At 43.4% G+C, this 141839-nt stretch overlaps 9 protein-coding genes across 20 annotated transcripts in view; 4 read left to right on the forward strand and 5 right to left on the reverse strand.

Annotated features, from left to right (window-relative positions):
- Positions 1–7211: 7211 nt before the first annotated feature.
- LOC139302468 (photoreceptor outer segment membrane glycoprotein 2-like) lies at positions 7212–12401 on the forward strand. The gene is made up of 3 exons (XM_070926173.1): positions 7212–7792; positions 11496–11742; positions 12147–12401. Exons 1-3 carry the CDS (start codon positions 7212–7214, stop codon positions 12399–12401), a joined length of 1083 nt encoding a protein of 360 aa, XP_070782274.1.
- Positions 12402–22158: 9757 nt separating this feature from the next.
- ckbb (creatine kinase, brain b) lies at positions 22159–31919 on the forward strand. The gene is made up of 8 exons (XM_070926265.1): positions 22159–22201; positions 24088–24301; positions 24733–24887; positions 25598–25730; positions 27082–27253; positions 27737–27860; positions 28774–28963; positions 31741–31919. The coding sequence occupies exons 2-8, from the start codon at positions 24109–24111 to the stop codon at positions 31917–31919; spliced, it is 1146 nt and encodes a 381-aa protein (XP_070782366.1). The 5' UTR covers positions 22159–22201; positions 24088–24108.
- Positions 31920–34822: 2903 nt separating this feature from the next.
- LOC139301832 (MAP/microtubule affinity-regulating kinase 3-like) lies at positions 34823–46009 on the reverse strand. 12 transcript variants are annotated; one of them, XM_070925298.1, is made up of 19 exons: positions 45513–46009; positions 43231–43416; positions 43004–43057; positions 42757–42805; positions 42588–42653; positions 42320–42390; positions 42045–42101; positions 41614–41748; positions 41031–41132; positions 40586–40705; positions 40197–40296; positions 39106–39218; positions 38889–39027; positions 38640–38809; positions 38144–38149; positions 37555–37652; positions 37204–37476; positions 36311–36355; positions 34823–36111 (listed from the first exon to the last, which is right to left on the reverse strand). In XM_070925298.1, the coding sequence occupies exons 1-19, from the start codon at positions 45561–45563 to the stop codon at positions 35742–35744; spliced, it is 2205 nt and encodes a 734-aa protein (XP_070781399.1). In that variant the 5' UTR covers positions 45564–46009; the 3' UTR covers positions 34823–35741. The 12 variants fall into 12 exon arrangements, with proteins under 12 accessions (XP_070781399.1, XP_070781398.1, XP_070781397.1 ...); XM_070925297.1 differs by lacking the exon at positions 38144–38149; XM_070925296.1 differs by lacking the exon at positions 38144–38149 and having other exon boundaries at positions 37177–37476.
- A 3954-nt stretch (positions 46010–49963) lies between these two features.
- On the reverse strand, positions 49964–63180 carry tnfaip2a (tumor necrosis factor, alpha-induced protein 2a). Its single transcript, XM_070926277.1, has 14 exons — positions 63170–63180; positions 59928–60004; positions 58256–58366; positions 56454–56896; positions 55999–56210; positions 55680–55794; positions 54782–54904; positions 54285–54379; positions 54111–54203; positions 53610–53736; positions 52077–52202; positions 51840–51989; positions 51626–51750; positions 49964–50153 (listed from the first exon to the last, which is right to left on the reverse strand). The coding sequence occupies exons 1-14, from the start codon at positions 63178–63180 to the stop codon at positions 49964–49966; spliced, it is 1998 nt and encodes a 665-aa protein (XP_070782378.1).
- On the forward strand, positions 61992–66106 carry LOC139301826 (protein LBH-like). The gene is made up of 4 exons (XM_070925280.1): positions 61992–62049; positions 65461–65547; positions 65660–65819; positions 65970–66106. Exons 2-4 carry the CDS (start codon positions 65506–65508, stop codon positions 66026–66028), a joined length of 261 nt encoding a protein of 86 aa, XP_070781381.1. The 5' UTR covers positions 61992–62049; positions 65461–65505; the 3' UTR covers positions 66029–66106.
- Positions 66107–67230: 1124 nt separating this feature from the next.
- LOC139302505 (neuroglobin-like) lies at positions 67231–70938 on the forward strand. The gene is made up of 5 exons (XM_070926211.1): positions 67231–67409; positions 68697–68804; positions 69234–69354; positions 69857–69937; positions 70864–70938. Exons 1-5 carry the CDS (start codon positions 67231–67233, stop codon positions 70936–70938), a joined length of 564 nt encoding a protein of 187 aa, XP_070782312.1.
- Positions 70939–76013: 5075 nt separating this feature from the next.
- Positions 76014–89950, reverse strand: cep170bb (centrosomal protein 170Bb). Its single transcript, XM_070925707.1, has 19 exons — positions 89846–89950; positions 89362–89451; positions 89104–89182; positions 88909–88967; positions 88399–88516; positions 87866–87967; positions 87001–87504; positions 84960–86065; positions 84070–84246; positions 83760–83877; positions 81484–83217; positions 80360–80603; positions 80069–80225; positions 79560–79598; positions 78274–78411; positions 77090–77178; positions 76649–76742; positions 76511–76562; positions 76014–76210 (listed from the first exon to the last, which is right to left on the reverse strand). Exons 1-19 carry the CDS (start codon positions 89948–89950, stop codon positions 76014–76016), a joined length of 5202 nt encoding a protein of 1733 aa, XP_070781808.1.
- Positions 89951–95443: 5493 nt separating this feature from the next.
- LOC139302184 (inverted formin-2-like) lies at positions 95444–109655 on the reverse strand. Its single transcript, XM_070925797.1, is given in 24 exon segments — positions 95444–96268; positions 96629–96685; positions 96999–97475; positions 97546–97668; positions 97770–97854; positions 97996–98160; positions 98365–98485; positions 99000–99070; positions 99649–99756; positions 100062–100132; positions 101275–101375; positions 102168–102253; positions 102615–102717; positions 102958–103019; positions 103536–103666; positions 103775–103980; positions 103982–104444; positions 104866–104998; positions 105702–105843; positions 105930–105963; positions 106839–106998; positions 108645–108760; positions 108925–109186; positions 109524–109655. Coding segments are annotated over 23 exon segments (3405 nt in total). The 5' UTR covers positions 109653–109655; the 3' UTR covers positions 95444–96268; position 96629.
- Positions 109656–122772: 13117 nt separating this feature from the next.
- plekhg3 (pleckstrin homology and RhoGEF domain containing G3) overlaps positions 122773–141839 on the reverse strand; it is a 21376-nt gene continuing 2309 nt past the window's right edge. The window contains exons 3-18 of the mRNA XM_070925787.1: positions 140624–141063; positions 139044–139144; positions 136802–136871; positions 136439–136485; positions 133283–133433; positions 132647–132778; positions 131931–132113; positions 131596–131688; positions 131236–131322; positions 131039–131072; positions 130724–130825; positions 130568–130600; positions 128376–128752; positions 127268–127369; positions 124747–126277; positions 122773–123696 (exon numbers count right to left, since the gene is read on the reverse strand). Coding sequence (XP_070781888.1) covers positions 122795–123696; positions 124747–126277; positions 127268–127369; positions 128376–128752; positions 130568–130600; positions 130724–130825; positions 131039–131072; positions 131236–131322; positions 131596–131688; positions 131931–132113; positions 132647–132778; positions 133283–133433; positions 136439–136485; positions 136802–136871; positions 139044–139144; positions 140624–141063 — 4385 coding nt within the window. The 3' untranslated portion in view covers positions 122773–122794. The remainder of the gene's footprint in view (positions 123697–124746; positions 126278–127267; positions 127370–128375; positions 128753–130567; positions 130601–130723; positions 130826–131038; positions 131073–131235; positions 131323–131595; positions 131689–131930; positions 132114–132646; positions 132779–133282; positions 133434–136438; positions 136486–136801; positions 136872–139043; positions 139145–140623; positions 141064–141839) is intronic.

The raw sequence follows: 141839 nt of genomic DNA on the forward strand, positions 1-141839 counted from the left end.
AGTTAGCGGACGGGGAGGAGAATGCTGACTAAGATAGTCGCCAGACTTATCCCAGCAGCCTACAGACTCACTGCAACTGTGTTGCTGGAGTTTGACCTCTTCTAACCCTGGTGGAGTTCTGAACAGGTGCCACCATATCAGGTTAACACACCCTGACGCAAGTTCTGTTAGGATGGTGTTAGGATTAGGTTTTGCCTTGACCATGCCCCGAACTATTTTCATTGGTTGCCCCCAAGAAGCTGACTTTGTGCTTCCACTGCAAGCAGTCAGGAAAGGCTAAGGTTATGTCTTAACCTTATCTGACTGCAGGCTCCTGCAAGACAAAACACAGGGCAGAGATGTGTTCACATCTCTCTCTATATATATATATATATATATATGTGTATGTATTGCACTGTTGTGTATGACATATATGTATTGCACTGGCACATTTAAAGAATAAATGAGGTAGTATATGAACAGGTGAAGTAGGAGTGTCTGACACTCAGAGGGAGGAGTTGCACAGTTTGATGGCCACAGGCAGGAATGATTTCCTGGGGCGCTGCGTTGTGCATTTGGGAGGAATGAGTCTCCCACTGAAGCTGCTCTTGTGTCTGACCAGCACGTCATGGAGAGGATGTGAAGCATTCATGGTATAACACCCAAACCCACAAATTAAAGCGAACAGTGCAGAAACTTGAAAGGAATGGCGCTCCACCAAACTGGAGGAATCACGTTTAATTTGGCAAGATAGTCTTAGAACTTATAGGAAGCCAGAGCAGCCTATTACTTATCAGATCAGAATCAGAATCAGAATCAGAAAGTGTTTATTGCCAAGTAACATACATTACAAGGAATTTGCCGTGGTCTGATGGTGCTATTGTTTCGATAACAAATAAGTAGAATATAAAAGGTAAAATAAGGATAAAAATAAAGATAAGATAAATACTGAAATAGAAGAGAACAAGAACAACCCCAGGTTTCTCTTCAGCACTGTAGCCAGGCTGACAGAGAGTCACAGCTCTATTGAGCCATATATTCCTGTAACCCTCAGCAGTAATGACTTCATGAGCTTCTTTAATGACAAAATTCTAACTATTAGAGACAGAATTGATCACCTCCTGTCTTCAGGTAGTATCTTACCTTCAAACACAGGAATCTCAGAAACAGCTGTAAAACCTGATGTATATTTAGATTGCTTTTCTCCCATCGACCTTCACCAAATTACTAAAACCATCTCTTCATCTAAGCCATCAACTTGTCTCTTAGACCCCATCCCAACCTGGCTGCTTAAAGAGGTTTTACCTTTAGTCAGCACTTCTTTACTAGACATGATCAATCTGTCTTTATTAACAGGCTACGTACCACAGTCCTTTAAAGTAGCTGTAATTAAACCTCTTCTTAAAAAGCCCACTCTTGATCCAGAGGTTTTAGCCAACTATAGACCTATATCTAACCTTCCCTTTCTCTCCAAGATTCTTGACAAAGCAGTCGCCAACCAGCTGTGTGACTTTCTACATGACAATAAGTTGCTTGAGGATTTTCAGTCAGGTTTCAGAGCTCATCATAGCACAGAGACAGCACTGGTGAAAGTTACAAATGACCTTCTAATTGCAGGAAAGGACTTGTCTCTGTACTTGTTTGTTAGACCTTAGTGCTGCATTCAACACCATTGACCATCATATCCTATTACAGAGGCTGGCATCAAAGGAACCGCACTAAGCTGGTTCAAGTCGTATTTATCAGATCGATCTCAGTTTGTACATTTTAACGATGAATCCTCCATGTACGCCAAAGTCAGTCATGGAGGTCCACAAGGTTCTGTGCTAGGACCAATACTATTCACCTTATATATGCTGTAGGAGATATTATTAGAAAACACTCCATACATTTTCATTGCTATGCGGACGATACCCAGCTATATTTATCGATCAAGCCAGAAGAACCTGATCAGTTAGCCAAGCGCCAAGCATGCCTTGAGGACATAAAGACCTGGATGACCTGCAATCATCTGATGTTGAACTCGGACAAGACAGAAGTTATCGTTCTTGGCCCTGAACACCTCAGAAACACAGTATCTAAGGATATTCTTACCCTAGATGGCATTGCCCTGGCCTCCAGCGCCACCGTGAGGAATCTCGGAGTTGTCTTTGATCAGGACATGTCCTTTAACTCCCACGTAAAACAAACTTCAAGGACTGCCTTCTTTCACCTCCGTAACATTGAAACATCAGGAAGATCCTGTCTCAAACAGATGCAGAAAAATTAGTCCATGCATTTGTCACGTCTAGGCTGGATTATTGCAATTCCTTATTATCAGGCTGTCCCAATAAGTCCCTGAGGACTCTCCAGCTGATCCAGAATGCTGCGGCACGTGTACTGACAGGAACCAGGAAAGGAGATCATATTTCTCCTGTATTAGCTTCGCTGCACTGGCTCCCTGTAAAATCTAGAATAGAGTTTAAAATCCTTCTCCTGACCTACAAAGCTCTTACTGATCAGGCACCATCATATCTTAAAGAGCTCATAGTACCCTATTACCCCACTAGAGAACTGCGCTCCCAGAATGCAGGGTTGCTTGTGGTTCATAGAGTCTCCAAAAGTAGAACAGGAGCCAGAGCCTTCAGCTATCAAGCTCCTCTCCTGTGGAACCGGCTCCCAGTTTGGGTCCGGGAGGCAGACACACTCTCCACTTTTAAGAGTAGGCTTAAAACTTTGCTTTTTGATAACGCTTATAGTTCCTAGTTGTGCTGCTATAGGCCTAGACTGCTGGGGGACTTCCCATGATGCACTGAGCTTTCCTCCTCTCCCTCTCCATCTTTACACATTCATGTCCCACCAATGCATGTTACTAACTTTGTATCTTCCCTGGAGTTTCTTTGTGCTTCGTCGTCTCGCAGGTTCCTGTGGATCGTGGTCCTGATATGCCTGGCTGCCTCTGCCATGAGCCTGCTTGACTCTCATCACTACAGTTATTATGTTTAGTCATAGTTCTGTTACTATTAAAGCTGTTATTTTTATTATTAATCTCAGCTATTGTTACATCTGTAACTACCATTATCAGTCATATTTCCATTATTATTATAATTATAGCTGCTATGGCTACTGCTAGTGCTGCCATACATCTCTGCCTTTCTGCTTGTCTGCCTGTCTGTCTGTCTGTCTCTACGTCTATCTCTCTCTCTGTCCCTTTCTCTCTGTCTATCTGTCTCTCCCCCTCCCTCTTTCTCCCTCCCTCTCTATGTCGCTCTCTCTCTCTCTCTCTCTCTCTCTCCCTCTCCCTCTCTCTCTCGCCCACCTAGAGTCTGGTTCTGCTCTACGTTTCTGCCTCTTAAAAGGAAGTTTTTTCTTGCCACTGTTGCCAAAGTGCTTCTCATGGTGGGAACTGTTGGGTCTCTGTAATAACATTATAAAGAGTCGGTCTAGACCTGCTCTATTTTGTTGTGATTTGGCGCTATATAAATAAAATTGAATTGAATTGAATTGAATAGAATATTCCCATTTAAATGGACTGGTGCAACCATAACACTTACACTAATATTGTGTTTAAATACGACAACACTGATAGATAGATAGATAGATAGATAGATAGATAGATAGATAGATAGATAGACAATTAAATTAATCTTTTACTTTGTGTGGGTTAGGGTTAGGGGACTTAGATTTTTATATTTTCAGAAACTAGTTTTGTCAGTCTCAAGACTCAAAAATCCTGTTTGTGATGTGTTTTAGGTAGAGAAATATGGTTATGGATTTGGGTTCATATTACCACACCTACACTTCCGGATTCATGATTTATTTACTATACTGTTTACTATTGATTTTCTATGATATCCATTTACTGTTGATGCTTTTATGTTTTCTTCCATGTGACAATGATGTTGATTTGAACTATAGAGGCTGTCCTCTGTCCTCTGTGAGTAACTATCTTTGATACCATGATGACATCAGATACATTATGATGAAGGAGTTTGATTACTAATAATGTATTTTACCTCATTATTTATTCTTTATTCTCTATTTATATTTCACCAGTGCAATACATATTCATATATATTCAGTATATATTCAGTATATGTATTCAAGTATTTCTGATTCTGATTCTGATTCTGATATTTGATTAATATGAGTCATCAGTGGTTACATTGTAATTACGACAATTTATCTGCCCTAACCCTATCATATCAGTAAGTTAGATATTGATAAAGAAGCAAAAGAGCACCTTTAGTGGGAGACTCATTCCTCCCAAATGTACAACAGAGCGCCACAGGACTCTGGACCTGCTTCTACACATACTACCTCACTATTATTTATTCTTTAAATGTCAGTGTAATACATATATAGTCACACACAATAGTGCAATACATACATATACATTTCTTGTATATGTTTTTTACTTTTATTTTTCACTTAAATATTGTAAATGTGTATATTTTTTATTTTCTATTTGTTATTTTATATATTTTTTACATACTTTTATTTCTAAATTTATGCTACTTTCTACTCTTGAATGGGAGCACCGGTACTGTATAATTCCCCCCCGGGATCAATAAAGTATTTCTGATTCTGATAAGTTCTTTGTGGACAGTAATCTGGTTCCTGATATCTACAATTCTGCTAGTGTAGTTTAAGTTAACTAAAAAGATCATTAGTTGGTCTGGTTAGTGGCTGAAAACTTGTCTGTTTGTATTTCATTTGTATTGCATTAAAATGGACCCAGCAGTTTTCTCCAGTATTGATTGTTATTTTTCACAACAGAGTATATGCATATTAATCATTATGATGACGTTAACATACAACACTCACTGCCTTCTACTTGGTTACAATTAAACTGAATTGAAACTGCACGTGTTCATGATTGAACTCACATCCCTAACCCTAACAGGACTACCAAACTAGCGCAGAAGCTGTTGACTAAACAGTCTCACCTAAAGGTCCTTTTACTGTAAATGAACCTTAAGTTGAGATTGTTTTGTTGTTTCAAAGGTAAGGAATGAGCTTTCAATCCAACATGGATGAGAAGTCTTTAAGTGCTTTGATGAGAATGTGAAAATATACAATTCAAGGACAAACCTCCAAAGTCTATCTGCTGAAGAGATCATGTGATATGATCGAAAGCTCCGGAACATGAAATGGACTACCAAATGGACTTTGAAGTGAGACTCAAAATGAACTTCAACTTGAGCCTCACTACCCACATGGCCTCAGAAATCTGTGAACTGACTTACTTTAATCTTCTTGGTCTTCTTCAGTGGGATATAAGGCCATAATGAGCTCCTGACATTGTTCCCCATCCTGTCCTATGTTACCCCTCCCAAGTCTACTGTACCCTCCTGTTTTTTACCCAGCCCTGTCATTTCGGTTACCCTTCCTTCCCCAACTGACACGCTGTAATGATACAACTGTCGTGTATCCTACCATATTCTACTCCACCAGGTCTGACCTGGTGGAGATAGATATCTGACCTGGTGGAGTAGAATATGGTAGGATACACGACAGTTGTATCATTACAGCGTGTCCGCACATTTTACACCGTAATGAGATCATTACGGTGTAAAATGTGCGGACACGCTGTCATGAACATATAGCTTCGTGCTGATGGTCCAGCTGGTGAATGGGGGGGGCGGGGGGGGGGGGAGAGCTTAATACAAGACTGATTAGCTGTAAGGAGATTAGAAGCGCAGGTTAACAGGCGCCTCAAAACTCCTCTTCTCAGCCGCAATATTTGCTTCACTGCTCTGGAAGTGTGGCAGAACTCACCTGTCCTCGATGATGGGAGGTCGGAGGGAAGACAGACATAAGGAAGCAGAAGGATGTCCAACAGCTTTAAGTCAACAAGGTAAAACTCTGTCTGTTGCTTTATCTTCAGCATCGCGTGGGCTGGTGGGTTTGAGATGGCAGCTCCACGATCAGTTCATCTTTACTTCCAATAGTCCAATGCGTTTAATACTCTCTGAAGTTGCCGTTTTCAGAATCTGTGTATTAATGAATTGCTATTTATGAATCTGATTGACCACTCGTATAAACATGAGTGCTACAGAGGAGTAGATAATGTTGTAAAATGTGAACTGTTATTGGTTAACTGAAGTTTAGTATGAAAGTAACAGTTTGATCAGAATATTTCACTGTTGGAGAAACATCACCTGTTCAAAAATGGGTTCTTAGAGAGAGATGCTCCTCTCTGAACAGTGTCATAAGGCTCATACATAACAAACAATAGTGGTAGGTCTTTCTAGAAGAATATGTTCCATTCTGATCAAACAGATTTGACTCTGATTCTGATCAAAAAGAACAAAGTGAAGATTTATTTCTGTTATGGGAATAAAAGGCTCCATGTACACACAGACAGGGTTAATAAAGTTCAATATTTTTGTTAAACTTTGACCTTCTTGCTTCCCTGCAGTGGTCACATCCTGGGTGTGTCGAGTTGTGGACTACAGTCAAGAGGACCTAAAATACCTGGTTAAGCTCCTTATGACGCTCTGCAGAGAGCAGCCACCGGCCTTCTCCCTCCTCTTTCCTCCAGCTTTCCTTTGAAGAGAGGCCCACCTTGAACCCTGAACTCTGACCCCTCAGACCCCTTTGGTCTGGATGTGAGGGCTACGACTTGACGCAACAACAGACTGTATGAGCAACTGGTGATGTGACCTGTTGGTTTATGATAGCTGGATTTGAAGTTGAGTTTGGCTTTACAAGTCAGAGCCAGAAACTTCCAAATATGGGCAGCGGGGTGGAACAGACGAGAGGCCAGTGAAGCCTGATTGGAAAAAACCATCTTGGAAGGACCAATCACTGAAGGCATACACACTTCTTAACCCCACTGATGTTCTGGTGCCTCTATTTTAACAAATTAAAAAGTTCTTGACATTTAATATAACAAACCAAATATATCAGGCTGAGTTTAGGGGAAATTAGTCAAAAATGATACACAAGACATCTGGAACATTTCCATTTGATGGAAACGTGCGGCCATAGATAACATGGAGTCTTGGATTTGAATATGTCACTCAGTGTAGACTTCATAGCTTCAGTGCTACAAGAGCTGGAACAAGCAAGTTTGGGGCAAATGTAAAAGGGAAATCAAGGTTAAGAGGGGTTAATATCTAATTAATGGACTGATTTTCAATATTGCCCCTAGTGGTCATAAGTGGTGCTGTACCTTAAGGCACTCCAGTTTTTGACCATGTTTTCAGCCGCTTGGACATGATTCACATATAACCCATAGGACTGACATGGCAGTTGGTAAGGTGACCTTCACCAAGGCGGAGAGAGAGAAGCTAGCTGAAGTCCTCTGGCTGCTCAACTGGATCTCTGTGGTGACGGGGGCTATCCTCTTTGGCCTGGGCTTGTTCCTCAAAGTAGAGATTCAGAAATGGCAGGAAGTGATGTCAGACCAAGGGATCCTCTATGTGCCACATATATTGATCACTACAGGCCTGGCGGCCTGCTGCATCAACTTTCTGGGTGGGAAGATCTGCCTGGACTGTGCCGACACCAACAAGTTCCTGCGCTGGAAGCTGGTGATGATGCCGTATGTCATCTGCACCTTCTTCTTCACCTCCTGTCTCCTGGCGGGGGCGCTCATGTGCTACAGCATCCGCAGCCAGCTGGAGGAGTCGCTGTTGCTGGGCCTTAGGAACGCCATGCGATACTACAAGGACACAGACACACCTGGGCGCTGCTATATGAAGAGGACTCTGGACTTGCTGCAGATCCAGTTCCAGTGCTGTGGGAACACTGGATACCGGGACTGGTTCCAGGTCCAGTGGATCAGCAACCGCTACCTGGATATGACGAGCAGCACCGTGGTGGAGTAAGTGGAGTCTTGTTGATTCCAGTTACTCCTGCTGGATTCTAGCAGATTCTATCTCTGTCTAGTAGATTCCAACAGTTTCTAGTGGATCCTGGTGAATACTGTAAGATCGACTTTGATGTTAGATCCGTAGTATGACTCCTGTATGTCTAACTAGAGTGTCAAAGATCATACTACATTTAAAAGGTGTGTTCAGATGGAACACAAAGCTAATTTTAAAGCTGTCTGTGAAAGATGAGAGTGAATGTGAAAATGTTTATTCCAGGTGGCACAAACTGAGCTGAGGACATGTCAAGTTGAAATTGAAGATATCTGGTTATCCCAAATTCTATGACTCCACTTAATGAATATACCCTCAGCATCAAGAACACACACAGCACAAACAAGCAGTTTGTGTATGTTTTTAGCTACAGCTAACACAGTTTGTGTTGAACAAATGAATAACAAATTCAAGCAAATAAAGCAACTTTACGTACTGTTCAATCTGAATGCACCTTTAGAGATTCAATTCTTGTGGAATCCAATAAACCTGAATGGAGCCTATAGGACTCTACACCTCTACTGCACTCTACAAGACCTACTAAATTATAGAGGAACCCAGTTGTTATTTGGGGTTTTATGGGATCCTCCTCTCTAATTTTGATTGAAGTTAGATTCAAATGGATCTCTGAATCTAGATATAGGATTCTGGTGGATCTTTGCTAGAGGATCATCTTGGATCCCAGCTAGTCCAGTTCTGTTGTGCAACAGTGGTGAACTGCAAAGGAATCTAATGGATTCAGCTGCACTGGACTTTGGTGGATTCTGGTGGATACCAACCTGGGGGTGGAAGCCAGTCAGGTTTAAGGCACACGACTTGCTCATGGACACTTTAGCGGGGAGATGTAGGGTTACATATCTGTGTTTTTTTAGTTTTACTAGAACATACCACCACTACTTCACTCACTCCAGAAAATCCTATTAACAGGTGTGTCAGATCATAAACTCTAATTATAAATCAAACACATACAAATGCTACAGATTTCATGGTTGTATACGGAAGTATTCCTTTGAATATGTATCTATGTAGTTTATCGTTTGACATTTGTAAACATACTATTCTAGTTTACAGCAGGAGAAGTCCAGTTTTATTTGCAATGAGCTTATTGGCCTTAATGCTTATGGATGCTGGGAGGTGCTGCTGGCTCTCTCTAATTGGTGGGCTTTTCTCTGGCTTTGTTTACATATATATTGTACCTGTGTTGTTTGGCTAAAGGAATTTTTACCTGATGACGGTCTGAGGACAGAAATGTCACAGATAAAGTGAATACAAGTGATTGATAGTGAGCAGGACTTTTCACAGTTTTACTAAAACCAAAATCCTATAATTCTGCCTTCAGTATTTCAGGTCTCTGAGGTCTCAGATTTTGGTCAAATTTAACTTACATATTTACATATGAAAACTGAACAACCATGTCTTCATATGAGGGTTTGGACAGTGTACCATAATATCACACCAGAAACTACAACATCAACTTCAGAACTACAGAACATCTTAGTAGAACATTGGTAAACAGTAAACAGAGTAACAGATTGAGGCCACTGGTTCACTGCAGTTAAGGCTGGAAGCTACTGGGGTCAAATGTCATGGGATTAATTAGGCTTAACCAACAGGGTTCAACTCAGGTTCAAGAGACTCAATATAACCCGTCTGCAGGATTTAGAGACAAACTGTTTTATTCAACAACAAGACAAAAACAGCAATGCGTATGGCAAAGTCGGTGACAGTTTAATGCATTGACTCAGGATTTACAGAGTACTGTATGTTTCAAGTGCACATACAAGAGTACTACTTAGTAATGTAGTAGTTGTATAGTACAGCAGTATAATAGTAGTAGTATAGGGTTAGTAGTAGTATAATAGTAATAGTAGTAGTATAGTAGTATAGTTGTAGTGGTAATGCTTCATTTTACAGGTCCGCAAATTTCATGGTAAGAAGGTGATAATTAGATAGTAATGTTTTTGAATTTTCTTTGAAATTATCCCAAAATGTATCGCAAATAATCCCAACATTAGTTAATAATTATATTCCGCTATTTCCCAATAAGAAGGTAATTTCTAATTCTTTGACATTTTTTGGAAATTACAACCAAATAATTGTGTAATTGTATTCTTTCCCAATTGATAATTAGCATGTAATTTATTTAATATGGTCCTACCAAGTTAATTGATAGGCATAATTAAGCTCAAAATATAGAGGAGTTACATACCTTTGTAATTAGGCCTACGTTCTTGGACATTATGGACATTATAGCATAAAAGGGGGTCAGTGTTGATATTCACCTAGAGTGGGGCTCTAAGTTGTCCTTACCTGCTTGTGATAGGCAATGAGAGTAGGCCCATGGTAAAACAGAATCTAGGGGTTAACAACTCGCCTTAAGCACAGCCTTGTTTTCAAGGATGGAATAGTTCAAGGTCTTGGCTTGGTGTTCCACTACAGCTGCTGAGGGTTCAGCCTGGCATAGGTGACCCATCACCCGTTAACATGCATGATCAAATAGAAATAACTTGCCAAGTACCTTTTGTTTATATTTTCTATCCAATTTTTTATTTTTTTAATTAACTGATACCATTGACTGAACATACAGACCTCATTTATATATAATAGCCTATTCACTTCAGGGCAGCAGGGGATGAATTGTCACCACTTACCTCATATGTAACTTCTGCATAACAGGCATGTATCTGAATTGTTACTGTTTCACTTCCAACTAGTTTCTGACAAACTTCTGCTGAGCATATCTGTAAATTGAAGTGAGCTGTTGCAGCTTAATTTACCAATTTCTGTGTAATTTCAACCGATCCATCCACTTTGTAACAAATTTCCTAAATGTCAATTTTTTTTATTGTAAGCCACCATAAATTGCTAATTACAGACAAATACAACGTGATAATCAAGAATTCTAAGTGTCATTCCTTGCTTGAGGCCTGATAATAACGTCTTCACACCACTCAACAAGTTAAATGTTACTTTTTATATTTTGAGACAACAATACATTAACACATAAATTAATAACAGGAAAAAAGTAACAAAGTATTTGAAATGAAAACACAGTATTTGTACTTTTATACCTTAAAAAACGCTCTAACGTCTTTCAAAAGCTGTCCGACCGTTCCATCGCAGTGTGAATAATCACTAACTGCTGCTAACTGTAGGTGCTGTTAGCTAGTTAGCTCAGTCAGCCGTGCAGCTAGCAGTCCTACTAGCTGAGCCCTGTTCCATTGCCCTCTTGCCCAGCTTCAATTCTACCCCACTGAGTCCCCCCGCCCTGGGCCTGAAAACCCTCTCCTCCTGGTGTACCAAAGCTCCTGTGCTAGCTTCCAGACCCTCGTCGGTAGCACAGGGAAGACTTTGTTTTCCTCCAGGGCAGCTCGACCCCAGGGCTAACCCCTCTCACTTTTACCCAGCAGCTGGGAAGCAAAACGCTGGAACATCTTGTTCTTGAGGAGCTGCAACGTTTATTCATGGGCAACTGTACATTTACCCCTCCCTCTGTTCACCTGTCTGACCCCTCCCTCTGTTCACCTGTTTGATCTGACCCCTCCCTCTGTTCACCTGTCTGACCCCTCCCTCTGTTCAGTGTCTGCTCTGACCCCTCCCTCTGTTCACCTGTGTAGCAGTAGTAGCAGCCACTAACCACCGGCTGCCTGCTCCTCCCTGCAGCCGTCTGAGGAGTAACGTGGAGGGAAAGTACCTGATGGACGGCGTTCCCTTCAGCTGCTGCAGCACCTTCTCCCCTCGACCCTGCATCCAGCAGCAGGTCAGCAACAGCTTGGCACATTTCAACTACGATCAGCAGAGCCAGCAGCTAAACTTGTGGAGGAGAGGCTGCCGACAGGCCCTGATGGACCACTACACCGGCATCATGCAGTCCATCGGCCTCACCGTGCTCCTCATCTGGCTATTTGAGGTACTGCAGCGGCTGTTGACGCAGACTGAATATCCACAGTGATTTAGGTGAAAATATAACAAAATCTGTTTCATCTTTGTGCATTCAGCACAGAAAAGGAAGCAGCCAGCACCTTTGAAGACGAAACAACACAACTTTCAACAACTCCAAAGCACTGAAATCCAAATCAGTCTGGGTCCAATTTAGTTTGGTAATAAACTGTCAGTATACGTCATCAGACAGGTTAGGGCTAGGGGTCTGAGGTTAACACTATGAATGTCTTCCAAGACAGAAGCTGTCTCCATATTTAAACCATATCATGCCCCACCCCCCTCTATGGCGCTGACAACACATAGAAACACTTCTGATATCTGTCAGGTAGCTGTCCATGCTACACTAAAGACACATTTTTCTTCTGCCACCAGCTGCTGGTTCTGACGGGAGTCCGTTACCTGCAGACGGCCATGGAGAACGTTCTCCGCCTGGGTGATCCTGACTCAGAGTCTGATGGTTGGATTCTGGAGAACAGCCTGGCAGAAACAGCCAGGTCCAACTTTAACGTCATCAAGAACCTGGGGAAGTGTTATCAGGTCGACGACGACCCAAACATCAACTTCCCGATTGCCCCTACAGAGCAGGAGGTGCCATCCCTGCAGGTCCAGATCCCTGTGACCAGCTAGCATCCAGCCTGAGGAGTCATGGACCTCTGACAGACCAGGACGAGCTGGAACATCTCGGATTAAAAACTTCCAAGGCCTCAAGTGATGTTCTGTTGCTATGAATCACTTCTAGCTCCAGGATGCACCGCTCTGAGCTGGGTCTGTCTTCCAGGAGACATTCAATACGTTTTCATCCTGAGGAGCCGAAGAAAAGTTCCATCGATGCCATCCAGATATGAAGTTTGGAAAAAGGTTGAAAGTCCAGCTGCTGTGTCCTCAGAGCTCTGCAGGTCTGATGATTTCTGCCTTCAGATGGTGTTTTTCTAATATCAGCATATGAAACAATGTTTGAATTAACAAATACTTACAAATTGCAAATTGTTTTCATTCTTAGATATCTTTTGACATTTGTTGTCCTCGAGAATGACAGGGACACTTTTGTGTGTCAGGAAATCAGATTTGTACCTTTTAGTGTTTAATTGTGCTTTTAAAGGTGCAACTTTGCAGCAAAGAGTGCTAAATAATACTATCAGGGTTTATACAGTACCTGTGAGAAGCAGTGAACTCTGAAAGGAATAATTTAGCTTTCTCTACCTCTGAATGAAAACGGTCAGACTGCAGGAACAAAACAGCCTGGACGCTTCAACAAGACAACAAAGATCAAATGTTTGTCCAACAATAAATATTCATGAGAATTTAAAAAAAACAGGTGTTTTGTTTCAGACTGGACTGTGATTGGCTCATGTTTATTTTCATGTTTGATGTTTGCGAGTGACGTTGGCGACCAATGATGACATCACTTTTGTGTCATCTGAGGGAGACGTACCTGTAAATAAACAGCTTTACCGGAAGTTAGCTTCGTTTTATAAAGTCGACTCAGCTCCAGTCCCCTCTGTGGGCTCAACAGTCCTCCTCGCCTCCATCCAGGATCTCACCAAACGCTCTGCTTTCTTCATCCTTTTTTGGCCTTTTAAAAACAAGCTGCTGGTTGGCATCCATGTTTGTTTTGGTACAAGATCACATGACAGTTTGTCTACCTCCAGAGCTCCAGTGGTTCCTGACCAGAGGTTCAGTGTGATGTCAGGTTAGGGCTTTGTCCCGAGCTTCAGTTAGTGCTTGAATTGTAATAAAAACATTTCTAGTACTCTAAAACAACAGTCTGCATCCACATGCAGCATTTAGTGGCACCAACTGTGTGCAAAATAATTTATTTGAGGGAACAAATGACTAATAAGTCTTCTCATACCTGCCAGTTTGCGTACAGACTGTTAATGGAGGATTTTGGAGGTGTGACTGTGTGATCTCACACAGCTGCACGTTTTCCTCCTCTCAGATTATTGGAGCAGGAAACAGGACACTTACAATAACAACAGCATGAGGCTGGCCCTGAAGCTCTGCTGTGCACTCAAGAATAAAACCTGATTTCTTTCAAAATATCTTGACTGACAGTGTTTCAGAGGAAACATTAATAGCCAAAATAAAAACATTATTCTTTTGTAACTGGGCACAAATAAATAAGGAAGCAGTCATTAAACCAGACTGATGGCAGAAGAAGAAGAGGAGATGCTGATTGGCTGCAGTGAGTGATGGACAGCGACAGAAGTTACTGACAGTAAAATGCTGTTTAATTTACAACTTTGTGGACTGCTGTTGTTAGCATGCTAGCCATGTTAGCTCCCGCAGTTCATGTTTACAACCCGACCAATGCTTTTGTTTCCTGTCCCTCCTGCCTTTAGCCGCAGCACAGCAGGAAATATCAACTGATGGATTTCAGAGTCTACAGTCAGTTAGCAGCTCTGTGAGGTTCTACACCAGCATGCTAACATGCTGACGTTCAGCAGGTATAATGTTTACTGTGTTCACCATCTTAGCTTAGTGTGTTAGCATGCAAACTTTAGCAAACTAGCAGAAAACACAAAATACAGCTGAGGCTGATGAATGCCATCAGTTCTGCAGGTATTTGGTCATAAACCAAAGTATTGGACACATGAACATGTTGACCTGATGATGGCGCTGATGAAGAGTCAGGGGATCACCAGAGTTACTACAGTTCCTCCTGAGGGACTGATAAAAATTAAGAACCACACTCTGTGTCGTCACCATCTTTGTAAAGAACTGATTTCTCTTTGTGTTTTATTTTTCATTGTCTTGTGTTTTGTTCACTTCCTCCATGTTTTCTAATTGAGGTTGATGTTCACATTCTTTAGAGGCTGTTAGTTTAAACACTGATGTCAGAACAGTTTAGAGCTGATACAGAATAATAAAGTGATAAGGAAGCTGTGTCAGAGAGCCAGCCAATCAGAATTCACTTTTCTCTGTGAGTTTTCTTTCAAGAAATTATAATTTGTCATTATCTTAAAGGAACAGCCCAACATTTTCACATATATGTATCCAGTACAGAGGTTCAAGATGTGATTAGCCTAGCTTAGCACAAAACTGCTGGACTATCACCATCTAAGAAACCTAAAAACTCCAAGTCTGTCTGTTGTGAGCCAGATGTTCCAGTGGAAACTAAACTGTCAGTATGATCATGTGATTTTCTCTCACTGTGTGATTATGAGCTTTACTTTGATTTGTCTCTGAATAAAGATCACAGTTCTCATTCTGTCTGATGTGTTTCCGATGATTATTTTGCCACTGTTTAGATTTGACAGGAGGTTTGGTCATTGACACTTTGTTGTGATTTTTAAATGTTTCTTCGATTATAATTGACCAACACTTGGATGTAAAACATCAGCGACGCGTGTTTAACATATATCTGCTTTTCTACCTCAGTATCCTGATGTGACTGCGTGACGTCATCTGAGCTGAAAGTTTAGAGGAGCTGCTCAACATGACTGACCAGAGAAAATAACATAGGATGATATATTCATTCTACAAAAACATAGTCTGCACAAGGGCAACAGCATCCAGGAGTGAGAGTGAGGCTGCAGGTTTTCTGAACATCAGAAAAAACAGCAGTTGTACAGAATTTACTCACTTTTTATTTTTCTCCTATGAAACCAGAAGTTTCAGATTGAGTTTAAAGTGAATCTCACAGAGCAGAAACTGACTCACCATCAAGCTGTGGAGGTGAGGAGATAAAAGCAAATGCTGCGCAGAGAGGAAGTACTGACATTAGCAGATCTGAAACATGACACAGCATTAATAACAACAGGAGCTGAAACATGACACAGTGTTAATAATAACAGGAGCTGAAACATGATGCAGCGTTAATAACAGGAACTGAAACATGACGCATTGTTAACAACAACATCAACAGGAGCTGAAACATGACACTGTGTTAATAACAACAGGAACTGAAACATGACGCATCGTTAATAACAACAGGAGCTGAAACATGACGCAGATACAACTTTAATTTAATATATAACCTTAAATAGAAATACAACTTTATCAGAATCAGAATCAGAATAAAGTTGTATTTCTGTAAAAGAAATAGAAATAGAAATACAACTTTAAAAAACAGATAAAAAACATGTTGATCAGAGATGAGAAACACAATCAGATAAAAACAGATAATTATCAGGATATGAATAAATTAATAAAAGCGTGATGTCACAGCTGTTTGTCTCCTCCTGCTGGTCGTCTGCAGCACTGCAGCCTCCTCCAACAGCCAGTCACAGCCTTCCTCCTCCTCCCTGATCCCAGAGGGAGCTGGTTGTCATGGCAATGACCACGTGGTCCTCAGTGCCCTAGATTATTCTGTTGCTGACCCCCTCCCCCACCTCCCCACCCTCTCTTTATTCCTTTGTTCCCCTTTTTCACCTCTTTCCTTTCCTTGTTTCCATCTGTCATTTATTCATTCCTCCTTCCTTTCCTACCTTTCTGTCTTCCTCTCCTCTCATCAATAAATCTCTTTCCCTCCCTTTCTTCCTTCCTTTCTGTTTGTTTCTCCTTTTCCTCCTGTCCATCATTCATCTCTTTTTTCTTCTTCCCTTCCTTCTGTCCTTTTCTTTATTTCATCTGTCCTGTCCTTGTTTCCTTACTCTCTCCCCTTTCTTTCCTTCCCTACATGTTCATTTTCTTCCTCCCTCCCTCTCTTTCCCTCTCTCTCCTGTTATGTAACCCCTCCTCCTCTTCATCACTGCCTCCATCTGAACATCCAATCACATTTCTCCTCTACCAGTGACATCACAGGCTGAGGGCGTGGCCTGATCTGTATCAATAAACTGTGTGTGTGTGTGTGTGTGTGTGAGCTCGTTGGTTGCCGTGGTGACTGGGATTAAACAAGCTCAGAGTTACATTAGTTTCTTAACTAGACTGCTGTCACCTCTTCATGTCCCATAATGCACCTGGAGTCAGTGACAGGTTGTTACATAACAGAGAGTGTGTGAACGTCTCAGCGAATCACAACCTGTGATGTCATAGAAAACAGGAAGTGAAGTGGAGATGATCCTTCAGTCTTTACAGTCCTACAGTACGTTAGCATAAAAAAAACTTATGTTAGCATAAAAAATTAACAGTAGCATAAACGAAGTTCCTTCTTCACAAGTTCAGATCACAAAACCAGAGACTGTTGTTGTGGACTTAGATTAGACTCTTCTCAGACAGACAGAGAGAAGGAGAGACAGACAGACAGACAGGGAGACAGAGAGAGAGAGACAGACAGACAGACAGAGAGAGGGAGAGACAGACAGACAGACAGAGAGAAGAAGAGACAGACATACAGGGAGACAGGGAGACAGACAGACAGGGAGACAGAGAGAGACAGACAGGCAGGGAGGCAGACAGGGAGACAGAGAGAGATAGACAGACAGGGAGACAGAGAGACAGACAGACAGACAGACAGAGACAGACAGACAGACAGACAGAGACAGACAGATAGATCTGGTGACATCAAACCAAAGTCAGAGACTGAAGACTGTTGATTCAGGTCCTGATGAGACCAGCTGTCACTGACACGGTGACTCTGGAGAACTGGAGTCAGTTTACAGTCTGAAACCTTCACAGACAAATTTATGACCTGATGTTTCACACCAACATCTTCTGTTCAGCTTTAGTTCCTCCAGGTTCCTGGAACCTTTTCAAGCCCCCCTGGAACATCCTCAAGGTCTTTGAGAACATAAACCAGGACCATTGGAAGATCTTTATAAAACTACATGAGGGAGGAATAATCTATGATGAAGAAAAGAATCATAAAGACCACCATCAGACCTGAACTACTGCGGCCCCCCCACCAGCCCACCCCAAAGAGGCTTAGCTGTAATCTCACACACACACACACACACACACACACACTATTAACAGGCTATTAAGTCACTGTGTGTGTGCGTGTGTGTGTGTTAGATATGTTAACTGTTACATAACAGCTGATCCCTCTCTCACACACACACACACACACACACACACACACACACACACACACACATTAAGCTGCATCTGGATCGTTTAAAGGAACAGTTCAACAGTTTTAGAGATGAAGTCAGAGAGGTCAGAGGTCACGATGTGTGTGTGTAACAGTGATGACCCGGGGGAAGGAAGGGTCTGGTTCAAATAGCTCAGCAGAAACATCACTGACCTGTAAACATGTAAAACAACCTGTCTGTCTGTTCAGGATGTTTGCTGTCTCTCTGCATCAAATCACAACTTCTTTTATTTCGTTGACATGTAAACTCTCTCGTGCTGCATTCAAGTCCTGTTGGTTCCATCAACACCGGGTTCTGACTTCATGTCAACGTCTGACTCATAACTATAACTGAGAAACTGATATATTTGATGTGGAGCTATATAAGCCAAACAAACTTGAACGCCTCACTGTTGTTATATTGTCAACACACAGGATTTTAACCCTCACACGACCGACTAACTCGTTTTTTATCCTCTGGCAAAAATAAACTGAACAAACAGTTTTCAAAACTGTAAAAAATAAATAAAAGTGTCAAAAAACAGGAAACTGAAAGTTAAAAGGTGCACCGATAAACACACCATCTCTCACTGAGGTCAGACGTCTTTCACTCTCTTCTTTCTCTTTCTTTCTTTCTTTCTTCAGTTTTCAGTCTCCTGGTGAACAAAGCAGTCATGGCCGCCGGCTGCTGGTTGCCTGGTAACTAGTCCTGGGAGAGCGGTGGCACTGCCAAGAGGCTGAGAGAGGTCTGATGCCCAAATGAACGAGCAGACAGTGAATGCTGCGTCTGCAGACTGCCAACAGGCTTTGCTCAAACACACAAAACTTTATTTAACATTCAGATCCACGACTCAAAGACCCTGCAGAGAAGTGATGTCCTCATCTCTTTACAATGTCAATTCTCTTATTAGTCTAATATTTACTATAATATTGCTATTAACAACATTACATCTTTAGGTCTGTCAATCAATAAGATCCAATCAGTGATCCAAAGTGAAGCCCCGCCCACCACCAAACTGTAAGCCACAGGATTGGATGCGGCTGCTGTCGCTCTCAGAATGATTGATTACAAACAATGTTTGGGAGCTAATCAGTTACTAATCACTTATTAGTCTTTGAAAAAGTAATCTCATTATCATACACGGAATAACAAAATAGAAAAATAGAAGAGTTAGTTTGAGATGTAACCACGAGCTGTAACCTTGGGGGGGGGGGGGTACGTTGTAGTCTTTATGTTTTGTCTGTTAGATGGTTCTACTGATTACTCATATTCATATTTTATGATTCTGTTTTTATTATTAATTGTATTGGTGTTATTATTGATAATAAAGAATCTGTCTTGCATCTGCGGGTTGTGTTCAGGTTCTTCTCTTCATGAGACGTTCGCTGACCTGCTGCTACTACACGTGAACCGCACAGCTCTGTTGACATCTTCAGCCAATAGGAGGAGGAGGAGGCTGAGGAGGGCCGTGATTGGCTGCAGGCAGGTGTAGGGTGAGGTCTCGTCACTGCTTCAGTCAGCTGAGAACCCCGTAAGTGTGGAGATGTTGGATTTTCATCTGAGTGAAATCTGACAGCTGGGAGATACAGGGTTCTAATATTGGGACATACTGGGTTTCCATAGTGACAGCGACGAGATATCAGGAGATACCAGGTTTCCTGACAAGCATTGACAGAAATATTTACCGCCCCCACCCCTCCCCCATCCTCCTCGCCCCCCCTCCTCCTCCTCTCTCATTTATTCATGACCTAACTGGGAGAGACGACAAGGACGAGAGGACGGGGGGGCAGTGCTCAGTGCTGAGTCGGACTGCATCCTCTCTACATGCTGAGGGTGCGGAGGTGAGGAAGGAGGGGGGAGGGTCTGGTGGGACAGGTGGGGGAGGGGTGGTGTATCTGGTTTGTATTCAGTTCTCATCACCTGAACGTCTGCATCAGCTCCTCCTGCTGCTGTCGACGACATGTTCAGACAGTCAGTCAGAGTCACGTTCAGAGACCCACCGTCTGTTAATAAATTACTGTTATTAATAATAAGATGGGTTCGAAACCAGAAGGTGCTGCATTGCAGGAGGCGTCATGATGAAACATGACGGACTCAGATCCTTTACTATACACAAGTATTATCAGCTTCATGCAGTAAAATGTCTCCTGTGACTGATGTCTGATTCTATCTGACATTATTAGATTATTAATACATCAATGTTGGAGCAGCTTTTTACCTTTGTAGCTGCTCGAGGTGGAGCTAGTACAGTTAGTATACAGTTAGCTAGTTTTAACTGCTTTATATACAGTTAGCTAGTTTTAACTGCTTTATATACAGTTAGCTTGTTTTAACTGCTTTATATACAGTTAGCTAGTTTAACTACTCCACAAACACTCAGGTCTTTATTCTCCTCCTGTGGACCACAAAAATCACATGACACCTCAGCAGCACTGAGGCATTGTGGGTAGTCTGTGTTTTAACTAGATCTTTTCCAATCACTTCTTGAACCTGAACACTGCACCCTAACCTGTACCTGAATCTGCCAATCTGCCTGTCTACCTGGCTGGCTGGCTGGGGGAGCTGCGCGGGCACAATAGATGTTCTTATTTCTGTTGCCTATAAGCCTGTACCTTCATTGTGGCATTAAATCACTGAAATCATCCTGCCTTCACTTCACCTGTTGTCTCCCTCACTGTTGTGACTAGACCCTGGTAGATCTCTTTAGATCACTATATTTTTATAGTCCAGTGGAAACCTGTAGAATCAAGTAGATTCTGGTTGATGGTCTTAAAATCCAGTAGAGTACAGTTCATGTCACTAGATCTCTCTTGAGTCCAGTTTATTAGAGCAGACTTCCATGTGGTCCAGTAGATTTCAGCTGATTTCTTAAGAGTCCACTAGATCCCAGTAGGCCTCTTTAGGATTCATTAGATCCCAATCAGTCTATTTAGGGTTCAGCAGACACCAGTTTATCGTTTTAGATCAAGTGGAACCCAGTCGGTCCAGTTGATCTCTTTAAATGCAGTGCAGCTGTCACTAGATCTCCTATGGATCTTGTAGATTTAGAAGTTAATATAGTCCAGTACATTTAAGTAGATCTCTGAAGAATCCAGTAGCTTCCTGTGGGTCTCTCTACAGTCAAGTTAATAGCATTTGATCTCTTTAGGCTTTACTGGATCCCAAAAGGTCTCTTTATAGTCCACTATCACTTTTGGATTCACTGGATACCAGTCGTTCTATTTAGATTTCAGTAGACCCCACGATATAGTAGATCTCTGCATGGCCCAGTAGTGGATCCAGTAGATCTCTGTACGGTCTCTTTCAAATTCAGTAGAGTTCAGTAGACCTCCCCACCCACTGATATGTGCAGGGGCGGGGCTTATTTCCTGTGTTAATACGTTTAACCAGTATCACTGTATATACCCCCCCCCCCCCCCATGTTCCTCTGTGTGATCTGAGAGCTTTAATCCAGCAGGAAGTAGATTATGTAATCTGCAGCTTTAAGGAGGAAACACGCTGCAGCACCAACTCACTGACCCTCAGTCAGGTACGGCACCACATGAGGGACAATAAACCTCACAACCACCACCCGACCCTGATGGAGGTCAAACACAAACCACGTCAAGTCTCTCAGTCTTTGAGACGTTATTTGATTTCATATTTAAGATGTGTATCAGATTTATAGTTCATCATCGTTTTAGACTTTTATTGTCGTGTTGGGATGGAACAAAAACACACACACACACACACACACACACACACACACACAAAGTCTCCTGTAGGTGATGAATAATTTAAAGCTGCAGGAGAAACTGCTTCATCACCACAAACCCCTGCTCCACCTCCTCCACCCCCCTGGACCGAGCAGAGGACTGATGTGAGGACAGTTTGTTTTCTTTACAATAAACATCCTGATGATTTCTCGTTTTTTTCTTTTCTTTTGATAGTAAAATCAAAACTAGCAATAAATTCACTTTGACCTCAGACCTGAGACAAACCAAGTGAACTAACCACTCGACTGTCTCGCTGTTATTAGACAGCAGACACTCGACTGTCCCACAGTTATTACAGTGTCCCACAGTTATTACAGACAGTGAACTAACCACTCGACTGTCTCCCTGTTATTACAGACAGTGAACTACCCGCAGACAGTCGACAGTCCCACAGTTATTACAGACAGTGAACTACCCGCAGACACTCGACTGTCCCACAGTTATTACAGACAGTGAACTAACCACTGTTTGGCTCAGAGGCACTGCAGCAGGAGCTGAACCTGCGACAACAGAAAGAGAGAGAGAGAGAGAGAGAGAGAGAGCGAGAGAGTCTGATCACCTGACCCTCAGCGGGCTCTGTCCAATGGAATGAATGGACTGTAAATAGGAGCCAATGAGGAGCAGGGGGCGGATATAAAAGGCTGAGACCCGCTTTAATCTGCAGCAGCAGCAGCACCGGATCCGCTTCAGACCACATCACAGCAGACTGAACTGACAGGTAGGAACACCTTTAATCCTGACCAATCACAACACTGCTGATCAACTCATCAAAACATCAGGTTATCAGTTTATCATGCGGGGAGAGGCACGCGCTCTCCGGTGATCAGACAAATCAGTGGGTCTCACTTTGACGGTGGGTTAAAGGAACAAAGGACGGCTGCAGCCAGACAGACACACAGACTGTGTACTGGTTGTTTACCGGCTGTTTACTGGTTGTTTATTGGTTGTCTGCATGCTTTAGAGCTGCAGAGAGCCTGTCTATCTGCCGCCTGTCTGTCTCTCTGCATCCAAACGACCTTGCAGTCCGTCCTGTCTGCAGGTGTTGCGCAGTCACCAGCGGACAAACACTGATCTGCGGTTTCTCTCCTGAATCTTCTTCAGTCTCGTGCATAAAACATTTCCCATCAGCAGGATTCATCTGTAAATATTATTTGATGCTTTAAAGGTGCAGCTTTGAACAAAAGGGCCCTGAAATAAATCCACCTTGAATCCAGTCAGGCGTGAAAAGCCTTAATCTGCCTGATGAGGACAAAGTGCGGAGCAGCAGAGACGCTGCGGGTCTTTAAACACGTTCAATTATTATTATTAGTAAATTTAATGAAATTACTGCGCATGCTCACGTCTGTATTATTTTAATATTTGATTCTATTTTAACGGGATGATACCGGGTTGAGTTCCGTTATTCAGCCGTTGCAGCGTCATTCATGCTGATCTTTCACCAGCCAATTAAATAACCCGTTAAAGTGCCGATTTGAAAGAACAGAACCCGGTTTTGTTCGCTAGAATCGGTTCTGTTGAAGGTGACCGGGGTGTCGCGCGGTGCAGGAGCCGCGCTCTGAAGGGTTAACCCCGCCGTGCTGCTGCGTCACTCCGGCGGCCTCCCGCAACTCATAATCAGCCTCTGAGTCCCGGTTTAGACTCAGACTGATCCCCTCAAGGGTTTCCTGATCCGAACCGGGCCGGTCCGGGTCTGGGGTCTGCTCTGTATATCTGATGATGAGTCATCAGTGACATTAAACAGCTTCTCATTCTGATTTGAGGTCAGATTCATCTTTTCTGACTGAAAACATTCTGATGAATCAATGATGGAGAGTAACGAAGTACATCTACTCCAGTACACTTTAGAGGTACTTTTACTTTGTACTGTGTACTGCAGTACTTGCAGTGACTGACAGCTTTAATAAATATGATATAGTTTATAAAACAACATGTTAATGGTCAGTAATAATCAAATCATATGTTTATTAATGTCCAGTTGTTGTTTAATAAGTACATTTTGATCATATTTAATTTCTGATCATACTTATGTACTTTTACAGAAGTAGGATTTGAAATGCAGTACTTTTACTAATGATGGAGTATTTCAGTGTAGTATTTCCATTCTTCCACCAGTTTGTGAGTTTTATCATCTGGTTTCATTTTATACTTTTTTTTTTTTTTCATATATTTTAATGTGAGATGAGGATTGCTTTTGGACTTGAGAAAATGTTATTAATTAATAATTATAATTAATAATTGATAATTGATGTCTAAGTGTGTGACAGCGAAACCTCATTTAGAATGTCTATATTATATATATTCACAGATAAAACATATTTATCTGTTTCTTCATTTGTCACATCTTGTTTTATTAATTTAATTCTTTCTTTAAAAATATGAATCATAACATAAAAACATTGAACTGAAACACATAAATATTTTATTATATATATAAATATTTCAGGCTGTATTAAATGATGGTGGCCATATTCAGTTTATTAAAAGTCTTGTTTATATCTTCTTGTCAATAAATGTTCATATCTGATGATAAATAAATGACCAGCATCACATGTTTTTACTTTTCTTCTTGTTCTCTTAGTTGATATATTTTTTAACTATTCCCAGGTCAGCAGCCCGGACGTCATCATGCCTTTTGGAAACACCCACAACAAGCTGAAGATGAACTACTCATCAGAGCAGGAGTACCCCGACCTCAGCCAGCACAACAACCACATGGCCAAGGTGCTTACACCTGAAATGTACGGCAACCTGAGGGACAAGGAGACGCCCAGCGGATTCACCCTGGACGACCTCATCCAGACTGGCGTCGACAACCCAGGTAACAACCCTCAACCCAGGTCGCACCTCTTTTAAACCAGGTAACTTCCCCCAGACCAGGTAACTCCTGGTGTTGTTTGTCACCTTCACATCGAGACATTCTGTTCTGGAGTTCAGCTGCTGCTTGATGATAAACTCTTTAATCGGATTGACTCTTTAGATCAGGTTAATTCCCCTCAGGGACGTGACGATAGTTTTACTTCCTGTCTGATTGCCTGATCCTCCTCATCAACCTCCTCATCCACTCCAACTTCATTCATTTAGCGGCATTTTCACCACAATTCAACGTAGAAATCAAATCACATAACACAAAAACACCAAAATATAGAGAAGTCAAAATATACACAAAACCTATTTTTGATTTCAGTCTCTTCAAAGTAAAACAAACTTATTTTGAAGGAGGAAATGATTGGCCATTTTGTGTCCCTGCAGGTCACCCGTTCATCATGACGGTGGGCTGCGTCGCTGGAGACGAGGAGACGTACGAGGTGTTCAAAGAGCTGTTGGACCCGGTGATCGAAGACCGCCACGGAGGATACAAACCATCAGACAAACACAAGACGGACCTGAACGCCGAAAACCTGCAGGTAAACCACAACAAACTGACCTAAAACCAGCAGGTAAACAACAACAAACTGATCTGACTCCAGCAGGTAAACAACAACAAACTGATCTGACTCCAGCGGGTAAACAACAACAAACTGACCACTCAAGCAAGAGAGTCGACATCATGATCAATACTTGTATGACTTGTGAGTTCTGATCATGTGACTTAACTTACATATGACCGGCATGATGAAATGTGGTTCAGACCTTCATGGTCCCCTCAGGATGAACTGTAGTAACTCTGGTGATCCTCTGACTCTTCATCTAGCGCCATCATCAGGTCAACATGTTCATGTGTCCAATACAATACAGAACTGATGGCATTCATCAGCCTCAGCTGGACTCTGTGTTTACTGCTAACTAGCTACTGTTAGCATGCTAACACGTTAAGCTAAGATGGTGAACGTGGTAAACATTATACCTGCTAAACATCAGCATGTTCTATGAAGTGTCAAACCGCATGATGCTACAAAACATAATAACGGTGAATGTAAATTTTAAGTAGTCTTTAAAGAGTTTAATAATCCAGGTCCATGTCAAACCATCAACAACTAAACTCAGTGATCCATGTATGAAAAACAAGACCTGAACCCTTACAGCCTGCAGGACTGATAGTTTCAGTCAGTGCTGATGAGACTTTTGGGTTCTACTGTGATTTCTACTGATCTATTTGTTCTCTGCTGGTTTTCAGGGTGGAGATGATCTGGATCCAAACTACGTTCTGAGCTCTCGGGTTCGAACAGGTCGGAGCATCCGTGGCTTCTGTCTGCCGCCACACTGCAGCCGCGGAGAACGCCGTGCCATCGAAAACCTCTCCCTCGAAAGTATGACATCACTTCCTGTCTGCTGCAGAGCCAGTCTGCCCCCTGCCTGCAGAGAGCTGAACTACACTGCTGCACAAGTTTCAGCTCACTCCTTCTAAATATTTCCTTCTCTGATCTAAAAGGCCAAAACACAGAAACCATTTGATCAAAATGAAGTTCTCCGTTTTATCATATACAAAATATTAGGGGATACGTGTACTTTATATGTAAAATTTCGACTTAAAATGTAAGAATCCGAAGGAATCACAGGGTCTGTTTTATATCATCTGTCAGTTTTCTGTTGATCTGTTTGTTAGTTTCAGTCTATAAAAGTTTACACTCTCTGATGGTGCGTTCAGGGACACTCTGATGATGGAGCTGCTGAGTCACTGAGGCAGAGGAGGAACAAACTCTTCCATCAGTCTAGTTTTATGTAAAAGGACCTGAAAGAGGCCGGTCTTTATTTAGAAATTTTCCCGTCATGCCTCAGTGAGCGTGTCAGTGAATGCAGCAGCAGATCAAACTGTTATATAACTGTGAGCTCTGTGTCGTCCTGCTGAGACTCTTAATGAGGCTGAGAGCTCACTGAATCCAAAACCTCCTCTTTCATATTCAAATGAGACTAAAGTGAACTGAACTGGACTGAACTGGACCGGCTGAGACCAGACCCTCTGCTTCCCCCTGCTGTCTGACAGCAGCAGCAGCACAGACGGACAGACTGCTAATTTCTCTTTTTAATGGAAAGATTTGAAAATAAAATGGAAAACAAAAGTCTACAGCCATGCTAGCTAATGCTAACATCGGTATGCTAATGTGCTCACAATGACAATGCTAAAATTTACCATGTTCACCATCTTAGTTTAGTGTGACAGGCAGACAGACAGGCAGACAGACAGGCAGACAGTAGCATGGATAGAGCTACTAACAGGCTAAAAACAAAGTGCTTCTTCACTACATGAACGTCTGAGAGCTGAAAAGTGGTTAATATAGTTAATGTTGGACAAGTGATCGATTAAGTTGACCTATTCCGACTAAAAGACGCGTTCAGTTCATTTAAAGTTTAATAATTTAACATTTACTGTGTAATCAGTATTTACAGTTAAATATCAGGTTCTGCTGGACCTGTAAGATAAAAATCATACCTTTAATTTGAAACTCTTCAATGTATAAGGTGATCATTTGCAGGAGGAACATTTTTGAATCAAATGTTTCTGTCTCCACCTTTAGAACCTGAGTTTGATTGATCTGTAAAATCAGAACCCTGAGTTCAGCCTCTCAGGCAGTAAACCTGCCTTTTTCTAACCCGACAGTCCTGACGTTGGGTTTTAACCCCCGGTAACGTCTGACATCTGACCTCCTGTGTGCGCTGCAGGTTTGGACATCCTGGACGGAGACTTAAAGGGGAAGTACTACGCTCTAAAGAATATGACGGAGGAGGAGCAGCAGCAGCTGATCGATGACCACTTCCTGTTCGACAAGCCCGTCTCCCCGCTTCTGCTGGCGTCCGGCATGGCCCGCGACTGGCCTGACGGCCGCGGCATCTGGTCAGTACGACCTCTGACCTGCTAAGATACCAGGTGTAAATAATGAGTCCGAGTACTGAGACACAGAGTCTGAGTACTGAGACGCAGAGTTTGAGTACTTAGACGCCGAGTACGAGTACTGAGACGCAGAGTCTGAGTACTGGGACCCAGAGTCAGAGTACTGAGACGCAGAGTCAGAGTACTGAGACGCAGAGTCAGAGTACTGCAGAGTACTGCAGAGTACTGAGACGCAGAGTCTGAGTACTGGGACCCAGAGTCCGAGTACTGAGACCCAGAGTCCGTGTACTGCAGAGTACTGAGACCCAGAGTCCGTGTATTGCAGAGTACTGAGACAGCATTTTGGAATAATCCGGTGTTTGAATCAACAATACATGGATGGGTGTTGACAGACATACGTGTTGTGGTTGGACAGTCGTTGACTGACTTCTTGTTGCGTCTCAGCTTCCTGTCTCCCTGTGATTCACCCTTCGCTCTCGCCTGCAGGCACAATGACAACAAGACCTTTCTGGTTTGGGTGAACGAGGAGGATCACCTGCGTGTCATCAGCATGCAGAAAGGAGGCAACATGAGGGAGGTGTTTAATCGCTTCTGCACTGGACTCACCAAGGTGAACACCTGCACACTCACTTCCTGTTTCCAGAACAGGTCGTCTTTATTAAACGACAACCACATAACGGTTGCTGCGTCCGGTTTAAGAGGTGCGTCTCTGCTGCCGCCATCTTGGAGCAGACTCTGCCAGTTCAAATAGTAGAACATGTCAGACCTGAATGTCAAAGAGAAGCAACAGGGATTAATATTTCATAGGTGAGAAGTTATTTTACAATATTTTACGGATGTGTTGAATAATAAGTAATCCTTTCAAGCTAACATAAAGTGACTGTCCTGATACTAAATGAAGCTAACGTATGTCAGGTAAAGAAAACAAAGATGAACATTATTATTAAATAATATATCAGTAAGACGCTGATCAGCTCTGTGACTCGATATATTACTGTGTTTCATGAAACAAAGCAACTTATGAATTGATGCTACAAAGAAAACTTCACCTTCCTGTTACACAGCTGATGCACTCTGTCTGTAAATAATGTCTATTAATAATTCATTATCACTGTCATTAATAACAGAATTGTGACACCTGCCAGAAGTCGTTATTTGTTTCCAAAATTATAAATAAATGTACATCATGGCAGCCATTTTACAATGCAGTGAGGAAATTGTTTAGAAACTAATGACGTAGTTCATGACAAATATTATATAACATTTCTGTTACTACATGAGAGAACGTGTTTTGATTGAATATGGATCGACCTCCTGCCTTCATAGACTGATCATCAGGAGGCGTGGTTTCCCGAAACCAATTAGGAGGCTGCGTTGACGCATTGCTGTGTTGAACTGCAGCGGCCAATGAGAGAGCACTGTGTATATATCTATGAACGACAACACAATGACATCATTAAGAAGAAGGCCTTAGGACCTGGAACTATCTCACCTGACCACCTGTCTCTCTCTCTCTCGTGCAGATCGAGGCCTTGTTTAAGGAGCGAGGTCACGAGTTCATGTGGAACGAACACCTGGGCTACGTCCTCACCTGTCCGTCTAACCTGGGGACGGGACTGAGAGCCGGAGTCCATGTCAAACTGCCAAACGTCAGCAAGCACGAGAAGTTTGGAGAGATCCTGAAGAGGCTGAGGCTGCAGAAGAGAGGGACAGGTAAACAGACAGACAGGTAGACAGACATGTAAACAGACAGAGAAGCAGACAGGTAGACAGACAGGTAGAGAGATCCTGAAGAGGCTGAGGCTGCAGAAGACAGGGACAGGTAAACAGACGGACAGGCAGACAGACATGTAAACAGACAGAGAGGCAGACAGGTAACCAGACAGACAGACAGACAGACAGACAGACAGGTAGAGAGATCCTGAAGAGGCTGAGGCTGCAGAAGTGAGGGACAAGTAAACAGACAGACAGGTAGACAGACATGTAAACAGACAGAGAAGCAGACAGGTAGACAGACAGGTAGAGAGATCCTGAATAGGCTGAGGCTGCAGAAGACAGGGACAGGTAAACAGACAGACAGGCAGACAGACATGTAAACAGACAGAGGGGCAGACAGGTAACCAGACAGACAGACAGACAGACAGACAGACAGACAGACAGACAGACAGGTAGAGAGATCCTGAAGAGGCTGAGGCTGCAGAAGAGAGGGACAGGTAAACAGACAGACAGGTAGACAGACATGTAAACAGACAGAGAAGCAGACAGGTAGACAGACAGGTAGAGAGATCCTGAAGAGGCTGAGGCTGCAGAAGACAGGGACAGGTAAACAGACGGACAGGCAGACAGACATGTAAACAGACAGAGAGGCAGACAGGTAACCAGACAGACAGACAGACAGACAGACAGACAGACAGGTAGAGAGATCCTGAAGAGGCTGAGGCTGCAGAAGTGAGGGACAAGTAAACAGACAGACAGGTAGACAGACATGTAAACAGACAGAGAAGCAGACAGGTAGACAGACAGGTAGAGAGATCCTGAATAGGCTGAGGCTGCAGAAGACAGGGACAGGTAAACAGACAGACAGGCAGACAGACATGTAAACAGACAGAGGGGCAGACAGGTAACCAGACAGACAGACAGACAGACAGACAGACAGGTAGAGAGATCCTGAAGAGGCTGAGGCTGCAGAAGAGAGGGACAGGTAAACAGACAGACAGGTAGACAGACATGTAAACAGACAGAGAAGCAGACAGGTAGACAGACAGGTAGAGAGATCCTGAAGAGGCTGAGGCTGCAGAAGACAGGGACAGGTAAACAGACAGACAGGCAGACAGACATGTAAACAGACAGAGAGGCAGACAGGTAACCAGACAGACAGACAGACAGACAGGTAGAGAGATCCTGAAGAGGCTGAGGCTGCAGAAGTGAGGGACAAGTAAACAGACAGACATGTAAACAGACAGACAGGTAAACAGACAGACAGGCAGGTAGAGAGATCCTGAAGAGGCTGAGGCTGCAGAAGAGAGGGACAGGTAAACAGACAGACAGGGAGACAGACATGTAAACAGACAGACAGGTAGAAAGACAGACAGGTAGAGAGATCCTGAAGAGGCTGAGGCTGCAGAAGAGAGGGACAGGTAAACAGACAGACAGGTAGACAGACAGACAGGTAGAGAGATCCTGAAGAGGCTGAGGCTGCAGAAGAGAGGGACAGGTAAACAGACAGACAGGTAGACAGACATGTAAACAGACAGAGAGGCAGACAGGTAGAGAGATCCCGAAGAGGCTGAGGCTGCAGAAGAGAGGGACAGGTAGACAGGCAGACAGACGGGTAGAGAGATCCTGAAGAGGCTGAGGCTGCAGAGGAGAGGGACTTGTAAACAGACAGACAGGTAGACAGACAGGTGGACAGAGAGGTAGAGAGATCATGAAGAGGCTGAGGCTGCAGAAGAGAGGGACAGGTAAACAGACAGACAGGCAGACAGACAAGTAAACAGACAGAGAGGCAGACAGGTAACCAGACAGACAGACAGACAGGTAGACAGACAGACAGACAGGTAGAGAGATCCTGAAGAGGCTGAGGCTGCAGAAGAGAGGGACAGGTAAACAGACAGACAGACAGGTAGACAGACAGGTAGAGAGATCCTGAAGAGGCTGAGGCTGCAGAAGAGAGGGACAGGTAAACAGACAGACAGGTAGACAGACATGTAAACAGACAGAGAGGCAGACAGGTAGAGAGATCCCGAAGAGGCTGAGGCTGCAGAAGAGAGGGACAGGTAGACAGGCAGACAGACGGGTAGAGAGATCCTGAAGAGGCTGAGGCTGCAGAGGAGAGGGACTGGTAAACAGACAGACAGGTAGACAGACAGGTGGACAGACAGGTAGAGAGATCATGAAGAGGCTGAGGCTGCAGAAGAGAGGGACAGGTAAACAGACAGACATTTAAACAGACAGACATGTAAACAGACAGACAGGCAGGTAGAGAGATCCTGAAGAGGCTGAGGCTGCAGAAGAGAGGGACAGGTAAACAGACAGACAGACAGGTAGACAGACAGGTAGAGAGATCCTGAAGAGGCTGAGGCTGCAGAAGAGAGGGACAGGTAAACAGACAGACAGGTAGACAGACATGTAAACAGACAGAGAGGCAGACAGGTAGAGAGATCCCGAAGAGGCTGAGGCTGCAGAAGAGAGGGACAGGTAGACAGGCAGACAGACGGGTAGAGAGATCATGAAGAGGCTGAGGCTGCAGAAGAGAGGGACAGGTAAACAGACAGACAGGTAGACAGGCAGACAGACGTGTAGAGAGATCCTGAAGAGGCTGCAGAAGAGAGGGACAGGTAAACAGACAGACAGGCAAACAGACATGTAAACAGACAGACAGGTAGACAGATAGGTAGACAGACAGACAGACAGACAGACAGACAGACAGGTAAACAGACTGACGGGAAGACAGACAGGTAAATGTACCTTTCCCTGTGTGTGTCTCTCAGGTGGCGTGGACACAGCGGCGGTGGGCGGAGTCTTTGACATCTCTAACGCGGACCGTCTGGGCTTCTCGGAGGTGGAGCTGGTTCAGATGGTGGTGGACGGAGTCAACCTGCTGGTGGACATGGAGAAACGTCTTGAGGCTGGAGAAAGCATCGATGACATGATGCCTGAACAGAAGTGAACTGTGTCACCGTAACCTCTGACCTCTGACACCCCCCTTCCCCCCTCACCCCCCTCCTCCTCAACCCTCACTAACCCCCCCACCCTCTCCTGTCACTGTAATCACTAAGTAACCGTCCTGAAGCTGCAGGACGTTTAGAGCCGCTCAGTTAGAGTTCAGTCTTCCAACATGTGAAGGATTTTCTATTTCCTGTCTCCACCTGTTGGAACCATCTAACACCTGATATATCTAATAAAGTCTGTGTGGCCCCGAACTAAACACCTGCTGCTTACCTGTCTTCATTCAACACATACACACGCAGTTCAGATACAGAGACAAGACCAGATCCCATCTTTTAACAAAGAAATACAAAATAAATGATAATAGTAAAACAATAAATGTCATTATTTTCTCTTCAAATCTGTAAAACAATTCAACTACATAAAAGTCAAATCACATTTTTTCCTCCCTTCATGTCATTATTTGCAGTGTGCTGCTCTCTAGTGTTTTTAATTTGTGTGTCTGAGGTGATGCAGCCTGTTTCACACCTGCGTGATGTCACTTGGTTCACTGCAGATGTTCAGAACAGATCTTTGATTCTATTTGTTTTATCTGGAAAAACATTGAACACGTTAGTGTCAGCAGATGTTTTCTCGTGTCACGTCTGTGAACTCAGCGGGAGGATCAATAACGACCACCTGACCTGAATCTTTGTTAGAAAGGTCAGTTGAAATCAAATATTAGAACATTACATCATTATTTGATTGTATTTTATAAAATCTGATAACAGAGTTGGTGTCCTGTCTGATAACATTATAAACAAATAAACAAAGCATTTTGTTTTTCATGTGAAACATCAATCTACAAATTGACAACAATTGGAATAGAAATTAAACCAAAAACCAGAAATCGCTTTTATTGGTGTAAAAACACAGTCGCTGGCTATGGACGGATGGACTATATTACTCATCATATATCAAATAAAATAATAACATTTGAAGTTATACGATGGAAATCTGTTCAGGAGGTCTGAGGCATTTAGGGACCTGAGGAGGAGTTTATATTAATAATCACATGCTGTTTTTTAGAGATTTGAAGTTTCCTGTTAAATATATATATTAACAGCATGTTTGTGTTAATACTCATCACTTCATGACGCTTTTAAAGTAGAAACTTTTTGACTCGTTACTTCAGTCTTTGTAACATCCTCTTATTCGTTTTATTAGATATTTATGTAAATAACTCTCAGCTGTCATACCTGAAAACATGAGCATCACTACTTCATGAACACTGAAACTCTCAGACAAAAGAAACACTTCAGACTACAAAGCAGGCCAGGGTCTGTTTAGAAACCGGTTCAGAAACTACAAAGCAACTACAAAGAAACAACAATTAGCACTATTTGAAAAAAATATCTTTTAATGACCTCTACAACAGGATCCCTCCTGGAGCTCTGAACCTGAATCAAATTAAAGCAAAGTCAGACAAACTTGGATCGTCCATCAACGACAGAGGGATCCGTGTCAGCAGCAACCAGAACACATTCTGTAGGGTCCTAAACTCCAGGGGTCCAGCCTCCAGCAGCTCAGCCGCTCCGGGCCTCACTCATAGACACACAGACCTTTTTCTGGTGTCCAGGACATACATTATCACAGGCTTGTTGGAGACAAGTGGACCACATCAGGGGGTGGCAGCAGCAGGGGAGAGAGACAGAGACAGCCACAGAGAGAGACAGAGACAGACAGCCGCAGAGAGACAGAGTGAGAGACAGAGACAGACAGAGAGAGACAGACAGACAAAGAGACAGTGAGAAAGAGACCGAGAGAGACAGAGAGAGACAGACAGACAGAGAGAGACAGCGACAGAGCGAGAGAGACAGCGATAGAGACAGAGGCTGACAGAGAGAGAGACAGACAGACAAAGATAGAGAGAGAGAAACAGAGACAGAGAGACAGACTGAGAGACAGAGAGTGAGACAGAGACAGACAGAAACAGAGTGAGAGACAGAGACAGACAGAGAGAGACAGACGGACAGAGAAAGAGACAGTGAGAAAGAGACAGAGAGAGACCGACAGAGCGAGACAGACGGACAGAGAAAGAGACAGTGAGAAAGAGACAGAGAGAGACAGACAGAGCGACAGAGAGACAGACAGAGTGAGAAAGAGACAGAGAGAGAGATAGACAGAGACAGTGACAGAGAGAGAGACAACGATAGAGAGACAGAGTGAGAGCGACAGAGAATCATAATTCAAGAGACTGAACGTTCTCACAGCTGCAGACAGATGTGTCCTTCAGTGAGACGTATTACACTCTGTTTTCTGTCTCTTCACATTATAATAATCGTTATTAAACTAAAAATATTCCTCTTCTCTGGCTGTCAAATGTCATCAAGTTGTAATGAGACTTTCTTATAACCATTATTTATTGATTTATTTATATGTTATATATATTATATATTTGTGTGGAAATGTGTGTCTGACGTTGTCTTCTGTCATTTGTTCTTCATGTCTGCCCTGTAAAGCACTTTGCTCATTTTGATAAGTGCTACAATAAGATTATTATTATTGTTATTACTATTAATATCAGCCACACAAAATGCTTGTTAAACCTTCGTTGCATCACGAGATCAACAGTCGAATATGTAGCATTAAACATTTTTATATTATATTGGTGTTTGTGGTCAAAACTAAGAGCCAATCAGCTGTTTATCAGGTGACAGTCAGGCGTTTCCCATCATGCCCTGGGTCCTGCAGTCTGTGGCCTTCATCTCGTGAGGTTAATGTTGCCCACGTGTGCATGATGTCAGAGCATGTTACCATGACAACACGACTAATGATCTCATTACCTGATATGCTCATGTTGGACCCTCTGGGCTCCTTTAGTTTACTGTCACTCAAACAGGAAGTTCAGACAGGACGCTGTGCTGTGTTCAAGGTGTTTAATGAGACTCAGGTGAACCTGAGGTTCAGTAACAAACAACAACAATCAGCTGACCATCAGCTGACCATCAGGAAACAAATCAACATATAAACCAGGTGAATTCCGACAAACTATTTACATTCACGACTACACACCAACCTGCCTGGGTAAACATGGCTCCGCCCCTTTATTCTGAGCCCACCTTCTTATTTACCTGGTGGGCGGGGCTAAAACACCTGCAGCTCAGTCACTGCAGAGGGTCTTTCAAAATAAAGCAAATGTACATCACAGCAGAACAGTCCCTGTGTCGTCTCCATAACGCAGGACTCCAAGTCCCATGATCCTTTGCAGCAGTCAGCCATGTCCATTCATTCAGTGCGATGTGGAGCTGCCCCTGCAGTGCTGGGAGCAGGTGAGGGAAACCCCGTACGGACAGACAGACAGCAGAGTTTTAATGAGAGAGAGAAGACAGTGACATCATCGCCTTCATCACAACCACACGTTTACATCAGAGGTGATATGATGTCATCTCTCTGACCCGTCTCTTTCTCTCTGACCCGACCCGTCTCTCTCTCTCTAACCTGTCTGTCTCTCTCTCTGACCCGACCCGTCTCTCTCTCTCTGACCCGACCTGTCTCTCTCTCTCTGTCTGACTCAACCCGTCTCTCTCTCTCTGTCTGACTCAACCCGTCTCTCTATCTCTCTCTCTGACGCATCTCTCTCTCTCTCTCACCCGTCTCTCTCTATCTCTCTGACCTGTCTCTCTCTTTCTCTCTGACCCGACCAGTCTCTCTCTGACCCGTCTATCTCTATCTTTCTCTCTGACTTGAACCGTCTCTCTCTCTCTCTGACCTGACCCAACCAGTCTCTCTCTCTCTCTGACCCAGCCCGTCTTTCTCTCTCTCTCTTTCTACCTGTCTGTGCCTAAAGCTTGAGTTCGTTGGCGATCTTGGAGGCGATGTTCTTGAAGGCGATGGACGTTCCTGAAATCCGTTTGAAGCGGACCCCGTTGAGCGAGAGGCGGGGCAGTTTACAAACCTCCATCTCCCACTGGACGAGGCTGTCGGCATGTCCGTCTCCATGGACACAGAGAAGCAGGAAGCGCTCACGTTGCTCGTAGTCGCAGTTGTTGGCGTCCAGGACTTTCCTGATCTCCCTCATCATGTCCTGAGGCTCCATGGAGGATGTGGTCTTCATGCTCCAGGTAAACCTCAGCGAGCGAGGTTTCGACTCCTTCAGCTGAGGAGTAGCTGGAGAACCAGGATCCTCCTTCTGATCACATGATACATTACGACTACAGAGAAGGGGGGGGGGGGTTGTGTGTTAGTATCAGTGTGGGTGTGGACTTGCTCAGGTGCAGCAGGTGGGCACGAGGTTCATGTTCACAGACAGAATAACTCAAAAAAGTGAAATACTGGTCTCTGATTGGCTGGCCTGAAGAGAATTATAACAATAACCAAAACGACAATGGCAAAAACATCCTGCTGACTCACCTGGACCCTTCAGGTCTCCCGTTCCTCTCAACCTCGGACATGCCTCTGACAGCAAGGACACAAGGAAGGAAGATAAGTTCAAGTGTTCATGAGCAGATGAAGAACAAATGTTTCAAGTTTCAGGTCTACACTGTGACAGGCCTGTGTACACGCCAGTCTACACGCCAGTCTACACGAGGACACGCCTGTCTACACGAGGACACACCTGTCTACATGCCTGTCTACACGAGGACACGCCTGTCTACACGGGGACACGCCTGTCTACACGGGGACACGCCTGTTTACACGGGGACATGCCTGTTTACACGGGGACACGCCTGTCTACACGGGGACATGCCTGTTTACACGGAGACACGCCTGTTTACACGGGGACACGCCTGTCTACACGGGGACACGCCTGTTTATATGGAGACACGCCTGTTTATACGGAGACACTCCTGTCTACATGAGGACACGCCTGTCTCCACGCCTGTCTACATGAGGACACGCCTGTCTCCACGGGGACACGCCTGTGCACACAGGAACACGCCTGTCTACACAGAGACACGCCTGTCTACACGTGGTCTTCATGCTCCAGGTAAACCTCAGGGAGCGAGGCTTCGACTCCTTCAGCTGAGGAGCAGCTGGAGAACCAGGATCCTCCTTCTGATCACGATACATTACAACTACAGAGGGGGGGGGTGGGGGGGGGTGGACCTGCTCAGGTGCTGCAGGTGGGCACGAGGTTCATGTTCAAAGACAGATTAACCCAAAAAAGTGAAATACTGCTTTCTGATTGGCTGGCCTGAAGAGAATTATAACAATAACCAAAACAACAATGGCAAACAAGGACATGCCTGTCTACACGGGGACACGCCTGTGTCAACCTCCCATGATGCCTTGTGTTGGCATACCTGCGTGTGAGTTTGGAGGTGAGTTTGGAGAACAGGTTGGTGGATCCTCTGGCTCGTGATTGGGCGAGAGGCGTGGCGTCATGTGACAAGCTGGGTGAGGCGGGGGGACCGTTGTAGGTGGCGGTGCGTCTCTCCCTGAGCTGACCTCCGTGGAATGTGCTGCGACTTGCCGTCCCCCGAGGGAACCGCAGCCGGTCAGGAGGAGTTGCTCCACTGCTGACACTGTGGGTGGAGGCTCCGCCCACTGACCTCTGAGGGGGGGTGGAGGCTGAACTGAAGGCAGAGGGGAAAGAGTTACATGGTACTCATTATTAGATCAGTGGGACACGTGGTGTACAGGTGGACTCGCACCTGTTCTCTTTGCCGTTCTGGATCACAGCGTGCCGGTCTGTTGAGCTCCTCTCACTGCAAACATACGTGTTCCTCCTCGACATGCTGGATGATCCACTCTGAGAGAGATCACACACACACACACACACACACACTGAATTCATAGGTTTTCAGATTTGTATCAAAGAAAACACAACAGAGGTTGTTGCAGACAAACAGAACAGGTGTGAACACTGCATTAGTCCCTGATGACATGATATATATTCATCCTTCTTCTTCTTCACAAAAGCTTTATCACAATAAAGCTGGTTGTTAGTTTAGTTTCCAGAGCCCGGCTGCACCAGCTGAAGTGTAAGCCACAGACTGTATAACAGATGTGGATGTAGCCACCGTGACGTCACCCATTGGTTTTTGAAGCCTTGAGTTTGGTCACCATTTTGGTATTTTGGAACCAAAAGTGACCATATTTGGACAAGTGGGTGGAGCTGGAGATCTGAAAGCCCAAGGACACTGTGCATGCCTACTTATGAAGGCAACCTGACTGCACCTGGTGTACATCTAACTGGTGCAACCGGCCCCAGGTGATGAAGCTTTATCAAGGGAAAGACACACTGGACTCTTCTTTTGTTTTTGTGAGACAGAGACAGAAGCTAAGTTTCCCTCCTAACGTAGTGCACATTTTACCAGAATTTCAAGAAAATCTTAAAATGAAACCTGACTTGCTGCTTGTTTCTATCCACTGCTGCTGTGAGAATAGGAGTTGATAAACAGCTGGTGGAGCTAATAAACAGCTGGTGGTCTAATAAACAGCTGATTGAGGTGATTCTCCAGTTGCTGCCATTAAACCACCACAGAAGAAGAGGGCACGACGAGATGATGTCACTAAAGAGCTCCAGTCGAACCAACATTTCCATTTCTGCCAAGCGTAAAAACCTTTTGCGATATTTGAATTAGATTAGTTATTAGTAGATGCTTATTCTCACCTCTCATACCTGAAGATCATATCTATAATCTATAATCCATGTAGTGCTTTACTTTTTAAGGTATTTTGATAAGAAGTCTACAGACTTCACACCTGAGTTCACCTGTCTGACATGTGGACTCACGGTGGGCGTGGCCGACGTCTTCCTCCGCTCAGGGATGTCGGCCATGTTGGGGTTGTTGGCGTTCCCCAGAAGCGGACTGCCTCCCTCCGCTTCCTGCTTCACCTCCCCCTCTGCTGACGCTGCTGTCTGATTCCTCCTGGGGTGAGGAGCAGCCGAGGAGGGTGGACACACTGGAGGAGAGAAAGAGGAGAGATGAGAGGAGGGGGAGGGTGATCTGGATTAAATCCTGGTCCTGGTCTTGGTGTGTACCTTGGTCGCTGTACCTCCTCTGTTTGGAGGAGGAGGAAGAGCGCGGGTTGAGGAGGTGAGCAGGAGACTGACTGCTGCTGGACGGACGAGGTTTGAGCAGAGAGACGCTGCTGGAGGACGAAGAGTCGCTCACCTCCACCTGAAATGCAAACGCACTGTTATCACTGCTGCTCAGCCGCGGTATACACCTGCTGTTACCATGGTAACCATCTCTAACCTCAGCAGCCTTGCGTGACAGCAGCAGATAGGTGGCTGTGATGTCATCATACTTCATCTTGGTGAGCGAATCATTGATCTCCCCTCTGGAGTAACCCAACCCCACCATCATGTCTGAAACACAACAGACACACAGAGGCTGAGCAGCTATCAATGCTCTCTCCTGATTGGCTGCTGACAGTTCTGACAGCTGGGCGCAGAACAGGAAGTGGTACCAGCGTTTGATTCAGAAGTAGTTTGGTCATTTATGGGGGCTCTGACTGATTTATGGGAAGTTTGAACATCTGCTAGTTCTAAGCAAAGTCAATCTGTTGATGAGGACCACATGATACACTCAAGATCTAGAACAAAGAAGTTAAGCAGGGCTCAGACTACAGGAGTCCGATCTATCCTCAATTCACCCCTCCAGACAATTAGAGGAGAAATCTGGTCTGGGACTGATGTTCGGCCCAGATTATCTGGTAAGAACATCTGTACCTGATGCAACCGATTTCAAAATCGGTTAGGAATATAAAAGTCCTGTAGTCTGAGCCCAGCTTTAGAGGACCTTGAGTTTTTTTTAACTGCTGTTTCTGGAGGGTGATGAACTAGACCAGGACCAGTCCCTGGTTGTCACTGTGCAGAAGTTGTAGAACCTCTCGGTTTTTATTTTGGCGGCCTATTTTTTCCAGCGTGACACACCATTCTCAGCAAAAATACAGTGAAAACAATCTGTCTATAGTCATATTGACATCATACCTGCAACATTACATACATTTCACTACAGTCTCAGTGTCTATCTGTAGAATATGTCACAGGCATGAAAAGAATACAATTTACAACACTTACAATTTACATGCCTCTTCACAACCAGGTAGAGGGGGGACTTGTGGTCCAGCCGTTAGGCTTGGGCGGTATCAAGGTATCACAGTATACCAGGGCATTTAGAAATCCCGAAGGAATGATTTTCAATGTCAGGAAGGTATGAAAAAACAGATACCGCCCAAGCCTACTGCAGATCAGTGATATTAAAAAGCTCAGAGGTGTGTATGTAACCTGTGTACTTGTACTGTAACTGCAGGATCCAAATAACGTATTTAAATATGAGTGTACCGATCCTCTTCTGGTCTCTGATGTCCAGCTCCGGCTCGATGAAGGGTTTCAGTGCCTCTTCATCAGAGCCTGCGTTGATCCAGCGATCCTTCATGATTTGCTGCCGAGGAAACATTCAGACAACATTCAGAAAACAACAGTGAAACCAATCAACTGATCAACCAAACACTGTTAAAGGAAAACTTTGACTCTGAAAACCACCCTGCTGTCTCCAACCTTCTTACAGTAGGACTGATATATAACACAAACACCAACATGATGTCCAGGATGTATTTAACCATGGTGAAGTGTTCAAGGGTTAACTAACAGCTGGTGTGTTCAAGGGTTAACTAACAGCTGGTGTGTTCAAAGGTTAACTAACAGCTGGTGTGTTGCTGATGTGCCCTGACCTCCAGCGTTCCTCTCTTCCCCGGGTTCAGCACCAGGAAACGCTTCAGCAGGTTCTCACAGTCAGTTGTCATATAGAAGGGAATACGATATTTACCACGCAGCACTCGCTCTCTCAGCTCCTGCAGGCAGGCAGGCCAACAGACAGACAGACAGACATCAGACGCACTGCAGGACCACAGACACTGTCCCTGTCTGTCCTTTAAAGGACAGTACAACTGTTCTGTATGTCCTCCTCTAAATCACACAGCTTTGGAATTGTTGGAAAGTGGATTTTTCCTCTTTTGATGCAGCTAGGTTAGCAGTTTCCCCCTGCTTCCAGTCTCTGTGCTAAGCTAGGCTAACCACCTCCTGGACCTGTCTCTGTTCTGGAGAGATATCCATCTGAACCCCTCCCCTGAGGGACTCCACATGTTCCTTTAACCTGTCTATCTGTGAGTTACTGACCTTGAGGTTCTGTCCGTCAAATGGCAGAGATCCACTGACCAGGGTGTAGAGGATCACACCCAGACTCCACACATCCACCTCTGGACCATCATATTTCTTACCCTGAGACACACACAGTTACACAAACATCATTATGCCCACCTCACCTACTGCCCTAACCCTAACTGACTACTAACTACAGTAAATACCTTCCACAGTAACTGAGTACTAAACATAAATCTCACAGATGTATCAGTGTATATGTCAGATCACTAAGTATACATGTCAAACTGGGTTTGAGATCATTTAGAAACAGGGTTTGTCCACCAGAGAGCACTAACAGGTTGATGTTTACTGTAAAATATATATATATATAAATAATTCTTAAAAAAACTAATCTAAAGGTTTGACTGAAAGCTGCAAAGACAAACTAAAATAAAAATGTTTTAGTGTTTGACAGTCAGGAAGGAGCTAAACCTGACGATTGAGTAAATACACCAGACAACACAATGAACCGCTGGTCAGGAACCACTGGACCACTTTACAGGTACGTCTCTATTGGCAACACACAAGTTACATCATTATCGTGAAAGTGTGCAAGTACCTGGAAGAGTTCAGGAGCAGCGTACGGAGGAGAACCACAGAAAGTGTCCAGTTTCCCACCGACAGTGAACTCATTACTGAACCCAAAATCTGCTATTTTAATATTCATGTCAGCATCCAGGAGGAGGTTCTCTGCCTGCAGGAGGAGGAGGGTAGAGGAGGAGGAGGAGGAGGAGTAAGAAGGGGAGAGGAGGGGAGAGGAGGAGGAGGAGGAGGACAGACGAGGAGGGGAGGAGGAGAGAGAAGGAGGAGGAGGACAGATGAGAAGGAGGGAGGGGCAGGGGAGGAGGAGAGAGAAGGAGGAGGAGGAGGAGGGAAGGAGGAGAGAGAGGAGAGGGGGGTGGAGGAGACAGAGGAGGGGAGATGTAAATGTATTTTCAAGGTGCGTTTAATGTCAGCTGGGAAATCTGAGATTTGAGTTTAGTGTGTTACCTTAAGGTCACGGTGAACTATGTGCTTCTGATGGCAGTACTGAACTGCAGACACGATCTGCACAGACAGACAGACAGGCAGGCAGGCAGGCAGGCAGACAGACAGACAGACAGACAGGTTCAGACCAGTGTTGCAGCACCTGATACAGACAGAAAAGCTGAAACTTCGGTGAGATAAAATACTTCATAAACACTCCATCCATCTCACTACTGTATTATGGGATGCAGGTCTCTCCATAGTGTTACCATGGTAACAGCTGTGTATGTGTGTGTTACCTGTCTAAATTTAGCTCTGGCTTCCTTCTCCTTCATCCTCCCATGAGCTACGAGGTAGTCAAACACTTCACCTGCACACACACACAGAAATGAAGGTCACCTTTGTGACAGTGAACCTGACACTGGATTAAGGTCAGAGGTCAGAAAACAAGCTTTTAAACCTGATCTAACCTCAGACGGTCCTGGTATGAATCCACATTCGGACAGTTAAACCTGGTTTAGGTGTTAGAACTAGTTTTAAAAAGGTAAAGATGAAGGTGTGACTGACCTCCACTGGCGTACTCCATCACCAGGTACAGAGTCTTCTCTGTCTCAATCACCTCAAACAGCTTCACTGTGGACACAGAGGGAGAGAGACAGGTGAAGAGAGAGAGAGACATGTGAAGAGATGAAACAGACAGACAGGAAGATGGTGTGTTGAGTGTTACATTACTCACCAATGTTTGGATGATTTAAGATCTTCATTATTCGGACCTCTCTGAAGAGCTGACAGACAGACAGAGAGACAGACAATAAACAAACATTTCTGATATTGATCTTTAAATATAGTTATGCATTATCATTATTATCAGTGTCCAGCAGTGAAAGAGGGTCAGTTCTGAGATCACAGGAGACTTTTACAGCATCTACTCATTAGATATGTTACATATGAGCCTGGATCCAGACTGGACCTGACTGTCTCACCTTCTGCAGGCTGGTGGGGTTCAGCTGGGTCTTATCAATGATTTTGATGGCCACCTTTCAGGAAAACAAAAATGACTTACAGTTAAACGTCTGGAGGCGTATCAATAACTGAACTGATAACTCTGGATTCAAACTCCCAAAACTTTATTGAGCTGAGAAGCAAAACATGACTGTGTGTGTGTGTCTGTCTGTCTGTCTGACTCATCTCACCCCTCGCCCTGTCTCACCTCTCGTCCTGTCCGGATGTGTCGAGCCAGCTTGACTTTAGCGAAGTTTCCCTTCCCGATGGTTTTCATCAGTCGGTAGTTTCCGACGTGCGGCGTCTCGTCTCCGGAGGACGAAGAGTTTTTACAGCGAGCCGAGCGGATGGAGCGGGATGACACCTGACCACACCCATCATCCACTGAGGTATGCTGGGAAAATGAATACATCACAGAGACACACGGTCAGTGTGGATCATTCATCTGTTAGATGGATTCGTCTATAAACAGCAGCAGCCGGTCAGAGGAAAAACATTTTCAGAGTGATCCGAAACACAACAGTAGGGCTATTTTTCATATTACAATGACTAGTTTAGGCAACAAAATGACCAAGAACACTGAAAAATAAACGTTCCAATTTTCCTAAATCCAACGTGATGTCTTCAAATGTCCAAAACTCAAAGATATTCGGTTTCTTATCATAGAGGATGAAGAAAAGTACTTTCCAGATTTCTGAAATGTTTTCTGTTTTTACCATAAAACAAAAAAATGGATGATATTTTTACTTGATTAAAATCACAATCTATTATTACTGTTGAATGGTGGCAGTGCAGAAGTTCATTCTCAAAGAAGACAATTTAATAACTTAATTAGCTTTGTATGATGAAAGTGAAGTTCTTAGTGGACAATAACAGACGAGACCAGCCGTCTGCAGCACTTTACTGAACTCCAGCCGGCTCTGGTCACGTGAAGAAAGGACCTGGATCCACAGATACAACGTTAATAACACAGCACTCTGCTTTCATCAAGAACCAGTTTTCAATTGAGAATCGATTGTGAATCCAATCGTAGGATTCCCAAAGATGTTCCCTGTTTTAACGTTTATTTGGGTCTGTAGGGTATCTCAAATATGTGTTTTTACACCCGACACCTGCCTGTACACTACACCATGACACCTACAGAGACAGGTGGGTCAGCCGAGTCTGGAGCCCTGAATAACTAAGAACCTGATCAGAAGAACTAGGTCAGAACAGGTACTCACAGCAGAGGACCTCTGAAATCATGATGCCACAGAGACAACACAGATCTGCTCCACCGGTCAGGATGACACCTGGGACCTATCACAGCTCCCACACCAAACTCTGCGCTCTGATTGGACAACACAACGCCTGACAGCTCTGCAGCATCCAATGACAGAGGTTCAGTCAGACAGGTAGACAGTGACACATCTGACCAGATAGACAGACTGCAGTCTTAATACTAACATCATTAACAGTAATATTCTTAACAATAACACAGACAACCGTCCCACTCAGGTGACCCCTGAAACTGAAGGCACCTGCAACCTCCTCAGGAGCCTTTTGACATTATGAAGAGTCCAGTCTAGACCTGCTCTATATGAAAGTAACTTGATCTGATTCTGCACTTTAGAAATATAACTGTATTGAACTTTAGGAGCTTCTGCTGCCACTCATCCAGTTTTATTGGCATCATGAAAACAATAACCAGATAAAGAGACTTCAGAGCACCTGGACCTCTCTCCTGTAGGAGCACCATAACATCTTCCAAGAAAACTGACATATTCTCAGGTACTTTTTGGATTTTAGTGTCTCTCATTCCTTCTCAAAACCAGGACCTCCTCAAGGACCCCTTGCATTTTCCAAAGATCCACTGGAACCTTTTCCAGGACACATGGAAACCTCTTAGAGACCCCAAAACCTGAGAATGTTTCCTCAGTGGCCCTAGGTGGCCCTCAGGACTGTAGGAACACCATAACCACAATCTTCCTGTACGCCTGGAACCCTCTCAATGACCCTTAAAACTTTGAAGAACCCTATGAATCTTTTAATGATCAACTTGAACATCTTCCCTGACATCAAGGAAGTCTGAGATACTTTCAAAACTTCTCAAGAATACCCAAAAAACAGGACAGGATTCATGTATGCATGTACTGCACTGTAATGTCTACCAGGACACCTGGAATCATCTAAGCGACCCAGGAGAACCGGAACTTTTAAGTGGTTCTCCCATTTGCCACAGTGACGCCTAAAACCTCCTCACACATCCTGGAAACTGTGTAAAAACACCATGAACCACATTAACGGGTCCACGCACATTAATAAGTCCATGAGTTAAACCAACCATTCAAGCCTTCGCGATGAGTCCACCTGGTTCCTGATGGAGATTCATTTGTGTGTTTTGGTCATGTAACGTTTTGACTTTTGGTGAACTTTATTAAGAATATGCTAAAGTAACAGCTACACACAAAATAAAACTTAAAACAGAATTAAATATTAATGTGAACTCACATTTTCGGCGTCCCGCTCGTTAACAGTGGGCAGGGGGGTCCTAGTGGACATGTTACCCGAGTCAGTTTGTGGGAGGTTCGGTCATGAAGCCGCCTGTCCGTCCCGGAACACCTGCCTAAACTTAGCGGACTATCAGCGGGCTGATTTAGCCTCAGGTCGGTTTTATCTGAGCAGGTTAAAACCCGGCATCACTGGCTCCAGTCACGACTACAGGGCCAGAGGGTTATCTGGCCCAGCTCGGCTCGGCACGGCACGGTTTCTTTTCCGGCAGTTTTTAACAGACATCCAAACTGAACCGGAGCAACAGTTCCTCTTTACTGGCTAAGTTGGCCGGCTAGCCAGGAGCGTGTGTGTGTGTGTTTCTGGGACTAGAGCGGGTCCAGGTCAGCCTGCTGGTCTCTGGTTCGGATCAGTTCCGAGACACAGTCCCTGTTCCGTCAGCTCAGCAGCAGTTCGGTTCGTTTAGCGCCTCTTCATCCTCTCCGCAGAGGTTCTCTGTTAGCCGCTCTGCTAGCCGCTCTGCTAGCCACAGCCAAGATGGAGTACTAGTCCAACCTAGCGCGCTGAGAGGATGTGACGTCAGGGATAGCGCGGGAAGTGATTGGACAGTCAGGCCGCGGCAGCGTTTGTTGTTGCTAGGGTGACTGGACAGAAAGACGAGACGATACAATACAATATCACTACATATATAAAACGCACTAAAATTAAATCAAGTCTGTTGGATTATTATAAGATCAAAGAATCCTTTTTGATTAACCGCGTCTGAAAGGGAGCAGATTGCTGAAGAGTGGAGGCTGATGAAGCGGCATATTAATGTAGTGTCACTATTAAATGGTTAACATGGTAAACTGTCACATATCTAAGCTGTACACAGACTTTTGGTGTGTTGATTATGTGCATTGTTTAATAGGTAAATGTTTGAATGTGTGTTTCGAAGAAAGACGTGTGTATAATACGTTTTTGGATATTTAGGCTGTGTCTTGTATCGATAAAAAATAAATCCAACAGTAAAACTATGCAGAACTTTCATTAGAAAACTGGCGTTTTATTCCTGAGAGGTACTCAGTCAATGAGGTGGCACATTAAATTGTCCACATATTTTTGGCCATATACTGTGTCTATTGAAATAGTTCTTTTAACACAAAAAAAACACGAATTATGAAAAAGTGGGTTAGGGTTAGTTTGATTTGCTTTTTTCTTTTTTCTTTTCTTCCTAAAATAGAAATCATTATTTCCCGTGTGTCAGTTAGCAGGTGCAGTGTTTGACCAGCAGGGGGCAGCAGAGTGTAACAGACACACCTGGATTGACTTACCCAGGTACATATTTTTAACATCTGCAATCTTTTACCTGAAAAATCACAACCATACTACAGTTTATATTTAGCCCAAATCGCTGAGCAGATACCAGGATATCAGGGGTTCCAGGAATATGTGAGCAAATGTGATATGACTTTTCCTCTCAGAGATGTGAGGTCACATTACCTGCAGGGGGCATCAGGGGTGGGGGGTTAACAAAGAGATCCACATTTTCCACATCAACAGCCCTGAACCCCTGTTTAAAGTGTTGGATTGACTCATGTCCTTGAAAATGTTCCAGGAGTCATTGGGAAGGCAATTTGGTGTTAATTTGGTGGATTGCAGACTGATCAGATGTATTGATCCATCTGAAACACTCACACAGATGGAAAGAGTTTGATGTGTGTTCAGGAATCTGCTGTGAGGAGGAAACAGACTGAAGTCAAGTGATCACGTTTAAACTCTGAGAGTCAGTAGGAAACTCATTCACATCGTTTATAAAGAGAACTCAGGTAATGTAGTAATGGCTGCTGAGTACTCATGTAATAATCAGAATCAGAATCAGAAACTATTTATTGCCAAGTAACATACATTACAAGGAATTTGCCGTGGTCTGATGGTGCTACATTTTTTTTTAACATATAATCAGAATCAGAATCGAAATCGGAATCGGAACCTTTTAATGTAAGTTCGTCAGGTTGACTGCAGAGGGGAAGAAACTCTTTTTGTGGCGGGAGGTTTTGGTCCTGATGGACCGCAGCCTCCTGCCAGAGGGTCGAACAGATGGTGTCCAAAGTGGAAGGGGTCGGCAGCGATCTTCCCTGCTCTCCTCAGGGTCCTGGAGGAGTACAGGTCCTGAAGAGATGGGAGGTTGCAGCCAATCACCCTCTCTGCAGAGCGGATGATTCGCTGCAGTCTGCGTCTGTCCTTGGTGGAGGCAGCAGCGTACCAGACATTGATGGAGGACATGAGGATGGACTCTATGATGGCAGTGTAGAAGTGAACCAGCATTGTTTGTGGCAGGTTAAACTTCCTCAGCTGCCTCAGGAAGTACATCCTCTGTTGGGCTTTCTTGATGAGGGAGCTGATGTTCAGCTCCCACCGGAGGTCCTGGCTGATGATGGAGCCCAGGAAATGGAAGGACTCCACAGTGTCCACTGGAGAGTCACACAGGGTGATGGGGGCGGGTGGGGCTGCGCTCTTCCTGAAGTCTACAACCATCTCCACTGTCTGTGAAGCGTTAAGCTCCAGGTTGTTGTTGTTGCACCAGGTCACCAGATGGCCAATCTCCCACCTGCAGGCAGACTCATCCTCTCCAGAGATGAGTCCGATGAGGTTGGTGTCGTCCGCGAACTTCAGGAGCTTGACGGACTGGTGACTGGAGGTGCAGCTGTTGGTGTACAGGGAGAAGAGTAAAGGGGAAAGAACGCAGCCTTGAGGGGAGCCGGTGCTGATCGTCCGTGAATCTGAGACGTGTTTTCCCAGCTTCACGTGCTGCTTCCTGTCAGACAGGAAATCTGTGATCCACCTGCAGGTGGGATCAGGCACGTTCACCTGGGAGAGCTTGTCCTGAAGAAGAGCCGGGACGATCGTGTTGAAGGCAGAGCTGAAGTCCACAAACAGGATCCTGGCGTAGGATCCTGCGGAGTCCAGGTGCTGGAGGATGAAGTGTAGGGCCAAGTTGACGGCATCGTATATATAACATATAATCTGACAGAAAACAAGCATGTAAAAATGTAGTAAAGAGTACTGAGTACTCGTGTAATAATGTAGTAACGAGTACTGAGTACTCATGTAATAATGTAGTAATGACTGCTGAGTACTGAGTACTTGTGTAATAATGTAGTAACGAGTACTGAGTTCTAATGTAATAATGTAGTAATGACTGCTGAGTACTCATGTAATGATGTAGTAACGAGTACTGAGTACTCGTGTAATAATGTAGTAATGCCTGCTGAGTACTGAGTACATATGTAATAATGTAGTAAAGAGTACTGAGTTCTAATGTAATAATGTAGTAATGACTGCTGAGTACTGAGTACTCGTGTAATAATGTAGTAAAGAGTACTGAGTACTCATGTAATAATGTAATGACTGCTGAGTACTCATATAATAATGTAGTAATGACTGCTGAGTACTGGTGTAATAATGTAGTCATGACTACTGAGTACTCGTGTTATAATGTAGTAACGAGTACTGAGTACTGGTGTAATAATGTAGTCTCGACTGAGTTTCATGTTTTCACTCATTATTTCCTGTTAATGTGTCAGCTGATAATACTGCAGGAGGTCACATGACTCAGACCACATGAGTCTGAAATACAGGCTTTATTAAACCCTTTTACAAATGGGGGATGACCACTACATCATGACGTCATCATGATGTCACTGTGGGGAAACCCACGGACCATCAGTATAGCAGAGACCAGAGCGGCATCCCACTTCGTGTCTGTTTCACTCCAGTCCACAGTGAGACAGGTTTAAGACTTGTCTCACCTTCACCTGCAGTTTATTTACATTAGCAGAGTCCATCAACAGCACCAGCAGAAGTTAAAGTGAACTTTATTTATGTTTCCATGTAAGTTATCCTTTAAGTACAGAGGCTTCAGGCGGAGCTCTGCGTCAGACACAATAACTGTTATGTTTATGTTTATGTTACACAGCTGGCAGGAAACGTCTGATCAATTTATTTTTTCATCAGATGTGTCCTGCTTTAACCTGCAGACTGCAGCACAAACAGTTACAGATAAAACAACACAGAAAACAATAAAGGAGTCATTTACAACAGATCCCTGTGGTAATAAGCTCCATTAAAAGACTTCAATATGTTTATTTTTGACATTAAAGAGGGCTTCGATCTTTGTGAGTAATTAGTTGTAGACTGATTTGTTGAGCTCAGCATGTTAGCGGTGACTGCTAGCTTGATATGAAAGTAGCTTCATATGAAATCTCTGTGGTGTAACTTGTTAACCAGCAGTTATTATAATCATTTCTTTCAAAAAGGACCCTTTGCACTTTCCATAGGCAATGACTTTCAAAATAAAATGTCCATTTTTAGTACAAAGCAGCAACACTGGTAATGCACATAAAATACTGACTGATGGTGTTATGGATTCAGTACACTAACATGCTAACTTGCTAACATACTAAAACAATTCAGGTCTTCAGCCTCATCTGAACGATCTTATTATTGATCCATTTGACTTTGACCTTGGAAAAGAATGGAGGGCTCTGATTGGTGGAGACATTGAGGAGGCGGTTCTCCTCCACGCTCCGCCTGATGGAGCGAATGTCAGCAGCTGATAGCCCGGTTTTCAGAGAGAGCAGCGCCGACACATGAGCATCACTGAGGAGAGACGACACAGAGGAGTGATTAGTGAAACTAATATTAAATATCTGACACACCTGGTGGACAGGTGAGTACAAAGATCATCATGTGAAGGAACATATCAAATGATCAAACATGTTTATTTGAATAAGGACCAGAAAAGATCAGAATATATAAAACAAAATGAGAGTTGGTTCCCCTCTGTGATTGGTTATTGCAGCCGCTGAGGTATAAACAGGTGAGTTTTTAAAAACAGAGGATGTGTGACATGTGACCTATTGGACGACAGACAGCTTTTGTCAACATGACTCCTCTCAGTATTTTTCCGTTTGCTTCACAGGCGACACCTGAACCCCACCCAGCTGCACCTGTCGTCTCCCATGGCAACCAGGAGTTTCTCACACAGCTGATCCAGGTCACAGCTTCAGGGTTTAAATATGAGAACACACGTTGACAGATTTAACCCCACAGAGCCCAAAGTCCTCTATGTTCCCCTGACTTCCTGTCTGAAGGTGAAGACCAATGCGTGGCCACCAAACTGAATACAAATAAAGTTAAAAACTATCTTATCTGTCAAACAAAAAACCTCTTCAGTGTTTTTAAACTTTATTTAAAAATCTTTCAACTTTTATTATCTAAAGAGAACATTTTCTTAACATGCACCATGAGAATACTAGAAGAGAACCAGATTTTAAGATGTGATGTGTATAAAGACCAAATAAAGAACAAATGTTTCACTTCAGTCTTCAGCAGTAACAACATGATGCTGATATTATATTATAATATATTATATAATATAGTTGAACACTGAACTGGTTTTCTGCTCTGATGAAGACCAAACTGAAGGCGATGCATTATTTATTAGAGGATTGGCTCAGAGTAATACATGTCCCGGGCAATGTTTCCCCCGGGTTTTGCTTCACAGGCTACATGCAGTCAGACTTTCAGAGTCTCACTCTGAATGTGTTTGGCTTTTTTCAGTCGGATGTTTTTCCTTTAGCTGCTGTGGTGTGAATATTAAACAGAGGTGACATCATCAGCTGGCGTCCAATGAGAGGGCTCTTTTTGTGGGTGAGATTGATGAATGAACTGTGATTCATCAGCTGTGATTCGCTGTTTAACTTTCACTACGAGTTAAACATGAAACTTTGAAACAGACAAAAGGTGGAAAAAGAAAAGAAATAAAAAGTAAATGAATTTGCTGCTTCTTCTTCTACTGTCAGTTAAACTCAGTTCACTTCAAAGGTTCTTTAGTGGCATGAAACACATTTAAATTGTGTGAAATAAGAATATGTTGAAGTTCTTCCCAGAACAGATATGTTTTATGTGGGTATCATTTTGTTTTTTGTTCCTACCTGTACGTTTATATTTGTGTCCTTGTACTAACGTGTGAGTGTTAACATACATATTGATTTTGGTCAGATATTGATGTCATTCATCAGATCGTCAGATGATGAATTCCTCTGACATACACCCCCCCCCACCAGTACCTGAGGTCGGGGAACGTTCTGGCCACGCTGACCATCTCCAGCTGAACACTTCCAGGATCCTGCAGACGGAGGATCTCAGCCAGGCTGCAGAGCATCTCCCCGAGCCACAGAGACTCACTGCAGCCCTGAGGACACCAAAAAGAGACAAAACACAGACTGGCTGAAACTGAAACCTGAACTACAGCAGCCCTGATCCTGAGTGCAGGTGTCTCACCCCCTCCTTGAAGAAGTCGTTGATCTTTCGCGCATCCTCAATCATCCGCTGAGCTCCGCCCACTTGCTGCTCTCTGCTCTTCATCCTGGTCTTCATCATCCTCTTCACATACTGAAGAACCACGTCCTGATGGAGGACACACAGCAGGGACTGCAGACAGGCAGAGAGACAGACAGGTAGTCAGTCAGATAAACAGGTGGTATACAGACAGGTAAACAGGTAAATCGTCAGTCTCACCTGTCTGCAGGCTGGTTTCAGGTCAGTCAGGTCGGTCAATTGTTGGGTCAGAAAGTCCAGCAGAGAGTCGACGACAGGAAGTGACCCGTCCAACCAGACAGATGTCCATAGCGGACTGAGACACACCTGAACACACAACCATCAATTATTGTTTTTGTTTATTGCTCATGAAATGTGATCATTGATCAATGGATGAACGTCATCAAGGATCGACGGTGATGGTAGGCGGAGTGGAGATGACCACCACAGCAGAGGGAGCAAACATGGTCTGAGGTATGTTGCTCAGGCCCCCCTGAGGGTCTGCCTTCCTGTCCACTGCCCTGACGAACGGGCATCCTGGCTGAAGAGGAACCTGTGGGTTCAGGAGCGTCGGATAGGAGGGGGTACGGTGGAGGGTCGGCTTTGTTTGTGACCAGTTTCGTTGGCTCAGACTCGTACATGCAGAGGCAGGATGGGATGGTGCTCCGGACATGAAGCTGAACGTCCCCTGAAGGTGTTCTGGTTGAACTGTTGATGAGCTGCAGCTTCAGGGACCACTGAATGTGATTCTGGTAAAAACCTGTTCTGCCAAAGCGGAAGGACCAGATCAATGATGGTGGTCAAGGAATGATCTAACTCTAGTCTGCAAGCAGAGGATGTCTCTACGCCTGCAGAGTAAGCTCTTTGGACCACGCTGGCATGATGACAACGATGTCCTCATGGCTGCCCATCACTCTGGACGGGGCAGGTTGACTGGGGGTAGGAAGGATGACTTCAGCCCCTGCTTATCCAGGCACTCGTCATCCCACCTCGACCACTGCGATTCCCTCATCCTTGACCTCTGCAGCTGATCCAGAATCCTGCTGCCCCCCTGGTGTTTTTCTACAATACTCCTCTTGTGCGTTCACAATACTGACTCCCTGCTGCTGCTTCATCCAGTTCAGATTTGCTTTTATGTGATTCTCCTGTAGGGGGGTTGGTCTTCCTTCAGCAGAATGTAGTTGTAAGATTGTAGCTGCTGGATGAAGGAGAGTGATCAGAGTCATGAGGAGTAGATACGACTGACCAGATCCTGATTTCAAAAGGTCCTCGTCAGATGGGCTGAGGGACAAGAGGCCCATCGTGGAGACAATCAGTGAGATTTGGTGGGTGTTTGAGGTGTGGTCCTACTCCTGAACTACTGCTATGGAGTTTATGTCCATATATGAGTTATAATTTAGTTATAATGAGTCATAAAATTTTATTGACTCACTGTTGGATGATCATTGTGTGTCTGGATGAAACATGCTGATGTTCAGCAGGAATAATTATCACCATGTTAGTTTAGCGTGTTAGCATGCTAACATTAGCTAATTATCAGTAAACACAGAATCCAGCTGAGGCTGATGAACGTCATCAGTTCTGCAGGTATTTGGTCATAAACCAAAGTATTGGACACATGAACATGTTGACCTGATGATGGCGCTAGATGAAGAGTCAGAGGATCACCGGAGTTATTACAGTTCATCCTGAGGGGAGTTACAGCATTATCGTCAGTACACACAGTATTTGTACCTTCAGCTGGATGTAAATGGGACATGTGAAACACATGTACCCACAATCCCTCAGGGCAGACAGAGTGTCCAGACAGCGATGTCTCTGCTGCTCCAACAGGCTTTCTGTTTGACCTGTGATGTAATCCCTGAGGACAATCACAGAGAACCAATCAGCAGCAGAGCAGGAAAACACAGTGTCCAGTCAACCTTCACTTTCAGGACTGATAAAAAATAATGTCAATAAATGCATTTGAATAACTTCTGATATCAAAATTAGACTGTGGGTTTTGACTTGCACCATAAATGTTTAAAGTGGCTTTCAGACGGATCATCTGTCTGCATGAGATGAACTTTGTTGTGTTTCCAGTCGTCAGCAAACTAACTCATAAACTGACTCGTCTGCTGATTATGAACTGAGATCTTTAAACCCATAACTCTGAGATCTTTAGAACTAACTAAAAACACTGATGTGTAACTGCAGGTGTGAGAAGGGTCTTTGATATTCAGCAGCTAATCGTACCTGAACTGCTGCTCACAGACCAGGTGAGCTTTGATCACTGAGCGGACGTTACTGTGGTTTCCCTTCACAAACTCCTCCACACACTTCTTATAGCTGAAACACACAGTATTCTCAATGTACGAACATCTGCATAAGCACGCCTTAATATTCATGTGTTCAGTGGGCGTGGTCTACCTGGTGAGGAAGTTCTCCAGGTGAGCTGTGATCCTCTGAGCTTTCCTCTGGTCTCTGATCACACAGCTGAACTCAGTCAGGGAGCTGTCTATCACCTGTAAACACAAATATCACCACATACACATCATCCTGAACATAAAGGTTCCAAAGCCACGTAAACCTGCTATACACCTGTTTAAACCACTACCTGGATTACAGGTGTTCCATAGGTTTTCATGCATACTGTCTCACCTGTACTGGCTGTGTCTCACCTGTACTGACTGAGTCTGACTGTCTCACCTGTACTGGCTGTGTCTCACCTATACTGTCTCACCTGTACTGTCTCATCTGTATTGGCTGTGTCTCACTTGTACTGTCTCTCACCTGTACTGACGGAGTCTGACTGTCTCACCTGTACTGGCTGTGTCTCACCTGTACTGTCTCACCTGTACTGACTGAGTCTCATCTGTACTGACTGTCTCACCTGTACAGGCTGTGTCACACCTGTACTGTCTCACCTGTATAACATCTATAGCCAGTGGACTGAAGCAGTATTGGTCGATGAGTTCAGGTTTCCTGCCGGTCAGCCAACTCTCCTCTTCTTTCTTCAGAGCTGTGTTCAGCCACAACTTCACTTTGTCCTGAAGGACAGAAAAACGTTTTACAGCATTTAACTGAATCTAAATATTATTATGAACAAGAAATATATAATTTACAATAATGTAGAAAGTATTTAACTGGTTAATATCAGCACGATCATTTACTTTGACTCAGACTTGGAATATATTAGACTGCTGGTTTATAGAGTTCCTCTTCTGACACTTCAACTACTTTCATCTCTTCAAATTACTGTTTTCAGTGGTTAAATGCATCAACTTACAGTTTCACTGCTTTCATTTCTTATTCTTTAACTGAGAGTTCATCTGCCTGACCTTGAACAAAAGAACTCTTCTGAGTCACAAAACAGTTTATACACTTCAACTGGATTTCTTTTCTTTCACGATTCCACTTCAGCCCCATTTATCAACCACACAACCCATTTCAAACTTTCAGTTCCACTTCAACTTTTTCATCTGTTCCAAATATTTCAACAGCAGTTAATTTACTGACATCTTCTTCAAAACATTTAGCCTTCTTTAAAAGATATCTTTAACATACAGATAACGGTCCACAAATATTCCAGGAACATGACCATAACATCAGATTTACAGAACATCAGATATTTTGATAAAGATCCGGATCCAGATCCTGATCTGAACCATAAACTGAGCTTCCAGAAACATTCTGAGAATGTAAAACAATCATTTGAGAGAGAAAGTAAAACAAACCAAAAAAACCTCAGAGAACATTAAAGGAACTGAACTCTTCAGACTGGGACCAGTGGACACCAGTTCCCATCTGTCTGCCGGTTTTTACCTCTTTGTGGGTCAGGTACTGGTCCTCCAGTCGGTTCAGATCCTCCCGCAGCAGCAGAGAACCCAGACAGGCCGTCTTAATCTTCCCCTCCAGATCTTCATGTTTTAATATTTCACTTCAGGAGGAAACACAGACAAACACCTGAGACTATATATATATAGTTATATATATTGTTCCCAAGAAATATCTAAGATTGTAATTCAGATAACATATATAAAGACAGAAAACAGGATTTACTGATAAAATACAACTGAAACTAAGAAACCAAAGGCTCTTGAAGTTCAGTCAGGCAGACTGAAGTGGGTCTGTAGGGACTCACTGTGGGTAGTACTGGTTGATCCAGAATAGCAGGTAGCTGCAGTCATCCGTTTCCGGTCCAGAAGCAGCGAGTTCAGTCAATCGAGCAGAGAAACTCTGATGGTAGAGTCCAGCGTACATGTTCAGGATGTCCATCTGTGGAGGGTAACATTCCTTCACTGTCCTCACCACCGTCAGCAGGTCCTCCTTCACACGCCTCCCCATACGACACACCTGCACAGTTACATGAGTAACAACGCACTGAACTACTACTACAAAGCTCCGTGGTGTTAGATCTGTGAGTCCAGATCTGAGAGATTCCAGAGGTGGATTCATGACTTGATTTTACAGACAGGATGTCTAATCACTGTCTTCAGAGACAAGACAGGAAGTAGAGTCGCTGTTTTTAGAGGTTAAAGGTGGAGTATGATGAATGATTGTAGAGACAGAAGACTGTGTTGATGATTGATGACTCACCTCCCTCTTCAGAGGTGAGGACAGTCCATCAGTCCCACTCGAGTCGTCCTCTGCCATCTTCATCAGTCTGGACTCCACCATGTCCTGCAGCAGACTGTTGTGAGTGCTAAGCCACTTCAGAGGACGCCACACCGGGACTCGGTCTTCCAGACAGCCTGTCCAGCGCCGATCCTGCAGCTCCTGCTGCTGGATGGAGGCCACAGCACTCCTAAGGACCTCCAGCTGCCCCGAGGAGAAGGAGGAGGTGAAAGTGTTGTGGATAGCCATCAATATCTGCAGTCTGAGAGCCTCGAAGTCACTCTGCAGCTGGTCCTCCTCCTCCTCACTGGGGGAGTCCTGAGTGAACAGCTGCTCCTCTCTGATGATCAGCCTCCTGCTGACCTCCTCCAACGGCTCCTCTCCGTCCACCGGCTGCAGAGCCTCCTCACAGTCCAACTCATCCTCTGCAAGAAACATAAGCAGAGCAGGTTTAACCCACCTGGAGGGTCAACACCTCTGACAACAGTTTGGTGCAGAACCTCCGACACCAAAGTCCAGTCCGTGCAGCTCCAACAAGGCCACATAAAATGTTTTACACAAGACAAAATATAAAAGAAACACAAGGCAGAATAAAAAGAACATAAAAAGAGACGACGAGGACAATCAAGATATAAATAAATCTGAACTAAAATTCAAACAGAAAAGTTTGAAGTCCTGATTGAAAACTACTGAGAATCGCAGCAGATCTGCAATTTTACGGGAGTTTGTTTCAGATATGCGTAGCATAAAAGCAAAATGATGCTCTCCAGGTTTAGTTTGGACTCTGGGGTCAGTAAGCAGACCTGATCAGACCTGATCCAGACTTGAGAGGTCTTCATAACAGAGCAGCAGATCAGAGATAAACCATTCAGTTCTTCATGAACCAACTGGAGTATTTTAAAATCAATAATTTGACAAAGAGGAAGCCAGTGTAGAGATTTGAGAACTGGACTGACGTGGTCTGGATCAGCAGAAGCCATCTGATCTGAGACCTGTAAAGACAGCATTACAGTAGCCAAGCCGACTGAAGACACAGTAAACCCTGCTGAGACAGAAAGTACTTTAACTCTTGATTTAGTCTTCAGGTGACAGACGACTGAGTTGGACTTAAAATTCAGGTCTGAGTCCAGGACTACACCAAGATCTCTGAACTGGTCTTCCTCATAATGATGGTGACATGACATCATCAGAGCTGGTGGCAGCATGTAGATGTTAAACAGAAGAGGCCTGAGAACAGAGTCTTGGGGAAGCTCTGTATGCTCAGTATAGTGACATGAAATAGTCCCTGTCCGTCAAAGAGAATTAAAACCGGTTTAACTCTGAGCCTGAAAGTCCAACCCAGTTTTCCAGTCCAGTAACATGTTGTGGGGCCAGGCCGCCGAATGCAGCGCTGAGATCTAATAATACTACGACTGAAACTGTTCCACTGTCTGCGTTTCAGTTTATTTCATTCAAGACCTCAACGAGGGCAGCCTTGGTGCTCTAAACAGAACTGAGACGTCTGGAAGTTTACTGAGCACTCAGCACTGTGAGGGAACTCTTGAGCTCATGTTACTTCTAAATAAGGTTCTGCTAGTTCTGATCTACAGGGTGGTCTACCTGGTGTTCTAACTGATGTGGATTCTGATCTACAGGGGTTTCTGTGTTCTACCTGAAGGTCTATTGGTTGTAGCTGAGATTCAATTGGTTCTGACCTGATGTTCTCTTGATTCTGACATTAGGTTCTGTTAGTTGTGATCTAATGAGGTTCCGTTGGTTCTAGTTGATGTTCTGTTGGTTCTGACCTGCAGTGTGGGCGTGGTTCTGCTGTCTGCGGTTCTTCCAGATTTTTGCAGGGTTCTTTAATTTGGGGAGTCTTCTCCTCACTCCATCTCGGTTCTCTTCAACGCCTCCTGCTGAACATTTAACAGCAACTTTATGGACAACATGTTCATGTTCTTCAATACAAAAATGGATCATCTCTGTTACAACTTAATAAAAGAAAGAAAGAAATGTTTGAGGGCATCGATGTCTGAGAGACAAAGACATTATACATGTTTTTATAAATCACATAAGAGAACAAACATTAATTTTATAAACTGAAATATTTTTAAACTGTTTGGATTTCGATTGAGTTGAAACGTGGAATAACTCACTTCAAGGATTTTAAATGTTTACGTTTTTGAATGAAGTTTGGTCTAAGTTTAACATAAGATGATGAAAAACAGACATGAATATATGAACTGTCTTTACTTTATACACCAAACATAATTAAGAATCATTAATATCAGACTGTAACATTATTAAGAATCATTAACATCAGACTGTAACATTATTAAGACTCATTGATATCAGACTGTAACATTATTAAGAATCATTAATATCAGACTGTAACATTATTAACAATCATTTATATCAGACCGTAACATTATTAAGACTCGTTGATATCAGACTGTAACATAATTAAGAATCACTGATATCTGATCAGACTGAGCAAGAATATTAACCTCATGAATCTGAACGTTTGACGTATTTGACGCTTCAAATGGATCAATAAAGACACAGATCACATCCGGTGATTATCAGATTACTAGAGGTTTCTTCTTCGGCGTTCTGAGCGGAAACAAAACATCCTTGAAAATAAAACACTTAACACTTAATTAAAGAGAATATTGTGAGTTACAACAACATCCAGCTACTTCCTACCTTTCATCTCTCCGTTATTTGATTCTCTGACGGGGCAGCCCGGAGGAGGGGCGGGGTTAGACATATGATCAGATGGAGCCACCTGCCTGTCTGCCTGCCTGTCTGTCTGCCTGTCTTTTTAAATCCTTATTTATTCAATGTTTTGTATTGATTGTAAATATATTTGTGAAGCCTCATCAGATATTTTTTGATCTTTTTGTTTTTACATCGTTTATTTTATTCGTCTCATTAAAAACATTCTGAGCTGATCATTAAACATGTGACATGTTAGTTTATTGTCCATGTTGTGACACATGTTGTCAAAAGCAACACAGGACAAACAACAACAACAACAACAACAAACATATAAACACAGTGAAGAGAACACATCAACTATAAGAAGTGTTGTTGAACTGCAGCTCCACCTGGAGGGCAACAGCTGCCGGTGCAGAGGACCAGTGCACTCAGCTGCTTCTTCACTGGCAGTGTACATATTTAACATTCTCTGACTCAATTTATCATCACCATCATCACCATCACCATGATCACCATCATTATCATCACCATCATTATCACCATCACCATCATCATCATCACTATCACCACCACCATCACCATCCTCATCATCATCACCATCACATCACATCACATCACATCATCATCACCATCACCATCACCATCATCCTCATTATCGTTACCATCACCGTCATCACCATCACCATCACAATCATCTTCATCTTTATCTTCATCACATTTTATAAATCCAGCTTCAGAGAAATTCGATGACCTCACCTCTGCTGTTCTGCTGACTCCTGCTGGACAGAAAGGAAACCCACATCATCAGGACCAGGATCCACTTCAACCAAGACCTGCAGAGGGTTTAACAACAGGGTCCAGAATCTGCTGCCTCAGAGAACAGCTGACGTCTTAAACCGGCCTGTACTGTCGCAGAGGATCTCCTCAGACCCTCGTCTGGTTTCACTTTCACTTTCTCCCCCTCCTCTGTCCCTCTCTTCCTTTCCTCTACCCCTTCACTCCCTCTCCTCTGCTCCTCTCCTCCTCTGTCCCCCTCTTCCTTTCCTCTACCCCTTCACTCCCTCTCCTCTGCTCCTCTCCTCCTCTGTCCCTCTCTTCCTTTTCTCTACCCCTCCTCTGCTCCTCTCCTCCTCTGTCCCCCTCTTCCTTTCCTCTACCCCTCCTCTGCTCCTCTCCTCCTCTGTTCCTCTCTTTCTTTCCTCTCCCCCTCCTCTCCCCCTCCTCTGCTCCTCTGCTCCTCTCCTCCTCTGTCCCTCTCTTCCTTTCCTCTACCCCTCCTCTCCTCCTCTCCTCCTCTGTCCCTCTCTTCCTTTCCTCTACCCCTCCTCTGCTCCTCTCCTCCTCTGTCCCTCTCTTCCTTTCCTCTACCCCTCCTCTGCTCCTCTCCTCCTCTATCCCTCTCTTCCTTTCCTCTACCCCTCCTCTGCTCCTCTTCTCCTCTATCCCTCTCTTCCTTTCCTCTACCCCTTCACTCCCTCTCCTCTGCTCCTCTCCTCCTCTGTCCCTCTCTTCCTTTTCTCTACCCCTCCTCTGCTCCTCTCCTCCTCTGTCCCTCTCTTCCTTTTCTCTACCCCTCCTCTGCTCCTCTCCTCCTCTGTCCCTCTCTTCCTTTTCTCTACCCCTCCTCTGCTCCTCTCCTCCTCTGTCCCTCTCTTCCTTTTCTCTACCCCTCCTCTCCCCCTCCTCTGCTTCTCTCCTTCTCTTCTCCTCCCCCTCCCCCTCCTCTCCCGATCCTCTTCTCCTCCTCTCCTCTCCCTCCTCTGCTTCTCTCCTCCTCTCCTCCTCCTCCTCCTCTTCTCCTCCTCCTCTTCTCCTTCTCTCCTATCTTCCTCTCATCTCCCCCTCCTCTGCTCCTCTACTCCTCCTCCTGAAACTTTAACAGAATAAATTCAGAATAAATTAAAGTGACATTTTATAACTTGAACCTTCTGTGACCTGAAGCCACCTGGTTGGTGTGTGTGTGTGTGTGTGTGTGTGTGTGTGTGTGTGTGTGTGTGTGTGTGTGTGTGTGTGTGTGATGTCACTGTGTACTGACGTCCTCTCGTCTGTAACTCGATCGATCATCAGCTGTTAATAATCAATGCAGCTGTGATCAATAATAGATGGAGGAGGCTGATCGGGTCAGAGGTCACAGCTCAGGTGGTGAGGGGGCAGAGTAAAGTGTCTGTCTGCACAACATCAGCTCACCTGTCTCACCTGTGAGGCTCCGTAAAGATTCAGCTGAAGATTCACCAACACATTATTATTTATATGTCATTATAAGATATACACTGAGAGCGTTCAGTAGGTCAGTGTTTACTGCTGCCTCACGGCCTGAAAACTATTTCACATGTACAAGTACACGTGTATAATGTTCAGTACAGCTTCAGTTTATCAGTTCAGTTCACTGTGAGGAAATGATGGTGTTTTATTGGTGACTGATGGTGTTTTATTGCATATGAAAATAAATGCATTGAATCCTTCAAAAAAACATTTCACTGATGAGACCCTGAAACCAAATCACACCAGAGTCAAATCAGGACGACATGCAAAACCAAACACACAGTCGTGTTTCCATCACTTCAGAGGACATTACATTGACTTACATTCATTTCCTGGAGACTGACTGTAACATTAAACCAAGTCTTCACCCTAAAATCTAACAAGGAAAGTGAGTCCCCACAATGTGACTGTGTAAACAGATTTATGTCCCCACAACATGAGTAATGCATGTCCACACACCCACACACACACACACACACACACACACACATGCAGGAAAGAGACACCTGTATTTGAATTGAGAGGAACTGAGCAGCAGCAGCAGAGTCGTCTGTCTGACCAACAACAAGCTTCACATTGTTGTTTACTTCATCATCATCATCATCATCATCATCAGGTGACTCTTCTTCTTCTATGTTGTTGTTTCTGAATGCTGTTTTAATGATGAGTTCAAGCTGGTTCTGGTGTGTAGTACAGTGCAGTGTAGTACAGTGTAGTGTAGTGCAGTGTGTGTTTCCAGTGCGTGTAGTACAGTGCAGTGTAGTACAGTGAGTGTTTCTAGTGTGTGTAGTACAGTGTAGTGTAGTACAGTGTGTTTCTTTTGTGTGTAGTACAGTATGTGTTTCCATTGCGTGTAGTACAGTGCAGTGTAGTACAGTTAGTGTTTCTAGTGTGTGTAGTACAGTGTAGTGTAGTACAGTGTGTATAGTACAGTGTAGTGTAGTACAGTATGTGTTTCCAGTGTGTGTAGTACAGTGTAGTGTAGTACAGTATGTGTTTCCAGTGTGTGTAGTACAGTGCAATGTAGTACAGTGTGTGTAGTACAGTGTAGTGTAGTACAGTATGTGTTTCCAGTGCGTGTAGTACAGTGCAATGTAGTACAGTTTGTGTAGTACAGTATGTGTAGTACAGTGCGTTTCCAGTGCAGTGTAATACAGTGTGTGTAGTACAGTATAGTTTAGTACAGTGTATTTCTAGTGCAGTGTAGTACAGTACAGTGTGTGTAATACAGTATGTGTAGTACAGTGTGTTTCCAGTGCAGTGTAATACAGTGTGTTTAGTACAGTGTAGTTTAGTACAGTGTGTTTCTATTGCAGTGTAGTGCAGTGCAGTGTAGTACAGTACAGTGTGTGTATACTGTCATTCCCTCTCTCCTCTCATATATAGTTGTTGTGGCTGTTACATAAACAATAAATATAAAAGTAGTCCTGTTCATTAGTTTAGACTCATCCAATCTGATTCAAATTTAGTTTATGAAAAGATTTTCATGATTGAAATGTTTCTGTGTGTGAAGTGAAGCAGACGTTTGTGGTTGGAAACAGGAAGTAAAGAAGTTCCTAAATTAATCCAATAACATGTCAGTTGTCAGGGTGACAAGGCTGTCTGTGTGTCTGTCTGTCAGCTGTGATGTGTTCAGGGTTTGTTCCTCCAGTGGAAAAAACAACTCATTGATCATGTTTAATAATCCAGGAGTTTCCAATGGTTTGTCTTACCGATTGTATCTGATCTGATCTCACCTGTCTGACATTTTCTTATTTCTCATCCCAAATGAATCACCCTCAATCTGACTGTGATGTCTGGTGAAAACTCTAATTTTTAAAAGAACCCATAAAACATTTCCTGGAACTCTTAAGTCATGTAAAACTTCCTAAGGAAACCCTTAAAGCCCCCTCAAGAACCCTGTGAAGAACTGAACCTGGACTCTTTTTTCGGAAATCTGGAACCTTGAAAAAACTTAACCAAGGGCAACTGAAACTTTGTGAGGAACCTCTGAAAATGTCTTAAGGATTCCTGAAACCATCTCAAGAACCTTTAAACCCTTTTAAGGGAACCCTGAAACTATGTCAAGTTCCCCTGGAACCTAATAAAGAACCTCTGAACCTTTCTTAGCAACCCTATAGAAAACCCCTGAAACCTTCTTAGGGAAACCATGGAATCCTGAAAGAAGCCAGCCTTCTCAAGGACTGCTGAAAACTCTGTGAGTAACCTCTGAAAACCTCCTAACGACCTTTGAAGTCCCCCAAGAACAACCCCTGAACCCTTTTTTAGGAAGCCCTGAAACTTTGACCAAGAATGACCAAGTAATCTTTAGAACCCCTTTAAGCCTTTCTAAGAACCCCTGAAGTTCTTTAAGACACTTGAACCCCTCTGTGAAGAACCCCAGGCACCTTTTCTGGAGTGCTGAAACTGTGTCTTGAACCCTGAAAACTTCTTAAGGACCCTTTAAGACCCTCTTCAGAACCCCGGATCACATTTGAGAAAACCCTGGAAGAACTCTTGAACTCTTCTTCGTAACCCAGTCAAGAACCAGGGGACACTTGCTAGAACCCCGTTTGATTTTATTGAAGCCTTCTTAGTAAACTCTGAAAGTCTGTCAAGAACTCTGAAACCCTGTAAAGAACATCTGAAACCTTCTTAAGATAACCTGGAACTCTGTCAAAAAACCCTGTAAAGAAACCCTCCTAAGAAACTCAGACACTTGAAACTGTTGAAACTGCCTCAGCCTCGATACATCCGCCAAGTGTGGAGTCGATCAGATGAGCCGTTGTTGAGCTAATCGAAGGACAAACATACATACAGATTCCTTCATTGATAGTTAGATGATGAGTCCCTTGTGCCTGACAGTCAGCACCAAGGGTTTAACTCCAGGTGGTAAGAGAGACTGGCAGGTTGTTTGGGTTATGTCATGTATCCCAGCATGCACTTTGGGCAGACTGAGCTCATTTCCATGGATTTGACTGCAGACTGAGTCTGAGGAGCCGGCCGGATCAAACCGGATCACCGCAGCTTTATGAAACAGGAAGTGACCTCATGCTGCCTTTACTCCTGGTTTGGTCTGAGTCCACACTGTAGTGACAGAGGTCAGAGGTCAGAGGTGGTAGGGCTTACTGGATGGATAGGTTAGTCCTCCTCAGCCAGTGAAAACAGTTGTTCAGATGATGTCACCTGACAAGGTCACAGTGATGTCATCAGACTACAAACGTCTAACATAGTCTGTGTTATAAACTGAGGTGTGTCTGTTTACCAGGCAGGGAGACTTTAATGATAGACTCAATCCAGGTTCATTATGAGAAATGTAAGATCCAGTGTTTCTGGACTGACAGTCAGGGCATCTCCACCTGCTGCTCAGATTTAAACCGTCTCTCATGACAACAACAACAGCTACTGCATGTTAAAGACACAGTGAAGCTCTGAGTCATGAAAGCATCACTTTTTCATCTCAGGAACATTTGAACATTTTGAACTCACTGATACATGTTTTTATTCCACTTTGATTACTGCAGCTCTCTTTGTTCTGGGCTTCCTAACAAGTCTTTTAGATTTACTAATACAAAAAAGAGATCACATGACCGCCCTGCTCATCACGCTGCACTTCCTGTGAAATTATTTAAAAGCCTTGACTTCTTTATAAAACCCTAAAATAACCTGCAGCTTCATATATCTATAAATATCTATATATATAAGTTTTATTTCATCTTTCAGAAGTTTTTCATTATGCAGATATTATATATTTTAATATCATAATGTTTTCATGGACCCAGAAAACTCAGCTGGTATTTTTAAAAAGAAATTCAAGACACATTTTCTTCTGGTTTGAGTTTCGGGAAATCCGACCATTTTTGTCTTTGGTATTTATATCAGATTTATGATGTGATTATATATATATATTGCTGACCGACAGGTGAACAAACACATGCTCCTGTCTCTCTGCAGCCCTGTCTCTCTGCCTGTCTGTCTCTCTCTCTGTCTCTTTGTCTTTTTTATTTTTGTGGTTTTATTTTGTATTTCATTTTGATATTTCTCTCAGCTTCCTGCTGTCTCTACGTTCTGATTGGCTGAGACAACAGAGGTGATGAACACCTGTGACACAACAGTGGGCGGAGCTACTGGAGAGGTGAGACTCAAACACACACACACACTAACTGTGTGTTAGACTGTCCCTGTCCCAGGTGAGTCCATCTGAAGTCAGCAACAAGCGCTCTGATTGGTCCATTCCTCCTTTCCAGGTGTTTCCAGACTCTGTGGAGTGTTTAGCAAAACATTCCAGGCGTGTCCCGTCCATTGTGGTGGAGCCCACAGACGGAGGAGAGGTGGAGAGCGGAGAGCTCCGCTGGCCTCCTGATGATGTCAGCAGTGATGTCAGAGAGGGCCATGCCCAGATGACAGGTGAGGTCATCAGATTAAATGATGTTTAGCTGAGGTGGAACATTCTGCTTTATTACAACCTATTGTCAGTTTTATTGATCAGTAACAATCAATAATCAATCAGTGTGGGTACCTGAGCTGTAGTGACATCATCAGGTGTTTTTTTCCCAGGTTCAGGTGTACCTGTGGAGGAGGCGGAGCCACAGGAGAGGGTGATGGGCGGAGTTTAAAACCTCTGACTGCCGTGGCTTCTTTATTCTCAACCAATCAGTGTGAGGGTCTCTGTGAAGAAGGGAGGGGCGGGGCCAACTCACCTGTAGCCCCACCTCCAGGCCAGGGGGGCAGAGTCAGATCTGGACAGACTGAGAGTCTGTCAGTCAAATAAATAAGGAGAAAAGATGTGAAAATAAATTTTAAAAGGGTTGACCGGCCCCAGAGGATTCTGGGACGACGATCAGCAGGAGGATATGAAAAAGTGAAATGTGATGAAAGTGAATCTTCAGCGAGCGACAGACTCGTCTGATTGACCAGCTGTTTCCAATAAATATGTTTGTATGAATGATTATTGATCAGAATGAAGCTGATGGAAAATACTTCTATTGGTTGTTTCTCTTAAAGACCCTGAACATTTGTTGTCAATAAAAACAACAAAAAACTTTTTCAGTCTTTTTGAGGTTTGTATATCAACACTCTAATATCCTGTTTTTATCCTGTTGTTAGCTTTCTCTCAGCTAGCTTAAAGCTAAAAGTCGACACAAGACAAAATGTTTGTTACTGACAGGAAGTCACAATGGAAACAAACTGCTCATGACTCATGACACTTTACAAAGAGGGCAGGTCTAGACTGAGTCTTTGTCATGTTATTACAGAGACCAACAGGTCCCACCAGGAGAAGCAGAGGACAGGAAACACTTAACACGCTAATCACAGTCCTGGTGTGATGGTCAGGTTTAAACTAATGCATGCTGGGTATTCTTTCGACATGACACTCACCATTTAAGATATGTGAGATATACATGAGCACGGCCAACAGGGGGCAGCACACCAGCCATTTTCTTTTCTTCGTTTATTTTGAACTTCCAGTATTCAAAAATTTGTATTTGTTATATTTTTAAACACAAGGAATCCATCAGGAAAATAGAAATAATAGTATAATTATAAAATATTAATAGCTGCCTAATAACATTTAGCAAAACACAGGCGGCTGTAAATGTTTCATGTTTTTATTTTGTTCTATTGTTTGTGTTCCTAAAAATGTAATGAAGAAATATAAATACATATCGATCAGATGAACTTAATATTATCTGTGTGTGCGCGCGTGTGTGTGCGCGCGCGTGTGGTGGGTTTAAAGCGGCTCGGAGCTCCGACAGACCCGCAGGAGATGAGTCTCTGCGGGCATTGAAGCGGTAGTTGCGGTGTGTTTGAGGCCATAATGGGCTGCTTTCTCTCGGCGGAGGCTCCAGGCTTCGGGCCACCGGATGATGATGAGGAGGAGGATGAAGATGGTGCGGTCCAGGTGAGTCTGAGCACGGAGAGCCGGCAGGTGATCAGACAGAGCTGGAGGGAGATCCAGAAGGACATCAGCAGGGTGGGAGTCATCATGTTCGTCAAGTGAGTCGATTATTATTAACTTCAAAATAAAATACTGATTCTTCCCATCACACGTCACTTAATGATATATTCATAGTCCTAATATTTTTAGGTAAGACTCGTATTTTATCATATGAAACTATGTTTACTGTGTATTTAATATCACAGGAATACTTTACAAACAGTAATATTAGAAACATGATAAATGATTAGACAAAAAGTACACATACTGTGAATGACTTTTACAATAACTAATTCAAATATCTCAAATCTTAATATTAATGATACGACTTTATTCTAAATGTCCAATAAATAATCAAACATTTTCACATCGTATGTCACAGTTAAAATTACATCACGGACTTCATTAATAGTTAGTACATTATTTACTGATCAGTTTTAATCCCTTAATAAGAACAACTGTCGGGTTGCCAGGTCGTGAACACACCCTCCTCCAGCAGAACAGTAACTATTTTTTTACTGCAATAATTCATCAGGTTTATTAAGGACCATTAATAACTGACTAATAAGCTGTTGAGTCTGCATTTATAAAGTTTCATTTTAATAAACATTACGAGGTTTACAACAGTCCATCAAGTCTTTTAAATGTTAATAAGTTGTTAATAATCAAATTAGAGGAGTTAATGAACAAAAAAGTCAAAGTCAAAGAGGGACTTATTAATGGATTATTAATGATCAACAATCAGCTAAATGATCAATCTATATTATTATATATTATTATTTCATTATTAAATGTATAACTGGGTGTTATAGACTTTCACAATAAGAGTCCTGTTATGATCACTGAGCCGCTTTTACTGCAAAGACCTTCACAATAAGAGTTCCATTAAAGAGACATTAAGACTTAAACAGGTGTGTTTGTTTGTTGATCTCAGATGTTATATTGCCTGCGGTATGATGTCATTGCTGACCTGTGATCAGTGTTTTTCTCTTATTTTATCAGACAGATATTAAGTGTTTATTTCACTGCCTCCTTGAATCCCAGTTTAACCAGTTTAACCAGCAGATTTACACGGAGAGGATGAGTGTGGAGCTGCTACAGTTCAGTGGCCTTTACGTCTCTATTGATTTCTCTTTGTGCCCAGTGGGATTCTGGGTAATGAGGGTTGGGGGCGTGGCCTCTTTAAAGCTGCTCTGTAGGATGTTGATGAGTTTACAGACAGAAACAAACTCAGCGTGAAGAAGAACTAATGAGGCCGACATTCACATCAAAGTCACCTGAAACCAAAACACAGTGAAGGTTAACTCCTCCTCCTCTTCTTCCTCTTCGTCTTCTTTTTCTTTGAGGCTGTTTGAGACTCACCCGGAGTGTAAAGACGTTTTCTTCATGTTCAGAGACATCGGCAATCTGGAGACTCTGAGGACCAGCAGAGAGCTGAGAGCCCACGGACTCAGGTGATAAAACACACACACACACGTACACACGTACACACACACACATGTACACACACACACACACACATATTAACATTTAACCTCCTAAGACCCAAGCTCTATCTTAATTTCTCTTTGCTATTTGGGCTTATTGGGACCTGATAAGTATAAAAACTAAGCATCATCTGTTGACATGATGTGGTTCCGCATACGGGGACAATTTTGAATTTCCATATAAGCAATCAAGCAATCAAGTATTATGGTATAACCCAAAATGTGATGTCCACGCATGTGGATGCCAGGTCTTAGGAGGATATATACATATAGATACATGTACATATGTACATGGATATACAGTATGTATATATCTAGAGAGACAGACTTGCAGCAGCGCCCTCTGCTGTCCCACTCCAGTTTGTGGTTCCAGTTTGTCCTCTGGTCTCTCTACAGGATCATGTCCTTCATCGAGAAGACGGTCACCAGGATCGACCAGGACGAGCGTCTGGACCAGCTGATCCTAGATCTGGGCAGGAAGCACTACCACTACAACGCCCCACCAAAATACTACAAAGTCAGTCTGTAACAAACACTGCTGCTTTTAGCTCAACACGAAACTGCAGCATGTAGACTCCGCCCAGGAAGCTGACTGATTTGGTGATTGGCAGGTGAAACCACCCTGTCACAGGACAGGAGTGCTCTCTGGATTCTGTCCAATGACGTCCTGGCTGCTGCTGTGTGTTTGTCAAACACACTCTCAGTGCTTTAATGGTTCTGAAGTCCTGTTGAACATGGTCCCTGTGGTGGTCTTCATATCATGTTTCTTCTGCTGTTCAGTCAGATGTTTGAGTCCTTTATGCTCTGTTTGAAGTTTGCTGAGTAGTTCTCCTTCAGGTGGTGTTAAACACTAAACTGCCTGGTTAGCCATGTTAGCTTGTCGTAGCTTCTTGCTTTATCACCTGTTTCCTCCAAAAGTTTGTTTGTTCTCTTCTTCTTTTTTTCTGTGACTTTTTGTCTCGTTTATTTCATTTTGGATTTTCTTTCAGAGCTGAAGTGAAATGTGTCTCTGTCTCCAGCTTGTGGGGGCGGAGTTTATCCGAGCCGTCCAGCCAATCCTGAAGGAGCGTTGGAGTTCAGAGTTGGAGGAGGCCTGGAAGGTAAACAGATCTGCCCGGCAACCAGTTGTTTATTGGTTGTTGGGGGGTGGGGGGGGGGGGGGGGGTCGTGGACTGTTAGAGAGGTAAGGAGGGGTCCTGGACTGTTAGAGAGCTAAGGGGGGTCCTGCACTGTGGTCAAACATACAGGCTGATGAATCAACACACCACTTCATACTTTATATAAAATGACCCTCAGTGGCTTCTTTTGTGGTCTAATTGGGTGATTCAGGAACGACGTGAACAGGATTTGAAATTAATGTACCTGATTTACCTCCATGATTCACACACACCTGCTCACACCGCCCCCCTGCTGGATCTACTCATCATTACATCAAAACCTGTAACACTGTGCAGCAGTAACAGACTCGAGGTGTTTCCTCAAATAACACAACTTCTCCTTAAACTCATCAACATAAACCTTCCTGTTATCATTCATCCAAAAAATTATAATTAAGATAAAACTGTTATATAAGACTGAGGACAGGCCTCTCATTGAAGGATGGCTCTCAAATATTTTTTTTATAATTTAGAAAACGTGTGAATTTGTCCACTGCTGAACATAGTCCCCAGCAAATGCACTATGATAAAAACTACACTGAGCAGCTGTTTTAGTGAATCACTGAGCCTTTTTGAACATGTTTCAGACAAGTTTCAGGTCCGTCCTGGAGATCTTCACAACCAATTCAAGTTGCTGAAAGTTTCTGACGTCTGAAGACAGCCTAAGATACAGTTAAGCCCCACCTCCCAAAAGCTACACACCACAGGATTGGACACTGCTGCTGTCACTGTTTAAAAACAGATATTGAAATAAGACAACAGCTGAGTTATTGTTAACTTGTATTTCTTAACATCACGGATGTTTGATAAACCTGAGAAAACCTTTGGTCTGGAGACTGTGCCCCATGTTGTCCTTCACTTTGTTGCAGACCTTGTTCCTGTATATCACCTGCACCATGAAGAGAGGCTTCCAGCAGGAGCAGAGAAACCACAGGAACACCTGAGAGACGTCTCTACAGCACCAGTCTGCCAACCAGTCTGTCCCCTGGTCTGTCCACCCGGTCTGACCAACGGCCTGTCCACTGGTCTGTCCACCAGCCTGTCCACCAGTCTGTCCACAGGTCTCCGGCCTGTCCACCGGTCTGACCACCAGCCTGTCCACCAGTCTGTCCACAGGTCTCCGGCCTGTCCACCGGTCTGACCACTTTTCTGACCACCTGCCGGTCCATCAGTCCCTGCAGGAGATGCTGGTCTGAGTTTGGCTGAGCTGCTGGTCGCTCGTAACATTAGGACAAAAATAGACTGATGTCAGTATGTGGAGACTTATTGGTGGACTCGTTGGTGGACTTGTGATATTAAAAACTTAGACTAAGACGAAAAGGTTTCATATTCATCCATGATTTTTCAGTAATTCTTAGTTTAATTTAAAAGAAGCCAACTTGGTTATCATTTATGTTCTGAATATTTCTCTGTATTCTCTACAACTTTTAGTCATTTGACTTTTTGAGTTTTAAAGATATTTTAGTTTTTTCATGCATTTTTGATTTGTATGTCTTCTGAGCATTTTGAGGCTATCATCTAACTATCATCAGTGAACTGTGACAAACAATAACAAGAAGAACAATAAAGAGAAAACGACTGCAGTCTGAAGCAGACGTTTGGTATTCTTTGGTTAAAATAGTCAAACGTCTCGCCTCGCTGTAGAAAACTGCTTTGGTTAAAAAGAAGTGTCTCTTCTGTCAGACTCTAAAACTGTTTTGCATTAAATGTCATTAAACATCAGAGTGCATGAAATCAGTTTATTACAAATGACATGGTGACACAAAGAAACCCTGTTGATGAGGATATATGAGTCCAGATGTCTGTAAATCATTTGAACTTAATTAATACCTTCACATGATCAAATGCATAAAAAAGGTTTTGAAACAGGAAACAACAGTTTGGTTTGTCTCAGCTCGTCTGCTTCAGTCACATGCACTGTAACAAAAGAAAAACACAAAATGCAAGTAGCCCAAATGACCAGTCACCTGTAGCAGCAGCAGTTACATCATCACAGCAACGGCCAATCAGGTTTGGTCGTGGGCAGGTGATGAATCGATACATTCTCATTGGCTGCAGAGCACGAAAACAACTTGACTGTCAAAATAAAACCCAAAAGAACCTCCGCTCCACCTGTTTTCACAAGGTGTTTGTCAAATGAAAAAGTGCACATTTGGTGAAATCGCCTCAAACTCTCACCTGCCTCAAGCTACAGGAAACATGCACTTTACAAAATAAAAGTCTAAAATATCCTGTTTCTACACAGCAACAGTTTAGTGAAGTCGTTTCAGATAGACATCAGTGAACCACAGACTTGGAGTTGATGGAAGGTGTGTTTGTTTCTCTTTTGATGGAGCTAGGCTAACAGTTTCCCCCTGCTTCCAGGCTTTGTGCTAAGCTAGGCTAAATGCATCCCGGACACAGAAATGAAACTGATGTCCATCTGAAACCTTTTATCTCCACACGAGGCCCCGGCTGCTTTAACACATGAAACACAAAGTTCAGCTCAACACACACACACACACACACACACACACACACACACTATACAGGTATCTAACTTACTCTTCCTGCTGTTTCTGTAAATACTTTATTCATATAGCACTTTTCTAAAACTGAGAACTGAAGAGCTTATAAGCAGTTTTATAGAGGAAGGTTTTTACAAGAAATCTGAAGGTTAAAAATAATCGAGTTATTGAATCTAAATCATCTTGACTAAAGGTCCATTTACCAGGTTTATCCAGAGCTTGCAACCACATCTCACAGTCATCCTCAATGAGTTTGCTATGTTGTCATGGAGATGGTTCAGATGTCACATGATCGACAGTGAGTGGACCTCAGGGAGAAGATGGCCTGTGAAGACTGTAAGATGTGGTTGAAAGCTCTGGAGAAGTCAGCCATTAGTGTTTTCTCACATGTAGGTAATATTATATAAGTTTGTTCCAACGTTTTACAGGAAATACTTCTTCACCTTTTGATCTAAGTCAGGTGACAGAAGAGGGCAGAGGCCGCCGACTGCTTTCTATGTCAACATGTGAAATCTTACAGGAAGTCCTAAAGTCCAAAGCAAGTTCAGTAAGGCTCATTTAATAGTTTACTGCTGCCTCGTGGACCAACTGTAAGTGGCTGAGAGTTACTTTAGTCTAGTGAATGATCCTGTGTTCAAACTGCATCAGTAAGTCCAGTCTCTGGGTCTTGTTTTCAGGCAGATTCATCTGTCGATGCTGCAGCTTGTGTTGCATGTGTTCTCATAACACAGGAACGTTACAGGAACCTCATCTCAGGAGAAAACCATCTCATCACTACAAGGTCTTTATCTGGTAAATATAAGATGCTAAATCATAACAATTAGAGAACGTCCCCAGTTTGCTTTTCTTTGGTGTATGAAATCCATCGATCAGCAAGTGGAAAAGTTTTAAGTTTTCTGATTAACTGATGTCATTGGCATGTTTCTGCCTCTAAAACTTCTGAAAATAAAACAGAAAGCTTTGTGCTTTTTCTGGGGTTCATTCATTGTGACTCAGAGAGGCGATGTGTTTGAGGACCAGCAGGATGGATCTCATGTTAGATCAGCTGTTACTTTTTACGTTAAGGTGACTTGTTTGTAGTCAACAGACATTTCACAAGAACTCTCTGACATTCAGCACTCACAACATTCAGCTACAGTGAACCTGAAGCAGTTTCACAGTTACCACAATCACAGCGAAATGGCAAAAGAACATTCAATGAAATATAACTTAACATCTTTATAGAAGAGTTCAGACGGCTGTTTCCTGTCTGTAAGGCCGAAGCATCGAAGCAGCAAGGGACCTTCTGATGGGCAGAAAGCTACAACTTCCTCTTCAAAACACAGACAGAAAAACTTACACAATCTATCATCTGTTCAAATGCAACGCAAAAACAGATTATCAAAGCACAAAGTTTACAATATACGTTTGTACATCATCCACGTACTACTGCGGTGCGAGCAGCTGCTTCTTTTTGTAGCTTTGACTAAAGTTTGTTCAGCTTGTGCGACGTAGAAGCAGTTCTACATAAGTTATAATGTTTCACTCAAAATGCATTTTGTTCTTACTGACTGAATCACTGGATACAAATGAGAGACAGTTTTGGACAGTTTCAGTGCATCCACATCGCCAGCAGTTTCCTACAAACAGAGAAACGTGCATTTCTTCATTTTCAAAATCAAACAGCAACCAGTTGAATGTTACTGCCAGCATGAGTCTGGCTAAAATCTGCAGCTAATCTCTGTGTCCCCTTTTAGAGCCCAACTCCTCAGAAGGATGTGATGTATACATATGTTATCGACAGTCCCGCTGCCAGTCTCAGAGACCAAAACCACCACTGTATCCCAGTTCCTTACTACTGTGCTGCTATAGTGTATAAACTATTGTCCCAGAAGGAAGATGTTATCATATCAGCTATGTAGCACCACCCATTGTTATATAATGCTGCTCTGCTGGAGGAGAAACTCCTTGGTTGATGATACAAATACGTTGAACTTAACTTAAAGGTAACTTTTGTTTAAACTAGATACCGCAGCCAAGCCATGATTTGCGGTGCACCTGACCTCTATTGCAGCCCTTGTGGGTGGTCGAGGTTCCATGTTGCTTCTTTGGAATGAGCCTGACAGGGCCCCATGGATATAGACCTGGCCACCAGCGAGCTCCCCTCCCAGGAGTGGCTCCAGGAAGGGGCCTTGGTATATCTGTAGTCTGGGTAAGGTTACTTCAATCTAAAGATTCCTATTCATGAGGGTTTTTTGAACTGCTCCTAGTCTGGCCCCTCACTCAGGTGAGAGGTTCTAGAGCCCTGGGAACACTCTGGGACCCCCATGGAGGAGCAGGAATACGTGACTTTTTGCTTAGTCTGCAGCCAATGCAACGTAGACTCTGATGCTAGCATGTTTCTTGCTAGCTGGCAAGTGGTTAGCACTGTCGCACGGGAGGTAGAGCAGGGTAGAGCGGGTTAGAGTTTCGATCCCCGGCTCCCCCGTCATGTCGAAGTGTCCTTGAGCAAGACACTGAACCCTAAGTTGCTCCCCACGGGGACCAGCACCTTGCATGGCAGTTCGGTCACCATCAGTGTGTGAATGTGTGAGTGAATGCCCTAACCACAATAGGTTGCCAGCTGACAACACAAGCACTCAGTATGTCACCAAGCTGCTAGGACCACCTGTTTTGCAAAGACCCACAAATACATTTTGCTGTCTTGCTTTCTGGTCTGACCAGGCTGCAAAACATTAACACACATCATGAACGATGGGGAGACACAAGAAAGACTTCATTTCGTTTCTCTGGTACGATCTCTAATGTGTCTATCAGTGGGTATCAAAAACTGTCAGGCACTGAAAGTGTGAAAGTGATTGATCATCTTTTGGCACTGAAACTTAGTTTCATGTTGTAACCCAGCACTAATTTGCAGTACTATTACACTGTCACTTTGATAGATTGGTTGACTTCCGTTGGTGCTGGTAGAACAGGATTTGCTGTTAGTACAAAATGGTAAAGCATATTGATTTCTTGTCTACGACCTGCTAAAACCACATGACATTAATGTAGTAAATACTGTATACCATTGGTATGTGGTATGGAACTGGGACACAGAAATGTGACTGCTGTGCAATGAATTGTGGGACACTGAGGACCAGAGAAGTAACAAACTGTGTCCTAAATAAAGGCAGATAATAACGTAATTTCTCTGGCTCTTTGGATCAACAGATTTTGTTGAACCATTGAGAGAAATTAAGACTTTGAAAGAGGTGGCCCCTAAAACAGGACACGGCTTATAGAGCAGAAGCAACAACCCCACAGCCATGACGGAGGACCGCTGACGGGTTGGAGGCAGACCAGAAGTTCGTTCAGCTACACAGTAAAAGTTGATCCAGTGTTGAGCTACGTCTCCCAACACGGCTGCCAAGCTAATCTAGAATACTTCTGCAGAAGGAGAGACGCCTCTTTGGGTCATTGATCTGATCATTAGACCGAGGCAGGGCGATGTGGATGCACAGCTACTATCCAGAGGTGCTACGGTGGCCTGTTCAGGCCATGTAATGGGCCCCGTCGGGTCCACGAGGTGGTCTTTTGGTGCTTTCATTGGCGTTGGAGGTCGGGGGGGCGCCTCTGGGTTTGGCGGCAGGTTTCTTCTCCCTTGAGGACGATCGAGTCTGACTGAGAGATGATGTCCCAGCGGCTGCAGTCTGGACACCCCCCCCGGGCTCCACAATGGTGTTTATAACTACAGCAAGAACAAGAGCACATATGAAAAATCCCGGTCAAACAAAATCTACTTCAGATTAAGTCTTAGACTTTATAAAACTTGAAACTATAAGCAAATACTGAATCATCCTCTGTGTACTAATATCTTGGATTTGTAATCGATAACTGTCTGTCTTGTTATGTTTTATTTTCTGTGTGCTGTAGCTATCTTAGCCAGGAAAGTATTTATATATCAGTGAAAATCTGTCCTGATTAATAAAGTTAGAAGTAAAAGTGAACACAAACAAGATAAAACACCTGAAACAAAACCTGCTTGTACCTTCAAGCTGCCTCTGGACTCTTCTCAGCTCTTTCAAAATGGAGGTAATTTCCTGAAACAGAAAACAAGAGAGAAAGTTGCAGCTGCGCTCACATCAGATCCTCAGTGTCATTTCTAATAATCAGTTTGCAGAAGAACCTTGTTGGAGGTTTTCAGGATGGGGACTTCATTCTCAGCGTTGATCTTTGCCTCGATCTCCTCCCAGACCTCCGCCTTGTTCTGGAACAGAACCCTAAGACCAGACAAACCCAAAAAACGTATGATTTAACTAACCAAAGCTTAAAAGGGCCATTCCACAGACCGGAACTGCCAAACACAAACTGAGCCCCCCAAAAATGGGAAATGAAATTTTCGAATTCCCGATGTTTTGTCTTGACGATAGTAATGAGAAATGTTCCACACTTTTATCTGGGCTCACGTTATCCTTCTAAAAAGCCCTAATATTCAGACTGGATGTGGGTAGTCTCCAATCCCATTGGGTTAGGTTGTCAGATCGTCAGGTTCAGGTTCTAAACCACAGAGCTGCAGTAAACATAGTGACTACATTTACACTGTAAATGTCATGAAGAGCTTCCTCACTTCATTTTTTCGGCCAGCTGCTCTGTGTTCTCCCGGATGGCCTGAGACAGCTGAGATACTGGATTCAGCATCAGATTGTCCAGAATCACCTGAAAGAGTTTATTCAGAGACAAAGAAGGACAGAGATGAACTGAAAGCAGGAGTCTGTAACGTGACATCAACACTGACATGAACAGAGTTCACGTCCTGATTTCCCAGCACACCAAAACTAACTGCAGCAGTTGAAGTCTTGTTTAGTTTGTTATTGTTGAAGTTAGGATATGTTCACACTGCAGGCTCAGGTCTGGAAGGGTTTTATCTGTTTGTATGGTGATGCTGGTCTGGCCCTCAACCAGCTCATTGGTCCAGAAACAAATCTCTCAACAACTAGTGGTCTGATTTCAAAAACCTTTTCTGATCCCAGTCCTGCTCCCATTAGATTTTAAAGACTGAATGATCTTAACTCGGGCGCCACCCTGAGGACAAACCTTACATCTTTAGTTCCACTACTGGTGCAGCCTGGAGAAGGCAACAGGCTGGACCTTCAGTGCCAAGTCACAACAGAAAGTGATTCGTTCATCTAACTGTCTTTACAGAACAGGAAGCTTTGGAAACTTGGTGAGGTGAAAATTTGTGAGGCCAGTTGGCAAAATACTGTAACAACAGGTTAGAAGCTAGCTAGTTGGGAACATTCAAGCTTTTCACAATAACTCACCCAGTTAGGAAGTTAACTGGACAATAAGTTACAGATTGTTCAATAGACTGATTTGTACTAGTGACACAGTTTACTGAAACACTGACTGGTTAGTTTCCTAATCAGGTAGTTTGCAGTGAAAGGAGCTAAATTATTTCGTCAAAAAGTAAATCAACATTTACTAAACACTGTTTCCTCCTTCACATATTTTTGTTTCATTTCATTAAAAATTAAATGCTTTCGCTTTTGTGGCATTTTGGTCAGAGTGAGAAGTTTTAAAAGAATTTCAGGACATATTTGGGGTAAATGGTTATTTGCATTTTTCAAAATTGAAATAATAATCAATACATTGATCACATGTCAAATGAATCAGTAAATGCAGGCCTCCATCCAGAGAGAAACTATTCACACTGACTGAAACCATCGGGTGTCACTTTAGAAAAGTCAGCTTCAGATTTGGGACTCGCTGAGCTGCAGTGTGAACGTAGCCTCAGTGGGATTAGACAGTGACCTCTTCGCGGTTCCACGGACGACGTTGCTTAGAACAGGATTCTGGCTCATTCATGTTTGTGTCCAGGTCCGTGACGGCAGCAGAACCTGGAGGAACCTTCTGGTAGTTTAAACTGGCCTCAGGGATATGTTGGACCAGCTGGAAAGAGAGTAGAAGGAGTCTGGCTCCGGTGATCCAACCACTGAATATTTTTTATCAAACCAGCGAGTAGCCGGCTGGTGATGGCGGTGCCCCGTGAAACGCATGCACCAAGTCAACATGCAGCTGCGATGGTGGTGGTGGTGGTGGGGGGGGGCAACAGTATGCAGTGAATTTTAGTACTACTGGGATAAAGCGTGTTAACAACAGGGAGACACAGGAGTGCAGGAGGATCCTACTGGTCACCAGCTACAGCTCCATGAACAGTCCCTAAACCAGTAAAACCAGTTCATTAATGGTGCAGGGCAATGGAAGTTTATTAATGGCAAATCGACTGAGAGAGCACAAAAACAAACTGTGCAGCAATCAGTCTGAAAATAAAGATCTGAGAGCAAGCAGAGACAGATTCTGAAGACCTGTATTAGTTAAGATAAATGATGAACACATAAAATACTCCTCTCTTATTGGCTGGTGAGTAGAACCCAACCACTTCATCCGACTGTATTAATAGCTGGGTGTTGTTTTAGAGGGCAGGGTTGAGTAGAGTTCGGTTGGGAGGGGTATTTTAGATTAGAACTGGGTTGGGCAGTAGGGTAGAGTAAAGCATAAAGCAGAGTAGAGTACAGTAGAGTCAGGTAGAGTGGAGCATTGGGTCGGGTAGAGTAGAATATAGTAAGTTTGGGTAGTACTCAGCAGGGTTGGCTCAGATACAGCAGGGTAGAGTACAGTATGGTAGAGTATAGTACGGTAGGGTTTGTGCTGAAAAACACTGTTGGTCTTGTTTTTACAACAGTCACTAAATCAGACAAATGTTAAGATAAAAATATTAAAGGTGTAGTAAAGTTGGGTTGGGTCAGGTAGAGTAGGGTAGATGCGGGTTAGGTTGAGTTCTTGTACTGGTACGTCTGTTTGTCACGGCAGACTGATTCTAGTTTGGATTTGTTTTGTGCTGACTCAGTAGTTTTGTCGTTAATAATCTTCCGTACCAGACAACTCAATTAGACAAATCTACAAAACAATCAAATGTGCTTCAGAAGAATCCAACACTGATGAGAGGGGAGTGTTAGGATCAGTGACTGGAGGGGCAGGATGGTGGAGGAGGGGAACCAATGACAAGGCAGGAGGAGTGATGAGGCAGAGTTAGACACCTGAGATGGTCGAACCCCACGCAAGTATGGATAAGATGGCTTCTGTGCAGCAGAACAGAGAAATTAATCATGAGAATCCAAAGTGTAATGAAGCTCCTGTCAAACAACCTGCAACCTGGAACTGCAGAAAACTGATTTTTCCTCTTCCTCCCAGCACACGTCTGACAGTTTGAAACTCTGGTTGTCATAATCGATAGAGATGATAAACAAAACTACTAAAAGAACCTAGTTTATAAAACAGATTTCTCTCATTTAGGCTGAGAACACACTGGAAGAAATAAGAGTCGCCTCTGTTTAGATCTCTGATGGTGGTCAGCTCAAGATAACACCTTTGCTAACCCGGCCTGGTTGTCACAGACCAGCTCAGAGTGTCCATCATTTTTAAAATCATTGTTCATGGACCAATCACAGTTATAACCAAGATTATAAATTTTGTGTCTTCCCATTTTTAGAAGATGTGGTATGTGTGGTGGTGTCTGGGATGTTTGATGGTTAGCAGTGTTGCCCACCTCCTCCCTGGCAGAGATGGTGGAGGCTGGCGTGTTGGGCAGCGAGCTGGGTGAGGTGGTGGTGCCCATGCCGGAGCTCGGTGAGTCTCCGTCCCCAGCAACGTCATGGATTTCTTTAGCCAGGATGGCCAGATCTTTGGCCAGGTCCTGACTGAGCCTGCAGGGGAGACACAAAGACAAGGTCAACATGGAGGTTTAGACCCACCATGAAAGAAAGACCAACCAATAGCAAATGGACAGATCTGAGTTTGGTTACTCTTTGAATTACAGGAAGTATGGATATTTTTATACTTGGCGATCTCTGCACTGTGCGTGGACCAGTTCTGGTAGGGGTCGACATCGTTCTGGTCCTCGTCGTCTTCCGTCTCCAGGGAGACAGACTTGGATCGGGTGGCAGCTGTACGGTGGCCACGTAGCATCTGGGCGGATGTGGTGGGATGGGAGGAGCGTTTGGCTTTGGGATTCCCAGCATTCATCTCATATTCTTCCTCAGAGGATGAGGAGAAGTCTGAGCCTTTCTGTCTGCGGCGGGAACCTGTGAATATTTTAATTTAGATCAATTTTACTGAAGAAGCTCAAGAAGACATCTGTACCTCCTGCAGGATCAGTTCTGTCGATTTGTTATCCAGTTAGTGTCTGTTGGATCATTCCAACACTGTGATGGACATGAAACTCTCCTCGTTGAATCACCAAACAATGACACTGAGCTGAAAAACATTCAGCTTCATCAAAGACAACGAAACGACTTTAAAAGAGAAATCAACTTCACGTCCCAGAGAGCAGTATTTTTCAAGTTCAAGTATTTTTGATTGGTGATTGGTGCTGAAACTAACGTCATCTGCACTAATAATGAAATATTTCAAACGATACCCAGACTTAACGAACAGAAGCATGAGATTCCAACAAACCTACTGGTGATGACTTGGCATTGCTAAGTTAAAGACCAACAATTAGCTGGTATAAAAGTTTTCATTAAAGAATTTGTGGGTGACGAAGCTGACGATCTGACTAGGGTGTCTTCGTGCTTGTTTTGATTTTGAGTTTGTTTGAAATTTTCCAGTGCTGTGATTGGATTAAAACTAATCACTTCATTCAAGAATCCAAAGCTGTTAGCTAATCATCTTGGAGAGAAACGAGACCAAATTAACAGGCAAATAAAACAAATTAATGGGACCTGGAAACCAGACGAGGTTAAAGCAGAATAAACCCCTATTACTCATTCCAGATCATCAAAAATTACATTGGGCAGATGTTGAGGAGTTTAAGGGTGAAATCCTTGATACCCAAACAATAGGAGAATCTGGCAGCCACCTAATGAAGAAGAGAAGCAGGTAAAATGCTTGGAGAAGATACTGGTTGACAAAAAAAAGAGTATACATGTCTACATTCAGAAAACAAATCTAGACAGGACTCACCGGTACTGGGGTACTTGGCTCCGCTGGACCGGGTACGGGTCAGGGGTTGCTTCCCCAGAGCTCCCCCTCCTTTGCTAGCTGCATGGCGGGCGTCGCCCACAGATGTCTTCCTGGTAGTGACAACAGACTCAGAGTTCCGATTAGAGAAACCAGACCGGCCTGTGGAGGATGTCTCGTTGTCGCTGGGAGCTGTGAAGGAGCCGGTCCTCTTCCTGGGCATCGCTAAGATGTCCAGCCTGGACAGCTTCTTCCCCTCGGCAGACACTTTGGCCGGTGCAGTGACATGGTCAGAATTCTGGGATCCCCGGTCAGTCTCAGCACCTTCATTATCTGAGGCCTCACCCAGGCGTGCTCGACGAAGCATGGATGCCCGGGTTGGCCGTGGAGCAGACAGGCTGTTGGAACGTGTCAGAACTTGCTGGTTTGCCGTCTTGGGCATCTTTCCATTGTCTTCTTTCTGAAGAGGGGTGATCAGTTTCTTGCTACGGTTGGACGGACGGGAAATTTCATGGTCAGATGATGTAGTTTCGGTCCAGTGTGGACCAGAACCCTGCTGGCCCTCTGATAGATCCAGAGATCCACGGTTGCCTGCACTACGCCGCATCTGGAAGCGCTTTGCTGCCTCTGCTTTGCTTGATGCATCTGTTGTCACCTGGCTTCTGCGTTTCTCAGAAAGCCGCTCACGGGCGGTAAGTTGCCGTCCCTTTGCTTGGATAGACGGGCTGGAAGAGGACTTCTCCTTTTGGAGGCTGCTGATGGCGGGACGCTTTTTAGAACCAGAGCTAACTGGGGCATTTTTGCTACTCACCTGGCTCACAGTGCTCGCTGTGTCCACGTCCGACTCACCAGAAAGGGAGTCATCCATGTGGGTGGAGGAGCCCCCTTTCTTTGAACTACGACCGGAGCCAGATGAGGGGAACTTGGTGTCCAGAGAGGACAGAGTTCCCTCAGCCTCCTGAAGGAAGGACTGTGTGTCTTGGATGTTCTCCCTCCTCTGCTCCATATCTCGTATGGACGGGTGGCTGGAGATGTGGGGAAGCTTCTTCATCTGGACGGTGTCGCTGGGCCGTTCTTTGGTGAAGCTCTCCTGCCGGACGATGGATGATATGCAGCTGTCTTTAGTGGGGACAGAATCCTTGTCCTGTGTTTGGAGGTTTGGAGCAGAGCTGTTGGGTTTGACACCTGTCCTCCTGGGTTCGTGTCCGCTCAGGTGTCGGATCAGGATGGTGGTAGGGGGAGTTTTTGCTGGGGTGTCGCGTGTCCTCTCAGACTGAATCGGGCTCTGTGCCTGGTCAGGTTTGCCTGGACTGTCTTCTGAACCAATGTAGAAGGAGGTGGATTTGGTGGAGGGAGACACTTTCTCCGAAACCTTGAACCCTTGAGGACCAGTGCCCCCTGGAGTCAAAGATCCAGTCCTGGCCTGATTCTTCTTTGTTTTGTCTAGAACAGGTCCATCATCTGAGCGGCTGGCATCACTCAGGCTGTCTGGGTCCACATCATCCTGAACAGACAGGCACTGGGTGGAGTCCTGTGGGTGGGGAGGACCAGAGACTCTGTCCAGAGGTTCCTGGCCTTGGTAAGGTTCATGGCGAATCAGGATACTCGGGGTAACACTATCCAGTTTCTCTGGAGGCACCTGGGGCAGCAGCCTTCTTGTCCTGGAGCTGTGGCTGGACTCAGACTCAGAGTTATCGTAACTGTAATTTCCCATTGACCGGCTCATGAGGCGCAAATCTAGAAAAACAATTCAAATTATCTCAATTTTTCATATAAATGTCTTATTCTTCATTTGTATATTTTCCAAAATAGATGTTTAAAGGCCCAGTCCTAAACTGATGTGCTGCAACTTTCCCACCCCAAAACATAAAATAATAATAATCAGAATCCACATGATCTGCTGTCTAACATTGACCATGTGGGGTATAGTCTTAAACTTTTCAGTGTCAGAATTTGCTGAGAAGAAACACATTTTTTCTAAAAAGTCCTTTTAGTCCTCCTCACTGCTTAGGACACAAATCTAACATGTCTCGTTATCTGATATGTATCTGGATATACAAGGAAGAAGTAATGTTGATTCAGGTGCAAATTCACACAGAACACACTGAAATCAGGATGCGGTTGGATCAGCCAGACCACATTTGGTGGTCCAGTCCCAATGCAGGTGCTTATTAATATATGGAAATGGGGTCAAACAGTATGTGGGTTTGACAATCAGCTCTTAACACATTGTTTAAATCGTTTTCTGACACACTGCACAGACAGAATTTTAACGGCACCTTCCAGACATTCTCCTTGAGGTGGAGTGGAACCAGGTTCAGCATAGCTGTCTGCCAGACTGGCCCAACGGGAAACCCATTTGGGTCCTTCCAGCCCTGCTGCATGAGCAGGTGGAACCTAGACAACAGAACAACATGATGAACAACATTACCAGACAATAGAAATGTGGGACCAAAGAGTCCAACAAGACTTGACAGAGGGAAATATGTAACAGGAGAAACTGAGGGAATACCAAAACTAGTATACATGCACTGGGAACATGCTACACAGGTGTTTTTCCAGGTTCTGATTCAGTTTTGCAGTGTTTACCTGTATGGGGCCTGTTGGGGGGCTGCTGATAGCAGCTGGGATAAAGCCATGCAACGGATCCACAGTGCTACCATCGCTAGGCAGGTTAGCTTGCTCATCCTTGCCATCATTTATTACAGGTCTATACACTCCTGTGTTCACACCACTGTACTCTGGAGAGTCGAGGACACCAAACACCTGTCAGAGCACAGGGCATGCATGAGGAGGGGGGGCAGGATCACGGCAACAGAAAGGAGCAAGTACGACAAGAGGTGTCATGCATCCCTAAAGCGATTTAAAACACACTGCTTATTTAAGCACGTCTCATACAAAAATTCCAGTTTTCAGATATGTCTAACATTGAAAAGCAAGGGTCCCAAACCAGCCCATGTTTATATTGACAATGTTATTGTGGACTGACCGATTTGAGGGGTGTGCGTGTGTGTGTGTGTGTGTTGTGGGGGGTACTCATTTGGATATTATAGCACAAATTAGGTCTTATATTTCTGTTGTTGTATTTCACTCGTTACCTTGGTTGTTGCAACAGTAACAGTAAAAAGAACATGGCACATGCAGATCAAGTAGCTAAGTGCCAAGTCCACAACAATAGAACAGCTTCAACTGTAGTACCTCCATACTTGGGAATAAACCATTTCTGACTCAAAATAATCTGTTGTGTCTCTCAATGCAAAGCAAACTTTATTGCTTTATTGACCAAGTGCTTAATTTTTCAGGAAGTTATTGCACTTTTACACAAGTAAAGATTCTCTTAACCCGCCGCTGCTCAGAACTCTGAAGGGATTTTTTTACATCAGCAGTTTGAACCATGAATGCTACTTCACACAAGAATATGTGCAGGGTCACTAGCTAAAAACATTCAGGGTCTTACTTTATGGTTCCTGTGAGTTTACCTGATCGATCATGTTGCGAGCCTCCTCCACCTCTTTGTCCTGTGACTCAGTCTCAATGGTGTAGGTCCCGGCGTCACTCAGGCTGTCGTCCTCCTCGTTCCTCATCATCATCCTCTGGGAACATTTGGGGTCTCCTCCACGGACACCCAGGGGCAGCATGGGGGACATAGGAGGCCCAGAGGAATGTACCGGAGAGGCGTTCTGGCCAGCAGTGTTGGTGGGGATTGAAGATTTTGAGACTGCTGGAGGTTGTAAAGGGGCGGTGGGATAGGAGACAGAGGAAAGTGCTGGAGGTTCTTGAGGGGACGGAAGTCTTACATGAGGAGGTGACACCATCACCGGTGGTGCAGACATCGGAGGAGGGGATGTCTTGTCCCTCGTTGGGGAGGAATCTTGTTCAACAGAATCCTTCAGGAATTCAGCAGCAAACTCCTGGGCAAGCTTGGACTTCTTCCCGACACTGCCAAAGGGTCTGATGATGATACCCGAGGAGGAGCGAGAGGAGGAACCAGAGGAGGCCACCTCCCCCTCCGTCTTCTCCCTCTTCAGAGAGCTTGACCTCTGGGGGCCGCTGTGGCCCTGACTCTTCAGAGGAACCGTCACCTGTTGGGTGGGAGGGATGTGGCCGTGCACAGATGCTGGCCTCTCGCCACCTTTCCGCCGCTCCAGCTTGGCCTTCAGGGCAGAGTACGAGTCAGCGTGGGTGGGGTTGTGCGTGAAGGACTGTGAGCGCTTTTTGCGCGGGTTGTCGTCAAAGAACTCAATGATGAAGGCCTGCTGGGTGAGGTGCTCAGGGGGGACCTGCTTGGGCGTTTCTGTGGTGGGGGACTGAGCCTGAGGAGGACTCTGGGACAAGGGCCGCTCTGGGGCCACAGGTGAGGCTGGGGCCGGTCCGGGTGGAGAGTACTGCAGTGGCTGGTGGAGCTTCTGTGTTGGAGCAGGCGGCTGGCAGTGGATAGACTGACCTGATTGAACCGTCTGCTGCGATGCCTCAGACTGCTCTGATTGAATGGAGTGGTGAGACTGGACAGAGTGGTGGGATTTACTCCTTCCTTTGAGAACCGGGTCTTCCGAGTCACTCTGGGTTCCATCCTCATGATGGTGACCTGACAACAAGAACAAAAACATCAAACCTCTAGTAATAAATATGTTTTGATATGAACATCAGATGAGTCCCTGTAAAGTGAAGTATTGTTAGTCCTGCTGGTCCCACTGAGAGTCAACAGTCCAGCCTGAAGCTCTGAACAGCTTTCAGCTCTTTGTTTTGGTTCACTGGTTGTCTGGCTGAATCCTATGCACTCCCTATCAAAACACAAGCAGTCAATATAATAATTTATACAATTAATTTTAAAAAAGTTTAACAGAATTAACATTAAACAGAAGGATATTATACAAAAAATATTTCCTTGAAAGAAATCAGACTATAGGTCACATGTTGAATGGTAAAAGCGGTGCTCACCACAAAGTGTACCTTAGCTTTACATCACCAACATGCACAACCCCCAAGATCCAGGGATCCAGAAAACAATGGATTACACCAGTGCAGGTCATTCTGCCACAGATGTGTAAAGTCCTGCTAGCATCCCCTACAGGCTGATGATGTATTCTTAGAGTCTTACCAGTAGTGGAGCTAAACATGTAAAGTTTGTCATGAGGGTGGTGCTAGAGGAAAGCTCATGGAGTCTTAAAATCTTAAGGTTCATCCCCAGCAGAGCAGGAGGAAGATCAGGAACTGAGATGGAACTCAGGTTAACATATTTCTGGCATATTACATTTTGACCCCATGGTGGTGCTAGAGGGGAGGGGCAAGCGCTTTAATTTCACGTAGTGAATAGCTAAAATGATGTAGACTTGACTAAAGTTGTAATAAAGTAGGCTTAAGACTGACTGTGGGCCATCTCTCTGCAGTAAGTTTCAAGTCTCTGCAAGTTGATTTTCATAAACAGCAGCCAGAAGGAAGGAAATCTAAAATAATCACCAGAGAAGTAAACAGGATTTAAAGTTCATTAAAACACTGGGATGGTCCAGGTAAGATTCTGACCTTTGAGGGTCTTGATGTTCATGGCGAGGTCACTCTTGGTGCTGTAAACATCTTCACACGTTGGGCGTCTTCTCATCATGGTGACATCACTGTGGACCAGCCAATCAGCCACCTTGCTCTCTGCTGACATCACCTCAGCGGGCGTGGCTGTGGTGGTCTTGGAAGCCTGCTGCTTCCGCTGGCGGGTGGAGAACTTGGTGACATGATCTTTGATCTTGATCTTGCCAGGCATGCAGTCATCGAACTCGATGGTGAAGGAGGCGTGACTCTGAACGACAGGCGGGGTCGAGGTAGGAGGGAAGGGCGGGGCTGGGGGCGTGTCCGTGTCCTTGGTGGGGATCTCGTGAAGCTCCGCCCCCGTGGTTTTGGGGTGCTGGAAGTCCTTGGTGGGGATCTCGAAGTAGCTCGGTTCACGGTGGTACGAAGGGAAGATTTTCTTTTGTTGGGAGTCCGACAGCGATCCAGAAAAGTCCGGCTCCAGAGATGAAGCGTCTTTCTGGAATTCTGAAAGAAACAAGAGGCGTTTAGAAAGACAAACAAATATTTTATAATATCTATAACAATACAAATACAGGTACTATGACTAATACTCATTTTGTAGTAGAAGAATAATAATGCCCAATCCTTTCCCTTACAGCGTTGTCAGTTGTACTTTCTAAACGTCATTTTTAGCAATAACAACATACGAAACAACACAAAATGTTAACTTGTACAGGAACAACTGGAAACAAGTTATAAGACAGAGGAGAAGAATTTCAATATAATATGATAGATGTGCAGACGATAAACAAAGTCTGACTGTTTAAGTCTCATTTTATCTTCAGTTGAACGTTAACATACACAACAGACAGCAGAAGGTTTTTACCTGCATGAGCTTCATCGCTGGTCTGAACTTTACTCCCATAATCCTCCTCGCCCCACCAGGACGGCTGACCGTACAGAGGAGTGGGCCGACACACCGGAGCCTCTACAACACACACACATGCACATTTTACTGGAGAACTTTTTTTAAATTCTGAGAAAACCTCTTTAATATTTCTGTACTATTGATGTTTTTATCTGATTCAATCAAACTGATTCAAAACAAATTGAATCTGAACTTTGTGAAGTGATTACTGAATCTACCGTTATGAATTATTTTATAACTCAGCTGAACATCATGCACACAGCAGCTTGTCTTAATATTTAAACCACACTGTTAACCTCTGATGTCACAGCAGAGGAAAACCCTTTATAATAATGAATATCATTGTAATAATTATTATAATCAAAATTATAAGAAAGAATAAAATAAATGATCAGGTTTGACAGTTATACCTGAATGTTTTTAGATATGTGGTCTTACTGCTTGTTACTGCAGTGTTATTAACAGTATTATACACAGTATTACTGACATACCCTGCGTCAGACTCTTGGTACTCTGTGTTTTATCGGCTCTCGTTCGGTCTTCCATCTCCGTCTTCTTCCCTTCTGAAGCCTTCAGACTCATCTGCAGCTGACTGCTGTACTTCTCATGCTGAAACAACAGGAGGCGCTCATTAACCCTTAGAGGGGGAGGAGAGGGGAGGACTACAGTGGATATGAAACTGTACTCAGTCGCTTCGTCTCTTCCTCGTGTTGTGGAAGGAGAAGCAGCTGATGATGTCACTCTGAGTTCTGATTGGCTAGCGTCCTCCGGTCTCTCTGGGTAACACAGTCGCTACAGTTTCTCTTTAATCAACATCAAACTCTCTCAGAGTTACTCTGCGTTACACTCACAACAGTCCCCATAAAACAACAGGTAGGAACTAAAGTCAACTCAGGCAAGAGGGCATGAAGAAGCAACTTTAATGAATTAATAAAATAAAAATAGGGATCCAATGAAGAGAAGCTAATACTACACACACACACACACACACACACACAGACCTTCAGAGCCTCCTCTGGGACTTTGTGTTGACTTTTCTCTAGAACGTAGATGTGAGAATGTGGAGAGGCGGTTAAGAAAAATACTGAAATGATCAGAGTGACACACTCACACATACATACACACACACACACACACACACACACACACACACACACACACACACACAGTGATGGATGGTGTCATCTGAAGGATATCATATCCGAAGCGGATGATGTCGGACAGCTTGAGGGTGATGTAGGTCTGATCAGGAATCCTCAGGTCATTCACAAACGTCTGCATGAAACAAACATTGGGAAAAATACATTGGGATATACATATATATATATATATATATATATACAACAACAATGTTGCTGCTATCACAAAATCAACACAGTCATTAAACATGCAGTTTGGGTTGTTCAGGTAGACGCTGTGTTGTTTGTTTGTTTGTTTGTTTGATCCTGTCTCACCCCGTTCAGGCTGCCCAGGTCTTTCACCAGGTGTTCGTCCGTTGTCGGGTTGTAGTTGATGACGGCGTGTTGCTTATCAACACTGCGAGACTGAACAGAGAACAGACGACATTCGCACCTTTAAGTCCAGACCAGCAGTCAGCACAACAAACACGTGTTCCAGTTCATGAACTCTGTACAGACTCATATTAATGAAACACACACTGACATACACATTCAACTTGTTTGAGAACATAATATTAACAATAATAAACAGAGGAAGAAGCAGGTTTTTACATTTTCATCGGTTTCACATCATCTATAGATACTAAAGATAACTTTGAATGTGGCCTGTTTTACATGAAGTTTATGTACAAACACAAACTGCTGACACCATCACACTCCACTTCTGCTTCTGATCCATCTGATTGATTGCTTGGCACATAAATCAGACTCAGATCAATAGTTTGATGAATCAGGTGATCGGTGATGAATGAAGTCTCACCTGCAGCATAAGCTCACAGTCCTCTCGGCCCACAAAGATCATCTCTTTGGGGAGGCGGTGCCGAGTGCCCGAGCTGCTCACCAGGAACCATGATGTCACACTCATCTTCACAGGCCTGCTGGGAAACCCCAGAGCATCCTGGGAAATGGAGGACAGACAGGCAGAGAGGTGAGACACGCACAGGTAACACATCCCAGTGTTACAGTGCTCGACTCACAGACTGTGAGAAAAACCAGAATAACAGCTGACAACAGAAGGGTTCAACTTCAGGAGCTGTGAGTCTATGAGGCCTCGTTCAAAAGAGCAACAAATACTGAGGAGAGGAGGTCAGCTGGCTTCACTAATTAAGTACCTAATAACAGTATTCAGTAACAGACTGAGGTCCAAACAGATGAAGAAAACAAACTATCAGTGTTTAAAGATATTTAATAGTGATTCTGATTCAGGAGGTCTGCGAACATTCAGCCAAGTGAACAGGACAGGTGAAACACAGGTGAACACAGGTGAAACACAGGAGAAACACAGGTGAACACAGGTGAAACACAGGTGAACACAGGTGAACACAGGTGATCATAGATAAACACAGGTAAACACAGGTGAAACACAGGAGAAACACAGGTGAACACAGGTGATCATAGATAAACACAGGTAAACACAGGTAAACACAGGAGAAACACAGGTGAACACAGGTGATCATAGATAAACACAGGTAAACACAGGTAAACACAGGAGAAACACAGGTGAACACAGGTGATCATAGATAAACACAGGTAAACACAGGTAAACACAGGAGAAACACAGGTGAACACAGGTGATCATAGATAAACACAGGTAAACACAGGTAAACACAGGAGAAACACAGGTGAACACAGGTGAAACACAGGCAAATACAGGTGAACACAGGTGAACACAAGTAAACACAGGTGAACACAAGTAAACACAGGTAAACACAGGTGAACACAAGTAAACACAGGTAAACATCACTTCAGTTGGTAACTGATAGGATGCTTTGACATATTGAGGATTATTAACGTTATTAATGTAAAATGTGGATGTGTTCCTGGCCACTCCATCAGCTGAATTGACCCTTTTTAACTCACCCTTTATCTTATTAACCTTTATCTTATCAACCTTTATTTTATTAACCTTTATCTTATCAACCTTTATCCTATTATCCTTTATAAACTTTGTCTTATTAACCTTTATATTATTATCCTTTATAACCTTTATCTTATTATAAATTACTTATCTTATTTTTATTTTTATTCTTATTTTAACTTTTATATTCTACTTATTTGTTATCGAAACAATAGCACCTTCAGACCACGGCAAATTCCTTGTAATGTATGTTACTTGGCAATAAACAGTTTCTGATTCTGATTATCCTTTATCTTATTATCCTTTATCTTATCAATCTTTATCTTATTAACCTTTATCTTATTATCCTTTATAAACTTTATCTTATTAACCTTTATCTTATTATCCTTTATAACCTTTATCTTATTAACCTTTATCTTATGAACCTTTATCTTATTAAATGTTATAAACTTTATCTTATCAACCTTATTAACCTTTATCTTATACACCACTTATCATTTCTCTCTTTGACATTCTCCATTTATCTGAACTTATTCTGTCTTGGTGCTGCTGATCAATAAAGGTTTACTAAACTTATTTTCACTGTATTCACTGTTATTTTCATACTTGCAGTTGGAATGTACCACATATACTACATATACTATATATTAATGGTGGACGATATGGCCAAAATCTTCTATTACCGTATATGTAATTTTTTTTTATCATGGTAACCGTATATGATACGATACAGTAACTGTTCTGTAAATGTATGGTTTGGTTTAAAATAATCATGCCATATATACTACATGTGCTACATAAACTACATGTACTACAGATACAATATATATTACATGTACAACGTAAACTACATATCAGAATCAGAATCAGAAATATTGATCCCGGGGGGAAATTATACAATACACTACTATTATACAATATGCTATACATATTACATGTAATACATAAACTACATGTACTACATTTACTATTTACATTACATATACTATAAATACATAAGTAGCGTTCAACCTGTCTTCATCACATCACGTGACCTGTGTGACGCTCAGCCTCTTCAACCTATCAGGTTCACCTGTTAACCTCTGTGACGTCATCATCATCTTCACCATCATCATCACTACCATGGTTCAGACCGGCTCACCTGAACCGAGCCACACCCGGAATAACACACACACACACACACACACACACACACACACACACTGGATGTTGGATGAACCGGAGCGGCTCGTCAGAAACATCCCGCCGGGCCTCAGCGCTTCATCCGCGGCTGCAGGCCGGACAGGAGCAGCCGCTCCGGCCCTCAGCCGCGGAGAGGAGCCGTTATAAAGCCGAGGATAAAGACAGACTGAAAGACAGACAAATACCCGGATGGACAGACAGACAGGCAGGCAGGCAGAGAGATACCCGGACAGACAGCCAGGTCGCTCCCCTCCTCCACGCCCTGCCCTCCTCCTCCTCCTCCTCCTGCAGTTCTTACCTCCGCTCCAGATGCTGCCGCAGCTCTGCCGCTTCTCTCCGCCGATTAAAACCCGAACTGTCGCGCTGCGAGGCGGGCAAAGCATGAGAGGCGTCCCGGAGCGGAGTCGGTGCCGGGACAGGAAGCGGATCAGAGCGGAGACTAAATAAAATCCCTCCCGGTGAGACTAGCGGTCGGTGATGCTGCTGTTATGGCATCTCTGTCTCCTCCTGACGTACCAGCTGCCACCCGCTGCGTCAAGACGCACCGCGGCACCAACCACGACACAGGAAGCGCTCCGGTGAGGCCTTCAAATTAAAGCTGATGATAAAAAACATACAAATCTTAAGTGGCCGGATCCAGAACTCTGAGTCACTGAACAAATAACAAAATATAAAAAATCGGTCTGACTATCAGTCGATTATTTTATTGAGTATCTGAAATATGTGTCAGATAGTTATAACATTCCGTTTCTACTTCCTGTTTTTAAAATCGTGTTAAATGTGTTAAATAATATCGGGACACTAGCAGAGTGATTGTTTATTCTTTTGTTCATCTATTTATGGTTTTCTTATTGTCTTCTATGTTATGAGTTTAGTTTCGGGTCAAAGTATAACTAAAATAAAAAGTCACTTCATCAGCTGTCATGTTGTTCATTCTGACAAACCCTGAAGGACCTGAAGCCGTCCGGTCCCTGAGGGCCCAGGGTCCTGGTTTGTGATCCAGCCTACCCGTTGTACTTAATAAATGTAGTAAGGTATTAGTATTAGTGTTTGTGTGTGTGTCCACTTTAACCTCAGCTGCATGTGAGTTCATATTAATACAATCTGCTCATTAATGTTCTGCTCACCGGCTTCCTGTTACTGTATGCTGTGCTCTTATTGTGAAAGCTGGCTGGTTTCCGGGCTGTGTGACGGGAAATTGACGGATCACCAGCTGATCAACCTGCTGCGGGTTCAACATGAAACACGCACACACACGCACACACACACCATCACTACCATCGATATTATCATTGTTATCAATATTCATTCAGAGGGTTAGTAATACTATTATTACTTTCTGGTGGAGTCACGTGATCCGACGGCTCCGGTTTAGGATGACGTCACCTCAGTGCTCACACAGGGAACATCTTAAAACACGTCATTATTATTAAACCACTAGTTAATGACCAAAAACAAAAATAACTAATAAAGTCATTATCATCTTCATCATCTGGTACAGGAGTACACACACATCATCTTCATCATCAGGTGCAGGAGCACACATACATCATCTTCATCATCAGTTGCAGGAGCACACACATCATCTTCATCATCTGGTACAGGAGTACACACACATCATCTTCATCATCAGGTGCAGGAGCACACATACATCATCTTCATCATCAGGTGCAGGAGCACACACACACACATCATCTTCATCATCAGGTGCAGGAGCGCACACACACACACACATCATCTTCACCATCAGGTCTGCACCTCATCAGGTGCAGGCGCACACACACATCATCTTCATCATCAGGTGCAGGAGCACACACACCATCTTCATCATCAGGTGCAGGAGCACACACACCATCTTCATCATCTGGTACAGGAGCACACACACACACACATCATCTTCACCATCAGGTCTGCACCTGATGATGAAGATGATGCAGGCGCCTGGTGCAGGAGCACACACACACATCATCTTCATCATCAGGTGCAGGAGCACACACACAAACATTCTGTTATTGTTCATGTGTCAATAATATTAGATTACTATTATTATTATTATATGACTTGTAATGAAGTATTTTATTCGTACTTGTACTGAAGTAAAGGAAGGTCGTTATAATAAGAGGAGCAGCTTAAACATTGATGAAGTACAATTACACAGGAAGTGGTCATTAGGAGCATTAACACACACGCCCGCGCTCTGCAGTGCACCCTGGGAAATCAGAAACTGTCTTCAGTAAGTTAGTTTATTCAGAACAGACTGAAGACCAGCAGAGACTCAGTCTGGTTCTGGTTCTGGGACCAGCATGTTGAACTGTGACATCACAGAGTGACTGCGTCTCTTCAGTTCAATGAAATACATTACTATTATTATTATTATTGTTATTATTATTCTGAGATCAACACTTTATTATTATCATTATTAGATCCGTTTGCTCTGAACAAAATGCATCCTCCGACTCTCAGATTATCTGCAGATCTCACAAATATTGAAAGACATCATGACGTCGACATATTGACATCATGACACCGTGCCATCATGTCACGATGTCAATATGTCGACGTCATGATGTCTTTCAGTATTTGTGAGACATCATGACACCGTGACGTCTTGACATCATGACATTATAACGTTGTGACATCGAGATCAAATAAAATGGTTGTGAACACATTTTCTCTTTTCTCAGTGAATCAGCTTTTAATTTGAAAGGTTTGAATAGCAGCTTTTCCTGTAAGTCTGGAGGTGTTTTCATTAATCTTATTAATTTCTGCACAAAATAAACTGTATTCTCTAAATGTATTCATGTTAACAGTGACATCATCTGTTCTTCCGGAGTCCCAGATCCGGATCAGACTGATTCAAACCAAGTGGTCTACAAAGAGCTGCAACTTAGCATTATTTTCATATTATTTTTAATATTATTTATTATTTTAAATATTGTCATTATATATATTTTTTTGCCTGTATGGTATAGAATCATCTGGAGAGAGACAGGGAAGACGGGAGAGAGAGAGACAGGAGGACCTGCAGCAAAGGGCTCGGGGTAGAACGGAGCCGGGCTGCTGCGGTGAGGACTCAAGTACAAGTTCTACCAGGTGAGCTCCTTTGGTTTATAACAACATCTAATCACATCTAATAATATCTATAAATGTTTGGCCCAGTTTCCTAAAACCCAAGTTTGTAAATTTATAATCATAAGAAAAAACTTTTTTCTGTTTAAAAACGACTTAAACGATTAATCGATTGTCACAATAGTTGCTGATCAATTTTTAGCGACTGTGTCGACTCAATGTAAAAAATAAAAGATTCAAACAGCAGCTCCACAGTTTTATTCAAAAGACTCTGAAGAAATCTCCCAAAACTGTTTCTTCAGATTGAACCCGTCACACCTGTCTGCTCAGGTAAACTATCATTAGAACCAATCAGCTGTCAGATGGCTATGAACCAGTTTCTCTCTGATTCATCTCTATAAACTGATTCTGCAGGAGACAAGACTTTGGTATTGACCAGTCACGTATGAGCGGGCTTTGGTTGCATGCAGGTAAACGTGATAACAGTCCGCGTTTATACATTATATTAACATACATCACCCCTGTCCCCCCTGCGTTACATTAACGCACGCACTACCTACCGGACACTTTATCTGGACACTTTACTTTGGTCACTGCACTGTTTGTTATTTATCTTATCTTATTTTTATTTTTATTCTTATTTTACCTTTTATATTCTACATATTTGTTGTCAAAACAATAGCACCATCAGACCACAGCAAATTCCTTGTAATGTATGTTACTTGGCAATAAACAGTTTCTGATTCTGATTCTGATTCTTCTGATGTGGAAATCTGGGAACCAACCGGCTATCGTCTGACGGCGATTGTAATCAGACTGTAAACCATGATAGTATCGGACGACTTGGCCCTGATGCAGTATCTGTTCTCCAGATATCTGTTCTCTGTTCTCCACTCTCCGCTGGCTGCACCCGGAACACTAGCCGTCGCACCCAGAGGCTCAGTCGTCATCAGCCAGTGGGTTCAACCATTGATCTCTGATCAGTTCAGGTTTTGTTTGAACAGTTTTATTTTACAGGTTCAGTCCAGACAGATTCAGTCCTGTTGCCGTGGAGATGAGTTGTCCTCTGCTCATCTGGAACCACAGAAGAAGAAATATAAACTAAAGGCAAATCAATCGTCAGAGGGAGAGAGGGTTGTTATTTTGCCCTGAATTCAGCCTCTCAGGTTGTGAACCGCCCCTCTCGTTCAGGAAATACAGTTTGTTCATATTCTTGTTTTAGATCCGCAGGTGAAACAATACAAACAGCAGAAGAAGAAGAGGAAGAGATGCTGATTGGCTGCAGTGAGTGATGGACAGCGACGCTGTTTCATTTACAACTTTGTGGACTGCTGTTGTTAGCATGTTAGCCATGTTAGCTCCCACAGTTCATGCCTTTAGCTGCAACACGGCAGGAAATGACAGGTTCAGGATCAGTGGATCATATCAACTCACCTCAGTGTGAAACACATCCTGTCTTAGTTTTGGGGGGTTTGGATCCAGCGTCTGCTCCTGCAGGTCAAACACACGCTCTGATTGGTTGCTTTCAACACCCATTGACAAGTACATCATCAGCACAGTAACCATGCTTTTATTATGAAATTCTCAACCTGTCAGCGCCCTCTGGTGGACAAACTCTGTAATGAGGCTGTACACTGATCAGCTGACAGATACTGATGTATCTGATTGGCCGATATATTGATCCTCATCCTTTACAATCCTGGAGCGCTCGGATCTCTTACTTATTGTGTTCATGTTCATAAATAAATATCCAGTTTCAGTTTGTCTCTAAGAACCAAAACAACAACACCGCTTCAGACTTTACCTGCTGGTCTGGAAGTCCTGGACTTCTTTGCCAGTTCGTCTGGACCAGAATCTGGATCATCGTTATGCTTGGCTGTTCTCGTTTCAAAAGATGTGATCTCTTCAAATGCAGACTCCTCGTTCCTGTTTACTTTGTTTTCTTCCGACTCCTCTGGTTTGAGCTGGACCTCCTCCTCTCCTGCAGGACCTCTGTCTCTGGTCTCTGGGTCAGAGTCCACCTCAGAGTCCTGGACTCTAATCCAGCTCTGGTCCCCCTCTGTGTCAGAAGCAGCAGTAGAGGTGGAGGGTTCAGAGGGGTTTTGGGTCTGTGGGGAGCCTCCATCAGTCCCAGCTGACCGTGATTCTGATCTTGTTTCAGCTGGTGGATCGATGGGGATATGGACCGTCTCTGGTACTTCTGCAGGCTTCTCTGATTGGCTGGAGTCAGAAGAGTCCAGCTTGTCCACAGCCAGTGACCTCTGTATGATACCTGGATGATCTGATAATAACAACACAGTCACACACAGATAAAGACTGAGAAGTCCACCACAGACCACCACAGTCCTCACCGTGGACTCTGCTGCCCCTCTCAACTCGGGGTCTGGTCTTCTTCAGGTTGTAGCCCTTCCTGATCTCAGCCAGCAGGTTGTCGATGATGCAGCCATCGTCCTGGTTGGACACGTCCGTCCTGACTAGAGGACAGAGACGTCTTGAACATTCAGAGGGCTCTGATTGGCTGACGGCCTCAGACAAACACAACAGGATCTGAACCTGAACTCTGAGTCTGACTCACTGATCTTGTTGCTGTCTCCTTTGTGCTTCCTGTCCTCCTCCTGCTGCTTCCTCCTCTTCTCCTGCTCCCTGCGGCTCTCGTTCTCCTGACGGACAAAACCATCATCAATAACGTCCCAATGTGATTATTAGGGTTATTATTTCATTATCTTTCAATAAATCTTGTATCTGACTACACTGCTCTCTGATTGGCTGCTGACCACGCTGGCCTGTGATTAGCTGCTGACCTTGACGGCTCTGAGGAACAGTCCTCTGAAGGTCTTGATGGTGTTGAAGAGCTCGTCGACTGAGAAGCTGCTGCTGTCCTCACATAGGTAGATGGACAGATCAGTTTTCTTGTCCTCCACAGAGGACAACAGCTGCTGCAGCTGCTCACACACCTGCAGACTCTCCTGAAAACACACCACAGAAGAAGAAGACTTACTTACAACTTAGGACAGGTATATACACTCTGACACCTCAGTCTGTCTGTTAGTGAATCCTAGAAATCTGATTTCTTTATGGTGAAATAAAAAACAAAAATAAGCCTCCTGATGAACAGATGAAATGAAGATGAATAAATCGTCCTGCAGGGGGCGCCGTCAGGTCTGCGGTACCTGTACGGCAGACAGGTACTGATCCTTCAGGTCCTCAGACGAAGATGAAACTTTCCTCTCAGTGTTCTTCAGCTGTTTGATCAGAGAGTTGGTTTCAGAGTGAATCGACTCCAGACTCAACCTGCAGACACAAACACACCCAACATCTGTCCAACATCTGCAAAATATCTATCCAACATCTGCTTCATCTTTACTTTAATAAATAAGACATGGATAAATCCAACACCTTCAACACAAACTCTACATTATTAAAAAGCATGAACTCTTCTGATGACGTCCTGCTCTCACAACATTCAGCTAATAAGAAACGACAGTTTGAGTCTCTGCTGGTTAAACTTTCATTAAAAAAACTAAATATAATGGATGAAGGACGTTTTATTAACACTGACATGAACATGTGAGTTTTTTCCTTTTCGTTCATTACTTCATCTGAACTTCTTCTTTGTCTCTTGACGCTTTAAAGTCTCAGAGCTTCAGTTTTCCGTCTCATTTATTTAAAGAAAAAACAGGAGTGACTTTAAATCAAGTTTCTGGAATCTGAAGTCAAAGACGTTCTCCTGGACAGACTCCTCACTCTATTAGTCTTACCAACAACAACAGTAACTGACAAACAGTTGAATCATCGATCTGTTTACCCAGCAGCCTTTTCACAGATCTCCAAATCATCCGGCAGGTTCAAAAGGTCCGGATGGTTCTGCTTCGCCTCCTGTCAATCACACAAACAACAGCTGACTTATAATGCAGCTGTAATGAAGAGCTGCAACAACAGGATCCACTGAATGCTGTGTATTTCCTAACTTTAAAACTACTGAGAAGATTGCAGAGGTCAGGGGTCAGCTGGCTCCCTGCTGTCAACACTAACATGTTGCAACTAGAACTTTGTTCAGTTAACATGAAACTAAAACTGAACTGAGTCGACTGAAGTCACATCACTGTATCATTATAGAAAAGAACTTCATGTGAGAACTATTTAACATGTTCATATCAGCACCAGCCACCAATGTGAGCAGTGTGAGCAGTGTAACCATTGTGAGCAGTGTGAGCCAATGTGACCAGTGTGAGCAGTGTAACCAGTGTGAGCAGTGAATCCAGTGTGAGCAGTGAATCCAGTGTGAGCAGTGAATCCAGTGTGAGCAGTGTAACCAGTGTGAGCCGTGAAACCAGTGTGAGCAGTGTGAGCAGTGTGAGCAGTGTAACCAGTGTAACCAGTGTAACCAGTGTGAGCCAATGTGAGGCGTGTGACCAGAGTAAGCAGTGTGACCAGTGTGACCAGTGCTGTGTTACCTGCAGGATGTGGTGCAGCAGGGTGATTCTGGACTTGTTGGCTTTAGTCTCGGTCAGTTTGAGCAGTGTGCTGATCTTAAAACCCTCAGCGTTCCCCGTGTGAGTCCCCTGATATGATGACATCACACAATGACTTATGACATCACAGAACATCAAGTGACATCACATCAGAAACATGACATCAGATGACATTAGACATCCCCAGACTATCACTAACATACACAACTATTAACAACAAGACATCATGTGACTGCATTAACTGAAACATCATTGATTTATTTCTGACTCCCAAAGAGGAAGATTGAGAACTAAAGGAGCTTCTACATGATCTACAAATAAGAGATAATACACTACTATATTACAAAAGGTCTTATATATAAATATATAGTCTTTATGTTGTGTAAGATTCTCACATAGTTGAGAAAGTTTCCAACACTCAGGATGAGTTTACAGAAGCTGGGCAGACGAGTGCTCTCTCTCACACCTGAACACACAACACAACACAATACAATATAATATAATACATAAAAACACAATAAAAGACAACCGATCAAATATTTAAAAAAATCAAACATTATCAATATGATTTTTAGCATTGTTATTACCATCATCATTATAACTATTCAAAATATATTTCCAACCTAGAGATATTGTAATGAACACTACAGACTGGGACCAGGATCAATAGATAGTGTAATAAACATGTAATGTACTAACTCAAAAGAAGTTACTCGTTAAGTAAAGAAACCCTTAAACGTTACCAATTACCATGAAAGCACCTCTGAATTTGAATCTGCAAATGCACCTAACTTAAACTTCAGTTAAAGTGCAAATTAACCCCAAAAAGTGGGGTTGATTAACTAATAATTCAAGGATACAGTGTATGAACGTGTTTCTTAAGGGGCAGAACAATTTGTTTCTTATCTGAGAAACAGAAGTGATGTGGAGTTCCCCAAGGTTAGAATCTTGGGCTTCTTTCGTTCTTACACAAGCTCAAATTGTGCAAAACAAAATGTCTTTTTTTTATAAAAACGCTGATGACACTTAAATCGACATGTATATCAGTAAAAACATTTAGAAGCTTTGTTCAATATTAATGTTTCAATATGAATGTTTTCAGGTTCATATATTCTGATTAAAAGCTGCCAACTTGAGCACAGGAGACAAAGTTGATCAGGCCCACTGTCTCCAAAAATATACTTTATTTATTTATTTTTCTCTTTCCTCCTCACACATAACTGCACCTCCTTCATCTGCTCACACTTACACATCCTTGAACACACAACACACTTTCATACATGCACAGAAACATATGAAATGTCAATTAGTTCTACCACGAACACAAACAACTAAACATCTGTACCAAATTAATTCATAACCTCTGTTTTGTTTTATTGTCTTTGTATTTTGTCACCTTTACCGAACCCTAACCTTACGTCCCAAAGCACTAATGAATGAATGAATGAATGAATACAAAAACATTTTTTAGGTCAAACAAATGAAAAGTGTGAGTTAGTGTAAAAGCTAAGCTTAACACATCCTCTTAACACGTCTTTGTGCTGGAGACACAGACATGAAACTATTATCCATCTGTGTGTGTGTAGTGTGTGTTTAGTGTATACAGACTCTGGCAGGCTCGGTCCAGCAGCTCAGCTTTCGGCTTCAGAGTCTCCAGCACACAGCTGCTCTCCTCACACAGCAGCATACACTCTATCCTCAGAGAGTAACTGCAACACACACACACACACACACACACACACACACATAGTATGAGTGAATATAACTTTGATCAGCAGTAACTGAGTGTATCTGGCAGCAGACAGACGTGTTCGAGCTGCAGCAGCTGGTCTTCAGTTCAAACTGCTGTCAGTTTTATCATCACTACATTTAACACTAGTTCTGACGGAGAGATTAGTTGTTACTAAATATTTAACTGTTGTGTAGCTAACTGAACCAGCTGACAAAGTTAACGTTAGCATGCTAATACCAGAGCTGTTCAGAGTCAACGTCATATGGAGGACGGTCGACATGTCTGACCTGAAACTTGATAAATGCTGTTTATTAATGAAGATTTTGAATTACGTTTCACTAAAAGAACACAACATGAGTAAATAACGCCAGTTAGCTTAGCATAATCAGATATTTCCTTTCATTCTAAACTGTATGAATATTACTAACCCTGAAACACACAGATGTCTCCACGTCTGCAGACAGAAGTAGAACTAACACCTACATTTACTAAGATTTATACAGTCACTTCCTGTTTACATAGTTGATTGCTCCTGATTGGATGTTTCCTCGCAACAGATTTACACATCACTAAAGTCTTTACTAGCTGAGGCGTGTTAAGTTTTAATGGTTCGACCTGATTTAGTAAATCACTAGTTAGTAGTTAGAACTCAGGAGGGACTTGATGTTCAGACTGAGGGTTCATGAAGACCTGCCGAGACTCAGTCCAGGCGTGTCCGTTATCTGATGACAGGGTTTTATTTGAGCAGCAGGTGCCACTGTTCTCCTACCTGGGGACATCCAGCAGCTGCAGGTAAAACTGATCCTCTGAGGCCAACTTGTCCCTGTCTGCCTGGTGAGACTTCAGGTTCTCTACCTGAGGAAGGAGATGGACAGGTGATGGACAGGTAAAGGCCAGGTGTTGGACCGGTGATGGACAGGTAAAGGACAAGTGATGGACAGTATGAAAGAAAAAAATAGGTGGAGCACAAGTGAAACAAGTAAAAGTGATTGACAGGTGATGCTACTGAAGGGCAGGTAGCACAGGTAACTGATAGGTTGCTCAAGAAAATGACAGGGGAATTACAGGGGAGACATGAAAAGACATTTAGGATGGAAAAAGGACAGGTGAGACAGGAAAAGGACAAGTGGAGCAAGAAAATGACAAGCAAGATTAACAGGTGAAACAAGAGATGGACAGGTAGGGCAGGTGTTTTCGTATCCCTGTGACCTCTCACCTCATGTTTCTCCGGCAGCAGTTTGACCAGCTGTTTCAGGACCTCCACATCAAACCTGGACCTGTCTCCTCTCCGGATCAGAGAAACAAAGTCCTCATGGGAACTGCAGGAGAGACAGACAGGTGAGGCAAAAAAAGAACAGGTCATGGACATGTAGCACAAATTGAGGACAGGTGACACAGATGAGACATGTGAGACAGGTGAAATGGGGAACATATAAGAGACAGGTGAAAGACAGGTGAGACAGTTCACCTGTCCTTCACCTGTCTCTTAGGACTGAGTGTGATGTCACTGCTGAGATCTGTTTCTGAAGGAAACTGATTTAGAAAAATAAATTTGTCACCATTTGAACTGCTTCAGGAAGATGTTGAGGTTCAGGCTTTTCTTGGCATCGATGAAGGAAAGCTGTGGACGAAGTTTACAGATATTGATGTGGACAAAAAGACGAGAACAGGAAGAGGACATTTACTGACCGGACATTAATGTTTCTGTCGGTCCTCAACCGACAGCTGAGAACATGTCACTACCCAGCACCAACCTCCGGGTCTGAAACCTTAAACCTGCATTCTGTCCAAGTACATTTACAAGCTAGCTGTTAGCAGCTACTTGGTACGGCGTAGCCAGGAGCCAGGTGCAGTCAGGTTGCAGGTGTAGGTAGGCGTGCATAGTGGCCTCAGGTTCTCCCCCCCAGCTCCACCCTCTTGTCCAAATATGGTCACTTCTGGTTCCAAAAAAACAAGATGCTGACGGCCAAATTGACAAACTTGAGGCTTCAAAATGGTAGTCCACAAACCAATGGGGGACGTCATGGTGACCACATCCACTTCAATTATACAGTCGATGGTCTATGGCCACTACACTTTCAGGTGGGATTTAAACACCAAACTGATTGACTGTTTTGAAGTAAAATATTTGTTGTACCTCTTTGGACTCAGTCTTGGCTTTGATCCTGGTCTTGGTCTCAGTAGGAGGAAGACTGAAGAGCTGCTCAATGCTGCAGTAATCTGGTTCCACTGAATCTGCAGACACCGAAGTCCACAAGGACTGACGAGCTACAGAGAGACATGAATACGTTACGTGAAGACCAGAGTCCTGAATCTGACCGCGTCCACACAGGATGGACTACAAAAACAGGTAAAACATGTTCAAACGTCACTGACCTGTCACTGCTCTGGATGGGAGTTTCTGCCAATTCAGTTTCTTCATACGGAGGGTGGGACAGGGGGCGGGGCTGTAACACGACCTACCCAGACCTTGAACTGCCTGGGCTGCAATGATGTCACCTGGAGGAGGGGGAGGGGGTCCCATACCAGGTAAGGGGGGAGGAGGAGGAGGTCCCATACCAGGTAAGGGGGGGGGGGGGGGGAGGTCCCATACCAGGTAAGGGGGGAGGAGGAGGAGGTCCCATACCAGGGAAGGGGGGAGGAGGAGGAGGCCCCATACCAGGTAAGGGGGGAGGAGGAGGTCCCATACCAGGTAAGAGGGAAGAAGGAGGAGGTCCCATACCAGGAAAGGGTGGAGGAGGAGGTCCCATACCAGGGAAGGGGGGAGGAGAAGGAGTTCCCATACCAAGTAAGCGAGGGGGTGGAGCTGCCACACCAGGTGATGGGGAAGAAGGAGCAGATGGTGTAGCAGAAGGAGGAGCTTGAAAAGACGCTGCTGAAGCAGCAGTTATCAAGGCATCTTTGAGAAAAGGCTCTGACTGGCCAGAAGGGCTGTCTGGTCGTCTGGTCTGTACCGCCCTGTCGATGGTCCGGAACCTGTGACTGGCTGCGAGGGATTTGTGTGGGAGGAGCCTCTCCAGCAGACAGTCGGCAGAATCTAAGTCAGCTACAAAACACAGTGTGTGTCCCACGTCACTCATACAAAATGGTGGACAGTGAACATGGTGCACTATGTAGAAAACACAGACAACAAGCACCACCTGCTAAATCCACAGTTCTTCACTGGTCCCTGTTTTAATTAGAAAGTGACTGTGAGGAAAGTACGTCAGAGTTGTGGTGGGGGTGGGGCTCTGAGGTAGAGGTATTCAAAGGTCTATAATATTGGACTAACTCGAGGATAATTAGACGTATACACTATAGATCAGTAAAACATGACCCCACCCAAGTAGATTATACTGAGTATAATTTGGACCTGGTCCGACTTGGATCCCAGATAAGGTGTCGATTCCTCAGAACCACGTGGACCCATGAAGACCTCTACTCTGAGGACAACATCCTGAGATGGCAGCGTACTTGGACAAACTTACAGTCCTGGGACAGCAATGAGGCTCTACCAGCCAGCAGCTCCAGAGCTAACCAGACCTCAGCTCTGTCCGGATCCACCAACAGCAAGGCCTGGAGGATGGACAGCAGCTGGACAGAGGACGGACTGCTGGACACCTGGACAGAAAGTGAGGGGGCAGGACAAGTAGAGAGATGGAAGAACAGTCGTCTTTACTAAATGAAGCTCACAGACCGAAAGAGGAGTGAGTTCTGTTTTAAAGGTGGAGGATTTTACAGGAGTAGCAGTCAAAGGTGAAGGTTTTGATTCTAGAGGTGGATGCTTTTTTAATTTGAGGTGGTGAAGGAGGAGAAGTTGGTACTGATGGTGTGGAGGATTTCTTTTGTGCAGATTTAGGTAAGCGTTACCTTAGTGAACAGCAAGGTGAAGATGATGGGGTTGAATGTGAAGGTTTCACAGGTGGAGGTAAAGGTGTTTCAGGCACATGTAGTGTTGTAGTTTTCTGCAGGTGGTGAAGATGGTGTTCAAGGTAAAAGTGTGGAGCCAGGTGAAGATGTTGGGGGTGAATGTGGTGTTTTTGAGCTTGAGGGGGAGCTGAAGGTGTAGGTGAACCTAAATTTGAAGGTGAGGATGTCAAAGGTGGAGGTGACGGTGTTGAATGTGAGTGGTTAGTGAAGTGTTTGTGTTGAGTGTGGAGGTGTTTCAGGTGTTGATGTTGAAGGTGGAGGTGGTGTTGAAGGTGGAGGTAAGCGTTACCTTAGTGAACAGCAAGGTGAAGATGATGGGGTTGAATGTGAAGGTTTCGCAGGTGGAGGTGAAGGGGTTTCAGGTATATGGTGCTGGGGGTGTAGTTTCTTTTACCTTAGTGAAGAGTGAGGTGAAGACCTGCTGGTGGCTGCTCATGTCGATGCCTCCGTACAGTCTCTCCATCTCCTCCTCGTCCTCCGTCAGAGAGTCCTCGAAAGCATCACACTGGATGTTCAGGTCCTCGTCCTCCGTCTCCCTGGAGACAGACAGAGGTCACATACTGACAGACATGTTGATTATTGATTATTAGAAAGATCGTATTGATCAAAATAAAACCAGTACCTCAGTTTGGGCAGGAGAACCAGCAGCTGCAGCCCTGTAACAACATGTTGGTGAGAAAGTCTGATCCGGATTCTCACTTGAATTTGATTCTATGGTCTCCGTGGTAACAAAACAAAAACATGCCCCCCTTCCACTCCCATGTCCTCCATGTTCTCACTTTCACCAACTTGATGTTGGTGGCTGGAAGTTTTTAGAAATTAGGAGGAGTCACTTGTTAATAACATGGAAACCACTTATTAAAGCCATAACAACCACCTTTTACCAACCTAGCAACCACAAGAACCACCATAACAACCACCTCTCATCAATTAGAAATGCCTTATTGAGGGGGCCCTGGTGGCTCACCTGGTGGAGCGGGGGCTGGGTCCTTGCTGCATGTCTTCCCCTCTCTGTCTCCCACCCTTCCTGTCTCTCTCATCTGTCGCTACCCATTAAAGGCAAAGGCCCAAATAAATAATCTTAAAAAAAAGAAAAAAAAGAAATGCCCTACTGACCACCTGTTACTGCCTTAGCAACCACTTACCAACACCCCACGTGGAAATCAACTACTCAAAAGTCACATGGCAACCACTTGCGATGCAAAGGGAATCAGCTATACCAACCTGGCAACCACCAGGAATCACCTGACCCTTCAGTTCCTTTTAGCTCACACACCAAACTCACAATTTACACCTCAACTACTTTCAGTACACTCCAGCTCATTTCAACTCTTTTTATTGATCCAATCAATTTTCTGCCTTCCTCTCTTATGAGACTTACTAATGTTACTCTTCATCTTCCTTCAGCCACACACACTCATTGTATTGTTGTTATTATTAGTATTAATGTAATTATTACCAATGTTTACTTATCATTATTCCAGTCAGTAATATCAGTATTATCAGTGGTGTATTGATGGACTCGTCGTACCGATGAACTCCTGTCGTAGTCGGTCCCTCTTCCTCAGGTCTTCTTGACCCAACACGAGTACATTGACGACGCTCATCAGCGTCACCATGTACGGGACGTTATCGGTGGCGTGAAGCTCGTTCATGATCACACTGAAGCGATACTGCTGCTTCTTCAGGCTCTGAACACAAACACAGGACGTTTGACAGCTCAGAGTTCTCAGGTTGGCTCTGTTTTTCTTTCTCATCCTGTTAAACAGCTGACTTTATATTTCAAACTGAAAGTCAGTATTTACAGAAACATTCATGAAGCTTCCTTATGACACATCATCTCAAAGGGTTGATGCTGATATTGTAAATCTGACATCAGAAGTTCAAATGTTTCTGAATGAACTGCAGTTACAAAACACCTGAGGACACCTGAGGAATGCTGGTGGACTTGAGTCCGGCCTGCTCTGCTCAGCTGACAGGAGGGCAGATATTTATATATTTAATATTTGGAAATCCTTTTGTATCTTTTGGAAGAGACAGTTATTGTTGTTCCAGAGAAAGGAGAGGACTGAAGGGCAGGCTCTTGCCCGCATGATGACACTGAGGAATGGTATCCCATCATGCCTCAGTTCTGGGTTCATAAACAGGCCTGAGCGATGTCTATGTCAGGAACACACCCGACATCTGAAATTGATCTGAGGTGTTTGTCCTGAGTCTTATCTGCAGTCACACCCTGCTGTTACACACTCAGATCTGATAACAAACTCTTTCTCCTCGCAGTCCTGTTCAGTCAGGTTTGAATTAAATGTTCAGCGGTGACTTCCACCGTGACGTGTTGGATTTACATCTTTTAAATATTTATATTTCCTGCCCAAAATGCGAAACAACACAGATATATAAACTATATATCAGGTTTATCAGGGTCAAAGCACTGAACACAACCGGTGGAAGCAGGGATACTAAATAAATACATTTATTGAGTACTGAAGACCACATTTACTTACATTGTTGCGGAGCTTTGATTTGCAATTAGAGCAGCCCAGATTATTATGGTATGGATCCAAATGTGCATAGTACCACAAAAATAAGTTTCAAGATTAGTAAAGCTGCTTACGCCACATCCCAACCCGAACTAAAATCAGACCGTTTTTCCTCTTTTTAGGTGGCAGGAGTGAAAATGAGTCAACCTCAACATTACTTGTGTTTTGGTTTCAGAATGATGAAGACAGTTGGAGAACAATTAGATATTAAAATAGGATGAAGGCTCTACGGGATGATTTTTGTTCCTGAGGCAACTATCATGTTTTTCTCAAATAATGTCCAGATTTTTAGGCGTTTGATTATCTCGAATGGCTTGAAGAGTGCATATAGCTGCCAGGAGCAGGGGCCCGCACCCCCCTAGGTTTGGGCTACACCCCTGCACAACACTGCTTTGAGCTAAATGCTAACATCAGCATGTTAACAAGCTCACAGTGACAATGCTAACATGCTGATGTTCAGCAGGTATGTTTACCATGTTCACCATCTTAACTTAGTGTGTTACCATGCTAACATTAGCTAGTTAGCAGACAGCCAGACAGACATTAACATCCACAGAGCTGCTAACTTGGCTAAGAATTAGAAACTAATAACAATCATAATCAGAGCCTTGCTTGAGGGCATTGCAGTGGTGATAATCAAGGACACGCTGCTCCTTCACATTATCCTGTCAGTCCAGGGATCAAACCAGCAGATACGAGCAGCACTAACTAAACTCCACTGATCAGAAATCCTCAATAAATAAAACTAAAACTGCCTGGATGTCCAGAGCCTTGAAGAAACAAACAAACTCTCTTACCTTGAAGTGGTCGAGGGCATCCAGGGCCAGGTGGATTCCCTGAGGGTCAAACAGAGCGAGAGCCGCTAGCAGCTCAAACACCTGCATCTTTACCATGACGTTAGACGTGTCCACAGCTGAGGGGACACACAGGAGACACAGGTGGATACAGGGACAGGTCATGTGACTCCCCAACAACCAATAAGATATTTGAAATGCTGGATGAGGACACGTCCACATGGAGAAGACAGAAGGACTAACGGAAAGAAAAGGTGTAAATCTTTGACCTGAGTGAACGCACCCTGGGTCAGGGTCCTGACGTAGCCCTGGTTGTCCAGGATGAAGTGCAGTCCTTCGGATGAGTTCATGACTGCTCGGATGCAGGCGACACACGTCAGCTGCAGCAGAGCGTCGGCGATACGAGCGCAGCCGCGACCGGACAGTCGCTCCAACGCCTCCATCAGCAGGTCCAGACCCCGCAGCTCCAGGAACTGCACCATCCAGGCCTGATCACTGGCCTCCAACCGCTGCCGCAGACCAGAGTAGTTCACCACCGTGGGAACCTGAAGGGGACACGGGAAGGTCAAAGAAACAGAAGCTAGCTCCTTAGCTTCTCGTCATCTCTTAAAAATCCCCTCCGGGGATCAATAAAGTATTTCTGATTCTGAAAACCATGTTGATGTAATTCACCCATGAACAGAGGAAGGATTCAAAGATTCAGTTAAAGATCATTTAACAGCAACCGATGGAAGATATTAAAATAAATTAATTTAATTTTATCGAAATTTTGACTTTCCTTTTGTGTGAATGATAAACAACATTTAAATCTCAGTTGGAGTTTATTTAAACGTAAACGTGTTGTAGTACCCTGCAGTGGCCACCAGGTGTCAGCAGTCCTACCTGCAGCAGTCTGATGCACAGTTCAGGGTCGGCGTTCTCCAGATTTGCCTCCAGTGTGGCGTCGGGGTCAGGGACGGGGCTTCCTGTCACACAGTCCTTCAATGCTCCCCATTTGGTTTTGGTTGCCATGATGATGAGAAGCTGCAAAGAGATGAGACTGAAGGTTTCTATTGATCTTAAAACATCCAAGTCAGATTGGTTCATGGTTTTCAAATAACACTTATTTTCATTATTGATTAATCTGCTGATTATTCTATCGATTAAATATTGTTCAGTCTGTAGAAGTCCAACATGACGTCCTCAAATGTCTTTTGTCCAAAACCCCAAAAATATTCAGTTTATGATCTCGTAAGATGAAGAAAAGCAGCAGAAATATGAGACTCACTCTGAGAAGCTGAAGCTAACGTTAGCTCAGCAGCTACAGAAGCTGCTGCCTGACAGCATTCATCAACATTATTAACAGAAGTTTCATCTGTAAACATGAAGCCTCTTCTCAGTCAGGATTATGTTTGATGACTGTGTGACATTACTTATATCTGACTGATGTTTGTTTTGAACTGTTCATGATGAGAAAAAGATGAGAAAGTATTTACAAATACTGCAGTATTCTGTCATTTCATAACAGTGAAGATGCTGAATATTTGTATCAGCTGATCTTCAGTGTTTCAGTGTTGAGTCACCAGACAGCCATTGTCCTGTGACTGTGTGTGTGTGTGTGTTTATGAATGAGTCTTTATGTTGCATTCAGGGACTCAGTTGAACTCAGTTAAAAACACAGGTCAGAGTTTAAACCTTTCAGTGAGCAGGAAGAAACACATGAAGAAGAACGAATCACTTCCTGTTGACAATGATTCAGATATGAGCAGAGTGTCATCAGATGAACTGGAAACTGACTCCAGGTCAGAGGGACTCCCTAAAAACCTGGCTCTCCACCCAGGGCTGCGCCCTACGTCCTGCATCATACGTTGTGTCCCTGATGTAGTCAGCTCATCACTTTCTGGATAAGCTAATCAAACCACAACCTAAAAAGTTGTTTATGAACTAATCTTTGCCTTAACCCCAAGATTAAATCTCACATCTGAAGTGACCTCACTAACCTCAAATCCTGCTTCATAGTACAGGCCTCTGGTTTTACAGACGTCTCTCTGAGGAACAGAGTCAAACTGTAATGAGCTGTTTGAAGTCAGCATTTACAGTCTTTAAGAGCAACAGAGTGTTTGAAGTAGTTGCCTTGTGCTCCAGCAGAGGGCGCTCTGAAAACTCACTCTCAGCTGGACCTCTTCAGCTAATCAATAAACATAGGAGGAGGACAGTAGCAATCAAAGCCCAGCTGATCAGATAATCAGGACACTGACTGGAACCACAAACCGGCAGAGCGACGTCACCTGCAGAACCAGAATGTCACCTGTACGGTCAGAACGTCACCTGTACAGTCAGAGCGTCACCTGTAGAACCAGAACGTCACCTGTAGAACCAGAACGTCACCTGTAGAACCAGAACGTCACCTGTACAGTCACAACGTCACCTGTACAACCAGAACGTCACCTGTACAGTCAGAACGTCACCTATACAACCAGAACGTCACTTGTACAACCAGAACGTCACCTGTACAACCAGAATTGTGTTTTTCTTCATTGCAGTACTGCGAGTGACCACTGGGACACACCGACAGCAGGACTGACGAGGCACTGCATCACATCTTTTAATACGTCATTGGTTTGAGATCAGTCAGTCCTGCTCAGAATCCGCACAATCAGAATCAGAATCACAAATACTTCATTGATCTCCGTGGGGAAATTGTACAGTACCGGTGCTCCCATTCAAGAGTAAAGTAGCATAATTTAGAACTAAAGGCATGTACAATATATAAAAATAAGAAATAGAAAATAAAAAATATACACATTTACAGTATTTAAGTGAACAATAAAGTAAAAAATATATACAATAACAATGTATATGTATGTGTATACACATATATATATATATATATATATATATATATATATATATATATGTATGTATGTATTGCACTGAAGTGTATGACTATGACAATGTATGCTGGGTAGATTTCTGACCACATCAAGGCGGCTCAGTGCATGATGGGAAACACCTGGCTGTCCTCTGATCTAAGATCGTCCTCTAAGTCACCAGATTTGTCTTGAGAATAAAACAAAAGCTGCATCAAGAAAAATTTAATTACAGAAATTATTTAAAGTTCATAAACTCACAGATTTTGTCACAAACTCATATTGAGTAAAAACATCCTCAAACTCCCAGAGTTTGAGTGAACACTGAAGAACCATATGAAATAGTACCCATTAATACCCATTAGAAACAAAAACAAAAACAAAGACTCACTTTATCTTTTTCACAAAGTCCATGTTTACTCATTGATTTCAGACAAATAAACAGAAAAGTTCAACATCTGGTCAGTCACAGGAGGTGATGTCACTGTTTGATCAATAATGATAACAAGTGATTCAGACTGATTTATCAGACTGATTTGATGTCTCGAGGCGGTGCTTAATCTCCAGCCGCTGACCCACCCAGCCGGCTGCCACTGTGCTCAGACTCGTTCCACCCTCCTCTGTACGAATCATACCGGATTCCCTTTAAAATTCTCAGTATTTAATGTCTGTTTGCGCTTCATCAAAAGCACACAAAGTAGAACATATATTTGAATACTGTCGAAATACATAGAGTATGCCAGTGAACTCTGCAAAGTAAGGATTAATCAAAAGCTCGTTATTTCTATAAAACGTCTGTCGTTTTATGTCAACTCTATAAATGGCGCAGTTGTCTGTAGCCCTGCGCGGTATGTTTTGGTGGATTCGGATTTTTAAAGTAGCAAGAAAAGCAGATTTCAGAGTATTTTCTTTATTTAAATAAGAATGCCTGCCAGGTTGAACACATGCCGAATGACAGTGTGTTCAAGACTGCTTCAGGTAGTGTTTTCGGTTCAGTGAATCGAGAGGTATGCTTTGCCAAAGAGCTATGAAGTTTTAGAATTATACTTTTTCATACGAAGTTCGGCAGCGACAGAAAGACATCACTCAAGACTTTCCTCAAAACTTCCATGTATTTGCTCAAATGAACTCTCAACTTTGAAATTATTATTTTACACAGAAAGGTTATATTTAATGTCAGATAAAGAGATTATATTCATCCTTACCGTGATAGCCGGAGGGCGGGCGCGTCTCTGTCTCCTCGTTAAAAAAAACTTTGATAAAGTTTTGTTCAATATTTGAACTCCAGCAGCAGACAGTTGTTGAAAGTTGTCTCTGCGTGAATCACAGCTTGCGGGGTCGCCACAGTCCTCTATTACGTCCGCCGACTGTGGGCGGAGTCAGAGGTCACCAGCCGCCACATCTGTGCGCGTGCGTGTGGGCTGGTTTGTAATACAAGTTACGAATGTAACTACAGTTCTTTGAATTAAGGGAGAGAACCACAAGGTTGAGTAAACAAACATCACCAGCTGTTTCCTCTGTGTTCTACTGTGTTCTACTGTGCTCTGCTGCTGTTTCCACTGTGTTCTGCTGCTGTTTCTACTGTGTTCTGCTGTTTCTACTGTATTCTACTGCTGTTTCTACTGTGTTCGACTGTGTTCTACTGTGTTCTACTGTGCTCTGCTGCTGTTTCCACTGTGTTCTGCTGCTGTTTCTACTGTGTTCTGCTGTTTCTACTGTATTCTACTGCTGTTTCTACTGTGTTCGACTGTGTTCTACTGCTGTTTCTACTGTGTTCGACTGTGTTCTACTGCTGTTTCCACTGTGTTCTGCTGCTGTTTCCACTGTGTTCTGCTGCTGTTTCTACTGTGTTCTGCTGTTTCTACTGTATTCTACTGCTGTTTCTACTGTGTTCGACTGTGTTCTACTGCTGTTTCTACTGTGTTCGACTGTGTTCTACTGCTGTTTCCACTGTGTTCTGCTGCTGTTTCCACTGTGTTCTACTGCTGTTTCCACTGTGTTCTGCTGCTGTTTCTACTGTGTTCTGCTGTTTCTACTGTATTCTACTGCTGTTTCTACTGTGTTCGACTGTGTTCTACTGCTGTTTCTACTGTGTTCTGCTGCTGTTTCCACTGTGTTCTGCTGCTGTTTCTACTGTGTTCTGCTGTTTCTACTGTATTCTACTGCTGTTTCTACTGTGCTCTGCTGCTGTTTCCACTGTGTTCTACTGCTGGTTCTACTGTGTTCTGCTGTTTCCAGTGTTCTGCTGCTGTTTGTAGTGTGTTCTACTGTGTTCTGCTGCTGTTTCGACTGTGGTCTACTGCTGTTTCTACGGTGTTCTACTGCTGGTTCTACTGTGTTCTGCTGCTGTTTGTACTGTGTTCTGCTGTTTGTACTGTATTCTACTGCTGTTTGTACTGTGTTCTACTGTGTTCTGCTGCTGTTTGTACTGTGTTCTACTGTGCTCTGCTGCTGTTTCCACTGTGTTCTACTGCTGGTTCTACTGTGTTCTGCTGTTTCCACTGTGTTCTGCTGCTGTTTGTACTGTGTTCTACTGTGTTCTGCTGCTGTTTCGACTGTGGTCTACTGCTGGTTCTACTGTGTTCTGCTGCTGTTTCTACGGTGTTCTACTGCTGGTTCTACTGTGTTCTGCTGTTTCCACTGTGTTCTGCTGCTGTTTGTACTGTGTTCTACTGTGGTCTACTGCTGTTTCTACGGTGTTCTACTGCTGGTTCTACTGTGTTCTGCTGTTTCCACTGTGTTCTGCTGCTGTTTGTACTGTGTTCTACTGCTGTTTGTACTGTGTTCTACTGTGGTCTACTGCTGTTTCTACGGTGTTCTACTGCTGGTTCTACTGTGTTCTGCTGTTTCCACTGTGTTCTGCTGCTGTTTGTACTGTGTTCTACTGTGGTCTACTGCTGTTTCTACGGTGTTCTACTGCTGGTTCTACTGTGTTCTGCTGTTTCCACTGTGTTCTGCTGCTGTTTCCACTGTGTTCTGCTGCTGTTTCGACTGTGTTCTACTGCTGTTTCTACGGTGTTCTACTGCTGTTTCTACTGTGTTCTACTGATGTTTCTACTGTGTTCTACTGTGTTCTGATGCTGTTTCTACTGTATTCTACTGCTGTTTCTACTGTGTTCTACTGATGTTTCTACTGTGTTCTACTGTGTTCTGATGCTGTTTCTACTGTATTCTACAGGTGTTTCTACTGTGTTCTACTGATGTTTCTACTGTGTTCTGCTGCTGCTTCTACTAGGTTCTACTGCTGTTTCTACTGTGTTCTACTGTGTTCTGCTGCTGCTTCTACTAGGTTCTACTGCTGTTTCTACTATGTTCTACTGCTGTTTCCACTGTGTTCTGCTTTTTTTAGTGTGTTCTATTGATGTTTCTACTGTGTTCTACTGTATTCTGCTTTTTCTACTGTGTTCTACTGATGTTTCTACTGTGTTCTACTGTGTTCTGATGCTGTTTCTACTGTATTCTACTGGTGTTTCCACTGTGTTCTGCTGCTGTTTCTACTGTGTTCTGCTGTTTCTACTGTATTCTACTGCTGTTTCTACTGTGTTCGACTGTGTTCTACTGCTGTTTCTACTGTGTTCTGCTGCTGTTTCTACTGTGTTCTGCTGTTTCTACTGTATTCTGCTGCTGTTTCCACTGTGTTCTACTGCTGGTTCTACTGTGTTCTGCTGTTTCCAGTGTTCTGCTGCTGTTTGTACTGTGTTCTACTGTGTTCTGCTGCTGTTTCGACTGTGGTCTACTGCTGTTTCTACGGTGTTCTACTGCTGGTTCTACTGTGTTCTGCTGCTGTTTGTACTGTGTTCTGCTGTTTGTACTGTATTCTACTGCTGTTTGTACTGTGTTCTACTGTGTTCTGCTGCTGTTTCGACTGTGGTCTACTGCTGGTTCTACTGTGTTCTGCTGTTTCCACTGTGTTCTGCTGCTGTTTGTACTGTGTTCTACTGTGCTCTGCTGCTGTTTCCACTGTGTTCTACTGCTGGTTCTACTGTGTTCTGCTGTTTCCACTGTGTTCTGCTGCTGTTTGTACTGTGTTCTACTGTGTTCTGCTGCTGTTTCGACTGTGGTCTACTGCTGGTTCTACTGTGTTCTGCTGCTGTTTCTACGGTGTTCTACTGCTGGTTCTACTGTGTTCTGCTGTTTCCACTGTGTTCTGCTGCTGTTTGTACTGTGTTCTACTGTGGTCTACTGCTGTTTCTACGGTGTTCTACTGCTGGTTCTACTGTGTTCTGCTGTTTCCACTGTGTTCTGCTGCTGTTTGTACTGTGTTCTACTGCTGTTTGTACTGTGTTCTACTGTGGTCTACTGCTGTTTCTACGGTGTTCTACTGCTGGTTCTACTGTGTTCTGCTGTTTCCACTGTGTTCTGCTGCTGTTTGTACTGTGTTCTACTGTGGTCTACTGCTGTTTCTACGGTGTTCTACTGCTGGTTCTACTGTGTTCTGCTGTTTCCACTGTGTTCTGCTGCTGTTTCCAATGTGTTCTGCTGCTGTTTCGACTGTGTTCTACTGCTGTTTCTACGGTGTTCTACTGCTGTTTCTACTGTGTTCTACTGATGTTTCTACTGTGTTCTACTGTGTTCTACTGATGTTTCTACTGTGTTCTACTGTGTTCTGCTGCTGCTTCTACTAGGTTCTACTGCTGTTTCTACTGTGTTCTACGGTGTTCTACTGCTGTTTCTACTGTGTTCTACTGATGTTTCTACTGTGTTCTACTGTGTTCTACTGTGTTCTACTGATGTTTCTACTGTGTTCTACTGTGTTCTGCTGCTGCTTCTACTAGGTTCTACTGCTGTTTCTACTGTGTTCTACTGTGTTCTGCTGCTGCTTCTACTAGGTTCTACTGCTGTTTCTACTGTGTTCTACTGCTGTTTCCACTGTGTTCTGCTTTTTTTAGTGTGTTCTATTGATGTTTCTACTGTGTTCTACTGTATTCTGCTTTTTCTACTGTGTTCTACTGATGTTTCTACTGTGTTCTGCTGTTTGTACTGTGTTCCACTGCGTTCTACTGCTGTTTCTACTGTGTTCTACTGCTGTTTCTACTGTGTTATATATGTAATCAACAACTGACTGTCAAATCAAATAAAGAAAGTACAATTCAAAAACATTTTGACAATATTCATTGTCACTTAACATTGAACTATACAGATATATAATACTGTAGATATGTATAATGTTCTTCTCTCATTAAGTAAAAGAAGGGCTGCATTTAAATATAAAATAGAGAAAATAAATAAAATAGCTTTTGAAAAATTGTGCATTTTAAAATAAAGTGCTTAAAGTGTAGCAGCAGTTTGAGTTTCGTTTTTCTTTGTTAACTGTTTCACATCTTGACTTCACAGTCTCAACCAATTTCACAATAAATAATGTGTCTTCTCTCCCTCCCGCTCGCTCGTCTCTCCGTCTTCTCTCCCTGTGTCGTTCACTCGTCTTATCATCTGTCACTCGCCTCTTTTGATTTGATTTGATTGGCTGAGTGGCGTCACGTGGGCTGGCTTAACTCATATGCAATTGGTCTGTGAGTTTCTTGAGCCTCTAAACCAGTGCTGTAAAGACTAGAAAAGCTGCGCTGGCTAAAATAGAAGCGCCCCGTCAAAATTTAAAATCCCTTAATAATTTAGTGATTATAGGTCCAGGTCCTTATAGGATGGCATCTGGGTCCGGACTCAGACCGCGGTCCGCCTGTTAGTGACCCATGGTATATGAGGACACAGTGTGTACGAGGAAACAGAGTGTATGAGGACACAGTATATATGAGACAGTGTTTATGAGAACACAGTGTGTGTGAAGACACAGTATACAGTTATGCCCAGAAATATTTGGACAGTGACACAATCTTCATGATTTGGGCTCTGCATGCCACCACATTGGATTTGAAATGAAACAAGATGCAATTGAAGTGCAGACTTTCAGGTTTAATTCAAGGGGTTGAACAAAAATATCCCATGAAACATTATGTACCATTTTTATACAAAGTCTCCTCATTTCAGGGGCTCAAAAGTAATTGGACAAATTAACATTACCATAAGTAAAATGTCCATTTTTAATACTTTGTTGAGGATCCTTTGCTGGCAATGACTGCCTGAAGTCTGGAACCCATGGACATCACCAAACGCTGGGTTTCCTCCTTTGTGATGCTTTGCCAGGCCTTTACTGCAGCTGTCTTCAGTTGTTGCTTGTTTGTGGGTCTTTCTGCCTTAAGTTTTGTCTTGAGCAAGTGAAATGCATGCTCGATCGAGTTCAGATCTGGTGATTGACTCGGCCATTGCAGAATATTCCGCATCTTTGCCTCATAAAACTCCTGGGTTGCTTTCGCAGTATGTTTTGGGTCATTGTCCATCTGTACTATGAAGCGCTGTCCAATCAACTTTGCTGCATTTGGCTGAATCTGAGCAGGAAGTATATCCCTATACACTTCAGAATTCATCCAGCTGCTTCTGTCTTCTGTCACATCATCAATGAACAGACCCAGTGCCATTGGAAGCCATGCATGCCCATGCCATCACACTGCCTCCACCATGTTTTACAGAAGATGTGGTGTGCTTTGGATCATTAGCTGTTCCAATTCTTCTCCATACTTTCTTCTTCCCATTATTCTGGTACAGGTTGATCTTAGTCTCATCTGTCCAAAGAATGCTGTTCCAGATGTTTTTTGGCAAAGTCTAATCTGGCCTTTCTATTTTTGAGGCTGATTAATGGTTTGCACCTTGTGGTGAACCCTCTGTATTTACTCTCATTAAGTCTTCTCTTTATGGTAGACTTAGATACTGATACACCTTCTTCCTGGAGAGTGTTCCTTCACTTGGGTGGATGTTGTGACGGGGTTTTTCTTCACCATGGAAAGGATCCTGCGATCATCCACCACTGTTGTCTTCCATGGACATCCAGGCCTTTTTGAGTTCCCAAGCTCACCAGTGCGCTCTTTTTTTCCTCATAATGTACCAAACTGTTGATTTGGCCACTCCTAACATTTCTGCCATCTCTCTGATGGATTTCTTCTTTTTTTTCAGCCTAAGGATGGTCTGTTTCACTTCCATTGAGAGCTCCTTTGACCGCATGTTGTGGGTTCACAGCAACAGCTTCCAAATGCAAATGCCACACCTGGAATCAACTCCAGACCTTTTAACTGCTTAATTGATGACAGGTTAACGAGGGAAGAGCCCATGCAGCCTTCTGAGTCAATTGTCCAATTACTTTTGTTCCTTTGAAAAAGAGGCGGCTACATATTAAAGAGCTGTAATTCCTAAACCCTTCCTCCAATTTGGATGTGAATACTCTCAAATTACAGCTGAGAGTCTGCACTTTAAGCCCATATTGATTATATAACTGTATCCTGAATATGTTTTCGTGAACAGCTAAAATAAAAAAACCTGTGTCACTGTCCAAATATTTCTGGGCCTAACTGTATATGAGGACAGTGTGTTTGCTGACTGTACACATATAATGATTACACACACACACACACACACACACTCTGTTGGTCCTGTACGTTTGGTTTTAATGAGGAACACAACAGACATCTTCTGAGGTCATAAAACACAGATATAATCACAGTTATAGAAACACACAATGAATTTTTGTCTATTTTCATTGGATGAAATAAATAGGTAGTCCAGAACAGGTACGAGCCTGACTGTTAACAGTGGTCGACTGAGCGAAGAACATGATGTGCAGGGTGGACAGTGGTTAAAGAAGGTCACAGGTTCAGGTCCAGAATCTGCCAGTGTGCCACTGAGCAAGGTGCTAAAATGAGTCCACTTGTTAATTTGTTAAAAGCTGCTCTAGAAAACATAATATTACTAGTGTGTATGGAGAACAAAACCTGACTTATCAGGAAATAAATAAATAAACAAAGTAAAGAAAATGTTCAAATAAACAACATAAATTAGAAAAAATAAAAGGCACAAAAAATGCATCATAAATAAATTAATCATAATTTGTAAAATTGTTTAGGTCGCTGCTTTATCTGCATATTGCAGAAAAAATACAAACCGTCCACGCTCATAAATGAAATTATTTTTACTTTTGGAAAATAAATCCATTTAATTTCAGTATTATTTGGCCATTTCTTTGAAATCATCCATCCATTTATTGTTCTCCTAGTAAAGCAGGTTGGGTTCTCCATGTATTTATCTGAATGGCTGCACTCTAAATGTTAAGTGTGAGATGTTGGACACTGTTAATTTGATATGCGAAGGCATGAACAACATTAAAGGTCTCAGCGAAAGATTTTCATAAAGCCAGAAGGAAATCAGGCAACATTTAGACTTTAGAGTTTTCTTAAGTGAAACTGCTGAAGATTAAAGGAGCAGGCTGACATTTTGGGAACTTAACCTCGTTAGCTAACAAGCTAGTGGCCAGTCCATCCAAGGGTCAGCTAGTTTAGTGCGCTGTAGAGTTGAACAATGCAAGCCCAGTTGTGGTTGGTCAACAAATAGCTCCAATGCTAACTGCTGCTAAAACCACCATGGGTCTCATTCAAAGAATATTCTTATTTTTTTCTCCTCAACATGACTTTTTTCTATCAGGTGTGTTTCAAGTCAGATACTACAAACTCTCCACCTGTTCATGAGATTTGACAATCAGCATAATCAATAAAACAGAACTAGAGTGTACAACGTGTTGTCTGTGGTGTTGTGTTGGGAGATGCAGTGACTTAAACCAACAGTAAGAAAAAGTATAAATAATAGGTAACTATTAGTAGAGGAAATGTCCGCTGGCCGCTAGGCTAATTTATGCAGTATAAAATGCCATAAGCTTAAACTAATAATGGCCCCAAAAAGCCCCAAAAATGGTATTTGGGACAGCCCTAACATCCATCTGGAACTTATTAAAATGTTTGACTGTTGCCTGAATATAAAAATATCAGTTTGAAGAAGTTGTGCAACTGCAAAATCTGTCTTTATAAATGTGACTGAACAAAGTGGAGAGGTAAAATTTAGTCCTCTTGTAGCAGGTATCCACACAGATGAGCTTTAATTTATACAGTGAAGCATTAAAGTCTCTGCTGTAACTCATGTGAAGCCTTTACAACTGCAGAGAGAAGACGACTGTAACAACAAGACTGACCCCTTAATGTAGGGACGAGTCCCGAAAATCTCTTTGAGAATGACTGAAGAGGAAAATGCACTGAACTGAAAGTGAGCAACACCAAATAATATCCTGTACAAAAAGGTGCTTTTAACAAACATTCTGACAGAAGATCATTTGTACTTGAGGACTGTATAAAGATATTTACATATTTCTAGATATTTATCTACAAAATGCCAGAGAGGACACTGGGAAACGATCTTGGAATCTCAAGAAAGTTGTTTTTGGATCTTTACATAAGAAGCTGATTAGCTGTTGTAATCACAAGCGATATTTTGTCTTTTAAACACTTGTTTCCTTAAATCACAATAATTATTATATATACACATACAGTTGTGCTCATAAGTTTACATACCCTGGCAGAATTTGTGAAATATTGTCCATTTTTTCAGAAAATATGTTTGATCATGGAAAAACTTTTCTTTCATTCAGGGTTAGTGGTCAGACAAGTTATTTATTATCATGCAATTGTATTTGCTCTTTTTAAATCATAATGACAAGTTGAATCACCCTAACAGCCCTGATCAAAAGTATACATACCCTTGAAGTTTTGGCCTAATAATATGCACACAAGTTGACACAAACAGGTTTAAATGGCTAGTAAGGGTAACTGTCCACACCTGTCACCTGTTTGCATGTAATTAGTGTCTGTGTATAAAAAGTCAGTGAGTCTCTAGGCTCCTGCACATTTCCTCTAGTGCTGCACTGACTTTGCTGGATTCTGAGCCAAAGAACTGTCAAAGGACCTGCGAGAGAAGGTAGTTGAACTTTATAAAACAGGAAAAGGATATAAAAAGATATCCAAACATTTGAGAATGCCAATCAGTAGTGTTCAAACTCTGATAAAAAAGTGGAAAATAAGGGGTTCTGTTGATACCAAGCCACGGTCAGGTAGACCAACAAAAATTTCAGCCACAATTGCCAGGAAAATTGTTCGGGATGCAAAGAAAAACCCACGAATAACTTCAGCAGACATACAGACTTCTCTACAGAAAAGTGGTGTGGCTGTTTCAAGATGCACAATAAGGAGACACTTGAAGAAAAGTGCATGGTCGAGTTGCCAGAAGAAAGCCATTACTACGCCAGTGCCACAAAACAGCCTGCTTACAATATGCTAAACAGCACCTGGACAAGCCTCAAAGCTTCTGGAACAAGATCATTTGGAGTGATGAGACTAAGATTGAACTTTATGGTCACAACCATAAACGTTATGTTTGGAGGGGCGTCAACAATGCCTATGATGAAAAGTACACCATCCCTACTGTGAAGCATGGGGGTGGATCTCTGATGTTTTGGGGGGGTGTGAGCTACAGCGGCACAGGGAATTTGGTCAAAATGGATGGCAAGATGAATGCAACATGTTATCAGAAAATACTGGAGGACAATTTGCACTCATCATCCCAGAAGCTGCGCATGGGACGCACTTGGACTTTCCAACATGACAATGATCCAAAACACAAGGCCAAGTCGACTTGTCTTTGGCTACAGCAGAAAAAAGTGAAGGTTCTGGAGTGGCCATCACAGTCTCCTGACCTCAATATCACTGAGCCACTTTGGGGAGATCTCAAACGTGCAGTTCATGCAAGACAGCCCAAGAATTTACAGGACCTGGAAGCTTTTTGCCAAGAAGAATGGGCAGCTTTACCATCTGAGAAAATAAAGGGCCAACAACTATCACAAAAGACTACAAGCTGTCATTGATGCTAAAGGGGGCAATACACTCTATTGTTATGCTTTATTTAATGATTGTGCTTTTTTTTTTTTAGATGCCTCATAGTTTAGTTTGAATCCCATTTAAAATAAAAAATTAATTTTGCCTGATCATTCATGTTTTCATTAAAGAATGGTACACATTTTACAAATTCTGCCAGGGTATGTAAACTTATGAGCACAACTGTATGTACATATAATTATGTAACCATGAGAATTTGGGTTATTTTATTAGCTGACAGTTTTTCTTCCTGCATGTTTACCAATTCAAAATAACTTAAAATTACAAATTATTCTTTAATAATCACAGGAAATAAAGCAGATGTTGTCCTCTCTAGCTGTTAATAGTTGTCTGCTGTAGAATAATAACTTTTTTATATGTAAAACTCTAATTTAAGAGTTAAAACACATTTAACTCATTTGAGTTCAACAACCTGGTTTTTGCATCTTATTTAAATATATTTAGGTTCATTAATTCAGAGTTCTGATAGACGTCTTGCAGTTTTATTTATTCAGCTCAGACTCTGGAACTTTTCTCTCAGATTTTTCACGATGCTCTGCTGACCGGCCTCTGTCCTCTGTCCGGGGTTTGAATTTGTTTTCTGGGACTCTTCGTCCTGATCGCTCGAGGACGCTGCCGTGATGTCGAGCTCTGGAGGCCTCATCGGCTCAGTTTTGGCTTTCACTTCCTCCCTCTCTTTATATTCGTCAGACTCCTGATAGACCCGGCAGCGGTCAATGACAGCCATGATAGAGATCTTCTCCCTGCTGGTCGGTGAACGGATCTGAATGTACTTATCATCCCCTTCTTCTTCTTCTTTAGATTCTTTGGCTGTTTCTGCAGGCTCAGACTCAGGCTCTGGAAGCTTCTCCATGACGATGACCTTGTGTTCGGGGTCGTCCGGAAGCGGCGCCTCGGCTGCGATGTAATATCCGTCATAGTTTCTGTTAGCGACCTGGTCCTGGAGATTCTGCAACTCGGTCATTTGTGCTCCGCTCAGCCGAGGGTCCAGAGAATTGGCCCTGTGAAGCCGTTTTCTGCGTTCCTCTTGGCTGGTGTCCCGGCTTCCGCAAGGCCTGTATGAAGGAAACTCACCAGAAGCTCTGTCAGGGAGGAGGAGGCTGAAGGAGCAGCTGGAGTGCCTCCTCAGACCACCATCAAACATCTGCTCCGGGGTAGAGCGCCTGTGGTCAGAGTATTTGGAGCGGAGTTCTTGGACGTCGGGCCAGTTGAAGCCCTCAATGGATGAGGACTGAGGGGGACTAGGGGGACTGAGGGGACTGAGGGGGCTGCGGGAGCGAGCCCGGCCCAGGGAGACCACACTCGAGCTGGGGGTCGGAGATCGGATCTGGTCTACAGGATTCAGTGGTAGAGGGTTGTGAGAAACCAGTGGCAGAGTCAGGTTGGGTTTACCTGCAAAACATATAAAAGATAATATATTTAAAGTACAACTCCAGTTTTTTAAAACAACCTGTTTGATTGTCAGACAATATTTCTGTCTGTCTGTTTCTGGACCTATCAGACTTAATTAGTAAATTCAAAGTTATCACAACCAATAAAAGGACAAAACTACCAAAATAAGATCAGAGTTAATAACCAGAATAATCCTTAGAAGGTATGAACAAGTGTTTGAATGATCTCGACACAGTCAGCTTCCTTTCAAAATATGGTTTCTATTTCCAGCACTCGTCAATCTTGAGGAGGGTGGAAATATAAAAAATCTGAGATATTACAACTTTAACATAAAGTTCTTGATTATGTTATATTATGTTCAAATTCATATATGTGCGCATGTGCCGACTGTGCATTACAGTCACTCCTGTTTGTTTTTTTATTTTTTCTTACTTTTCTCCTTTATTCCTTTAGCAGCTTCAGTGGGAGACTCATTCCTCCCAAATGTACAACAGAGCGCCACAGGAAATCATTCCTGCCTGTGGCCATCAAACTGTTCAACTCCTCCCACTGAGTGTCAGACACTCAGAAGAAACAGACTGATTCTGGACCTGCTTGTACACATACTACCTCACGACTACTTATTCTTAAATGTCAGTGCAATACATATATAGTCACACACAATAGTGCAACACATACATATATATATACAAACATATACATTGCTGTTGTATATATTTTTTACTTTTATTTTTCACTTAAACATTGTAAATATTTTTATTTTCTATTTATTTTTATATTTTGTACATATATTATTTCTAAATTTATGCTACTTTCTACGCTTGAATGGGAGCACCGGTACTGTACAATTTCCCCCCCGGGGATCAATAAAGTGATTCTGAAATTCAGCAAATTTCTGCAAATAAAGACCAGCAAAAAACTGCTTTGCATTCAGTCTGAAGGCATCTTCATAAAGACAGCTGTAATTCCTGCTTTGTTCTGTTGATCTTTGATGGAGTAGTGGCGGTAAAGACAAACAGAAATCTGAAGGTAAACAGGATGTCAAACTACCTGCACTCTCCTTCTCCTCCACCACACAAGGTAAGATCTTCTTGCTGATCAGGATGCCTTGACTTCGCTGTCGGACCACTGGTTTGGTTGTTTTGATTCGCTGGCTGTACTGACGGGCCAGATTGAGGACTTTGCTCTTTGTCTTGTCTATATCGTCCTGCTGGTTTGAATCTTCACTGGGCCTCACCCCCTCCGCCTCCGCCTTCAGCTGGGCGACCCGAGGAACCGGAGCCCTGAGAACAATGGCCTCTTCCCCGAACACCTTCAGGGCGTCCTTCAGACTTCCTGTCTGATTCACACCAGAGCCTTTGTGCTTAAAGGGTGAAGGACTCGTGGATTCCTCTGTGACGGTGCTGAGGTCAGACACTCCACTCTCTTGGTTACAGCTCTTGTTTGGGTTATTCATCATGTCAGAAAGGCCAACGTCGGTCGCTCTGTAATTTCTTGGAGCTTCTCGATATCGTTCACGCCCTTTGTCTTCACTTTGGGATCTGGTGATCTCTTGCTCCATCGTTTTCCAGATCTTAATCATTTCAGATGAAGGTCTGAACTCTTCATCCTCAGATGGATTGTCCTGCACGCTTTGACATCTGGACCTGTGGCTTTCTCCTGACTCTTCTGGATCTGTGCTTCTCTTATCAGACTTCAAAAAGTCCAAAGAGTCACTAAAGACCATGTGACTCCGGGTATCACAAGCTGAGTTTGGCTCTGCTGAAGAAGGGTCAAGACTGGAGGATGTGATTGAGGTGGAGGGATTTGTCTGGACTCTTTCATCCTTTGGGATGCTGTTGAACCGACTGACGGAGCTCCTGACCAGCCCAGTTGGGATGTACGTCAGGCTCTCTCTGCGCTGAAGGCTGAAGGTGGCATCTTGGTTCTCAGCGTTCTCATAATAACTTTTGATTTTGCCAATGAGCAGCTGGTCCTGCTTGGACAGGGTGGAGTCCCGCCTCCGCCGAACGCCGCGGTCGGCGTCAAAGAGGCTGTCGTCCCGAGGAGACAACAGGGTCAAATCTGTCATGCCGAAGGTCTCTGCAGGATCAGAACAGACACTGTTGAGCCGCAAAGGTCGTTCTGCGTGCTCAGTGCTGAGGCTGAGGCTGCTGCCAGTCCTGCTGGATAGCCGAGGGGAAGCACAACCGAGGGAGTGGGTGTCGTCCAGGGCCAGGCTGCCTCTTTTGATGCTGTTGGTGAAGTGCTGAGCGATGACACTGGCTTTGTCCAGGACAGAGGAAGGAAGGATACTGATGGCTTCACCTTCTTTTTCTGCTGCCCCCTTCTCATCCTCCTCGTCCTCTGAGGATTCCCCACTACTCAAGGTTTTTGAATCAGAATCAGGTGTGGCAGGGGACAGTTGCTCTGTGGACTCTGGATGTCCTTCAGGTTTTAGTTCTTCTGACCTTTGAGGAAACACTGAAATCCTGGGAGGTGTAGCAGACAAACTGTCCAGATCAGAGGACGGTTCTGGTTCAGGGTTTTCTGTCGGTTCAGACTCTGATGTCTTCTCCAGTGTCATGTTATCTGCGGAGGGCTGGAAAGAAAAAACACAAGTCAAATAATTAGAACTGGAAAATATTTTCAGAGCTACTTGTCTGTTTGAACGAAGCTAAACACCTTCAACATCTTGCACTGTGAGGAAAATTAGAAAAGTTGTATGAACAAAACACGAGTTCGGGAGTTAGGGAAAACCTGCTAGTGGTGAGAAAACCAAAAAAGTAAGTTGAAAAATGTTAAAATGAAACATCAAACATTAAATGAAAATGATTTCCATCATCATGTCAGGTATTTATTAAGGGTGAAACGGTACATGTACTCGTCCAGAACTGTTTGGTTTGATCCTACCAAGCTGTAAGACCTGAGAACCTGAGAAGTTCTACATCACTAAAGAAGGACTAAAACAGAAAAGGAGCAGGTTGACTACTGCCAGCTCTGCACTGGTCCCACGTCTGATCCCGAGCCCGACTAGCCTTGACCACACTAGTTGGGTTAGTCCCTAGTCCTGGACGTATAGATCACATAGATTGCTGAAGTGAAACCGTGAAAGCTTCCAGGTTCTAATAACTAATAAGTCCAACCCTGGAACAAAACCTGTGTCAACATTATGTTGTTCTGCTCGCTTCAGAAGAACAGTGGTCTAATATCTGCTTTTATCCAGTATTTCTGTTTTTTAGCGTCCTTTAAAAAACACCATTTCTCATAAGTCCACAGACCATTGGGGGTTAAACATGAGTCCATGAGTGAGTCGAGTACTGGTGGTTAATTCAGGAAAGATGACATTAGAAGAAAGGATCACAAAAGGTTCCAGTTTCTGATATCCAGCTGCTGTAGAGGAGCTGGATTGTCTCAGAATATGGAAAGTAAACTTCAGGAATCAACTTCATTTTTTCAGAAAGACCGATGAAAGAAATGCTGAATGAGAGATTGTACTGAGTTACAGAAGCTGTGAATCAGGACTGGAAGTGTAACATCAAATATCAAGAAGGTATCAAACCTGCGAGTCGTCCACTGGGCCGTTATTTACCTGCTCACATGTCGGTGCAGTTCCACCTGGCTCGTCTTCTTCAGGAAGTCGTCCATTTTCTTTGTTACGGCCATTAGAAGAGACGCTGCCTCCCTCTGCCTCCTTCAATAAAGAACAAACAGACGTCAAATGGCACGTTTACTACGAGCAGATCAAATGGAAGTTTAGAGATATGTAGATATTTTTATATCATCAAGGCCCCGAATAACAAACAAACGTGACTGCATTCCTGTTATTCTTGGTAACTCTCTCTCTGGTAAATCATGTTCTCCTGCAGAATCAATGTCTTGTTTCTTTTTTCAAATAAAATGTTGGATGCTTTAGGCTAGGAGAAATATCAGAGACATAATAATTTCATGTTTAGATACCTCATGGGCTCTACTGAGTGAATTGAGGCTGTATTACAGACAGTGACTATCAGTCAGTGATAAATCCTGTGCAGCAGCTTCACAGCACACAAACGCATTCAAACGCATTCAAACACATTCAGTTTCTGAAACCAAACAAAGCAAAACAGCAACAAAACAGCGAGAGCTTCGACTTGGCAACCAAACAACCTGAAGAGTTATGTTCAGTGTTCAGTGTTCAGCCCTCAGCGATAAAGATGGATCAAACAATATTCTGCAAAGGCTGCAGGTCAGATGTCCGGCAAAGCTCCAGAAAAGCAAAACATACATGAAGGTAAAAAGTCAGTCTGAAAAATGTGTATCAGTTTCTGAAGGTATTTTTTTCTTTGTACGAGCTACACTGCAGGGACAGTTCAGCAGTTTAATAAATGGTCTTGTTCTCGGACTTCAGAGTGTTCCAGATGGATCAGTCATCAGTTTAGAACAAGAGGCTTTATTTATGACTTTTATGACTTTCTGAACATGGACCGTCACCCTGCTGTAGTTCAGTGTGATGACCCCAACATGCAGCTCAGCTGGTGTTAGTTCCCCACATGAAGCTCATGCAGCAGATGACTGAGAGCTCCAGCAGGCGGCAGTAAGTTACTGATGAGCAGAGCGGGGAGCGCTGTTATCCGTGACTTTAGTTTGTTACGGAGCTGGAGTAGGATGGGTGGAGGGCAGGCAACTGAATGTTGGAGGCTGGCGGCAGAAAGTCTCACCATCACCATGGTAACCCCTGTTGACAGCAGAGCCTGGGCCCTGTAGTGCCAGCAGGAGATGGCAGCCAGCACGGAGCTGGCGAAGTCGTCTACCTGGTCGTCCTCCAGCAGAATCTCGTCCGGCTCGCTGTCCTCTGTCGGAGTCTGGTGAGACTGCAGAGGAGACAACCTCCCCACATCTTCCTCCTCCTCTTCCTCGCTGCAGATCAGTCGCTCCAGTGAGTCCTTCCTGCTGCGGAACTCCTCCTCCTCCTCCTCCTCAGCGGCCCGGTGAGCCTCAGACTCGCCCAGCGTGCTGCTGCAGGTGGCGGGCTGCAGAGGGGGTCTCTCCCCCGGGAACACCCCCTCACTGTCCGAGTGCTGCAGGACGTCACACACTCTGATCCGGTTTCTGATGTCTCACAGTCCTCTATTCCATTTACTAATGTAGTATTGATTTGACAGTAGTGCTGGGCCACCTGCTCCTCAGTCCCCCCGGGGCCCCAGAACCCCTGGGGGGTTTATTCTACATCAACTGGCTCTCTGTGATTTCATTACTTGCAGAGTTGTTTAAGAAATCATGCCATAAATGTAGAATATCAACTACAGATGATAGATAGGAGACAGTGATTTTAATCTGTAAACATGCTGACACCAACATACAAACATATTATTTGTTTTCATTTAGTCACATTGTCTCCATTAAAGTAGCTGAATCAGCTGTTAGCAGCTCCTGTCTGCAGCGTCCTCATGGATGGACATCAGAGACAATGATGTCCTCTGGAAGTGGACGTCACTCTGAATGATTCAACATGAGTTTCATGTCTGTGAGTTCAGATCTGAAGGAGTTATGACTCTGAGAAGGAGGGAGATGTTTGACTCAAATTCACCTCCTGCAGTATCTTTGCCTCCCCTTCAGCTCTCCGGCGCCCCCCTGAGGAGGCTTTTGTCTTTGTCCTTATGTCTATTACAGACCAGGTCCTGTCTTCACACCAGGATTAAAATGATGTCCTGAATAGGGATGGGTATCTTTAAGATTTTAACGGCACTACTACTCTTATCGTTACTGCTGACCGATCCCGTACTTTAACGGTACTCCTATCAGTTCTTTTTGTTACGAACACACTCATATTTATAGATAAACAATCAGCTGACTAATGGTTACTTTCTCTAAATATTTTTAAATGGGTTATTATATTTGACGGGACCGTAGAGAGACCACCCCCCCCCCCATGATGCTTTAGACTGGTCCTTCATTACCTGCCCTCACAGCTCTGGTCTTGTAGAGGGTCTATTTTTAATACCTTGATCATTTTAGTTTATTTTGTGCTCATATAGACGACACGGTCCACATGTTGAAGGAACAGCTTGTTTCTTACCTTTAAGACGGCTGTGATCAGCAGGAGAATCCGCAGCAGCAGAAGAAGAGCAGACATGATGATAAACACGATGTTAAACACACAGCAGTTCATAACGAGTTATCAACCAAAAGACGTTCATTCATAATGTATCAACATATTCAAGACATCAGTTACTGTTTACATTACTTCAAGGTCCGTTTGTGGCAGTAAAGTCGTCATGGTAACAGATGTAATTAACCATAACTTAAACACCTGTCTGAACACACTGAAACATGACAGCTGTGAACATAGCGTCAATGCAGATGAACTCAACAGTTAGGGTTAGGTAAAAAAGATAAAACAGGTCAAATAATACATCAAGACGTTAAAGTGCAAATCTACTCAACCAATCAGAGCAAGACACCTCTTATACTGTGGTGTGTTCAAGGACGTTCCGACACATAAGCCAGAAAGACAGACAGGTGAAGACAGATACAGACCGACAGACAGACAGAGACAGACAGATACAGACAGACAGACCGATACAGACAAGACAGACAGATACACACAAGACAGACAGATACACACAAGACAGACATAGACAGACAGACATAGACAGACAGACAGACAGACAGAGACAGACAGACCAGAAGCTGCTGGTCTCAGCTGAAGACGTTACGTAACAATATAAACTTGTTTAAACAGCGGCTGTGGTGAACATCTCTCTGCAGGAAATTAATGAAATGAAAACTGATGGAACATAATCGTGAACTGGATTCAAACATGTGGCAGCTGACTGAGACGACAGTGAATCTAACATGAGACAGGAAGCTCCTCAGTGACAACAACAACAACAACAACAAATATTTGTACCTTTGGTGCTCCTCAGGACTTGTTTGGTCGGCTCTGAAGAAGAAATACAACAAACAGCCACATAAACACAAACATCAATCGAATTAATTGATGGGACAAAAACAACAACAGAAATCTGTAAACAGGAAGTAGTTCATGTTGTTTGTGTGTGTTTACCGGACTGTTGTCGCCCCTGACGACCATCTTGTGGAAACTCATCAGACTGACAGGACAGAGCTTTCTTCAGCCGCTCAGGACTGTAACGATACCTGGGAGGATCTACAGGTGAAACAACGACATCGACATCAACGACAACAACAACAACAACAACATGAAAAACAACAACAACAACAACAACAACATAATCAGTCTGAACAGTGAAGTGTCCATAATCAATAGATATTAATTAATTATCTTATTAAATCACATGATAATTAAGTCCTTTAAATTCAAGTTGTTTCTAAATTAAAACATTAAAAAACTTTTACTCACATATGGAATTCATTTCCAAGATGGCCTCTTTAGCCTGAAACAACAAACATCAATCAATTCTACCTCTGAAGCTGGTGATCATACTGGTGTGTTTACTGGTGTTACTGGTGTGTTTACTGGTGTGATTACTGGTTTGTATACTGGTGTGACTACTGGTTTGTATACTGGTGTATTTACTGGTGTCAGAGGTTTCTGACCTTCTGTGGGATGATGGCGTGGTGGTTTTCCAGAATGATGCGTTTGATGTGATGAGCCCACAGCTTCTTCTCCTCCACCGTCTTCGCCTGGAAACAGTAAAACAACAAAGACTGAGGAGAAACGTTTCATTAGCAGATTAAATCTGTTCTTTATCTCTTTAGTTTAATTTCCAGACTGAAGGATCAAATGAACACGAGACACACTAAATATAACACATGTGTATGTATAGCTACACACAGTACTTGTAAGCAGCCCCTCTCCAGAAAATAAAAAATCAGTAAATTAGAAGTTTGAGGGTGGTCTCTCTGTCTGTCTGCCCGTCTGTCTACCCCGTCTGTCTGCCTGCCTGTCTGCCTCACCTGGACGGTGTGAGGCTGTTTGGGATGTTTGTAATGAGTCACGCTGAAGCTCAGAGAGTCTTTGGCACTTTCGATCAGCATGAGAGTGGAGCACTGAAACAAACAAACAAACAGTCAGACTTAAACCTGTGTTTATCAGCCTGGTTCAGTTTGATGGATTCTTTCAGACTTGAAAATCATTTTCATCTTGAACTTATTCAATAATGTCAGCTGTTTCATCCTGCAACACATCTTCACATTCAGTCTTAAAGTCGGTTATAATAATGTAATAACAGTCTGTTATAATAATGTAATAATAGTCTGTTGTAATGTATGTATCGTTTGTTTATTCTCACAGAGATGTGCGTCTTGTAGACGTAGTGTTCTCCGCGGCGTTTGGTGATCAGCAGCATGCGGTCAAACAGGAAGAGCGTTCTCTCGTTTTTGGCACGATGAACTTTGAAGGTTCCTTCCAGAACCAGTTCTCCATACGTGGTGAGGTCAGGACCTTTCCAGTTCAGCAGCAAAGACTGAACCTCCTGAAGAAAACACATGAAACAAACACCTTGATTCCAAAAATTAAACGTCCTTTTCTTTATCAAAACAACATTCAGTGCAGAACTTCCATTGGAAATCTGCTGTTTAAAGACGTCGTCACTGGACCACTGAGTAGTCACTATATGAAACACACATCATGTTTGATTTGATGATGAGTGTAAACCCTGAGGAGATCTATTCAGGTTCTTCTGAAACTGTCACATGTTTAACAAATATTGAACCAACGCTGGTGATTTTCATTTTCAGGTGATAATTATTTACATGTTGAAACATTCTGAAACAACAAAGAGTCAAATACCAGACAGGAAAATATCTACAGGAAGTGAGACGAGATGAACAGAACATAGAACCAAAAACACTGGACACGTAAAAGAAAATAAGTCATATAAAAAAGATCAAACTAGTCAGAGTCAAAACCACAAATATTCACAAAAAAATAAGTCATACGGGAAATTCAATATTTCAAAACTTTAATAATATTTTGTGTCGTTCTGTGTGTTGATGTGTGACCGACCTGCAGTCTGACGGCGTGCTCGTGTTTCCTCTTCATGTCGTTGATGTACCAGGCAACGCCTGTCATGGTGTAGATCGCCTCCTCCACCACCTCATAACCCTCCTCCATCGGGTCAAAGTGCTTCGCTATCTCCTGCACAAATACACCATCATCATCCTCATCCTCATCCTCATCCTCACCAGTTGTACTGACAGTAAAATCAGGTCTTTCCTCTCTCTGGTCTGTAAATGATGCCTTTATATTATCTTGACTGTTGTTTGTATTGAGGATTCATTCAAAATAAAATGACTGCTGAGCACTCATGTACTAATTAATTATTATTTTAATTATTCTATTTACTTTTCTAAACGAAAGTGCTTTAATTCAATTCAAGTGTACTATCATTATACTTCATGATATAAAAACAGTGCTGCTGAAATGATTTAAAGCTACACATATAACTAAAAGCTATAACTAACAGACAAATAGAGGTGCTGCAAATATATATCTTCAAGAAGCAAAATTATTTAATTTAAGTAATAATTATTTAAGAGTATAAAGGGCAACATGCACATGATGCGTTCACGTGAGTGACACCACTGTCCTGTTGCTCAGTTCAGTGGGCAGGGATGTCAGCCAGGTGTGTTGGTGTTGTACCTGCAGCAGCAGGTGGTACTTCAGGATCCTCTGAACAGGTTTGAGCAGGTATGAACCCAGTGGCAGCGAACGCTTCAACGACGCCTGACGCTCCCGAAAAAATTTAGCCAGAGATTTATTCCTCATGCACTCCGTCAGCGCTGCAACCGAACTGCAACAGGTGGCAAAATACCAAATGTGTGAACAGGGAAACTGGTTTTATCAGGTGGGAACAAGAAAGTAGTGTGCACAGGCAGAACCAGATGTGAACGGGAGAAGAGTGTGAGTGTGTGCAAGTAGAAGCTGGTGCAAACAGGTATGAACAGATACAACCGGGCGTGAACAGCTGGAACCAGGTGTAAACAGATGGAACCAAGTGTAAACAGATGGAACCAGGTGTAAACATAGATAGAAACAGGTGTGAACAGATAGAACCAGGTGAGAACAGATAGAACCAGGCGTGAACAGATAGAACCAGGCGTGAACAGATAGAACCAGGCGTGAACAGATAGGAACAGGTGTGAACAGATAGGAACAGGTGTGAACAAGTGTGAACAGATAGGAACAGGTGTGAGCAGATAGAAACAGGTGTGAGCAGATAGAACCAGGTGTGAGCAGATAGGAACAGGTGTGAACAGATATGAAAAGGTGTGAACAGGTGTGAAAAGATGGGAACAGGTGTGAACATATAGGAACAGGTGTGAACAGATGGGAACAGATGGGAACAGGTGTGAACATATAGGAACAGGTGTGAACAGATGGGAACAGGTGTGAACAGGTGTGAACAGATAGGAACAGGTGTGAAAAGATAGAACCAGGTATGAACAGATAGAACCAGGTGTGAACAGGTAGAACCAGGTGTGAACAGATAGAACCAGGTGTGAACAGATGGGAACAGGTGTGAACACGTGTGAACACGTGTGAACAGATAGGAACAGGTGTGAAAAGATAGAACCAGATATGAACAGATAGAGCCAGGTGTGAACAGATAGAACCAGGTGTGAACAGATAGAAACAGGTGTGAACAGATAGAAGCAGGTGTGAACAGACAGAACCAGGCGTGAACAGATAGGAACAGGTGTGAACAAGTGTGAACATATAGGAACAGGTGTGAGCAGATAGAACCAGGTGTGAGCAGATAGGAACAGGTGTGAACATATAGGAACAGGTGTGAACAGATGGGAACAGGTGTGAACAGATGTGAACAGATGTGAACAGGTGTGAACATATAGGAACAGGTGTGAACAGGTGTGAACAGATGGGAACAGATGAGAACAGGTGTGAACAGATAGGAACAGGTGTGAAAAGATAGAACCAGGTGTGAACAGATAGGAACAGGTGTGAACAGGTAGAAGCAGGTGTGAACAGGTAGAAGCAGGTGTGAACAGGTAGAACCAGGTGTGAACAGATAGGAACAGGTGTGAACAGATAGGAACCAGGTGTGAACAGATAGGAACAGGTGTGAACAGATGGGAACAGGTGTAAGCAGATAGGAACAGGTGTGAGCAGATAGAAACAGGTGTGAGCAGATAGAACCAGGTGTGAGCAGATAGGAACAGGTGTGAACAGATATGAAAAGGTGTGAACAGGTGTGAACAGATGGGAACAGGTGTGAACATATAGGAACAGGTGTGAACAGATGGGAACAGATGGGAACAGGTGTGAACATATAGGAACAGGTGTGAACAGATGGGAACAGGTGTGAACAGGTGTGAACAGATAGGAACAGATGTGAAAAGATAGAACCAGGTATGAACAGATAGAACCAGGTGTGAACAGGTAGAACCAGGTGTGAACAGATAGAACCAGGTGTGAACAGATGGGAACAGGTGTGAACACGTGTGAACACGTGTGAACAGATAGGAACAGGTGTGAAAAGATAGAACCAGATATGAACAGATAGAGCCAGGTGTGAACAGATAGAACCAGGTGTGAACAGATAGAACCAGGTGTGAACAGATAGAAACAGGTGTGAACAGATAGAAGCAGGTGTGAACAGACAGAACCAGGCGTGAACAGATAGGAACAGGTGTGAACAAGTGTGAACATATAGGAACAGGTGTGAGCAGATAGAACCAGGTGTGAGCAGATAGGAACAGGTGTGAACAGATGGGAACAGGTGTGAACAGGTGTGAACAGATGTGAACAGATGTGAACAGGTGTGAACATATAGGAACAGGTGTGAACAGGTGTGAACAGATGGGAACAGATGAGAACAGGTGTGAACAGATAGGAACAGGTGTGAAAAGATAGAACCAGGTGTGAACAGATAGGAACAGGTGTGAACAGGTAGAAGCAGGTGTGAACAGGTAGAACCAGGTGTGAACAGATAGGAACAGGTGTGAACAGATAGGAACCAGGTGTGAACAGATAGGAACAGGTGTGAACAGATGGGAACAGGTGTAAGCAGATGGGAACAGGTGTGAACAGATGGGAACAGGTGTGAACAGATAGAACCAGGCGTGAGCAAATAGGAACAGGTGTGAACAGGTGTGAATAGATAGAACCAGGCGTGAGCAGATAGGAACAGGTGTGAACAGATAGAACCAGGCGTGAGCAGATAGGAACGGGTGTGAACAGATAGAACCAGGCGTGAGCAGATAGGAACGGGTGTGAACAGGTGTGAACAGATAGAACCACGCGTGAGCAGATAGGAAGAGGTGTGAACAGGTGTGAACAGATAGAACCAGGCGTGAGCAGATAGGAAGAGGTGTGAACAGGTGTGAACAGATAGAACCAGGCGTGAGCAGATAGGAACGGGTGTGAACAGGTGTGAACAGATAGAACCAGGTGTGAGCAGATAGGAACAGGTGTAAGATGCAGAATCAAAAGACAGCATGAAAAACATTATAATGTAATAACTTTTCAGCCAACATAGACAAGTGGAAATGTATGATTCAGTGACAACTGTATAAACTAGCGATATCATCGAAATCTCCAGCACAGCTACTAAATGGACCTTCTGCTGAATCATTCATGTAAACCTGAGGGGACAGAATTTAAACTCTACAGTGAATCTTAATTTTTCAAAATTAAAGTAAAGAAATTAGTTAAGTGGTGTTTTTTTACGCTCAGCAGATATCTGATCTGAGATCTGTTACTGTTGATAGTTTTCCTGCCTCTGAATGCATTGTGACAACATGAGAAACAGTGTGGATGCAGGTTGTCGGTACTTACTTTGGGTAGTTGGTGCAGTACTGTGTGTAGATCTCAAAGTACTCGCTCTGAAATGAGGCAAAGTCGTTCCAAACACAGTAAATCATCACGTTTACTTTGACACTCACAAACATAAAACTTCTCTGGATGTTAGCATTTGTTATCCTGACATCATTTCAGTGTGTTTATGACATTTTCTGTCAAAACAAGAAACACAAAAACATCATTTATCTCTGAAAATGAAATAAGTCACAATGAAGAGACTGATGATTATTTACATCTCCATCATCACTTTCTAGTCCAAGAAGTTTGTGGTTTTCATTGGCACAAACATTCAGACAGGAGATTTGAACCAACAACCTTCTGATTAACCAGATTTCTCACCTTCATGACGAAGCACCTGGCGATGGCGACGGGGTCGTTGTCACACAGATCAAGAGCCTGAAGCAGCTCGCTGTCAACAAGAAACACCGTCACCATGGCAACAACAACAACAACAAAAACAGCAGTCAGCTGTCAACGTCACAGTAATCATCTCTTCACACCAGCAGGTGGAGTTAAAGTGTAAAAATGATTTGGTAATGTGAATTTAAACATCAACAATTCAGTGACAACTGGACGTCTCTGCTGATGAAGAATGAATGAATGACGAAACAGTGTAGAAACATTTAAATTTATGTTTAAATGTGTAATGATGTCACCCCTCCAGCAGGCAGAGCTGTTTGTCTTGTGATAAGTCAATAGTTTTGGAACTGAAATAAAAATGTCCTTGAATTATTATCATTATTATTATTATTATTATTATTGTTATTAAGTCTTACAGCCTGCGGAGGTTTTGGTATAAAAATGAAAACACAAAATTAGAAGTGAATTAGAACTTAACAGTTGTGTCTGTGAACACCACCTCTGTATTAAATGAAATCATGTACAGCTGAGGCCATATATTTAAATACACAGAGGCTGAAGACTTTCAAACTCAATTTCTCACAAGTCTGCATATTTCATGTTACCATACATTTTTTGTTTTAAGTCAATAGAGTATCTACTTTACTTCCATAAGAGATACATTCCAAATAATGGCCAAGCAAGACATTTATTTCAGAGGGTCAAAAGTTTAAATACTCAGTATTCTGTCAGGTTTGTGGGCCTCCTGACTCGAACACGCCTTTTCAGTTCAGTCCACAAAATACTCGATTGGATTCAGGTCAGGGCTTTGTGATGGCCGCTCCGACACTTACCTTGTTGTCTCTCAGCCATTTTGTCACAACTTAGGCCGTATGCTTGGGATCGGTGTCCTGCTGGAAGACCCAGTTACGACCAAGCTTCAAATTTCTAGCTGATGTCTTGTGATGTTGCTTCAGTATTTTCAGGTAATCCTCCTTTCTCATGATGCCATCTATTTTCTGGGGTGCACCAGTCCCATTTGTAGCAAAACAACCCCACAACATAACGCTGCCACCACTGAGCTTCACAGTTGGGAGGATGTTATTGGGAAGGAAAGCCTCGCCCTTTTTCCTCCACATATAGCGCTGATCATTGTGGCCAAACGGTTCAATCTGTGTCTCACCTGACCAGAGCACCCTCCTCCAAAAGGCTATGTCTTTGTCTTGGTGCTCATCTGCAAACTTCATTCTTGCCTTTTTATGCCGGTCTTGGAGGAGGGGCTTCTTCTTTGCACGACGGCCTGAAAGGCTCCTCCAACTCCTTCAGCAGCTCCTTTGTTGTCGTCTTCTGGTTCGGGTTGTGGGCTTCCGTGCCAATGTTCGTTCAGCCCTAGGGGATCATTTTCTCCTTCTTCCTGAGCGATTCAGTGTCCGTGTGGTGCCAAGATTTTCATACCTGCGTACAGTGTTTTGCACAGATGCTCGTGGGACCTTCAGTTGCTTGGGAATTGCTCCTAGGGATGGACCAGACTTGTGGAGGACCACAATTCTTATTCTGAGGTCTTGGCTACGATGCTTGGATTTTCCCATGTTGTCAACTGCAAAGAGGCACTGACTTGAAGGGTAGGCCCCTAAATACAGGTGCACTCCCCATTAAAACACGGGTGCATTTTCCCATTTAGCTTCTAATTATGTCAACTGGCCTATCAGAAGCTTCCAAAAGTAATTCCATCAATTTCTGGAATCTTCCATACAGTTTAAAGAGACAGTCAACATAGTGTATTTAAACTTTTGACCCACTGAAAATCTGTTCTTGTAAATAAAAGCTGAAATAAATTTCTACCTTGGCTATTACTTTGAAATGATCTTTTAAGGACATAAAGTAGATACCCATGTTACCAGACAAGAAATGTATGGTAACATGAAATATGTGGAGTTGTGAAAAAGTGTGTTTGGATATCTTTACCTCAGGTGTATTTAAATATATGGCCTCAACTGTAAATGATGTTACAGCACAGAACATGAAATATCTGCTCATAGTAACTTAAGATCTGCAAGTCTGACTATTAAATATATATATTTCATTGATATTTTTTCAGGTATTTTTGCCTATTTTTCTGCTCCAAACCAACATTTCCAAAATAAAAATGCTGTTCAGCAGAGAACAAACCACAGCACTCTGCTGTCAGCATGATTAATGTTCTTCTTCTTATTATTATTATTAATGATGATATAACTCTCACCTGTTGAACTCGTAGATGTCCTCGATGTTTCCAAACAGAGAGCAGACCTGCTCAGGACGGATCGATAAATCACACTGATCGATGATGTGAGCCAGGTAGTCCTGGGGGGGGGATTGATTTTGAACATTACCTTCTGTATCTATTGTTTTTATTCTATTCTACTTTGAAATATTTATATAAATGTTCTTAAGTCAACAACTTGAAGATCTAATAATGTAAACGAACCTTTAACTCACAAATTAAATTAAATAATAAAGATAAAATAGGTTTCAGTGTCAGTCAGAAGGAATGTCTGTCAGCGTAAACGAAGTTTTCAGCATAAAGTTTTTCTTCCTGCCATGTCTCAGTTCGTCCAGCAGGGTGCAGACAAGGCTGACAGTAATCTGATTACTTTCTATCACTTATCAATTAAAGTGATCACCTCTGAACTTTGTTTCTGCTTGATTTATGTTTTTTAGTACTTTTATTTGGATATTTTGTATATATTACATTCACATGGATTTATTATTAATCACTGACAGTTTCTTTGCATTTCAACACTTAATATTTCTAATTGTTTTTATATTTAAATTGTAATTCATCTAACTTATGCTCTGAATTCAATCTAAATTTAATTAATGTTTTATTTTATTTATTTCTGTTTGATATATCAACAATTAATAAACAACAACCATTTTGTAATAATTGTCTTTTTATTTCTGTACGCACGTTTTTATCTGATATTATTGTTTTTATTATTTTATTCCATTGTTTTGAATTGTGTGGTTTTATTTCCCTCCATCATGTGAAGCACTTTAAATAACGTTTATACAACATTATGTTACGTAGCTAATATATATTGTATTGTTGAAGTTCATGTATTTAAACGAATGTTTTGTTCATCAGCTGTTTCATGTGTTTAGTGTTGTTTACTTCAGGGTCTCTGACTGCAGGACGAGTGTCCATCTGCAGGTCCAGCTCTTTACTCTGTTCAGGGTCCAGGTTTATCTGTGATCCTCACTGTTACATAAGCAGTTAATCCCGTCTTAACCAGTTAATTATAGTCTGTGACGGCGGCGTCATTAAGAGGAACCGCTCGCAGCTCAGAGACGGTCGACTGTCCTGAAGTCATCAAGCGTCCTGAACTAAACTCAGCTTATTCCTACAGGAAGTGAAGCTGACAGACTTTTCACAGTAAACTGCTGGTTTGTCTCCTCAACCCGAAGAAGAGATGAATATATACATATATGTATATATACAGTATATAAACATTATATTAAACTCTGACAATGAGACAATCTTGTATCTTGTATTGTGATGGTACATTATAAACAAGGCTTTTTAAAATCCTGTTGAATCTTTTATTCTGAAGGGTTCAGGTGTTTCAGGTGTGTTTTTATTATTTATAAGTTGAAGGAAATGTGATTTCTTTCACTTTTTTTGAATTATTGTATTATATATGTTTAAATCTGTCCATTTAATAATCAGTTCATGTTGATATTTTACCTTCATGTACATTCATGCAGAAAACTGAAGTGAACTGAAGTGGACTGAGGTGGACTGAAGTGAACTGGAGGATCAAAGCGTCTTCAGCGACTCACCTCTACTATCATGCGCAGGTCTCTGACGTACATCCTCTCCGTCTCGATGATCTCCATGACGACTCGATCCAGGTAGGTCAGCTGGGGGTTCGGTGCCATGATTCTGGTTACGAACGGTGACGTCTGCTGGCGGCGGCTGGAGGCTCGGCTTGGCGTCGACTCTTTGTCGTTGCTGTGTTCGAGGCAGAGGCCCTGCCCCTTCCGGTCGGCTTCTGGGCGTGGCCACGCCCCCTCGCCCTCTGCAGTACCCCCCCCAGGGCTCAGGTCCAGGTCAATGTCGGGGGTTTGGGTGGATGGTGGGGTGGCGAGGTTGTCGTCTCCGGAGCCCGAGGACAGTGTGGAGATCTGGCTCACCGGGCGACGGTCAGAGGAGTCAGAGGGCGTGGCCGATGGAGCACGCTCATTACTGCTGATGGAGGCGGTGGACAGACGGGGGGACTCTGGGGGGAGGGGGTTACAGGTCAGGGTGACATTGTAATGATGTCACTGTGCTTTGCTCAACAGCACGAGGGACTCAAACTACAGACTACCTGTTTCAGGGTCAGTCAGGAGACAGTCTGATGGGTTCTGATGAAGAGAACCACCATCAGAAAACTGCTTCGATCAGCTGATCCTGACCCTGACCCTGATTCTGACCCTGATCCTGATTCTGATTCTGACCCTGAAACAGTAAAGTAAAAACAGACTTTAAGCAGTTTTGTGTTCCTGCAGCAGACAGTTTGGATGTGATGTAACAGACTGATGATGATTATTATTCATTAAACCTCTAAACCACACGTTCCTTCTCTACCTGTCAGGTTCAGTGAATCATCCACACCTCTAAACATCTGGAATGTTTCAGGTTATTTTTATCTGCCAAAGAATTTAAAGAATCCATCACAACAAGTTTCTTAACGGTGGAAAAGGACTCATCAAATCCTGTTTCTGTCAAGTCCACGTAGAACAAGTTTCGAGGTCTTTATTTCAACACAAACCTTTTTCTACAGTGAACTGGACGAGTTGGACTTTGGCCAAATCATAAAGCCTTGATTTTCTTTCCAGCGCAGGAACAAATCTAACCTGTTTAAATAAAGTTTGAACCAAGTGACGACGGACACCACAGTGATGACATCACTGTCCAATCAGCCAATCACATCCAAGCAGCAGGTTCCCTCCACCCTCCAACGTCTTCATGAATCTGTTTAATCATGTCTGATAACATGAAGCTGCTTGTTTA

The sequence above is a fragment of the Enoplosus armatus genome, chromosome 19, assembly GCF_043641665.1.
Source record: "Enoplosus armatus isolate fEnoArm2 chromosome 19, fEnoArm2.hap1, whole genome shotgun sequence".
Classification (NCBI taxonomy): Eukaryota; Metazoa; Chordata; class Actinopteri; order Centrarchiformes; family Enoplosidae; genus Enoplosus; species Enoplosus armatus.

Excerpts from the sequence above, each read along its gene's own strand:
- LOC139302468 (XM_070926173.1), top strand. The coding sequence starts at position 7,212 with ATGGCAGTTGGTAAGGTGACCTTCACCAAGGCGGAGAGAGAGAAGCTA. Across the intron at positions 7,793-11,495 it reads ACGAGCAGCACCGTGGTGGA|CCGTCTGAGGAGTAACGTGG; the intron begins GTAAGTGGAGTC and ends TCCTCCCTGCAG. Across the intron at positions 11,743-12,146 it reads TCCTCATCTGGCTATTTGAG|CTGCTGGTTCTGACGGGAGT; the intron begins GTACTGCAGCGG and ends TTCTGCCACCAG.
- ckbb (XM_070926265.1), top strand. The coding sequence starts at position 24,109 with ATGCCTTTTGGAAACACCCACAACAAGCTGAAGATGAACTACTCATCA. Across the intron at positions 24,888-25,597 it reads TGAACGCCGAAAACCTGCAG|GGTGGAGATGATCTGGATCC; the intron begins GTAAACCACAAC and ends GCTGGTTTTCAG. Across the intron at positions 27,254-27,736 it reads CCTGACGGCCGCGGCATCTG|GCACAATGACAACAAGACCT; the intron begins GTCAGTACGACC and ends TCTCGCCTGCAG.
- LOC139301832 (XM_070925295.1), bottom strand. The coding sequence starts at position 45,563 with ATGTCCACTAGGACCCCCCTGCCCACTGTTAACGAGCGGGACGCCGAA. Across the intron at positions 42,806-43,003 it reads ACCCCACCAGCCTGCAGAAG|CTCTTCAGAGAGGTCCGAAT; the intron begins GTGAGACAGTCA and ends TCTGTCTGTCAG. Across the intron at positions 42,391-42,587 it reads GATGGAGTACGCCAGTGGAG|GTGAAGTGTTTGACTACCTC; the intron begins GTCAGTCACACC and ends GTGTGTGTGCAG.
- tnfaip2a (XM_070926277.1), bottom strand. Across the intron at positions 54,204-54,284 it reads CTGGAGAACTTCCTCACCAG|CTATAAGAAGTGTGTGGAGG; the intron begins GTAGACCACGCC and ends TGTGTGTTTCAG. Across the intron at positions 50,154-51,625 it reads AGAACGTTCCCCGACCTCAG|TGATGCTCATGTGTCGGCGC; the intron begins GTACTGGTGGGG and ends GTCTCTCCTCAG.
- LOC139301826 (XM_070925280.1), top strand. The coding sequence starts at position 65,506 with ATGAACACCTGTGACACAACAGTGGGCGGAGCTACTGGAGAG. Across the intron at positions 65,548-65,659 it reads TGGGCGGAGCTACTGGAGAG|GTGTTTCCAGACTCTGTGGA; the intron begins GTGAGACTCAAA and ends CCTCCTTTCCAG. Across the intron at positions 65,820-65,969 it reads GGGCCATGCCCAGATGACAG|GTTCAGGTGTACCTGTGGAG; the intron begins GTGAGGTCATCA and ends TTTTTTTCCCAG.
- LOC139302505 (XM_070926211.1), top strand. The coding sequence starts at position 67,231 with ATGGGCTGCTTTCTCTCGGCGGAGGCTCCAGGCTTCGGGCCACCGGAT. Across the intron at positions 67,410-68,696 it reads GGAGTCATCATGTTCGTCAA|GCTGTTTGAGACTCACCCGG; the intron begins GTGAGTCGATTA and ends TTTTTCTTTGAG. Across the intron at positions 69,938-70,863 it reads AGTTGGAGGAGGCCTGGAAG|ACCTTGTTCCTGTATATCAC; the intron begins GTAAACAGATCT and ends ACTTTGTTGCAG.
- cep170bb (XM_070925707.1), bottom strand. The coding sequence starts at position 89,950 with ATGAGTGTGACATCATGGTTCCTGGTGAGCAGCTCGGGCACTCGGCAC. Across the intron at positions 89,452-89,845 it reads ACTGTGAGCTTATGCTGCAG|TCTCGCAGTGTTGATAAGCA; the intron begins GTGAGACTTCAT and ends TTCTCTGTTCAG. Across the intron at positions 79,599-80,068 it reads CCATCTCTGCCAGGGAGGAG|CCATCTTATCCATACTTGCG; the intron begins GTGGGCAACACT and ends GCTGCACAGAAG.